Genomic DNA, 144,179 nt, shown 5'->3' with positions numbered 1-144,179 from the left:
CTGCACCATTTCATCGAATGCAAGGATCAACAACGAGATAGACAACAGACTCACCAAGGCAAATAGCGCCTTTGGAAGACTACACAAAAGAGTCTGGGAAAACAACCAACTGAAAAACTTCACAAAGATTAGCGTATACAGAGCCGTTGTCATACCCACACTCCTGTTCGGCTCCGAATCATGGGTCCTCTAGCGGCATCACCTATGGCTCCTAGAACGCTTCTACCAGCGTTGTCTCCGCTCCATCCTTAACATTCATTGGAGCGACTTCATCCCTAACATCGAGGAACTCGAGATGGCAGAGGCCGACAGCATCGAATCCACGCTGTTGATGATCCAACTGCGCTGGGTAGGTCACGTCTCCAGAATGGAGGACCATCGCCTTCCAAAGATCGTGTTATATGGCGAGCTCTCCACTGGCCACCATGACAGAGGTGCACCAAAGAAGAGGTACAAGGACTGCCTAAAGAAATCTCTTGGTGCCTGCCACATTGACCACTGCCAGTGGGCTGATATCGCCTCAAAACATGCATCTTGGCGCCTCACAGTTTGGCGGGCAGCAACCTCCTTTGAAGAAGACCGCAGAGCCCACCTCACTGACAAAACACAAAGGAGGAAAAACCCAACACCCAACCCCAACCAACCAATTTTCCCCTGCAACCGCTGCAACCATGTCTGCCTGTCCCGCATCGGACTTGTCAGCCACAAACGAGCCTGCAGCTGACGTGGACATTTACCCCTCCATAAATCTTTGTCCACGAAGCCAAGCCAAAGAAAGAAAGACATCCACTTACACCAATTTCATAATTTATTTTATTCCATATATTAATCAAATGTTTCAAAAATTGTGTATCTTTATCACCAACCATTAATTTTGATTCCCACTTGTACATAAATTCTTCTGCTTTTCCCTCTCCTATTTTATTTGATTCTATTTTAACCCTTTCAAAAAAAGAAGCAAGAAATCTCATTTGAGCTGCTCCATAACAATTTTTAAAATGAGGAAGCTGCAGTCCTCCTAATGCGGAATTTGCATTGGGTTATTTGTAACATGGAATTCAATCGGAAATGGGTTCACGTGACATAAAACCACAATGCAGAATGTTTTCTAAGAATGGAATACAAGAGGAGGGTTCACTAGATCTCCAGCAGGATATAGATCACAAGATATAGGAGCAGAAGTAGGCCCGTTGAGTCTGTTCCACCATTCTTCCACTCACCCCCACTGCCCAGCACTCTCCCCGTTACCCTTAATTCCTTGATGTATCAAATATCTGTTAATCTCTGGGTTTCACGACCCACTGACAAAATCAATTTTTCCACATTTGTTTTAAATTGACACCCTTTTATCCTGAAATTATGCTCTCCTGTCCTAGAATCCCCAACCATGGGAAACATCTTTGCCATATGTACTCTGTCCAAGCCTTCCAGCATTTGAAATGCCTCTGAGGTCCCCCTTACCTTTCTGTACTCCAACTAGTAGTCAAAGAGTCGACAATTCACTAACCCTTTCATTCCTGATATCATTCCAGTAAATCATCTCTGACCTTCTCCAACACCAGCACATCTTTTCTCAAATATGGCACCCAAAACTCTAATTCTGATTGAATGGAAAGGGAATTCTCCAATGACACAAACACAACGGTTACATGATATTATGTCTTGTTGATATTTACCACTCGGGAAGGTTCTTGTTGGTTTTCAGATAGAGGTGTGTTGTTCAGGGAAGCATTAGTGTTTTGGTGACTCAACGTACCAGCATCTGAAGTCTGTTATCTCTTCAGAAAAGCTTGATAGCTTACCCCCCTTCTAATTCTAAGTGCACGTGTGTGTAATGTGTGTGTAAGTTCAGAAAGGTTTTTTGGTTCACAGTCCAATCTCACTTCTCATTCCTCCAAGTTCACTAGTTGCAGGCCATTCTTATACTGTGCACAGAATTCAACATATATAAAGTTCACCAGATTTGGTGCTAGAAAGGTAAATAATTACTGTTCAGGATGGTTCTTGTTGGTTTTCAGAGAGTGGTGTATTGTTCATGGAAGTATTAGGGTGTGTTTGACTCGACATACCAGCATCTGAAGTCTGTTATCTCTTCAGGAAAGCTCTGATAGCTTTAGCATGGAGCAGAGCTGAGCCACAACTTTGCAGGTATTTAAGGGAGTGTGTGGGCAGGGTTTGTTCTGGACCAACAATCTCACAAAATTACTCTGCTTGAAATCAAGATTCAAACCATTTTGAGGAATACAACAGGAATTGTTCAACAAGAGCCTGGTGTTCCCTGAGGTGTTTTCTTTCAATAGTGGAAATGATTTTTTTTTTAAAAAGCCCGATAATATTCCTGATACAGATCTTTGTATTTAACTTTCAGGTTGCTATCTGTTGTTAACTTGGAGGCCTTTAATGGGGTGTCTGGGTGGAATCTGCTTTAACCAAGCAGTTCGCTGGCAATTTTCCAGCTGTAGAATGCAGTGCAGTTGCTTGAAAGTTTAGCAAGTGGGATTATGATATGAAACTGCAAGTCACAGCGTCATTTTTGTTTTTGAAAATGCCAATGTGAAAATTTTAACTGGTCTCCTTGGTTTGTTTAAATTTACAGAGGAGACGTTGGGTCAAGCTGAGAAGACAGAGTTGGATGCCCATTTGGCAAATCGGCTGGGCAAAGGAGAAAGCACAAAATGAGGTACTTAAAAAATAATGAAGGAGACTGAAGTGCCGTTGAACCAAACCCAGGTAAAGAATTTAATTTTGTGCAGCGTACTTAAGAGGCTAAACAATTTGGGCTTTTAGTGGTGACCTATTTAAATGAATAAATCTGATTAGAATTGAAGTTTATGGAATGTTTGGAAGTTGCCACAAAAAAATGGAGCATATAAATTAGATGTTGTAATTAAGATAAATGAACAATACAATGAGCCTGGTGTCACAGTATCTGCCTCGCTCTACCGTACATCACCGTTAAACCTTCTCCCCAATATGAACCTGATGTCAAAATATCTGACTCTGTTAATCGTACATCAATGTTAAACCTTCTCACGAATGTGAATCCTGTCTCAAAGTTTCTGCCTCAGTCTATCGTACATCAACGTTAAACCTTCTCCCCACTGTGAACCTGGTGTCACGGTATATATCTCAATTTACAGTATATCACCGTTAAACCTTTTCCCCAACGTGAACCTGGTGTCACAGTATCTGCCTCAGTATACCGTACATCACCGTTAAACCTTCTCACTACTGTGAACTTGGTGTCACAGTATTGGTCTCAGTCTACCGTACATCACTGATAAACCTCCTACCCACTGTGCACCCGGTGTCACGGTATCCATCTCAATTTACCGTACATCACTGTTAAACATTCTCCCCAATGTGAACATGGTGTCACGGTATCTAACACAGTTTATAGTAAATCACTGTTAAACCTTCTTACTACTGTGGAATCCATCTCACATTTTCTGCCTCAGTCTACCGTTCATAAACATTAAACCTTTTCCTCCTGTGAACCTAGTTAAAGTATCTGCCTCAGTTTAACGCACATCACCATTAAGCCTTCTTACTGCCCTGAACTCAGTGTCACAGAATATGCCAAAGTCTACTGTACTTTACCGTTAAAACATCTCCCCACTCTGAACCTGGTGTCGCACTATATCACACAGTTTATCGTACATGACTGTTAAACCTTGTTAATGTTGTGAACCCATTGTCTCAGTATCTCTTATCAGTCGACCATACATTATCGTTAAATCTTTACACATCTGTGAATGGGTGTCACTGTATCTGACACAGTTTATCGGACATTACTTTTCAATTTTCTCATTGCTGTGAACCCAGTGTCACAGTAACTGTCTCAGTCTACCGTACATCATCGTTGATCATTCTCCAACTGTAAACCTGGTGGCACAGTATCTGCCTCAGTCTTCCGTATATCACCATTAAACCTCCTCCCCACTGTGAACCTGGTGTCACTGTATCTGCCTCAGTCTACCATACATCCCCGTTAAACATTATCCACATTGTGCACCTGGTATCACTTTATCTACCTCAACATACCGTACATCATCATTAAACCTTATTCTCATGTGAGCCTGGTGTCACAGTATCTGCCTCAGTCTACAGTACATCACCGTTAAACATGATCCCCACTTTATTCCTGGTGTTAAATTATCTACCTCAACATACCGTACATCACTGTTAAACCTTCTCCTTCTGTGATCCTGGTGCCACAGTATCTTACACAGTTCATAGTATATCACTGTTAAAACTTCTCACAAATGTGAATCCTACTATAAAATAATACTCCCCTTCTAAGTCTCGCTGTATTCGCATCCCACCTATTTTAAAAATTCCAATAAAAAGAGAAAAATCAATCCCAAAACAAACTACTCAAAAGTAGTAGCCCCCTAAATATCTGGGTGTGGTAAAGTCCACAAGTGGCAGGTGACTAAAGGACTCAGTGTCACCCACCCCCAGTCAGACTTTCACAAAGTTCTGAAACAAACACATTCAACCCAATGAATCCAGTCCCACTGATTGTTCCAGATCTTCAATATCGAGAAGACTTTGCGTCAATTCAACTTTTTTCCCATTCTTTCCATATTTTCCAATCTTTCCATTTCCATTCCCATTGACCCTTCCCTTCGGTGACAATGGTGACGATCACCCATTTCCTCGTACATCTGGCAATGAATTAGCAAATATTAAAGCATCTTGGTCATTTTCAAAAAACTGAGATTGAAAATTCCTGTAAAAATCTTTCAATACTGCCGCATAACGAAAAGCAAATTTATATCCTTTTCGCCACAATACTTCTTAGGCTGAATTAAATTCTCGGTCTCTTCTGATAATTTCTTGACTCAGATCTGCATTAAAAAAACCCTATTATTTTGAACCATCAGTGGAGCCTGATTTTGCCGTGTTTTCTGCACCACCAATCGGAGGATCATCTCTCTGTCTTGATATTTAAAACAGCGAATCAAAACTGCTCGTGGTAATTGGCCTGGAAACGGTTTCTTCCTTAAAGCTCTGTTCACTCGATCTAATTCCAGTCCATCTGGAACGAATTACCTGCCCTAAACTTCTGGGATCCATTTCTTCAAAACCTTCACCGGATCCAAACCTTCCATATCTTCCAGAAGACCTACTATCTTAACATTATTTCTACGACTTTGGTTTTCTAATGAGTCAAACTTCTTCAATAATTCCTTCTTCTGAATCCCCCAATCTACAAAAGGATCTTCCACTATTTCCATTTTATCTCTATTATGCTCCACTTGACTCTTGCATTCAAGAAAGCCTCCTCAATCTTTTTAAAATGATCTTGCACAGTATCCACTGATCGTGTCCATCTCATAACATCACTCTTAACTACATTAATATCTTGCTTCATAAAAGTTATTTCTTCACACACAGTGTTCATTTTAGTTTTCATTTCTGAAAATCCTTGAGTCATCTGATGAGTCATCTGCATTGATATATTTGCCATATCTTCCATGAGCTGAGCAATCCCTTCCAGAATTGGAAACACAGAATCCAGTCCAGGATCCATCACCTCCCGTTGAAGCCGACCGTCTTTTGCCTCAGTCCCCAGTTCTTCAAACTCAAATGAAGTTGAGCTCTCTTCTTACTCCAAAGCAGTAGGTCCTCTTCCAGTGCAGCTGCGGGTCTGGACACCCGACAACAGTATGCCAACCTCGTCAGCTGGCCATCACTCGGGCTCCCCCATAGCCCACACCTTCTCCAAAGGTTCGTGGACCCTCGGCGCATGGCGCATGCCTGGTAGGGCCACCCACCGCACAGGTGCGTCTTCCGACGCTACACTGCACACCCCCGGACCACCAGGCAATGCTGCAGGTACGCAGCTGGCCCGCCCTCGCGCCCGAGTTAACAAGCGTATGAGTTGAAACCGGCCGAACTCATCGCTGAGCCTGCACCATCTTGTGATTGCACAAGATGGTGCCGGTGTAATACTAAGCCGGGCAGGAGTCTTCTGAGGCTTGGGGACTCCAGTCAATGACTCCGTTGCTTCAACTTGAACTAGGCCTCGATTCTTCAACACTTTTGTAAGGTAATTTCTTCTGTAACTGAGTTTTCGATTTTTTCATATTTGCAGCCATTTCGATCCTCCACTATTCCAAAGTCTATAATCACTTTTACAACTTTTAAAATTGAGCATTTAATAGTCTAACTGGGGAAGGGTGGAACCACACGTCTACCCTCTGTGCCATCTGACACAGTTTATAGTAAATCACTGTTAAACCTTCACATTACTCTGAATCCCGTCTCTTAGTTTCTGCCTCAGTCTACCTTTAATAAACATTAAATGTTCTCCCCCTGTTAACTTGGTGTTAAAGTATCAGCCTAAGTTTACCACACATCACCATTAAACCTTCCCCCCAGTGTGAGACTGTTTTTACTGTATCTGCCATAGTTTATCGTAAATCACTATTATACCTTCTCACTACTGTGAACTTGGTGTTACAGGGTCTGCCAAAGACTACCAGACATCATCAGTAAACTTTCTCCCCAATGTGAGCCTGGTGTTATTGTATCTGCCACAATTGATTGTACATCACCGTTAAACATTCTCCCCCATGTGAACCTGGTGTCACTATGTTCACCAAAGGTTATCGTACATCTCTGTTAAACATTTTCCCCGCTATGAACCCAGTGTCACAGTAACTGCCTCAGTTTCCCATACATCACCAATAAAGCTTTTTTTTCCTGCTCTGAGCCCAGTATCAACATATCTACGTAGTCTCCCGTACATCACCATTAACCTCCTCCCCATTGTGTACCAGATTTCACAGTATCTGCCACAGTTTATTGTACATCATTTTAAAACCTTCTCACTACTGTAAACCAGGAGTCATATAATCTGCCTTATTCTACCGCACATATCTGTTAACCCTTCTCAATACTATGAACACGGTGTCACAGTATCTGCCAAAGTCGACTATACATCACCGTTAAACATTCTCCCCACGTTGACCCATTTTTCACTGTTTTTCTCACCATTTATCGTACATCACAGTTCAACTTTCTCCCCACTGTAAACTTGGAGTCACAGTATATTCCTTCTCTGATATACCTTCTCCTCATTGTGAAAGCGGTGTCACCGTATCTGCGTCAGTCTTCCGTACATCACCATAAACTTCTCCCCAATGTGAACTTGGTGTCACTTTATCTGACACAGTTAATATGACATCACCATAAAACCTTGTTCCAACTGTGTACCTGGTATCACGGTATCTACCACAGCTTATCATGCATTACTGTTAAACCTTCTCACTACTGTGAACTTGATGTCACAGTATCTGCCAAACTCTACCGTATATCACTGTTAAATAATCTCCCCATTGTGAACCTCGTGTCACAGTATCTGACACAGTTTATTGTACATTACTGTTAAACCTGCCGGATAAGCTCCAGATAGTGAAAGAGGAGTTCTCGCATCTGCAGGAACTGGGGCCTCGCCGCTCCATCTGGTCCACAGCCTCCGGTGGCTGGCGCCCCTGCAGAGATTAGTGATGGCTTAATGACACGACAGTATCTGACCGTTACCCCATTCCTCTCATTTAGGATTTTACAGCCAATCTGCATGGCGCAAGGTTATTCTCCAAGGTCAATCTGGTGTGCGTGTGTCATCAAATCCCATTGTAGCCTGAGGACATCCCCAAAACGGCTATCATCATCCCCTTCGGCTTGTTCGAATTTCTACGCATGCCTTTCGAGCTCAAAAACATCACCCAGACTTTCCAGCACCTCATGAATATGGTGCGCAGGGATTTGAATTTCATGTTCATTTATCTGGATGACATTCTTGTCGCTAGCAGAGACTGGGCACAAATCAAGTCTCACCTGCACTGGCCGAATTTGGCCTAACAATCAACCTGGCCAAATGCCAGTTCCGGAAAGAGTCCATGCAGTTTCTGGCCCACATCATCATGGCCGAAGGAGCTACACCAGCTGCTATGAAGGTCACTGCAATCAGAGATTTTCCATGCCCGGACAACCTCAAGGGGCTACAAGAGTTCGCAGGTATGGTCAACTTCTATAACCGATTCATTCCAGGAGCTGCACACATCATGCAGCCACTCTTCGCCAAGGACAAGATACTCGCCTGGACTCCAGGGCATTCAAAGCCACGAAGGTTGCCCTCGTGAAGGCTACCCTGCTCCTCCACCCACGTACCGACCTTCCTATGGTGCTCTCCATCGATGCCTCTGCCATTGCCATTGGTGCTGTCTTGGAGCAGCAGGTTAATGGACAGTGGAAACCACTGGAATTCTTTAGCCAACTTCTTCATCTGCCAGACCGCAAGTATAATGCTTTCAACCGTGAGTTGCTGGGCATGTACCTTGCTGTGCCTCATTTTCGCTATTTCTTGGAGGGGAGGCCTTTCACAATTTATACTGACCACAAACCCCTCACTCAGGCTCTCGCTATAGCTAGAGATCCCTGGTCGGCCCACTTACACCGTCACCTGTCCTTTGTATCGGAGTTCACCATCCACATTCAGCACAAGGCAGGGAAAGACAATGTGGTCACTGAAGCATTCTCCCAACCGGCCATTTGCTCGCTGATACCCAGCCTAGACTATGACCAGCTTGGCCCGGATCAGAAGTCCGACGAGGAGATGCAGGCCTTCTGGACAGCCATCATGGGCCTACAGTTCCAGTTCCTCCCGAATCCTCTCAGTGATGAGCACCCTGCGACCACTGGTTCCACAGCAGTGGCGCAGGCAAGTCTTCACCAGATCCATGACATTTTCCACCCTTCCATCAGGTCCAAGGTTAATATGGTGGCAGAACACTTCGTCTTGCACGGGCTTCGAAAGCAGATTGTGGATTGGGCCAGAACCTGCACCCTTTGCCAGATTTCCAAGATACACAGCCACACCAGAATGCCCATGCAGGATTTTGAACACGTCCGAGAATGTTTCAGCCACATACATGTGGACATTGCCAGCCCCTTACCCGTTTCCTAAAGTAACTGCTACCTTTTCACAGTGGTAGACTGCACCACTCGTTGGCCTGAGGTGATCCCAATGCCAGATGCCTCCATGGACTCCTGCTCCCAAGCACTTTTGACCGGTTGGGTTACCTGGTTCGGCGTCCCGGCCCACCTCACCAGCGAATATGGCACGCAGTTCACCTCTGCACTCTGGGCACAGCTCATCAATAGACTGGGAAATGAGCTGCATCACACAACGGCCTATCACCAACTTGCGAATGGACTGGTCGAACGATTGCATTGCCACCTTAAGTCGGCACTTATGGCCTGCCTCACCGGCCCCAACTCGGTGGATGAGCTGCCTTGGGTACTCCTGGGAATCCGCTCGACACCCAAAGAAGACCTGAAGATATCATCTGCTGATCTGGTCTACGGTAAACCACTAGCCCTCCCTGGTGAGTTATCAATGCATCTCACAACCTGCAACGGTCACCTCATGGTTTACTTCTCTGCCTCCAGGCCCAGTTGGACTCCTTCACACTCCCACCACTGCCCAGACATGGCACACAAGCCTTTACATCCCCATTGAGCTGTATTTCGCAGAGTATGTTTTTATCAGATGAGGCCCTTCCACAGCACTCCTTCAAAGACCATATGAAGGGCCGTACAGAGTCATCCAGCATTCGGGATCAACCTTCACACCAGACGTCAGTGGTAAGAGGGAACTGTTTACTGTGGACAGATTAAACACAGCACACCTCGACCCCAACGAGCCAGTGGTCGCGGCTCAACCCAAGAAGCGATGCCGCCCGGCAAAAAAGGCCATTGGTGCCGGTTCTGGGGGGGCTGTGTGGCGGCAAGCCAAGAGGCAGGCGATCCAGCCCCTCATGTCACGCACGTGGCGGGGCAGCCAGCCAAAATGGCGCTGTCGGGGGTTTCTCCCTGACCTCGGCATCAGACTCAGAAGCCCGCAACCTGCGTCCTAAGTGACCCCCCAGCGACGTCAGGGCCCCCGGTGTGCTTCTCAGCCAGGTCCGGGCTGGGAGCATAAGACCAGCCAGGCAGACCTGAATAAAGGAGTTTTTGCTCACTGAACTCAACCCGTCTGGTTGTGAGGTCATTCAGTAACAGAGTAGCCGCCGCTACAGTAGTATCTTAGTTTATTTTCCTTTCTTTTCTTTTTTATATGTTTGTATATATTTGTAAACACTGTAACATTGTGATTTGATATTAATTGTTATAATATTTGATTAAAAGGAGGCTGGTCCCAAAAAGGTATAAAAAAGATTTTAATATGGGGACAGGAATAAAAGAAAAACAGAGGGTACTGGTGTGAGGGAGTGAAGGGTAATATTGTCCTGGGGTAGGTTCAGATGGGTCAGCTGAAGGGACTCGACCAATCGATCCATAATTTGTCCAGCATCTTGCTGCCATGTAGTGGTGAACCAGGGTGTTGCCTGATGGGGACACGGTCCTCTGAGCTCTGCACAGATAGATTGTGCTTTTCTCTAAAACACACTTCCTCAGGTAAAGCAGAGGAAGTGGAAAGGCCCTAGTGTGAAGGGGTAGGGAGGGGGGTGATGGGGAAGAGTTGGGACCCTCCAACATCATTATGATCAGGCCTCGGAGACAGCATCTCTATCACTCGTATTTCTCTTCCCAGGAGAAGGAGCGATCTTAGAGACAAGACACGAGTCCAGAAGAACCTCGCATCCCAGCTGAACAGAGGACGGACAACATCATGATGGCTTGAATCTCTCCCCTTCTTCTCCCTCTGGCCCTGCCAACCCCATTCCCTGCATCTTCCATGTCTCTTCACCCACTTGCCCCCCTTCTCCCCTACCCCTCCTCCATCCCAACCCCCTCCTGCTTACCTTCCCCTTCCCTCACACCTATGCCCTAACCCCAGCCCTCCTCCCTTCACCTCCCCTTCCCCCTCCCCCTTTCCCCTTCCTACCCTAACCTAGGGGAAGGAGTGGTAGGGGAAGGGGGTAGGAGAAAGGGGGTAATGGAAGTGGGTTGAGTAAGGGGTAGGCTTGGGGGTGTGGGTATGAGATAGAGGTAAGGGGTATGGTTTGGGGAAGGAGATAGGTGTAGGGGATAGGGGTAGGGTTTAGGCTTGGGTTGGGTGAGAGTCAGGGTTAGGGCCGGGATAGAGGTAACATCATGGTTAGGGTTAGGAGACATGGGCTAGGATTAGGTCTCGGTTTAGGGTTAGGTTTAGAGTTCGGGGAAGTGGGTTTGTATTAGGTTTAGGGGAAGGGGGTAGGAGTAGGAGGTAGAGGAGGGGTGAGGGTTTGGGTTAGAGGAAGGTGGGTAGTATTAGGGTTGGGGTTAGGGGATGGGGTAGGGGTAGAGTTAGGGGATGTGGAGTAGTGATGGGGGTATCGGTAGTGTTAAGGTTAGGGTTTGTTAGGGGTTAGAGTTAGGAGTAGGGGTATGGGAAGGGGGAGGGGAACCGGGAGGCGAGCGGGGGAAGGAAATGGGGAGGGGAATGGGCAGGGGAATGGGGAGGGGAATGTAATGGAAGATTTAAACTGTGTTTTTTTTACTTTTGCAACCTTTGCTTCTGCAAGGCTGAGAACCTGCTTGTGTTTTAGAATCAGCAGACTTAAGCTAAATTCCACCAAGGGACCAGAGATGCAGTTATCTGACAAAAGGACATCTGTGTACCAAGAACATTTAATCTTCCTCCTTGTTTTGGAACAGACTGTCAGAGGCCTAGCCTTGATGCAAAATAACCATTGTATTCAAAGTGATAAGCTGAAAATTATGTTATTTGTTAGAAGCCTAACATGCTAGCTTGCTCGCTTATCTTTCTTACTGCGCTGGGAATAGATGCTTGGGTAAGCAGTTTTTGGGTAATATAAGCCATGGTCCCGCTGCTGAAGTTTGAGACTCTCCGAGAGGTGGCAACATCTTTCAGACAGAAGAACTTCTAGGGTCCAGCTAACGTCCCAGTCGAGGGAGGTCGAGAAGCTGCTACCGGCGCCCGACAACCTAAGTGTGCAGTCATTGCCTTGCTTCGGCAGTTGGGACCAGTCCAGGCGTTGATAAGTATAATTGGGAAGGGCTTGCATAATTTAGTTTGAAATCAGCTTTTGAATTTGTAATAAACATTTGTTTAAACTGAACTACTCTCGGTGTGGGTGTCTATTTTCTTTCGGTAGCTCGAACACTGTGACCAATCTAAAATGAACAAAGTGAGAGGTACAAGTTTACCCAGGACAGGGAACAGGGTGGAGGAAAGGGGAGGTGAATGGAAGAAGGTATCTCTACCCCCTCCCTTCCTCACCCCTTCCCCTACATTATCCCTGCTTCTCCTCTCCTCCTTCTAGCAGAAGTGGGGCCTCATTCCGGCCAGAACCTCCCTGTAGTTTCAGAGCCTCGGTTTCAGGAAGTGCCTTCGATGCTCGCTGCTGGACAGACATCTTGTCTCTTGATTCATTCTGTACCATTATTATTAAATTAAAAAATGGTTGGGTTTTTGTAAGCTTGAACTCAAAAGGTGGTCCAGATAGACAACACAGAAACAAGCCCTTCAGCCCCTCTCTCCTGCTGGCTGAGCTGTTGTAATCAGTCCATATTCCTCTCCCCCTTTTCATTCTTTGCTCCCAGACAGCTCATGTTGCCTTGTCAATCTCATGGCCTGTGGGAAGAAGCTGCCTGGCTGTCCTGCTTTTATTCCTCCATATCTCCTTCCTGATGGCAGGGGGACAAAGAGGCTATGTGCTCGATATGTATTTACAAATCCCATCCCTGCAAACAATCAGGGGTCCCTTGCCTTGAGGTGGCACCCATGTTGCCTCTCCCTCAGCACTCTCTCCTCAGAACATGACTGCACCCTCCTTCCCCTCCTCTGCCAAGTCTCAGTATCCCGCTGACAATTCCAGTCAGCTGCCATGTCGAAACCCTGCCCCACCTAAACCGATGGATCGATCAGCACCTTCTCCCCTCAAGAGTTCGAGGAATCCACTCTCTCGCAATGTCCTGCTAATGAATGTCCTGCATTCTCCTTCCCCCTTGGTTTCCTCCTGTTATCAGGCACCTGGATGGGCCCCACCCTGTTGAAACTACCCGTGTTCTCACTGATTTCTCTGCACCTCTGCCCTCCATCCAAAGGTCTTGGTTGTCTTGTGGGGCTGGTGGAGAACAAAGCACCAACTCAAGGAGATGGGGAGCAGTACAGAGACCCCCAGCTCCAGGAGATAGGGAGAACCACAGAGATGCCCAACTCTGTCAATTGGATAAATTCTGATCATCAGTTGCAAGGTGCAAGGAACTCTCGGTACTGCTGCACGTGGGGCAGGTGTGGCCCATCCCCATACCACCACCCTGGCAATTCCTAAAACAGATTTCCTATTCATGTGGGGGTCCAAAATGGATAGAGTCTAGAGAAGGACCATGTACATGTTCAATCAATGGGGGCAAGGGTGTAACTAGCTTGGTCATCATTGTGTGTGGCTGTGTGTGGAACCAAAGTGCAAGGGCACCAAATGGCGCTATGTGCTGAGGTTCAGGTATTGCAAAAGAGTGGTCTGGCCCTGGTGCCGTTCAATGACCAGGTCAGCAGGACTTTGCCCCATCACCTTCCTAGGAATGTTTTCATAAACAAACACTTTTGACCACAAGGCTATCAGCCAGTGGTCAGCAGAGAATTGCTGACACAGAGACTCCAGGACTTGATGGGATACTGCGGGGTGGTCCACGGAGCAGAGCATCCAGAGACAGACATCCAGAACTGCTGGAAGACCAGAAACTCAGTAAAAGATGCTCTTCGGTCTGCCTGAAACCCAGATGAGAGTAGCAAACACTAGAAGGCATCTGGCAAAAGCAAACGGAGGAAGGATTAGGGCAATATCAGAGGTATTTCTTTTTACACAGAGTTGTGGGTGCCAGGAATGCCTTGCCAGGAGTGAAGGCCAAAACTTTAGGGGCATTTAAGGGGCTCTTATTCACATTGAGGGGCTGAGACCAAGGAATATATTCTCCAACAGCAGAGGGTGGCAGTAACCACAAGATATCAAGGTGGTGGCAAGGAAGCTAAACAGAGACCACCTAAGGCAACTGTTGGCCCGGCTGCAGGACTTTGGACTTACTATAAACCTTACTTAGTGCCAGTTCAGGCTGGATACGTTTGATTTCCTGGGGCATCAAATCAACAGGCACGGAACTAAGCCCCTGCTTGAAAAGGTAGAGGCTGTTCAGTGCTTACCCAAACACACCATAATGAAGGGGCTGCAAGAATTCACCAGTACAATTAATTTTATAACCAATTCATACCAGTAGTGGCCCACATCATGCGGAGAAAGTTAAAGACATTACCTGGGACAATGAGGATTTGGAGGTGTTCCAGAGGGCCAAGAATGCACTGGCCAACGCAACCCTTGTGGTACACACCAGGCCAGAGGCACCCACCACTCTCACAGTAGATGCTTCCAGCACAGCAGTAGGGGGCGCACTGGAACAATTCATTGAAGGGCAATGCCAGCCCCTGGCCTTCTTGAGCAGACACCTCTGGCCACCCGAACTCAACTACAGCACCTTTGGCTGAGATCAATCGGTGCTGTACCTGGCAGACTGAGGCAGGTAACCTGACCACAGCTTCACAGTGGGGAGAATGTTTCACGGAGATGTACGAAAAACTGTCACAAACACTGTGACACTTGGTTAACAGCAGTGAGAAGGTTTAACACTAATGTACGATAAACTGTGTAAGATATTGTGAAACCAGGTCCACAGTCGGGAGAAGGTTTAATGATAATGAGATAGATACTGAGACAATGGGTTCACAGCAGTGAAAAGGTTTAACAGTGATGTATCGTTGACTGAGATAGATACTGTGAAACTGGGTAAACAGTGGGGAAGGATTTAGCGGTGATATATGGTAGACTGAGGTAAATATTGTGACACCGGGTTCACAGTTGGGAGAAGGTTTATCAGTGATGTAATATAAACTGGGGCAGATACTGTGACACCAGGTTCACATTGGGAAGAATGTTTAACAGTAATGTACGATAAACTGTGTCAGATACTGTGACACCAGGTTCACATTGAGGAGAATGTTTAACAGTAATGTACGATAAACTGTGTCAGATATTGTGACACCAGGTTCACATTGAGGAGAATGTTTAACAGTAATGTACGATAAACTGTGTCATATACTATGACACCAGGTTCACATTGGGGAGAATGTTCAACAGTAATGTTCGATAAACTGTATCAGATACTGTGACACCAGGTTCACAATGGGAATAAGGTTTAACGGTGATGTAAAATAAAATGTGGCAGATACTGTGACACCAGGATCACAGTGGGGAGAATGTTTAACAGTAATGTACGATAAACTGTGTCAGATACTGTGACACCAGGTTCACAATTTGAATAAGATTTTACAGTAATGTAAAATAAACTGTGGCAGATACTGTGACACCAGGTTTACAGTGGGGAGAATGTTTAACAGTAATGTTCGATAAACTGTGTCATATACTGTGACACCAGGTACACATTGGGGAGAATGTTCAACAGTAATGTTCGATAAACTGTAGCAGATACTGTGACACCAGGTTCACAATTTGCATAAGATTTAACGGTGATGTAAAATAAACTGTGGCAGATACTGTGACACCAGGTTCACAATGGGAATAAGGTTTATCGGTGATATAAAATAAAATGTGGCAGGCAAAGTGACACCAGATTCACAGTGGAGAGAGGTTTAATACTGATGTATGGACGACTGAGATCCTTACTGTGACATTGGCTTCACAGCAGTGAGAAGGTTTAACAGTAATGTACGATAAACTGTGTCAGGTACTGTGACACCAGGTTCACAGTGGGGAGAATGTTTAATGAGATGTACGATAGAGGGAGGCAGATACTGTGACACCAGGCTCATTGTATTGTTCATTTATCTAATTTATATGCTCCATTTTTTTGTGGCAACTTCCAAACATTCCATAAACTTCTATTCTAATCAGATTTTGTTCATTTAAATAGGTCACCATTAAAAGCCCAAATCGTTTGGTCTCTTAAGTACACTGCACAAAATTAAATTTTTTACCTGGGTTTGGTTCAACGTCACTTCAGTCTGCTTCATTATTTTTTCAGCCCCTCGTTTTGTGCTTTCTGCTTTGCCCAGCCGATTCCCCTAATGAGCATCCAACTCTGTCTTCTCAGCTTGACCCAACGACTCCTCTGTAAACTTAAGCAAACCAAGGAGACCAAAGTTAAAATTTTCACATCTGCATTTTCAAAAACAAAAATGACGCTGTGACTTGCAGTTTCACATCATAATCCCACTTGCTAAACTTGCAAACAACTGCAACACATCCTACAGCTGGAAAATTGCAATTCAACTGCTTGGTTAAAGCAGGTTCCACCCAGTCACCCCATTAAAGGCCTCCAAGCTAACAACAGATAGCAACCTGAAAGTTAAATACAAAGATCTGTATCAGGAATATTATCGGGCTTTTAAAAAAAAAAATCATTTCCACTATTGAAAGAAAACACCTCAGGGAACACCAGGCTCTTGTTGAACAATTCCTGTTGTATTCCTCAAAATGGTTTGAATCTTGATTTCAAGCAGAGTCATTTGGTGAGATTGTGGGTCCAGAACAAACTCTGCCCACACACTCCCTTAACTACCTGCAAAGTCCTGGTTCAGGTCTGCTCCATGCTAAAGCTATCAGAACTTTTTTGAAGAGATAATGGAATTCAGATGCTGGTGCATTGAGTCAAAAACACCGTAATACTTCCCTGAACAACACACCTCTCTCCGAAAACCAAGAAGAACCTTCCTGAGTGGTAATCATTTACCTTTCGAGCACCAAAGCCTGGTGAACTTTATATACGTTCAATTCTGTGCACAGTATAAAATGGCCTGCAACAAGTGGACTTGGAGGAATGAGAAGTGAGATTGGACTGTGAACCAAAGAACTTTTCTGAACTTAAACACACGTGCACTTAGAATTAGAAGTGGGGTAAGTTAAGTAAATTAAGTTAAGTAGTAAAACAATGATAAGTTAAAATGTAAATCCGTGTTCATGTTTAAAAATAATTAAAATCAATTTTTGTTTCAGTAATCATTTGTTTTGGTGAATATCTATTGCTGGTTAGTTTTGGGATCCTCTGGTCTCGTAACACAGCACCAAGCTTCCGGTTATGATAATAGTCCAAAAAAGGGACCCGGCATCTTTTGCAAATTATTAATTGACTCTTCAATAATTTTTTGTAAATATCAACAAAACATAATATCATTTAACTGTTGTGTTTCTGTCGTTGGAGAATTCCCTTTCCATTCAATCAGAATTAGAATTTAGGCTGCCGTATTTGGGAAAAGATGTGTTGGTGTTGGAGAAGGTCAGAGATGATTTACTGGAATGATATCAGGAATGAAATGGTTAGTGTATGAGGAGCAATTGTCAACTCTTCGACTGTACTAGTTGGAGTACAGAAGGATAAGGGGGACCTCAGAGGCATTTCAAATGCTGGAAGGCCTGGACAATTAAAAACAACATTTGTTAAAGTATCGCTTTGTCTTGGTGATTTCCTATTGCTGCTAGGTTTTGGGGTCCTCTGGGCCTGTAAAAGTCCCAAGATGAGGTCTTCTACTCCAGGACACCCAAAATGTCTTATTTCTTCAATAAATGCAGTTTCCCCCATACTGACTTTGATAAAATCTGCACCCGTATCTCCAATTCTCTTTCTGCCCTTACCCCACCTCCTCTCCAGCCGAACAAGGACAGAATCCCTCAGGTTTCTCACTTACCACCCATCAGCTACCACATCTGACACGTTAACCTTGAACACTTCCAACTTCAGCACCATCCTCTAACCTGCTCCACTCAGATCCTCTTTTCACAGGGGCACATCTTTCTGTGACTCCCTCGACGGCACTTTCCTCTCCACCCACCACCACCTGATGCACTTCCCATTGAAACCGCAGAAATTGCCAAACTTGTCCCTTCCTATCCTCTCACCTCCATCCAAGGCCACAATCAGACCTTCCAGTTGAGGCAGTGTTTCACATGCACCCCATCCAACTTAATCTCCTACATTTGGTTGACTCAGTTGACCTCGATATCAGCAAGACCAAATACAGACTGGGTGGCCATTTTGCTGAACACATGCGCTCTGTGGATCTAAACTTGAGCCTCATGTGACCTACCATATCAATTCTCGAACCCTTCCAGCAACATGTCTGTTGGCCCCATCCTTCGACAGGGTGAGGGTAAAATATCGTAAAGAAAACACATTATATTCCTCCTGGGCAGCCTTAAACTCTACAGCATGAACACGAAAGTTTCTAATTTTAAGCAGCGACTCACCTCTGACTGATTTCACTGTTTCCATCTCTTGATCCACTGCCCATTTGAATATAATCACTCCTTTAAGGTAGAAGAGTCGACATGGTGTTTTCCCCATATAGCTTGCCATTGAACAACTGGCAAAATTAAGCGGCAGTTATTGCAGAATGAATGGGGTTATTGATTAAAATCTGCCTGTGATTGAAAGTATTCTTGGACTGAATAGACATCTGGGACAAATGGCTATTTAAAGATAATCTGTACATGATTGTACATCCGAAATTACAATGACTACTTCTATCCACTAAAGATTGTTAAAGAGCAAGAATAGACAATACAATCACGTAAAATTCCCATCCATACAGCACACGTATTAATACACAAAACAATCACACCTCCTTATTTGTCAGGAAGTGCCTACACTTCCTAAGGAGATTGAGGAAGTCTAGGCCAACAGCTCTCATCTTGAGATTTTACAGGAGCACAGTTGAGTCTCCTGTCTGGCTGCATCATTGGATGGTCCAGTAGCTGTAAAGCATCAGACAGGAATGATGCAAAGAGTTCTGAGGATTACTGGGGTATCCTTTTCTTCTAACGATGACATTAGTGGGAGTGTTGTTCAAATAGGGCTCACGGAATTGTGCAAAGACCATGACCATGCAGTGCACAGCATCTTTAACCATGTCCATCATCAAAATCAGGACTGCCAGGCTGGGGAATAGCTTATTCCCACAGGGTGTGAGACGGATGAGAAGTATCTTGTAAGTGGGATAATCATCCAAAATATTTATATATGTAGCAGCTACTTTGATAGAGCTACTAAAGGAACACACATACACCAGATTAGTCAACACAAGACTGCTTTATACAGACTTTACAGGCTTGTTTTATTTACAGCTTGTCCTGGGCTCCATGGGTCAAGGTGGGACATCATTATGAGTTTGCTGCCGATCCACGGGACCCTGTGAATGTTCTGCGCCTTCCGGCAGGAGAATCCACAGATCAGCATTCCATTCTTTGGCACGCAGCACCACGCGAGGTTTGTCAATTAAATGGATGTGTACCCAGCTCTCTGCCTTATGATTTCACGCACCCGCCAAAGAACCTTGCCCACTCGGCCCACTAGTAGACAGCTGCTACACCAACCCCCCATCCCCACCCAGAACCGTCGCCAGAAACTAAACCACCAGCTGCATGCACCTTAGGTGGACCCCCTCGCCGTCTGGGCTGGGGGCACTGAAGAGGTGAAGCAGGCTTGAGTCTGTCAACACTAAACAGCTGTGAATGCCCACCAATGTCCAAAGTATAAAGAACCCATCTATCTTCACCACGTGAAAAGGGCCCTCATACGGTCATTGTAACGGGACTCCTGGGATAAAAACAAAATCAGTATCCAGGAGTGGTGGGGGAAACATTCTGTTTAGGGGATCCAAGCCAGTGGTTAGGAAAAGGTTTGCTGATCGCGACACCATGTCGAAGCTAATGAAGGATGTTTGTGAAAGTCCAATGAAACTGTAAGGACCGTTCCATAAACAATCTCTTCGGACAATGCAGACCTATCTTCCTTTTGGAGCCATGCGCACTCCCAATAGAACCCAGGGCAACTCATCAACCTAATTGAGACCGGTGAGTTGGGCCTTAAGTGCGGACTTCAGTTGCCGGTGGAAACATTCCACAAAGCCGTTGGACCGTGGGTGAATTGTGTTCCGCGGTCTGAAGAAATGTGGGTCGGGAAACCAAATCTAGCCATCCAATTGACGATGAATGCTCTGGCCTTTGTCTCAGTGTCACTGGATGTCAAAGGGACGGCCACTGGCCAGCGTGCGAAACGTTCTACGACTGTTAGAATGTTTCTCATGTTGTGAGATACTGGCAATGGTGCAAGCAGGTGCACATGCACGTGTTCCAACCGCCTGCGTACCGCCAGGAAAGGTTGAAGAGGTGCCTTAGTGTGCCGCTGAATTTTGGCAGTCTGGCAGGAGATACATGTGCAGACCCATTGTGTGACACCTTTTTTCAGACCGTGCCATACATATTTATTTGACATGAGCTTGAAAGATGTTCTGATGGATGGATGAGACAAGCTGTGTATCTGGTCAAAAAGACGTTGACTCAAAGATGGTGGAATCACTGGTCGAGTGTAGCCCAAAGACATGTCACAAAGTAAGGTTGGCCACCCAGCTGTGTCGCCCCCTGCTGTATGTCCAGGTTAGTAATGGCCGTACTGTATTCCTGAACATCGGGGTCCATTGCCTGGACACTGGCTAATTCCGGAATATCAATGTCACCCTGAATATGATATACAGTCAATCTGGACAGAATATTCGGGATCCCATTGTTTTTACCAGAAATATAGCGCACGTCCGTGGTAAATTCTGAAATATATGATAGTGACCCTGCTGTTTTGCCGACCATGGATCCATTATTTTGCTGAAGGCAAAAACGAGTGTCTGGTGGTCTGTGAACAGAGTGAAATGCCGACCCTCCAAAACTAATCAGAAGTGCCATGTGGCTTGATATAATGCACGATATTTCATCTCCAACGGCCAAAGATGTCAGGAAAAGAACACGAGGAGTTGGCAATGGCCATCGACGTGCTACTCAAGAACCACACCCAGGGCCGTACTCGAGGCATCAGGACTAAATGTCAATGAAGTGTTGGGGTTAGGATGGGGGAAGCATTGCTGCATTGACTAAAGCATCTTTGGCATTGCAAACTCAACCTCTGCCTCTGTTGTCCAGGGATCATCCCTGTGCTTTGTAGTGAGGATTGGAAACCATGGTCGAAGAATGTCAGCAGCTGCTGGAATGAATCGGTGACAGAAGTTTTGTTTTTCATGCCCAAGAATTTCTGCAGGCCCTGAACCGTGGTAGGTGTTGGAAAAGCACAGACTGCCTCTACCTTGATGGTTAAGGGAAAGACACCATTGACCATGATCTTGTGTCCCAGGAAGTCGATGGTGGACTTGCCAAATTGACAAATACTATGGTTGATTGGAATTCCTGCAGCCATTGGAACAGACAGCCTAAATGCAGTTGGTTATATCCTGTTCAGTTTGACTGGATTTGAGGACGTCATCCAAGTAGATGGAAGTGAACTCTGCCCAAAGCATCTATAAGATGTTGGAAAGTTTGAGCGGCATTCTTCAGCCCAAATGGTATCTTTAAGAAATTCAAAAAGCCCGAAAGGGGTAACAATGCCATCCTTATAGACCAGGATCTGACGGTATCCCTTGACAAGATCAACTTTGGAGAAAACATGGAAAATGTGCAGATGGGCAACAAAATCTTGCATATGAGGAAGAGGGTAATGGGACACACCCTGGTCTGTTTTGGAGGTGTTGAAATTAGGAGATAATGATGGGAAATTCATTGAGCAGGACAGCATACGCATCTTTGTGCGGGGTATGCATCCCGAGGTAGGAAATTCTCCCTTTGCTGCATACCAGTGGGTATGTTTTCAAAGTGGTGGAACGACCAATTTCCTCCACTTCACGTCTACTGGCAAATCATGGGACCTTCAAAAATTTGCACCCAAAATGACCTGTGCAACGGAAGACAATACGCAATTCCAACGCTATGTCACACCTCCTTTCCAAATCGTGACCCGTCCTTTGCTAAAGCAGGGAATTGTAGCCCCATTTGCTGCTTGAAGAGCCAGGTGTTGTTATTTATGTTTTTTTTTCAAAATAGGTTGGTTGGATATTTGCATTTACTAGCGTCGTCTTGAAGATACAATAGGCCGGTCAGTACTTGTGCCAGCTGCTGAGGCCCCTACTGGCAGCCGGCCTTTTCATTTCCTGCCTTTTTTCTCTAATAGGTAAATGGCTTTTTATGGGCTTTTTTCCCCATTGGCGATGGTAAAAACACCATTCATGGTGCCCATCAGTAGGTTGATCCTTCTTTGACGGAATTGCAGATATAGGAGGCTTGTAGGACATGGGAGATGGATCTACTGATCAAAGCGGCTATTTGTAAGCAGACACTTGCGTTGCAGTATGATCGAGCCTGTCAGCCTCCCACGCTACATCATGGGGATGGCAGAAATCCATGTTAACGATTGGTATTGCGACACGACCCGGGAGTTTGGACAGGAATAGAGTCTCAAAAAGTAAACAATAAGAATGGCCATCATCTAATACGAGCATCTCATTCATTAGATCAGATGGATCCCTGTCACTCAGGCCCTCCATATTTAAAAGCTCATGTCTGGTCAATTCCAGGAGAAATAGGCAGAACCTGGTTGAACTGCAGCCGTGGTGGCAGCAGCTGCAGTCGTTGTGTCCATGATCACTGGAGATTCAAGCTTCGGCTGAATCTTGCATTCGGGGGGTCACCGTTTCTGGTGGCAACTTCAGTACAGCTACTAAAGTCATATACATATCCACGTTAGTCAACACAAGACTGCTTTATTCAAACTTTACAGACTTCTTCTATATACCGCATTACTTGTCAGGGAAGATATTACAGCGGTGCTGAGGCAAGAGACTGGAGGTCTCATTGAGGGAGGCAGTGTGGGTAAAACTAAAAAATAAGAAGGGTGAGGTGACTATTATAGGGGTACATTATAGTCTGGCAAATGGGAAGGGAGAACTAGAAGAGCAAATGTGCACGGAATTAGCTGACATGTGCAGTAGGAATAGGGTGGTGTTGGTTGGGGATTTCAATTTTCATAACATCAATTGGGAAACACAGTCAGTGGGAGGGCAGGATGGCTTAGAGTTTGTACAATGTGTTCAGGACTGCTTTTTGCAGCAGTATGTGGAGATGCCCATAAGAGGGGGGGCAATGTTCGATCTGTGGTTGGGGAATGAAATGGGATGGTTAACTGGGTAAGCAAATATGCAGATGATATGAAAATAGGGGGAGTGGTGGATGGTGAGGAAGGTTTTCTTAGATTACAGGATTTGGTTTGTTTGGAAAAGTGGACTGAAAGATGGCAGAAGGAATTTAATGTCGACAAGTGTGAGGTGCTGCATTCCAGAATAAATAACCAAAATAAGACATATGCAGTTAAGGGAAGGGCATCGAGGAATGCAGAGGAAGAGAGGGATCTTGGAGTTACGGTACAGAGTTCCTTGAAGGTAGATTGCCAGGTAGACAGGGTGGTTATGGCAAACTGGCCTTCATATATCATAGCATAAAGTACAGCTGGAAAATGATGCTGCGACTGTTGAAGGCATTGGTGAGGCCAGGTTTGGAGTATTCTGTTCAGTTCTGGTCTCATTTGTCAAAGGAAGGATAGAGATAGGTGGAGAGAGTGCAGAGAAGATTTACAAAAATGTTTCTTGGCTTACAACATCTAGAATCCAGAGAAAGATAAAGGAGACTGGAGGGCTCATCGAGAGAGGCAGTGTGGGTAAAATGAAAAAATAAGAAGGATGAGGGTACTATTATTGGGGTATATTATAGGCTGCCAAATGAGACATGGTGAGACATTATTAAGACTTTGCTATCGATCCATGGAACCAGCAGGTTTAAATTAAGCCCTGTGAATGTCCTGCACCTACCCGCAGAAGACACCACAGATCAACGTGACGTTCCTCGGCATGCAGCACCGTGCACGTGTGGTCCATTAAATGGGTGAGTGCCCAGTGGTCTGTTTTATGGTATTGCGCGACATCGGAGAACCGCGTCACCGACGGTTCACAACGTGGGCTGTGTGCCCGCTTGGCCCTCTACATATATTTATTTAGATTATTCATTTGGTCATTACATGCTGCATATTGTGTGCTTTTGTGCAGGCACCATGGTAGTTTTGTCGGGTTGTAGATGTACGACCCAGTGCATCACTCCATGGATTCACAGAACATTACAGCACCGATACAGGTCCTTCAGCTTTTCTAGTCTGTGCCAAACTCTTATTCTGCCTTGTCCCACTTACCAGCATCCAGTCCATCACCCTCCATCTCCCTCGTATCCCTGAACTTGTCGAAACTCTTCATTGCTAACACTGAGCTCACATTTCCTCATGCAGCTGGCAGCTTGTTCCACTTTCCCACCACCTTGTGTGGAGAAGCTCCCCCTCATGTTTCCACTAAACTTTTCCCCTTTCATCCTTCGCGCATGTATTAAGGATTTCTCCAAGAGGCAGAGTCTCAAGAAAACAACCTCTATCCTCAAGGACCCTCGCCACCCAGACCAGGCCTTCTTCACACTGTGATCACCAGGGAAACAGGTCCAGGAGCATGAAGACGAACACCCAATGGTACAAACACAGCTTCTCCCCATCTGCCATCAGATTTTTGAATGGACAAGGAACCACAGTCACTCCCTCACTTGCTCTTCATTTTGCACAAATGGATTTCTTTTTTTAAAATGTAATTTAGTACAATATTTGCACCTGTATTGTTGCCACAAAAGGACAAATTTTCTGAAATGTTCATCACAATAAATTTTTTATTCTGAACACTGCGCGTACATCAGAAAACAATCATAGCTCAAAAAACAATTTCAAAAGATGAATTCACTATTTCCATGCACCCTCCCCTTTTATGTCTATTTTTCTAAATCCACTCCTTGATCGAGACTTCTCCACTTAAACCCAACCCACATTTCTTCTCCCATTCAAAGTACTCAGTAATACACCAAGAAACTAAAATAAAATCTCAATGCTGGAAATACTCAGCAGGTCATCTACTGGAAAAATAATTGGAGATAAAACCTTCAGGTCGATAACCTTTCACTGGGATTCAGAAAGATGATCTACTGGAAAAATAATTGGAGATAAAACCTTCAGGTCGATAACCTTTCACTGGGATTCAGAAAGATGATCAAACAAACCTGATTCTCTTTGCTGAGAAAAAGAAGAGGGGAAATAACAAACTGAATACGTGGGATGAAAAACCCAAGCAGCAGAAATGGCAGTGGTGCTGGATGAGTGGAGTCGACTCGTTGATCAGCACATATATCTGGATGGAGGGGTAAAGGATAAACAAGACAAACATGATGCCGTCACAGTGAGGTACAAGACGACAGCTGCAGAGAATCTGAAATGAAGGAATGGTGAAAATACTTGTTTTTGGATCAATGTGACAAAATGTGATCTGACAAAAGAAAACAAAATTGTTTTGCCCTGCCAGAACTGTCTAGATCAGGGGGCACAATAAAATAGTCCAGAAGCCAACATTATGAAATTGAACAGAGAAGTTATACAAATCGGCAGCAAGAGATTAAACACAGTTACATAATTCCATGAAAGTGGTGTCACAGGAAGACAGGGTTCTAAAGACAGCATTTGTCACCTTGGTCTTCATTAATTAACATATTGAAAATAAGAGTTGGGAAGTTATGGTGAGGTGGTATAAGATGTTGGTGAGGCCACATTTGGAGTTTTGTGTGCAGTTCTGGTCACCTAGCTACTGGAAGGGTATTAGTAAGATTGAAAGAGTGCAGAGAACATTTACGAAGACACTGCCAGGTCTTCAGGAGTTGAGCTACGGGAAAGGTTGAACAGGTTGGGACTTTATTCCTTGGAGTGTCGAAAAATGAGTAAGAGATTGATTAAAGTGGCACATGAATGGGAAAAAAGGCTGAGAAAGACTGCAGTGGACCCAAATGTGAAGGAAATATTTTGCTTGAGAAAAATTGTCATTGGCCTATTTCCTCTGGAGTTATGAAACCATGCACAGAACAAGTCAATGAGGTACGATTAAAACAGTGGTTTTCAAACTTTTCAAACTTTCTTTCCACTCACCTCCCACTTTAAGTAATCCCTTACTAACAGAGCATAAGGATTAAGTAAAATATGATCCTGGGGGTGGGGGTGGGGTGGTGGAGGAGTTTGAAAATCACTGCTCTAGATGAAAAGGTTTCTCCATCTCTGTTTTAAGCAGACATCCTTTTATTCTGAGGTTGTGCCCACTGATCCTAAACTCTCGCAGGACTGGCAAAATCCTCTCTATCCAGCCCTTTCACTATTCATCAGATTTCAATGAGGTCCTGCCTCATTCTTCTAAACTCAGGTGAGTACAGGCCCAGAACCATCAAATGCTCCTCAAACATTATTCCTCTCATCCCCAGGATCATTCTTGTAAACCACCTCTGGGCCATCACATCCTCTCTTAGAAATGGGGCCTACAATTGCTCACAACACTTACGAGATGAGGACAACCAGAAGGTGGTCACGGGAGGGGAAGCCAGCTGCAGGGCTGCCTCGAGTCCCTGGATTGGATCGTGTTCAAGAACTCACCTGAGGAACTGAATCACTGTACCAGGACCATAGCGAACTTTATCAAAACAGCTGTGGACAAGGGTGTCCCCACCAAATTGTTCAGGGAGTTTTCTCAACCAGAAATCCTGGATGAACAACAATATCCAGAAATTGCTGAGAGCCAAATCACAGTTTGGAGATACAGATACACAAGGAGCCAATATGAACCATGGAAAGCCATCTCGCAGGTGGTGGAGATTCAGCCCAACAATGGAAACAACAAAGGATACCCGTCAGCTGTGACAGGGGCCTAAATGACATAAAGTGCTGCAAAAACAAATCTGGTGCAGTGGGAGGCGGCAAAGCCTCACTCCACATGAACTCAATGCCTTCTTCACCTGATATGACCACTAGTACAGGGAAGAACCATCGAAATCCCCCCTCCCCCACTACATCTCTTGATGATCTGCTGCTATCAGTAACCAAAGATGACAATATGGGCTGCCCTCAGGATAGTGAATCAAAGGAAAGGATCAAGCCTGGATGGAGAACCCAGCAGAGGACTGATAACCTGTGTTGACCAACTGGCCATGGATATCTTCAACATCTCTCTCCGACAGGGAGTGGCACCCACCTGTTTCAAATAGGCATCAAATATATCAGTTCCAAAAAGTGGGGTAACCTGCCTAAATGATGATTAACGAGTGACACTCACATCCAGTGATGAGGTGGATTGAGGGGATGGTGTTGAAGTACATCAACTCCTGTCCAAGGGGCGACATGGATCGATTCCAATTTGCCAGACCTATGGCAGATGCCATCTTCACTGGCTCTGCCAAAACCCTGAAACACCCAGAAGACAAAGGTGCATCCATCAGAATGCTCTTTATTGACTAGAGTCTGGCATTCCATACCATTCTCCCATCAAAGCTGATGAGCAAACTCCAAAGTCCTGGGACTCCATAACATACTGTGCAATTGGATCCAGACTTTCTTCATCTCCAGGCCCCAATTAGTGTGGATTGGCAAGAACAACTCTTCCAAAAACTCCTTTAGCTCCCAAACACCAGAGGGTTGCATATTTCACCCCTGCTCGCATCGCTTTACATCTACAGCTGCATGGCTTGGTATGACGACACCATCTACAAATTCACTGACGATAGCACAGTCATGAGCTGCATGAGGAGGGCAACGAGTCAGCATTCAGGAGGGAGATTGAAAGCAGGGTTCAATCATGGACCAACAACAACCTCGCACTCAATGCCACCAAAACCAAGGAGATGATTGTCGACTGTAGGAAGAAAAAAAGATGGACACTGCCTGAATTGGAATGGTTTTGGTTTTGATACACACACACACACACACACACACACACACACACACTCACACACACACACACACACACACACACACACACACACACACACACACACACACACACACACACACACACACACATATATATTTGTGCAGAGTTGAGTTAGAGTGAAGTAAAAAGTGTTGTTATTAATCTTTACCAATTAAAATTATTGTTTGAAGATGCCATTGTCCTGTGAATTATCATGGACCATTTTGTGCGAATATTAATCTTTAAAGTTACAATAGTTTATATATATTATCAAGTTATTTTGTGGGTTGGATTCAGGGTCACACTCACAATCCTTTGAGATGCCAGAAGGCAAGCCATGTACGGAGATGAAACGTCTGCTCATTCAGCATCTGAAACCGAAAGAGGAAAACCTTCATGATGGTCCTTGAGATACTGGAGTGTTTGCTTTATTAAAAACGGAAGAATTTGTGTCGTCATGAAAGACTGCTGATCAAATCGAGAGACCATCTGTTGATTATCTGTGTTCTTAAAATTGAAACTAAGTCAATAGAGTGCTGAGAGATGGCAGCTGTTCGAATAAGCGAGTTCTTGATTCAATTACCTGCACAGACAGGCTGGAGTCCATTGGCTCATGATTCATACCTTTGAAGAGGCTGAATGGACTTCAAAGGCAGAAATGACGGCACGTGTCATGGGATGAGCCATTCTGGAGAAACATTACAAATGAGAGGCAGAAGATGTTGTCCATGCTGTGGGGAAGAGAGGATTGAAGATACAGTCGTCAGAGAAGGTACAGTTACATCGTCTTCTCCTTTCACCAGGAATAACAAGTGGATTTTGAAGGACGAAGACCATTTCTAACCGTCTCTTTGAGATCAAGAGAGCAGCCTCGTTGAGACCGTGGAAATGGCCACTTTTGATGAATAAAGCCAAAGTAATCTTGCATTTGCAACATAAACATTTTTAAATGGAGACTTAGTTCAGCCCTTGACCTAAAATTATGAACATGGAAGAAACTAAAGTTCATCAGTAAAATGGCTGAAACCAGTTCAAACAGGATAAGTTTGGGGCTTAGGATGCAGGAAAGCAGAGTCAGCACGATTAACATAAGAATCTTCTATCCTTTGTGACAAGACCATAGGACTAAGATAAGGAATGGTAAGGTACAATAGAATGTAGGAAGTTGAGGTAGTCTGGATCAGATAAGGGTCTCCTAGCCCTGGACAGAAGTACCAAGTCATACATTTCTAATTAGCTAACCATACACAGATTTATACATATGAAATTAGCCAACCCTAGATAGAATGAGTCAACTCTGCATATCAAGAGACTGTAGCCCCGAGAATCAGGAAGGTGTGAATAAGGACAATGACATGAAGGGACACCGACAGGATAACCCCCCCTGGTTCTCCAAGTATACTGAAATTGCACGTAGGCAGGCAGGATTGCCTAATGCCAAACCTCTCCAGCAGGAGGCAGAAGAATGTAAGGGGGAGGGTATTCCTACACTGAAATCAACTGTATAAAAGTTGGGTGAGCCCCAGTGTGTGTGTGTATTCCCAGGGTAAGGGGAAGCACCCAACTTTGCATTGTTGTAGTAATAAATGTTCTTTGTTCTCAATTTTTGTCTCGAGCAATTTCTTTAAAGGTACTTTAATTCCTAACAAATGGGGGCTCGTCCGGGATCACACTCCCTCCACTGACAGAGTACCCCGACGACGAGAGTAGGTGCACCCCGGCTGATTCAGCTGGACTCACGGGCGACGGGTGGCTGGTCAGTGGAAGAAGCGAGTGATATCCGAGAAGAGGCATTGAGAACAAACGGCGGAAGGACGCGCGCTAGAGCAGTACTGCCAGAACTCGGTAAGAGTATTTTACTTGTTCCTAAGCATGGGAATAGTGGGCAGTAGAGATGAGAGTCCTGACACAGGACGTGACCACCAGATAGCTACGTACAGCCCGCTTGGGTTGATGTTATCTGAGTGGGGCACAGGAAAGACCCGTGGTAAAGAGAAACTGACGACGGTCAGGTATTTTACTTGTTTCTAAGCATGGGAATAGCGGGCAGTAAAGATGAGAGTCCTGACACAGGACGTGACCACCAGATAGCTACGTACAGCCCGCTTGGGTTGATGTTATCTGAGTGGGGCACAGGAAAGACCCGTGGTAAAGACAAACTGACGATGGTCAGGTATTGTTGTAATGAATGGGTTAAATACCCGGTTAAACGGAGCTCCGTGTACTGGCCAAAATTCGGATCCGAGGATGAATGGATGTGTAAAGCTTTGAACCTATGGCTCTATCAAAACCAGAAAGACAATGTTGAGAGCAGGGAATATGCAGCCTGCTGGCTCAAGGGATCCATTGAACAGCTGGTTTTGAATGAGAAAGAATTCAGGGATAAGAGAGAGGAGGAACCTCTTGTCCCTGAATCACAGGGTTGGGATGTGTTACATTCCCTCCCTCCACCTTATGTTCCTCCTATGCCAGCTCCTATCTTTCCTTCCCCTCCTATGACCTACCCTTCTGCACCTTCCCCACCTCCCCCACCACTAGAGAAGAGAGAAGAGAGCAGGAGTGGTATGATAACTTGCTCACAAAGCACTCGATTACCACCTCTGTTGGCAGGAGAGAGAGGTAACTTTAATTCAGAACAGCGTGAGACTCTTCAGGAAGAAAGGGCAGAACCCTTTGATTCATTTCCCAGGGAGCAGGAACCCAGACCTAATAAGCCAGAAACCAATTGGATGAGACCACTGCTGCGGGAAGTTCCCATGGGAGAGGGTCTCGGTTTCGTAAATGTGCCCCTGACCAGTACTGAAGTGTGTAACTTTAAGAAAGAACTGACCTCCCTGATAGAAGATCCCCAGGGATGTGCTGAACAGTTAGACCAATTTTTGGGACCATATATATATACAATATGGGGGTCTCGACATAGAATCCCCAGCAGGGGAACAATTGGTACTAACAGGCTTTGTTACCAACTCAGCCCCAGACATTAGGAGAAAATTACAAAAGACAGAAAATTGGCATGAGCAGGGAATAACCCAGCTTCTACAGATCACACAAAAAGCATTTGTCCAGACATCTGAGGATAAGCAGAAAGCAAAGGCTAACATTTTGATGCAAGCAGTTAAAGTAATAGTAGATGAGTAACATGGAAAAGGCAGGGACTGTGTGCCAGCTCCTCAATGTTGGGAGAAGCGTCGGGAGTGGGAGAGTAGAGACCAGAGATAATTTCATAAATCACGACTTCCCACTTCAGTCACTGACCAATATTGATTAAAATTCATGCTAAAAATTAAATGTCATAAATGATCGTTTTTCAATACTGTAGAATTAGCGAATTTAACTACCAGTTAATTCCAATTTATGAAATAAATTGTATTTAAATGTGATTTTGCACAGGGAGTACCTGAGAGTTGTGATGTTATAACATTTGCAGGGAGAAATGTTTGCGCAAATAGGGTGAGTTCTATACATCTTAACTTTAAGTGTATGTGAGATAAAGAAAGGATCTGATGTGTAAAGTGGCTGGATCAGTCAGTTGAAGGGGGAGTGTGCATGTCCCTTTAAGTGCACTGTGGCACTTGAAATTGAGGCTTCAGGCTCTTGTCTTGCAGTTAGAGGTATGGAGCCCTATCAATAGATTTAGTACATTTCTTCTACACATTCAGCAGTCAAGGTCCGTGAGTTTAAAGATCACCCACCTCTGAAGAATAAAGATACCTCTGGGGATTCCTATGGGGATTCCTATAAGTTTAATCATTCATTTCTCTGGTGCATTTTCCTCCGGAGTGAAATTAATGCCTCAGCACAATTTCTCTGTATTGCCGCTGTTATTTAATTCATGATAACTTTCCCCCATTCATCAGGTTTATATTTAAATCCGGTAGTGCGGAAGTTACATTGTAAATGATCACGGAGGTAAACCCTGCGCGAGTGGATTCAGCTTAATGGAGAAATAAACCTGCGAACTCGTCTATGGTGGTGTGTGAGTACTGCAATAGGTGGAATATGATTTAAATTGGTGGCATCGTTCAGAACAATTGGGTGCATAAGAATAATAATATCATTAAGAACTCACAGATCTTGTACCAGATGCTATTCAGTACATCTTGACTTAAGGACTGGAGAAATTGGCATGTTAGAATGAGATTGGCATGGCACCAATATTTCTTGATTCAATAATGATTCCACAAGCTCCAGGATTCATGCAGCAGAACTTTTAAGTGGAATATAATAGAAACTAGCCTGTACTTAAATGATTGTGTGTGCAATCTTCATAAGAACATCTTTTAACTTTTTTTGGTGCCTGTTTTACAGACTGTTTTAAATAAGGCCAGCTCCTGTGAGCTGTGGCACAAGGCATTTTACTTAAGGCAGAACTAAAGGTTGAATATGTTTCAAGTTCTCTTGCAGGGGCTCTTGTGCTGCAATGTCTGTTATGTACTCACTCTAACAAATTGGAGGGTTGTGCCCCATACAGACAAGCAGCTCCAACTGCATTTTAATAAGGTCTAACATATTCAAAAACCCATGCAAATATGGTTTGTGTTTCATTTTACAATTTTTACACTAACACAAAGGAAAGTCAGATTGTTATTCATTTTATTAAAATCTAGTGATTGGTTATATGTAAAAGCATGGCAAGAGGATCAACTAAAACCTGCCTGGGATGGTCCCTTCTGTGTACTTTTAATTACAGACACCGCAGTAAGAACAAGAGAGAAAGGCTGGACCCACATTCAAAGAATTAAACCAGCTTCTGAACCACAACATCACGACACACATATTCAAACCCCATCCTGGCGTGCAGTTCCTCATCCATCAGACCTGAAACTTACACTGCGCCGTGACAAAGTGCCGTAATGTTACATTTTTTTCGTTTCTTTAATGGTTTATTCAGTTATTGTTGTATTTTATTGCTGTTTTCAATGAGCTTTACATTTTTTGTGGTTTATTCAGTTATTGTTGTATTTTATTGCTGTTTTCAATGAGCTTTACATTTATTGTGGTTTATTCAGTTATTGTTGTATTTTATTGCTGTTTTCAATGAGCTTTACATTTATTGTGGTTTATTCAGTTATTGTTGTATTTTATTGCTGTTTTCAATGAGCTTTACATTTATTGTGGTTTATTCAGTTATTGTTATATTTTATTGCTGCTTTCAATGGGTTTTACTTTCATTGTTGTTTTACTCATTTTTTGGAATATTGTTCGTTAATGTTTTAAGTCCCCCTGGAATAGGGGCAGCAGAGGTTACAATTGTGCTCCTTTAGAATGTAGACAGGGCATGGATTTAATGTATAGTCATAGTGGAATATGGGTTAACAAGGGATTCCAATACGGACCAGGGGAACTGAACAGCTTTAGTGGAGTACATTTAATTTGTATCTTAGCCTACACAGGTATTAAAGTCAAGAGTTTTGAGGCGATAGCACAAAGGGCATGGTGGGACAAAGACAGACAGAATGGTAGTCAGGATTGTACATGTAACAGAGAGAGAGAGAGAGAGTTAATACATATGCTAATGTACACAGACAGGCTGCAACTCCCAAGTTCAATGATACATATGCTAATGTTAGCAGACAAGCTGCAACACACAGTTAAATCACAAGAAACAATCCCCCCCCAGCTTGGTCACTTTTCATCACCCCGTGAAGGGGAGCACCAGTTACCAACAATGTGAGCTGCTTGACACTTTAATATCAGGCTCCAGACAACCTTCGGAGATCGCTGGCCCTAGGGTTCGGGGCTGAAGAGGACATCAGATACTAGCCACAATTCAACGGAACCGCCTGACTACTGCTACTCGTTCGCTGCTGAAGGCAGCGTTTCTCACAGACTGCTACTCGTTCGCTGCTGAAGGCAGCGTCTCTCACAGACTTCGTCAGGACAATGCTTACAAAAGTCGGGTGGTTAAAAGACACTGCTTCAATGTTTCAACGTGAATCTGCCCATGCCCATGTTCAGACGTGGCAACTTCGGACTGATGTGGGATGGACTAGACTCTTTACTGAGAACTGGAGCCTGATACTCGCAACCCTAATAAGCAGCTGGACTCGCTACTCTGACCTTCATGGTGCTCCCCTACCTAAAGACTTTACACAGAGATTACAATTCGGTTATTGACCAGCTGGGTAAAACAACACCTTACACTTGAAAGATCAGTATTACTGATCTAAAAGAAAAGTGAGGAGTGGGGGGGATCAGTCACACTGACACTAGTAACCAAAGATCAGTAACACTGATCATGGTGAAAGATCAGTATTACTGATCTAAAAGAAAAGTGAGGATTGTGAGAGATGGGAAAATTGACCTAAAATTATGAACATGGAAGAAACTAAAGTTCATCAGTAAAATGGCTGAAACCAGTTCAAACAGGATAAGTTTGGGGCTTAGGATGCAGGAAAGCAGAGTCAGCACGATTAACATAAGAATCTTCTATCCTTTGTGACAAGACCATAGGACTAAGATAAGGAATGGTAAGGTACAATAGAATGTAGGAAGTTGAGGTAGTCTGGATCAGATAAGGGTCTCCTAGCCCTGGACAGAAGTACCAAGTCATACATTTCTAATTAGCTAACCATACACAGATTTATACATATGAAATTAGCCAACCCTAGATAGAATGAGTCAACTCTGCATATCAAGAGACTGTAGCCCCGAGAATCAGGAAGGTGTGAATAAGGACAATGACATGAAGGGACACCGACAGGATAACCCCCCCTGGTTCTCCAAGTATACTGAAATTGCACGTAGGCAGGCAGGATTGCCTAATGCCAAACCTCTCCAGCAGGAGGCAGAAGAATGTAAGGGGGAGGGTATTCCTACACTGAAATCAACTGTATAAAAGTTGGGTGAGCCCCAGTGTGTGTGTGTATTCCCAGGGTAAGGGGAAGCACCCAACTTTGCATTGTTGTAGTAATAAATGTTCTTTGTTCTCAATTTTTGTCTCGAGCAATTTCTTTAAAGGTACTTTAATTCCTAACACCTTTGAAGAGGCTGAATGGACTTCAAAGGCAGAAATGACGGCACGTGTCATGGGATGAGCCATTCTGGAGAAACATTACAAATGAGAGGCAAAAGATGTTGTCCATGCTGTGGGGAAGAGAGGATTGAAGATACAGTCGTCAGAGAAGGTACAGTTACATCGTCTTCTCCTTTCACCAGGAGTAACAAGTGGATTTTGAAGGACGAAGACCATTTCTAACCGTCTCTTTGAGATCAAGAGAGCAGCCTCGTTGAGACCGTGGAAATGGCCACTTTTGATGAATAAAGCCAAAGTAATCTTGCATTTGCAACATAAACATTTTTAAATGGAGACTTAGTTCAGCCCTTGACTGAGTTGATGAAATCTTGGTCGAAGAAAATAGCCACTCCACTGTCTCTTTGAAAAGACAGCAGATTCATCATGTGGAACAGATTCTGAAACCTCCCTGCAAGAGAGGAAAATAATCTCTCGCAGAATAAGTTTCAGAGCAATGTTTTTTCATCCAAGAAATTCAGACGAGTTTGAAAGAGGACCGATGACGAGGTTTTGAAATCCTTCAGTTGCTTTTGCCACAATTTAAAGAAATCGACATGGTGTGAAACGACTCAAATCCAGATACAACCTTTCACAAATTGAGCTCTTCCAGCTCCATTGGGTTTAACCAGCGAAAGATGAAGGGGTAAAGCCACAGGGTTAGAGAGAGTCAGCAGGTCAAACAGGCATAGAGCAAAGAGAAAGAGACATCAAACACGTTGTGGGTTTGTCCCTTCATCAAGGAAAGATAAGGAAGAGAAGGTCAGAAATGGGACCATTAAATTGTGGGGGTGGAGGGCAGGAGGAAGCCAACACACACAGAGAGGGGACTTGGGTACCTGGGGCAAACAGGTGGTTCCCTCCCCCTGCCCTTCTCCCCCTGCCCTTCTTCCCCTGCACCTCCCCCTGCCCTTCTCCCCCTGCCCTTCTCCCCCTCCCCTTCTCCCCCTCCCCTTATCCCCCTCCCCTTCTCCCCCTGCCCTTCTCCCCAACCCTTCTCCCCCTGCCCTTCTCCCCCTGCCCTTCTCCCCCTGCCCTTCTCCCCCTGCCCTTCTCCCCCTGCCCTTCCCCCCTGCCCTTCCCCCCTGCCCTTCTCCCCCTGCCCTTCTCCCCCTGCCCTTCTCTCCCTGCCCTTCTCCCCCTGCCCTTCCCCTCCCTTCACCTTCCTTGCCCAGCCTCCCCCTCGCCCTCCAACTACCCCGTCACCCTGCCCCTTACCCCTGCCTGGCCCCGCCCCCTCCCCTCATCAACTTTACCCTCCCACTCCAGGCTCCCGCCCCTCCCATCCCCCTCCCCCTGCCCTCCTCCCCCTGCCCTCCTCCCCTGCCCTCCTCCCCCTGCCCTCCTCCCCTGCCCTTCTCCCCCTGCCCTTCTCCCCCTGCCGTTCTCCCCCTGCCGTTCTCCCCCTGCCCTTCTCCCCCTGCCCTCCTCCCCCTGCCCTCCCCCCTGCCCTCCTCCCCCTGCCCTTCTCCCACTGCCCTTCTCCCCCCTGCCTTTCTCCCCCCTCCCCTTCTGTCCCCTCCCCTCCTTGCCCAGCCTCCCCCTCGCCCTCCAACTCCCCCTTCACCCTCCCCCTTACCCCTGCCTGGCCCCGCCCCCTCCCCTCCTCAACTTTCCCCGCCCCCACCGGGCTCCAGCCCCTCCCATCCCCCTCCCTCTCCCTCATCCCCCTCCCCTCCCCGCCCCCTGCACCGACACCTCGGCTCCACCCAAATACCCCGCCGGTACTGGCCACTCCCGGGTGGGGCCCGGAGGGCTGCGGGTCGCCCACTTTCCCTGGACCGCGCGGCTGAGGAAGGTCCCGGCGCTGCCGCCAACTTCTTCCCTTTCGGCCCGCGGCGATGGACCCTGAGCAGACGACGCCGCCGCCAATGTCCCACCTCCTCACAGCAAGAGCCAATCAGCCCGCGAACCCGCCCATCAATCCAACCTGACTTCAGCGTCCAATCCAATAGCGGCCTCACCGGATCAACACATTGGCTCGCGCAACTGAAGCAACCAATCAGCGAGCGAGCGTGCGAACACACAGGTGAACCCAATCAGCATCGCAAGACAGAAAACAAAGGCAGTGGAAGGAGCAGGAGACCTTTCGGCCCTTCCACTTTCAACTACCCCAACAACTCAATCAAATCCTTGAGAAACACAGGATCACTTTGTTTTTGGCTCCAGGATTCCTCTGGTCTCAAGAAATACATTGTACCCCAACTGCAAGGGAGACTATTTATTATCAAACTTTCCTTTATATTTATTACCGCTTCCAATTAAATGGAGGACACAAGTGGTTGTGTCAGCCAGCTGGACCGCCTCGGGGAACCTCATGGAGCAGGCAATCATGGTGAGAAGGTAACCCGTCCCGCGGGAGGCCGGTAGTGACCCTACAATGTCATTGTAGATGTGGCTGAACCTATGTGGTGCTGGCTCGAATGTCTGGCATGGTGCCTTCTCGTATGTCTGCATTTTGGTCATCTGGCAGAGTGTGCAGGCCTTGGCCCACTGACAACCTGTTTCTGGAGGCTCAGCAAGACCAACCTATTGACCACCATTTTGACAGTACTGATGGCCGGGTGCGTCAGGTTGTGCACCTCATCATAAAACTGCCATCTCCATGCTGTCGGCACGATGAGGTGGGGTTTGCCATTGGAATGTCGCAGAGGAGCGTCTACTTACCAGGATCGATGTTAACATCCTCCAGCCTGAGCCTGGACATTGCTGTCTTGCTTGCAAGGATCTCAGGGTCATCCTGCTGTCCCCTGCCGAGGGCTAAGTAGTCTATTCACTGGGACAGGGCCTGGATAGACTTGATTGCGGGGATGGGGCAGTGCGTCACCCACGATGTGTTGAATGTCTGTAGTGAACTCAGACTCATATGAGAGGAGTCGCTGCTGCTTGGCCGACCACAGGTCCAATACTTTATGGAAGGCAAAAGTTAATGGCTTCTGGTCCATGAAGACACTGAATTGTCTACCTTCCAAAAATACCTTCAGTGCCTGACTGCCAGGTACAGCACCAATTGCTCTCAGTCAAAGATGCTGTATTTGAGTTCAGGTGGCCAGAGGTGTCTGCTAAAGAAGGACAGGGGCTGCCATTCCACTTTGATGAATTGCTCCAGTGCACCCCCTACTGCTGTGCTGGAAGCATCTACTGTGAGAGTGGTGGGTGTCTCTGGCCTGGCGTGTACCACAAGGGTTGCGTTGGCCAGTGCGTCCTTGGCCTTCTGGAACGCCTCCAAATCCTCATTGTCGCAGGTAATGTCTTTACCTTTCTCCGCATGATGTGGGCCACGGGGGGCGTGGCAAGATGGCGTAAGGATCAGACGTGCCTTCCAGTTCTCTCCTGACTCTATCTTAATGTTTTGTCTAGAAATGCCCCTTAAAATTCTTTAAAAGTTTAGATAACTTCAGTGCTGTTAATTTAACTTATGATGGTACAATTGGTGGAAAAAAGAAAAAAAAAACGACAACAGATTATCAAAAAACGACATTTTCCAAAAGTTCAAGTTTTGGAGCCTACCTACAGGAAAGACATCGAGACTCAGCCTGAAATGGATCCCAGGAGAACGGTACAGCTTTCGGATGTAGAGTTCAATATTACGTCGGTAGAGCCCTCTAAAGAGGGTGCCAAACAGCCTTTCGAACAAAGAGTTACTCAGGTTCGCACATGTGCAGTAGCATCTGACGGCAATGTTATGAATGAACCACTTGTAGTAACATCAGTTGAAGTACCGGCTGGGGAAAGGCATTTGTCAACTGTAGCGGTGGCGCTGCAAACTGCACTTTTTGAGATAAAAGAACCTATACAACTTGATGTACTGGGAGAAATTAATACATTATGGACTGGGGAAAACCCCGGCCAGCGTCCTCCAGTCATTGCTGGAGAGGCTGTGGCTGGGGTTTCCACACGCAGCTATACTACAAGGAAGGCAACCAGAATGAAGGAAGCAACAGAAGACCCTTTGGTTATGCCGAAGAAGCAGGAATCTGTTGAGCCAGAATCTCTTCCAATTGAAAAGATTCTTGTGAATCTTGAATCTAAATTATCTTATACAATGCAGGGATTATCCCAGATTATGACTGAACTTGATACTAGGTTTAATACTCTGTGGTGAAAATACATTCTCAACAGATGGCTGAGTTTGGAGCTTTTAAGCTTGAAGTGAGAGATAAATTTAATTCGTGTGAAGATATAGATGAAATACGAGATCATGTTTCAGATGTGACCAAAATGGTCAAAGACTTACAAACTCAAAATAAAAATTTGGTGAAAATGATTGATTATTTGGAAAACCAATCCAGACGGAACAATATAAAGATTATTGGTTTGCCGGAAGGAATGGAGGGACCAGACCCAAGAAAATTTTTTACTGAATGGATTCCGCAGGTGCTTGGTCAAGAACATTTCCCGGGGGGGGCGTGGCAAGATGGCGTAGGGAGTGGACGTGCATTCCCGGTCTCCCCCAGGCAGTTATATAAATACTCGTTTTAAGAAGTCTTTGTTTTGTTTATCAATTGTTTTTAGTTTAAATTGGCAACAAAGATTCAGGAAAATAGAGTTCAAATACAGAACAAAACTACACTCTCCGACTTTGGAAGAAACTCGGCCTACTTGCCCAGACAGAACCACGGAGTCAAGGCTGGAATTTTCTTAAGAACGGAGCTCATTAATTGGACTGTCGGATAAGCTGGCCTTGGACACCCCTCTGAAAGGTGTTTAAAATGGTAATAAAGATTAAGGAAAATAGAGTTCAAATACAGAACAAAACTACACTCTCCGACTTTGGAAGAAACTCGGCCTACTTGCCCAGACAGAACCACGGAGTCAAGGCTGGAATTTTCTTAAGAACGGAGCTCATTAATTGGACTGTCGGATAAGCTGGCCTTGGACATTCCTCTGAAAGATGGTGATGAATATTGATTTGAAATGTTTTATGAAGATAAATTGCAGTAATTGGCATTGGTTGCCCGTGAGTTTTAAAAATCCAGATAACATTAAAGTTTATTAGTGATTTTTTTTGGATGGAATATCGGAAGGATGAACTTATTATCTATAAATACAGAACAAAATTACATTCTTTGACTTTGGAAGAAATTTGACCTATTTGCCCAGACAGAGCCGGAGTTGGTGCTGGAATTTTCTCAAGAACAGAACTTATTAAAGTTGATTTCGGACTCCTTTTTGAAAGATGGCGACGAATGTTGATTTGAAATATTTGAAATATTTTCTGAAGATAAACATATATATGGAACTCCTTGACCTGCAATAAGGTTTATTCGTGATTTTTTTTTGGATGGAATATTGGAAGAGTGAATTTATTATCTGTGAGTATGCATACATTGCAAACAGATTTTAATAGTTTTGAAAAGGTTTTTTTTAAACTAAACAAGATCAGTTTAATATTGAGAAAATTGGAAAAAACGGAAACTTTATTATTAAATTTGGATATTCAGTGGAAAGAAACTATGAACAAGATTGATGATTTATAAAATTAAAGTCGAAAGAGCAATGTCTAAGAAGAGTTAAAAAATTTTGAATAAGTTTTTCTTGAAAATAAACAATAATTTCAACTTAACATTGAGAAGATTGACAAAATGGAAAATTTGGTATTAAATTGGGAAACACAGAAGAAAGAACTTATGAATAACATTGATGCTTTAGAAGATCAAGACCGAAGGAATTATGTTCAAGAAAATTTTAAAAGATTTGAAAAAAACTTTTTTTGAAAGTAAGCTACAAATTCAACTTGAGACTGAGAAGAATGGAAGATTCGGTGTTGAACTGGGATGTTCAGAGGTGTTTTAATTCAGTGGATGAAATTCAGGAAGACTTGAAAAAAAAATTTTTAAAAAAAACTTTTTTTGATTGTAAACAATGTTTAACTTAGTGTTAGGAGGGTGGAAAGGGTGCAAAATTTAATATCAAGTTTGGATTTTCAAAAAAAAGAATTTATGAATAAGATTGGTTAAATTGATGGACCGGGGTTTTATGCATATAAGAAATTATGATTTTTCGGTTTATACGTGTATTTTGTCTGCCTGGGGGGGAGGGACTGGTACTTCAGCCACCGAAAGTCATAGGCCACTTGTGGTTTATACCACACCCATTTGGGTTTTTGGGAATTAACCACCACAAGGTGGTTTCCTAAGGGGTTAGGGGAGGTGGGGGGGGGGTGAAAATTTGGAAATTATTTAGTATCTATTATGTAATATTATACTAAGTCAATTTGAAATGAATGTATGGAGATACTATAAATAAATTTCGAAAAAAAAAAAAGAAAATTTCCCGGAAGGCCTTGCGTAGAAGACCTATTTCAGGTCAAAGTCCAAGACCTGTTTTGGTTCGTTGCTTGAATTATTACGACAGAGAAATAATTTTACGAGTGGCTATTAGAAATGCACAACAGAGAAAATCACCCTTGATGATTCAAAATAATCGTGTTTTCTTCTATGCGGATTTGAGTCAAGAAGTTATGTTCCAATGACGGGAATTCAATTCTGCTAAAGAGTTGTTGTGGAAGAAAGGTTATAAGGCAACCTTTAGATATCCAGCTGTTTTGAAGGTTTTTCAAGATGGTTGCCAACCAAAGTTCTTTGATTCTCCAAAGGAAGCTATAGCATTTGCTCAAGAGCTGCCAATTACTCGGTTTCAACAGAGACGTAGTCCGCCGCGATCTCTAAGGAGACAAGAGATGGAAGAAAAGAGCCGTGCTCCAAGAAGGAATGGTTGTAATGGTAACTCGGCAGTTGGAGCTGATTAAAAGAGTTGTCCTTTTTTTTCTAATGTTTTTTTTTAATAAAAGGGATATTAAATAATGATGATGTTAGTTTAAGATGAAGTGAGAGTTGGGGGAGAGAACTGGATAGGTACTATTTCCTGAAAGTCATCTGCTACGTGTGAGTTATCTCACACCCATTTTTTTTGGGAGTTACCGCATTGCGCGGTTTAGACGGGAGGGGGTATTTTTAACCTCCTACCTGTTCTTTTTTCCTTTTTTTGTATTATTAGATTAAAGAGTTAAGAGTTTTCTTTTGTGTTTATAAAAAAAAAGCATAAGAAAGTATTTGATTGTTTAAAAAACTAAAAATTGATGTGGTTTTTTTTTGTAAAGTTTATTCAGTAGATAAGGAATATTTGAAATTAAAATGTGAATAGGATGGATAAGTTTTTTTTAATATTTTTTCTTTAACTTTAAGGTGAAAGGAGTGGTAATTCTGGTGTATATTATTTTGCTATTTTAGCAATAGAACGAAGGGAATAATGGTGAAAGTTATAAATTGAATTGTACAATTCTTAATGAGGCTTTAATTTTGTTTGAGGTTTATGCTCTATTTGTTGAAGATATAGATTTCGTTGTAGATGTGTTTTTATTATTTGGATATCTGAATTTTAACGTAATGATTGGGGATATTTAAATGTGGTATTGGAGCTTTTATTGGATAATTATTCAAGATTAAAAGGGAAAAATGGTGGAAGAGTACCAAATTTGAATTGTACAATGTTTAAAGAGGTTAGAATTTTGTTTTAAGATGGCAGTTTATGTGACTAATATGATGATAGATGTGAAGTTAGTTGATATTTGGTGAAGGTTTATCTCTATAGAGAAAGTTTTTTTTTTCATCTTTTTTTTTCTCATGCTACAATTTTCTTTTAAAGAATTGATTATTGTTTAAGAATTTTTGATAGACAATGTTACTAATTTTACTAATTTTTTATATTACGTTTAAGTTAATTATATGTTTCATCTTAACTCTGTTTGATTTAAATATGTTTTTTAAGTCTGATATCTTAGTATTAATTACTTTTCTTTTTGTTAGTATTTTAATTGGTTATGTTTTTGTTTTTTTTTGTAAGTGGGTTCTTTCTCACATATATTATTAACTTTATTAATTCTTCACTCTTTATTTTGGGGAGGAAGAGGGGTTGGACTAATTTGAGTTGGGTTATTAACGTGTAATAATTATTGGGGAGGGTATAGTTTATTTAGATTACTGATACTGTATTGTAATTTTGTTATTTTGTTCTTAATTTTTTAAATGTAATTCTATATGTTATTCATGTTATAAAATCTTAAATAAAGTTTAAAAACAAAAAAATGGTGTCAGCCACTACCGGTATGAATCGGTGATAAAAATTAATCGTACCAGTGAATTCTTGCAGCCCCTTCAATATGTGGGGTTTGTGGAAGCACTTAACAAACTCTACCTTTGCCAGCAGGGTTTAGTTCCGTGCCTGTTGATTTGACCCTCAAGGAAGTCGAACGTTTCCAACCTGAACTAGCACTTTGCAAGGTTTATATAGTAAGTCCAAATTCCCGCAGCCAGGCGCACCGTCACATTAGACGGTCTCTGTTGAGCTTCATTGCCACCACTTTGACATCTTGTGGTTACTGCCACCCTCTGCTGTTGGAGAATATCCTCCTTGGTCTCAGCCCCTCAATGTAACTAAGAACCCTTAAAATGCCCCTAATGTTTTGGCCTTCATCACTACTCCTGGCAAGGCATTCCTGACACCCACAACTCTGGGTAAAAGAAAATACCCCTGATATCTCCCCTAAATCTTCCTCCCTTTGCTTTAGACAGATGTCTTCTAGTGTTTGCTACTCCCATCTGGGTTTCCGGCAAACTGAAGGGCATCTTTCACCGAGTTTCTGGTTTTCCAGCAGTTCTGGATGTTTGTCTCTGGATGCTCTACTCCGTGGACCACCCCGCAGTATCCCATCTAGTCCTAGAGTCTCTGTGTCAGACATTCTCTGCTGACCACTGCCTGATGGCTTTGTGGTCAAATGTGTTTGTCTATGAAACCGTTCCCAGGAAGGTAAAGGGGCAAAGTCCTGCTGACTGGAACATTGTGCAGCACCAGGGCCAGGCCAATCTTTCGCAACACCTGAGCCAGGTAGAACCTCAGCACATAGCAGCATTTGGTGCCCTTGCACTTTGGTTGCAAACACAGCCACACACAATTATGGCCATGCTGGTTACACCCTTGTCCCCATTGATTGACGATGTACACGGTCCTTCTCCAGACTCTATCCATTTTGGACCCCCACATGAATAGGAAATTTGTTTTGGGAATTGACAGGGTGGTGGTGTGGGGATGGGCCAAACCTGGCCCACGTGCAGCAGGACCGAAAGTTCCTTGCACATTGCACCTGATAATCAGGTTTTACCCGAATGACAGAGATGGGTATCTGTGTGGTTCTCCCTGTCTCCTGGACCTGGGGGTCTTTGTACTGCTCCCCATCTCCTTAAGTTGGTGCTTTGTTCTCCACCACCCCCACAAGAAATCCAAGACCCCTGGATGGAGGGCAGAGGCGCAGAGAGATCAATGAGAACACGGGTAGTTTCAACAGGGTGGGGTCCATTCAGGCGCCTGATAACAGGAGGAACCAAGTGGGAAGGAGGATGCAGGGCATTCGATAGCAGGACATTGCGAGAGAGTGGATTCCTCGAACTCTTGAGGGGAGAAGGCACTGGTCGATCCATCGGTTTAGGTGGGGCAGGGTATAGACATGGCAGCTGACTGGAATTGTCAGCGGGTTACTGAGACCTGGGAAAGGAGGGGAAGGAGGGTGCAGTAGTGTTCTGAGAGTGCTGAGGGAGAGGCAACATGGGTGCCACCTCAAGGCAACGGTCCCCTGATTGTTTGCAGGGATGGGCTCTGTACATAGACTCATAGATATCCAGCACAGAGCATCTTTGTCACCCTGCCACCAGGAAGGAGATATGGAGGAATAAAAGCAGAGCAGCCAGGGAGGGAAATAGCTTCTTCCTACAGGCCGTGCGATTGACAAGGCAACATGAGCTGGATGGGAGCTAAGAATGGAAAGGGTGAGAGGAATATGGACTGATTACAACAGCTCAGCTAGCAGGAGAGAGGGGCTGAAGGGCCTGTTTCTGTTTTGTCTATCTGGACCAGCCTTTTGAGTTCAAGCTTTAAAAAACCCAATCATTTTTAAATTTAATATCAACGGTACAGAATGAATCAAGAGACAAGATGTCTGTCCAGCAGCAAGCGTCGAAGGCACTTCCTGAAACGGAGGCTCTGAAACCACAGGGAGGTTCTGGACGGACAGAGGCCCAGCTTCTTCTGGAAGGAGGAGAGGAGAGGCAGGGGAAATGCGGGGGAAGGGAAGGGGAGGGGAGGGGCTAGGGATGCCGTCCACCATTCACCTCTCCTTTCCTCTACCCCGTTCCCCTCCCCTTTCCACTGCCCGTTCCCCTCCCACATCCCCTCCCCTCTTCCCTTCCCCAGTTCCCATCCCCCGCTCGCCTCCCCCATTCCCCTCCCCCTTCCCTTCCTCCTACTCCTAACCCTAACCCCTAACAAAATCCTAAACCTAACCTTAACACTACCGATACGCCCTACCACCACTCCACGTCCCCTAACTCTATCCCCACCCCGTCCACTAACCCTAACTTTATCCCTACGCCTATGCTGCCCCCTAACCCCAACCCTAATGCTACCCACCATCCCCTAACCCAAAACCTCACTCCTCCTCTACCCCACTGCTCCTACCCCCTTCCCCTATACCTAACACAAACCCACTTCCCCGAACTATAAACCTAACCATAAACCAAGATATAGCCCTACCCCGTCCCCTAACACTAACCCTAATGCTACCTCTACACTGCTCCTTACCCTAACCCTAACTCTACCCAACTTCCCCAACCCTAAACTAAACCCTACCCCTATCCCTTACAATCTACCCCCTTCCCCTAACCCTACCACCTATCCCTTCCCCATACCCACACCCCCTACAACTACCCCCTACCCTATCCCTTACAACCTACCCCCTTCCCCTAACCCTACCTCCTACCCCTTCCCCATACCTGCACCCCCTACCACTACCCCTACCCTATCCCTTACAACCTACCCACTTCCCCTAACCGTACCTCCTACCCCTTCCCCATACCCGCACCCCCTACCACTACCCCCTACCCTACCCCTTACCACAACCCCTACCCTTACCCCCTTCCACTACCCCCTTTCTCCTACCCCCCTTCCCCTCCCCCTCCTTCCCCTAGGTTAGGGGTAGGAAGGGGAAAGGGAAGGGGGAGGGGAAGGGGAGGAGGAGAAGGGGAGGGGAAGGGGGAGGGTTAGGGGAGGGGAAGGGGGAGGGGAAGGGGAGGGGGTAAGGGGAAGGGAAGGGGAGAGGGGAAGGGGGAGGTGAAGGGTGGAGGGCTGGGGTTAGGGCATAGGTGTGAGGGAAGGGGAAGGTGAGCGGGAGGGGTAGAGAAGAAGAGGGGAAGTGGGTGAAGGGACATGGAAAAGGCAGGGAATGGGGTTGGCAGGGCCAGAGGGAGAAGAAGAGGAGGGATTCAGGCCATCATGATGTGTCCGTCCTCTGTTCAGCTGGGATGCGAGGTTCTTCTGGACTCGTGTCTTGTCTCTGAGATCGCTCCTTCTCCTGGGAAGAGAAATATGGGTGATAGAGATATTGTCTCTGAGGCCTGATCACAATGACTTTGGAGGGTCCCAAACCTTCCCCCATCATCCCCCCTACCCCTGAACACTGGAGCCTTTCCCCTTCCTCTGCTTAACCTGAGGAAGTGTGTTTTGGCGAAACCCACGATCTCTCTCTGCAGAGCTCAGAGCAACGGGTCTCCATCAGGCAACACCCTGGTTCTCCACGATATGGCAGCAAGATGCTAGACAATCATGGATGGATCAGTCGAGACCGTTCAGCTGATCCATCTGAACCTACCCCACAACAATGTTACCCTCCCCTCCCTCACACCAATACCCTCCATTTTTCTTTAATTCCTGTCCATATTAAAATCCTTTTCATGCCTTTTTTGGACTAGCCTCCGCTACTACCCCGGCAATGCATTCCAGCCACCCACTACATTCTGTGTGAATAAAATGTACCCCTCACGTCTTGACTAATTTTCCCTCAGCTCACCTTATTTAGACGTCCTCTGGTATTCTCGCCCCAGGAATGCACACAATATTCCAAGTGTGGTCTGACGAGAATTTTATACATCTGCAACGTTACCTCTCGGTTCTTGAACTCAATCCCATGACTCCTGAAGGCCAGCACACAATATACCATCTTAAACTCCCTCTCAATTTGCACAGCAACCTTGAGTGATTTATGGAGCAGGATCTAAATATTTCTCTGTCCTGCACACTGGTCATAATCCTGCCATTAACCAAGTGCTCTGCCCACACATTCTTGTAATCCGCATTCAATGAAGATATTGGTCTATATGAAGCTACTTTTAATGGGTCTCCAACCTTCTTTGGAATAACTGTTATTTGTGCCCTTGAAAATGACTCTGGAAATAAACCTGGACCAGTTGCTTATTTAAGTACATCTGATTTACAGGATTGAACTCCATCTGTCACTTCTCTGAAAACTAGATGACCTATGACAACCTTCTACACTGTCTACAACATCTCTACCTCTGTGTCATCCCCTGACGTACCCACCCTTCCACTCCCATCATCATTCATAAAAATCACAAAGAGCAGGGGTCCCAGAGCAGATCCCTTTGGAGCGCCACTAGTCATTGTTCCATCTACTACTACCCTCTGTTTTCTGCAGACAAGCCAATTCTGAATCCACACAGCCAAGGCTCCATGGATCCCACGCCTCCAGACATTCTGAATGAGGCCTCCGTGGGGACCTTGTCAAGAACCTTACTAAAATCCTCGTGCAGCACATACAGACCTTGACCTTCATCTATTTCCTTTGACACCTCCTCGAAAAACTCAATTTGACTCGTGAAGCAGGACCTGCTCCTCACAAAACTTTCCATGAGTTTGCCCAGCATGTTTGGGCATTGCCCTCGGCCCCAGTATCTGCAGACTTTCTGGCCAGTCCCTCCCTTACCCCTTCCCAGAGCTTCCGCATCCATTACAACATCAAGCATTGCTGCCGAGTACAGGCCCTTTGGCTCATAAAGGCTGTCCTGACCTTTGGAAATGTTCTCCACAACCTTTACCTGTACCACACCCATAGGAACATTGGAAGTGGGAATAGGAGTAGGACAAAAATGGCCTATCGAGCCTGCTCCGCCATTCAATACGATCATGGCTGATCTAATTTATGACCTAACTCGATCTACCCTGCCTTCTCGCCATATCCCCAAATTCCTCTATCATATAAAAATTCTGTTCCCTTACATCCACATGCTCGTCTCAGAGACTTTTATATGTACCTATTCTACCAACCACTACCACTTTCTCCGGTGATGCATTCAAAGCTCTCACAACTCTCTGCATAGAAAAAATCTCGCCTCACCTGACACTTTAGGAAAGGTTTCTGGCTGTTAATTCCATCTAAGACCCCACAATCTTATTTAGAATAAGTTATTAAGCTGTGGAAGGGGCAAGTTGGGAGAGGGAGGAGGGGAGGGAGCTGGTGGGGGAGAGGTGAGAGCTGGTGGGGAGGGGACAAGGCCGTGTTGGGGAGAGGGATCAGGACCGCGTTGAGGTGGTGAACGGGCAGACACGGGTGGATCTACCTGCCGAAATAAAGGAGCAATAAGAAGGCCATCTCGGGATCTACCAGCATCTTCTGGGGCTTGATGTCTCAATGGCAAACCCCCTGAGGATGGATGTAGGCCAGGCTCTGCTACAGCTGGTACATGAACATCTGGCAACACAACGATATAACATGACCCACTCTGCCTCCACACTGGCCGGGTCTATATCCTGAGGATAAGGGGAGGTGGGTGAAGGGCCCCTCCCTGCCAATCAACATCCATCCTCATCATCCTCCCCACCCCTCTCCCCTCACTACCCTTTATCTCCTCACCAATACCCATGGAGACCCTCATGCACCCTTCATCGATATCCAGTCCCCAGCGAGACTCAGCCAGTAAACTCCTTCATATCCTCCAACCCCACCATCCAAGCTTGCCCCAGTGGACAACTTGACCACCCAGACCCACAACCACCTTGATGTAGATCATGGGAATGGGCTGCTTGGCCTTGTTGAAGTGCTGGGCCATGCAGTGAACCGTCTCGGGAACATAGTCCAGACCCAGATTCAAATAAACCTCCTCTTTCTCTTGAACACAATACAAACCTGTCAGCTGGATTTACCCTCCAACACCCAGCGCCTCTCCCAACAAGAGTGCAAGCCCCTCCTGTTCTCTGTAGGCATGATGCCCCCAGTGCTTAACACAACATGGCATGAATCCAAGGGCTCAGCGAGCAGAGCGTCAACAGGCCGTAGTGGACCCGTCCGCTGCCCCATCATTCGGCTTCTGGTGAGACTGCACAAAATGTGCAGCTCTGACCGACCTCCCTCGTGAGACAAGGATTCACCGGGAGAGAAAAACCATTGACGTTTCGAGATGAGAAATGTCTGCAGCCGGGTGTTGGCTGGGGTCGAACATGTGGAGGCTGAGTTGTTGGGACGATTCAGAGCAGGCGTTGATTTGGAAGCGCACCAAAAGGTTCTGGGGAAGTGAGTTATGGGGGAAAATACATTCGTGAAATGAATTGGGGAAACAGACTGAAGGGGCTGAGTGGCCGAATTTGGCGACCTTGTCTTGTCGTCTTGGCTGCTGCTGTCTGGAGTTGAAATGGCAAGAGGTCATGAGTTAATGGGTGAGGAGCAGGGCAGCCAGCGTTAAGGAGTCGACACTGGTCAGAGGGGCAGGATGGAGGCAACAGAGGGGCTGCAGCGAGACAGATCGATTGAAGGAATGGGGAAGGTAGCAGCAAATGAAATGCATCGGAGTGGGGGTGGGGTGGGTGCAGGTGGATCTTACCTTGACTACAGAGGAGTAGAAGTTGAGAAGAGGGACGATGATGGTGTGATCCAACTTTCGCACGATCTGCAGTTTGCGGTTCTATGGCGAGAGAGGAACATCAGCAAGGCTGGGCGATGGGTCGGGGCCCTGAGGGGCGACTTGTCCAAGTTGAGGGGGGAGGCGGAGAGGAGATTCGTCCAGAGGTCAGAGGTGGGGAACTCCTAGGGAGGCCGAAGTGGGGGACTCATCGAGAGTTGGTGGGGGGGACTTTTCGTGTCGCTGGAGCGGGGACTCATCAGGGGGTTCAATTAAGTATCACTTCAGTTTTTATGATTGTTTTCCAAGCTTCTACTAAACAATTAATTTGCAGAAAATCTCTGATATTTGCCAGGTGTGTGTGTGTGTGTGTGTGTGTGTGTGTGTGTGTGTTTGTGTGTGTGTGTGTGTGTGTGTGTGTGTGTGTGTGTGTGTGTGTGTGTGTGTGTGGTGGGGAGGGTGGGTGGTTGTGTGTGGGGAGTGGGGGTGCTGTTGTGGGTTTGTGTGACTTTCTCTGTTTCCAAACCCCATGGCTGCTTTGGTCTCTGTCAGATGCTCCTCTTTCCACCCACCCTTCAAAAATGTGTTTGTGGTGTTTTTCAATTGGGTGTAATTGTGTGAAACGGGCTCATGTGTCGCAAGGGCCTGTGAACATGCTGTAGGCCTAAAGTTAAATATCATGATATTCCATTTCCCCACAACTGCTCCTCCCCCTCACCTTGAATCTCTTGTCCTGCAAGATCTTCTTGATGGCAATCAGCTCTCCGGAGTCCACCAGCCTTGCCTGGTACACCACACCGAAAGATCCATTGTCAATGATTTTAACATCTGTGCAGGACACCACCTTGGGGACGTTGGGTCCATGACCCGGTGTGGCCACCTCTGTTGTGACCTTATTGCCATGTTATCTAGGGCAGAAGCAGCAGCATTTACACACCCAGAGGGTACACAACAGGTCATTTATACCAACCCAGCCTTGCTGTCCAAGTTAGTCTCCACCCCTTCCTCTAACTCCCTTCCAAGGGTCACCAAAATGTCAGAATTGGTCCTCTGGTGGTTCTTTCCAGCCTCTCAGTAGAAATATTGCCACCCCAGTTCCCTCTTTGATCACTCTCCTCAGACTGAGGCCAGTTCCGCAGCCGTTCACTTTGTCTACAACCCTCCCTCCATGAGAGCACGTCCCGGGGAGATGAAGCACTCTGAACCCCACCAAGGGTTTAGCAGAAGCCCTCCACATTCCCAGAAGCTCAGCAACACCGTGATCTTCCATGATGCAAGCGAGACCTCGTCGGATGAGGGAGCAGGTGGGGCGGAGATAGACCCATGCTTTATCGCTCAACTCTGCTGGGTCCGCCGTAGCAGAAACACTTTCTAGCACCTTGATCCAGGTCCACTGGGGGAAAGAATCCTATCCAGGTTTGGCGGGTGTGGGGGTGTATGCAAGGGTGGAAGGGATCTTGTAACCCGGGGGGGTTGGGGGTGGGTGGAGGAGTGGTCCTGTCTCTCAGTGGACAGATCCCATTAAGGTGGAGGGGGAGCTCTGTCCCATTTCTGTTGAAAGGTCTACCTTCCATCCCCCTCGCAACTTCTCTTCTCCCTCAGACACCTCACACTCTCCTCTGCCCCGATTCCTCTACCACACTCTTATCCCCCACCCAACACCACCCCCATGGTTTCCCCAGTGCTTTCCATCCCCTCGCACCCCATCCCCCCAGCTCAACCCTATGTCCCCTACCTCTGATCCAATCTCCCTTTACATTACCCTGTGGTGCAACCCCGTTCCTTCATTCTCCCCTCCAATCCTACAGACCCCATCCCTGTATCCCCTCACATGCCATTGTTCTCCCCTCCCCAGCCCCCTCCAGTGGCCTCATAAAGTGCCCTGCACTCAGGATGGGGAGAGGGGATTAAATGCAGCCTCCATTCTCTCCGCCCACACTGGTTGAAGGATGGTGCCAGAGGAGGCTCTGTCCCAGTAGGGGAGCCTGTAACAGGCTCTTTATCTCACCCATTGGTGCAGGGTGCTTCCAAACACAACCCAGTTGATCAGAGGGTCACTGGGATGAGACAGCGTCCTACTCCGACATGGGGGCCAGAATCCCCTTCCAGGAGAGGCATCTTTCTCGTGTTGCTGTGCCATGGCACGACTCAGCTATGGCTGCCCCATGCAGTGACATCATCACCCCCTCTGTGTCATCATCTCCCCCCTCTGTGACACCTCCCCTCTCTGTGACACCACTAGTGTAATGGGCAGGGACATCCAACCATTTAAACCCTCCTCAATTTCCCCAAGCAAGGGGAGAATAATTCAGCTGGTCTAAATTACTCGTTGTTATCTATTCTAACTCCTAGATATTTGATTCCATTTTGCCTCCACATTTGTTGACTATTTTCTTGACATTGGCTCTAATCCCCCTTCCTAAGTGACATGATTTTGCACATATCCCAAAAGAACTTATACCCAGAGATCTCCCCATAGTCCTCCAGGGTGGAGCACAACTTGGGCAATGAGTGTGTCGGGTCTGTCAGATATATCAGAACAACTTCTGCAAATAAATTGATTTCATGCTCTTCCTGGCCTGTTCTGAAACCTTTAATGCCTGAATCCTGGTGAATGGCCTCAGCTAATCACTCCATGGCCAGTACAAACTCACTCACTGGGGGTGTGGGGGGGGGGTGTGTCTGACCTTGATCGGCATGCCTGTTGGCTTCCTCTGTCCCTCTCATCTCGACATCAGTGGCTCAGGTTGGGAGAGTCTGTGCTGCCTCCTGCAGTGCACAGCAGCACTGCTGGACCACCTTTATCTCCTTATTTTCCTGGGCCCTCTGCAAATCTTTCCTTTCTATGATCTCACATTGGTTTCCCAGGAGAAACACTGGCAGCCAAAAGGCACCCTCTGATTCCCCTTAGATTTTGGGAACCCCGACTTCTTGAAGTGGGACCACACGTGGTGACCTATTTTCTCAAGATGTGGATCCAGGAGCTTGGACCAGTCTACCAATTTGCCGTGGTCCACCAGCATGCTTGCCAAGCTCCCCAACCCTGCACTCTCGTCAGTCCACCACCAGATCTTGTTCTCCCTGCCTGCACTAGATTTCCTGTCCCGATTCCAAAGCATCTCCACTGCAGCTGTGTTCAGTCGGAACTCAAAGGACCCTGCTCACTGCACCAATTATTATGTGTGTGAAACTGATTCGAGGGGTCCCAAGGGTGGAGAATTTGAACACAGTTGTCTTTTATTGACATGTAGTGAAGTCGCATGAGGAGTAAAAGACACACACAGACACAAACTCGCCGGATTAATCGATACACTTGCAACCACTCGTGGAGAGAAGACTTGATAATCAACTTGTCACATACGATACCTTGAACAGGTCATTCATTCACTCATTGATCTTGGATGCCTGTGGGTGGTAGGGGATATGCAGGTGGCCCCAAATACTTGGCATCACCACCCATTGCTGGTCGGACGTTACCCGATAGGGTATTCCACATATGGAGCACGCTTAAATGGTGCTTGATCGGCCCGCTGGCAAGATATCCGAGTATGTGCTGACCATCGTGAGAACATATCACTTTTTATTTTGGCAGGGGAGAGGCCTGATATGGTCAATTTATCAGACTTGGCCAGCTCCCGAACCCCAGCGAATGTGGCCCTTGGTTTTAATTGGTGACAAATAGGGCATTTGGCCATCACAGTTCTTGCAACATCATGAGACCCCCAGATCCTTTGTCCATCATAGTTCCCCCATATGCCCACATTTATGATGCACCAATGCTGCCAAGGCTCCGGGGTCACTCTGCTTGGGGAAAATAGTGGCAGAGCATATTTGAGCAGCTCAGTTCCAAGTGGCATCACGTCAGCTTCAGCGGTTTTCCTGGAGGGGTGTCCATCCACGTGGTGGACCCTGACTATTCTTTTGTTGTTCCACCTCTCAGAAGATCTGCCAGTGCTGTTGTCCTCAGAGCAGGCAGCCATGGATCTGCCTCCCTGTCTCCTGCCGCCGACCCATCCACACTGACGTGCTGTTTGGCACAGCCCAGAAATCCTGTGGCACTAATCGGAAAGGAGGCTCCTGGGCCCGCCTGGTTGTCCCTTTTCGGATCAGTGCCACAGCTGCCAACTTGGACAGTTGGCTCTCCCCTCCACCTCACCCTCTTGTGTCAGTACTTTATCTGTGGTGGGCTGGAGCACTCCCACCTTACACCTCTGTTTTTCGCACCTCCATCAGCCGGAGCCGTCAGTAAACCAAGCTTTTTCCTGCTGTCCAGCATTGAGGATGTTGAACGGTTTGCCCCAGGCCATGGTGCCAAGCTCTTCTTGGGGTCATTCAGGTGGGAGGCTGTCACTTTCGGGCAGGACATGATCTGTTCTTGCAAGTGGCTCAGCCCTTCGGGCCCGGCCTCTCTGCAGTCTGCCATGTACTATTTCTTCGGTCCGCTGTGAGTGGCATCCGCAGATTTAACCCATCACATGTTGGGGAGGTGTGGCTGGAGTGTGACTGCCTCTATTGCCATCTGGTTCTCTGTGGTGAGCAGACGAGCATCTGACACTCACATGGGGAGTCGCGGGAGGCAGCTTCCAGGAGGGAATTGAACCAGAAGCTGTGTGGGACTCGGCGACCTTGCCTCTTTTGCTCGAGGCTCCACTAGGCCATTGTCTTCATGGCAGAGACAAATAATTCAAAGGGTCTTCCAGTTTTGAGGGGTTGGGGGGTGCTTGTGGTCAGTGGCAGTGGTGTTCAACAGCGTGTTTTGCCATTTAAGAAGCCATTTGTTGTTCAGGTCATCAATGAAGCGTAGAGTTTTTTTTTCTGGGCAACATTGTACAGTAGATGGAGGGGCAGGGTGAGATGGGGAATATGTTGGCACCAGTAACCCAAAAGACCCACAAAACTTTGTGCCTCAACTTGTTGGTGGGCACCGCAATGAGGATTTTGCTTTGAGCAACCATTGATATTTCTCTGCTGCCTGGATTCTCAGGAAAAAGACTGTTGGACTAGGACCCTGGACCTTTTCCAGGTGGTGCCTCCCTGGTGCCAGTGTCTGGGGTGTTGCTGCTGGTGTCCAAGACATCCTAAAGTGGGCCAGAGGTTGTGGTATATGGAGATACCAATGACATAGGGAGGAAGAGGGAAGAGTTCCTGAAAAGTGGGTCCAGGGCGTTTGGTGAGAGCTGAAAAGAAATAGCTTGAAGGGACTCATGTTGGGATGACTGTCTGGGCCATGCGACAGTGAGAGCAGGAACAGAATGAGGTGGAGGATGAAGGCGTGGCCTGAAGGTGTGGGTTAAAAGCCCCTTGAGGACATCCTTCTTGCCTTGCTCGGGAGGCTGATGTCGGAAGTCGATGAGCCTTGCTGCCATGTCCTGATGAGCAAGAACATCATGGAGGAGTAATGGATGTCATCAGCGGTGATCTCTTGGAGGTGGAACTGGTCCTTGGCCTGTTTAAACCCCACGTGTGGCTGCGACATCCAGAACGTTGACAGCTTCAACCAAACCATCTGAAGAGCCACCTGGACCGTGACTTCAAGTCCAACTGAAGGGTTGGGTCCTGCTGAGGTCACCACTGTAGCAGACACTTCTGTTGAGGAGAGAAGGGGGAGGGGGTAGGATATTGGGGATTGGGTGGGGGGTGGTTTCTTTATTCTTTCTTTTATAGATGCCACACATTAGATGAGCATTATCATTGTGTGAATTTGTTGTGGTTTTAAGTTTATAAATATTTTTTTTAAATGATCGGCAGGACCACGAGTGGCAGATAGGATCATGGGGACTCTCTCCCCCCAACCCACCCACCCCAAATATCAATGGGATAAACCGGGTTCATTGTCAAAGTTGTCGAGGATCCTTTCCACCTGCCCACAGCATTTGGCAGCTCTTGTCGTCGGGAAAGAAGTCGAGGAATATCGGAGCCAGTTGCACCAGGCCCAGAAACTGATTCTTCCTGCAAGCAGGGAGAATGGAGAATGATGGATGACCGGCTCAGACAAAGACTCCATGACTCTGCTATTGATTCAACAGAATTTATTTCTTTTTTGGGAGGGACTGCACATGTATCATTTGTCTCTCTGTGCATAGGTCCGGTTGTGTATTTGCAGAGGTTTCCACCATGAACACAGTTTCCTCGGGTTCAATTTGAATGGGTACAGAGGAGCTTTCCTGGATTGGAGAATGTATCTCATGAAACAAAATTGACTGAGTTTGGGCTTTTTCCTTTTTCACCCCAAAATTAACTTTATTCTAAAATTATTGACCAAGAGGACAACTGTTCCATGTCTTTCCTCATCCTCGTGTTGCATGCCTATATTCCTTTCACTGCACCTGTTCTCTGTTTAGCATCATTCTACCACTTTGACACCTCGTGGTTACTCCCTGCACTCTGTGGTTGAAGGGGTTCCCCTTAGTCTCTGCCCCTCAAGACCCGGAGGATTAGAGTCCTTCCCCACAGCGCCCTCATGTTGGCTGCGCCAAGCCTCAGTGCTTCTCTGGAATAGGCCGGTGGGCAGCGTTCCCTCATGCACATCTCCATGTGCTAAAAGACCAGCAGGTTAACGTCGAACAGCTATGCCCTTCGGACCTCGATGTTGTTCTGACCTATCAATTCCAAGCAAAATAAATACTAGACCCTTCCTCCTTCATAACCCTCCATTCTTGCAATGGAGGGAGTGCAGAGGTGATTCACCAGGCTGATACCTGGAATGGCAGGAATGACTTATGAGGAAAGATTGCGCAAATTGGAATTGTACTCGCTGGTGTTGAGAAGATTGAGAGGGGATCTCATAGAGACATATAAAATTCTGGCAGGACTGGACAGAATGGATGCAGATGGGATGTTTCCGATGATAGGAAAATCCAGAACCCGGGGCCATGGTTTGAGGATAATAGGCAAACCATTTAGGACCGAGATGAGGAGGAATTTTTTTACCCAGAGGGTGGTGAATCTGTGGAATTCATTGCCATAGAGAGCAGTAGAGGCAGGTTCATTAAATATATTTAAGAGGGAATTAGATATATTTCTTCAGTATAAGGGTATTAAAAGTTACGGAGAGAAAGCTGGGACGGGGTACTGAACTTTAAGATCAGCCATGATCTCGTTGAATGGCGGAGCAGGCTCGAAGGGTCGAATGACCTACTCCTGCTCCTATCTTCTATGTTTCCTTCATTCATGTGTCCAAGAAGCCTTTAAATGCTGCAAATATTTCATCCTTCATCACCACTCCTGGCAAGGCATTCCTGGCACCCACAACTCTGTGTAAAAACAAGTACCCCTGATATTGTCCCTAAACCTTCCTCCCTTTGCTTTGGGCTTCTAGTGTTTGCTTCTCTTATCTGGGTTTCAGGCAGACCAAAGGGCATCTTTCACTGAGATTCTGGTCTTCCAGCAGTTCTGGATGTCTGTCTCTGGATGCTCTGCTCAGGGGACCACCCCGCAGTATCTCATCAAGTCCTAGTCTCTGTGTCAGCAGGAATTCCATGCTGACCACTGCCTGATGGCCCTGTGGTCAATAGTGTTTGTCTATGCAACCATTCCCATGAAGGTGATGGGGCAAAGTCCTGCTGACTAGGACATTGTGTGGCATCAGGGCCAGACCAATCTTTCGCAACACCTGAGCCAGGTAGAACCTCAGCACATAGCGGCTTTTGGTGCCCTTGCACTTTGTTTCCAAGCACAGCCATACACAATAGCCACGCTGGTTAGGGTTATGCCCCCATTGATTGACGACGTACATGGTCCTCCAGACTCTGTCCATTTTGGACCCCCACATGAATAGGAAATGTGTTTTGGGAATTGACAGGGTGGAGGTGTGGGGATGGGCCACACCTGCCTCACGTGCAGCAGTACCAAGAGCTCCTTGCAGCTGATGACCAGGTTCTACCGGATTGACAGAGTTGGGCATCTCTGTGGTTCTCCCTGTCTCCTGGAACTGGGGGTCTCCTTACTGCTCCCCATCTCCTTGAGTTGGTACTTTGTTCTCCACCATCACCACAAGAAAACCAAGACCCCTGGATGGAGGGCAGAGGCACAGAGAGATCAGTGAGAATACGGGTAGTTTCAACAGGGTGGGGTCCATCCTGATGCCTGATAACAGGAGGAAACCAACGGGGGAGGAGGATGCAGGGCATTCGATAGCAGGTGGGGCAGGGTGTAGACATGGCAGCTGACTGGAATTGTCAGGGGGATACTGAGACCTGGGAGAGGAGGGGAAGGAGGGTGCAGTTGTGTTCTGACGAGAGAGTACTGAGGGAGGGGCAACATGGGTAGAACCTCAAGGCAAGGGACCCCTGAATTTTTTGCAGGGATGTGCTCTGCAAATAGACTCACAGATATCCAGCAAAGAGCATCTTTGTTCCCCCTGCCATCAGGAAGGAGATATGGAGGAATAAAAGCAGAGAAGCCAGGGAGGGAAATAGCTCCTTCCCACAGGCCGTGAGATTGACAAGGCAACATGAGCTGGATGGGAGCTAAGAATGAAAAGATGGAGAGGAATATGGACAGATTACAACAGCACAGCCAGCAGGAGAGTGGGGCCGAATGGCCTGTTTCTGTGTTGTCTATCTGGACCAGCCTTTTGAGTTCAAGCTTTAAAAGACCAAACCATTTTTAAATTTAATATCAACGGTATAGAATGAATCAAGAGACAAGATGTCTGTCCAGCAGCAAGCGTCGAAGGCACTTCCTGAAACGGAGGCTCTGAAACCACAGGAAGGTTCTGGCCGGAATGAGGCCCGGCTTCCTCTGGAAGGAGGAGACGAGGCAGGGATAATGTGGCGGAAGGGGTGGGGAGGGGAGGGGGTAGGAATGCCTTCCTCTATTCAACTCCCATTTCCTCTACACCGTACCCCTCCTCATTCCCCTGCCCATTCCCGTCCCCCATCATCTCCGCATTTCCCGTGCCCCACTCGCCTTCCCCGCTCCCCACCCCAACCTAACCCTAACCCCTAACAAACCCTAACCTTAAGGTTAACACTACCGATACCCTTAAACACTACACCACGTACCCAACCCTAACTCTTATTTCCACCCTGTCCCCTAAACCCAACCCTAATCCTACCCACCTTCCCCTAACCCCAACTCACACCCCACCTCTACCTCCTACTCCTACCCCCTTCCCCTAAACCTAACACAAGCCCACTTCCTGAACTCTAAACCTAACCCAAAACCTCGACCTAACCCGAACCCACATCACCTAACCCTAAACCTAACTGTACCTCTACCCGTCCCTGACCCTTTTTAATTCTACCCACATTCCCCAACCCTAACCTAAACCCTACCCCTATCCTCTACACCTACCCCCTTCCCCTAACCCTACCCCATACCTGCACCCCCTACCACTATCCCATTACCTACCCCTACCCTCTCACTACCCCCCTTTCTCCTACCCCCTTCCCCTATCCCTCCTTCCCCTAAGTTAGGGGTAGGAAGGGAAGGGGAGGGGAAGGGGAGGAGGGGTAGGGGAGGAGGGGAAGGGTATGAGGCGAAGGGGAGGGGGAAAGGAGAGGGGAAGGGGAGGTGAAGGGTGGAGGGCTAAGTTTAGGGCATAGGTGCGAGGGTAGGTGAAGGGGAAGGTGAGCGGGAGGGGGTTGGAATGGAGGAGAGGTAGGGGAGAAATGGTGGGGGGGGAAGTGGGTGAAGGGATATGGAAGAGGTGGGAAATGGAGTTGGCAGGGCCAGAGGGAGAAGGGGAGAGGTTCAGGCCATCATGATGTTGTCCGTCCTCTGTTCAGCTGGGCTGCAATGTTCTTCTGGACTCGTGTCTTGTCTCTGAGATCGCTCCTTCTCCTGGGAAGAGAAATACGAGTGATAGAGATGCCGTCTCCGAGGCCTGATCACGATGACTTTGGAGGGCCCCAACTCTTCCCCCATCACCCCCCTTCCTACCCCTGCACACTAGAGCCTTTCCCTTCCTCTGCTTTACCTGAGGAAGTGTGTTATGGAGAAAACCACAATCTATATCTGCAGAGCTCAGAGTACCGTGTCTCCATCAGGCAACACCCTGGTTCACCACGACATGGCAGCAAGATGCTGGACAAATCATGGATGGATCAGTCGAGTCCCTTCAGCTGATCCATCTGAACCTACCCCACAACAATATTACTCTTCCCCCCCTCTCACCAGTACCTTCTGTTTTTCTTTTATTCCTCTCCATATTAAAATCTTTTTCATGCCTTTTTTGGACCAGCCTCCACTACTACCCCTGGCAATGCATTCCAGCCACCCACTACATTCTGTGTGAATAAAATATCCCCCTCACATCTTGTCTAAAGTTCCCTCATCTCACCTTATTTAGACGTCCACTGGTATTCTCGCCCCAGGAATGCACACAATATTCCAAGTGTGGTCTGACTAGAATTTTATACATCTGCAACGTTACCTCTCAGTTCTTGAACTCAATCCCCAGACTCCTGAAGGCCAGCACACAATATACCATCTTAAACTCCCTCTCAATTTTTTTCAAAATTTATTTATAGTTCTCCATACATTCATTTGAAATTGACTTAGTATAATATTACATAATAGATACTAAATAATTTTCAAATTTTCACCCCCCCCCCCACCTCCCCTAACCCCTTAGGATACCACCTTGTGGTGGTTAATTCCCAAAAACCCAAATGGGTGTGGTATAAACCACAAGTGGCATATGACCTTCGGGAGCAGAAGTACCACCCCCTCCCCCCCACCCCCATGCAGACAAAATACATGTATAAACCGAAAAATCATCATTTCTTATATCCATAAAACCCCGGTCCATCAATTTAACCAATCTTATTCATAAACACTTTTTTTGAAAATCCAAACTTGATATTAAATTTTCACCCTTTCCACCCTCCCAACACTGAGTTAAACATTGTTTACAATCAATAAAAGTTTTTTTTTTAATTTTTTTTTCAAGTCTTCCTGAATTTCATCCACTGAATTAAAACACCTCTGAACATCCCAGTTCAACACCGAATCTTCCATTCTTCTCAGTCTCAAGTTGAATTTGTAGCTTACTTTCAAAAAAAGTTTTTTTCAAATCTTTTAAAATTTTCTTGAACATAATTCCTTCGGTCTTGATCTTCTAAAGCATCAATGTTATTCATAAGTTCTTTCTTATGTGTTTCCCAATTTAATACCAAATTTTCCACTTTGTCAATCTTCTCAATGTTAAGTTGAAATTATTGTTTATTTTCAAGAAAAACTTATTCAAAATTTTTAACTCCTCTTGGACATTGCTCCTTCGACTTTAATTTTATAAATCATCAATCTTGTTCATAGTTTCTTTCTACTGAATTTCCAAATTTAATAATAAAGTTTCCGTTTTTTCCAATTTTCTTAATATTAAACTGATCTTGTTGTTTAGTTTAAAAAAAACCTTTTCAAAACTATTAAAATCTGTTTGCAATGTATGCATACTCACAGATAATAAATTCACTCTTCCAATATTCCATCCCCAAAAAAAATCACTGATAAACCTTATTGCAGGTCAAGGAGTTCCATATATATGTTTATCTTCAGAAAATATTTCAAATCAACATTCGTCGCCATCTTTCAAAAAGGAGTCCGAAATCAACTTTAATAAGTTCTGTTGAGGAGAAAATTCCAGCACCAACTCCGGCTCTGTCTGGGCAAATAGGTCAAATTTCTTCCAAAGTCAAAGAATGTAATTTTGTTCTGTATTTATAGATAATAAATTCATCCTTCCGATATTCCATCCAAAAAAAATCACTAATAAACTTTAATGTTATCTGGATTTTTAAAACTCACGGGCAACCAATGCCAATTACTGCAATTTATCTTTATAAAACATTTCAAATCAATATTCATCACCATCTTTCAGAGGGGTGTCCAAGGCCAGCTTATCCGACAGTCCAATTAATGAGCTCCGTTCTTAAGAAAATTCCAGCCTTGACTCCGTGGTTCTGTCTGGGCAAGTAGGCCGAGTTTCTTCCAAAGTAGGAGAGTGTAGTTTTGTTCTGTATTTGAACTCTATTTTCCTTAATCTTTGTTGCCATTTTAAACTAAAAACAATTGATAAACAAAACAAAGACTTTTAACAGAAAAGAAATATTCTTAAAGTGGGTATATATATATAACTGCCTGGCGGAGACCGGGAATGCTCGTCCGCTCCCTATGCCATCTTGCCACGCCCCCCAATTTTCACAGCAACCTTGAGCGATTTATGGAGCAGGATCTAAATATTTCTGTAAGTGTGATAATCTCCCAAATATTTATATATGTAGCGGATACTTCAATAGAGCTACTAAAGCAACACACACATACCAGGTTAGTCAACACAAGACTGCTTTATTCATTCTTTACAGGCTTCTTCTATTTACAGCATGTCCCGGGCTCCATGGGTCAAGGTGCGACATCATTTATGAGTTTTCTGCAGATCCACAGGACCACAGGTTTAAATTAAGCCCTGTGAGTGTCCTGTACCTTCCGGCAGGGGAAATCACAGATCAACGTGCCGTTCCTCGGCACGCAGCACCACGTGCATGCGGTCAATTAAATGGCTGAGTTCCCAGCTGTCTGCCTTATGATTTCATGTGCTCGCCAAATAACCTTGCCCTCTCGGCCCGCTATACAGCTGCTACACCCCCCCAGAACCGTCGCCAGAAAGTAAAACAGCAGCTGCATGCACCTTAGGTGGACACCCTCATTGTCTGGGCTGGGGGCACTGAATGGGTGAAGCGGGATCCACATGGGCAGGGTTGTGTCTGTCCAAACTAAACAGCTGTGAATGTCCCCTAATGTCCAAAGTATACTCAAACCTATCCTTCTTCACCACGCAGAAAAAGCCCTCATACGGGTCATTGTAACAGCACTCCTGGGTCCTGTCTGCACACAAAAACAAAATCAGCGTCCAGGAGTGGTGGGGCATGTTCTGTTAAGGGGATCCAAGCCAATGGGTAGGAAAGCTTTGCTGATCATGATACCATGTCGAAGCTGCTGAAGGATGTTCAGATCAGAGTTGGTTGAAAAATAAATGTCCCATGAAACTGTAAGGACCAGACCATAAACCATCTCTGCGGACAATGCAGATATATCTTGCGTTGAAGCTGTGCGCACTCCCAAAAGAGTTCATGGCAACTCATCAACCTAATTGGGACAAGTGAGTCGGGCCTTAAAAGTGGACTTCAGTTGTTGGTGGGAACGTGGGTTAATTGTGTTCCATGGACTGAATTAATGTGGGAAAACCAAATCTGGCCATCCAGTTGACGATGAATGCTCTGGCCCTTTTGTCAGTGTCACTGGATGGCAACGGGATGGCCTCTGGCCAGCGCGTGAAATGTTCTACAACTGTTAGAATGTATCTCATGTTTTGAGATTCTGGCAATGGTCCAAGCAGGTCCATATGCACATATTCCAACTGCCTGCATACTGTCAGTAAATGTTGAAGAGGTGCCTTAGTGTGGCACTGAATTTTGGCAGTCAGGCAGGAGATAGTTGTGCAAACCCATTGCACGACGCCTTTTCTCAGTCCATGCTATACATATTTATTTGACATGAGCTTGACAGATATTCTGATGGATGGATGAGATAAGCTGTGTCTCTGGTCAATAAGGTGTTTCCTCCAAGATGCAGGAAACATTGGTCAAATGTAGCCCAAAAACATGTCACAAAGTAAGGTTGGCCACCCAGTTGTGCTGCCCCCTGCTGTATGTCCAGGTTAGTAATGGCCGTACTGTATGCCTGAACATCGGGGTCCATTGCCTGGACACTGGTTAATTCAGGAATATCAATGTCACCCTGAATATGATATACAGTCGGTCTGGACAGAATATTCGTGATGCCATTGTTTTTACCAGATGTTATCCAAGTAGATGTAAGGGAACTCTAAATCTCTGCCCAAAGTGTCTATAACCCGCTGGCAGGTTTGAACACCATTCTGCAACTCAAGAGGCATCCAAAGACATTCAAAAAGCCCAGAAGGGATAATAATCACCATTTTAGGAATATCTTCCTCATGGATGGGATCTGATGGTATCTCATGACAAGGTCAACCTTGATGAAAGCACAGAAATTGTGCAGATGGGAGGCAAAATCTTGCATATGAGGGACGTTAAGACAGTGGGTCTTATCCTGAGATATGGTCTGCTGGCCTTCATAAATCATAGCATAGACTAGAGTATAGCTGGAAAGTGATGCTGCAACTGTTTAAGGCATTGGTAAGGACAGGTTTGGAGAATTGTTTTCAGTTCTGGTCTCAAATATAGGAATGAAATAGATAACGTGGAGAGGGTGCAGAAAAGATTTACTAAAATGTTACGTGGCTTACAACATCTCGAGTACAGAGAAAGATTAAGGAGACAGCGACTTTATTCATTGGAACGTAGGTGGATGAAGGGGGTTATGATAGAGGTATTCAAAATTATGAAAGGAAGAGATAGACTGGACGTGAATAGACTCTTTCCCCTGAGGGCAGGGTAGGTTGGAACAAGAGGGCAGGACTTCAAGGTAAGGGGCAAATTTTAGGAGGAATGTGAGAGGATGCTTCTTCACTCAGAGAGTGGTGGCAGAATGGAATGATCTTCCAGAAGAGATAATTGCGGCAGGGTCCTTTCTGTCATTTTAGAGAAGTTTGGATGTGTACATGGATATGAGGGGGTTGGAGGGATATGGCCAGAGTATTGGTGGGGAAAACTAGTGGAGTTGTTCATGTGAACTGGCACAGACTCGAAGGGCCGATATGGCCTGTTTCCGTGCTGTAAACTGTCATATGGTTATATGTGCTGGGCTCCACGGGACAAGGTGGGACATCATTAAGAGTTTGCTGCCAGCGGGTTTGATTTAAGCCCCGTGAGTATCCCGCGCTTTCCGGCAGGAGACTCCAAAAATCGAAAAGATGAATTAACTATTTCCATGAGCCCTCCCCTTTTATGTCTATTTTTCTAAACCCACTCCATGATCTTGAAATATTCACTTAACCCAACCCATATTTCTTCTCCCATTCAAAGCACTCAGTAATACACCAAGGCAGTAAAATAAAGACTCAATGCTGGGTATACTCAGCAGATCATCTACTGGAAAAAATAATCGGAGTTAAAACCTTCAGGTCGATAATCTTTGACTGGGATTCAGAAAGATGATCAAATAAATCTGATTCTCTTTGCTGAGAAAAAGAAGAGGGGAAATAACAAATTGAATATGTGGGATTAAAAGCCCGAGCAGCAGAAATGGCAGTGGTGCTGGATGAGTGGAGTCGACTCGTTGATCAGCACATCTGTCTGGATGGAGGGGTAAAGGATAAACAAGACAAACATGATGCCGTCACTGTGAGGTACAATACGACAGCTGCAGAGAATCTGAAATGAAGGAATGGTGAAAATACTTGTTTTTGGATCAATGTGACAAAATTTGACCTGACAAAAGAAAACAAAATTGCTTTGCTCTGCCAGAACTCTCTAGATCAAGGGGCACAATAAAATAATCCAGAAGCCAACATTATGAAATTGAACAGCAAAGTTATAGAAATCGGCAGCAAGAGATAAAACACAGTTACGTAATTCCATGAAAGTGGTGTCACAGGACGACAGGGATCTAAAGACAGCTTTTGTCATCTTGGCCTTCATTAATTAACATATTGAAAATAAGAGTTGGGAAGTTATGATGAGGTTGGATAAGATGATGGTGAGGCCAAATATGGAGTATTGTGTGTAGTTCTGGTCACCTAGCTACAGGAAGGGTATTAGTAAGATTGAAAGAGTGCAGAGAAGATTTACTAAGACGCTGCCAGATCTTCAGGAGTTGAGCTGCAGAGAAAGGTTGAACAGGTTGGGACTTTATTCCTTGGAGTGTCGAAGAATGAGTAAAAGATTGCTTAAAGTGGCATATGAATGGGAAAAAAGGCTGAGAAAGACTGCAGTGGACCCAATTGTGAAGGAAATATTTTGCCTGAGAAAAATTGTCATTGGCCCATTTCCTCTGGAGTTATGAAACCACGCACAGAACAGGTCAATGACGTACAATTAAAACAGTGGTTTTCAAACTTTTTCTTTCCAATCACATACCACATTAAGTAATCCCTTACTAACAGAGCACTTCTGTAAAAGGGATTAAGTGGAATATGATCCGGGGGGTGGGGTGGGGGGTGGAGGAGGAGTTTGAAAATCACTGCTCTTGATGAAAAGGTTTCTCCATCTCCGTTTTAAGCAGACATCCTTTTATTCTGAGGTTGTGCCCACTGGTCCTAAACTCTCCCACTACTGGCAAAATCCTCTCTATCCAGCCCTTTCACTATTCATCAGATTGCAATAAAGTCCTGCCTCATCCTTCTAAACTCAGGCGAGTCCAGACCCAGAACCATCAAATGCTCCTCCAACATTATTCCTCTCATCCCCAGGATCATTTTTGTAAATCACCTCTGGGCCATCACATCCTCTCTTCGAAATGGGGCCTAAAATTGCTCACAACACTTATTAGATCAGGACAACAAGAAGGTGGTCACGGGAGGGAAGACAGCTGCAGGGCTGCCTAGAGTCCATGGATTTGATGGTGTTCAAGGAGTCAGCTGAGGGCAGGGGGGATTGTCGTGGAAGAATGGCATCGGAAAATGACGTGAGAAGACACCTCTCCCTGACTAAACTGTTCAATACTCGAACTGTAGTGACTTTTTTGATTTTTATCAATGTTTTGAACAGTAATTTACTACAGTAGGATTCTGGAAATGAAGAAAGGAAAAAAGCAGTGTTGGGCACTGCCAGTTGCCTCAATAATCACAGAGAAAAAGAATTAGGGGAATGATAGGCTTTATTACACACAAGACTGCAGGCCCGGGTCCAAGTGAGGGAAGTGAAGGGATGGAAGAGGTGGCTCGACCTTTATGGCCGGGTCACAGTGGAGGAGTTCAGGGAGGATTCTAGGAGAGGATGTCATCAGGAGGGTGGGCCATCCCATGCCTGTACTGGTAAGTACATACAATACCATTTCATTACCAGCAACTTAGAAAAAACCTAGGTTTTCAACCTGTGAAAAGTGCAGAAGAAGCAAGGCCGACCTTCCAGAAGGAACCTCGGGAGCAGTTAGAGATAGATCCGAATCCTCAACGTGGAACTTGGGAGAAGCTGGAAGAAACATCCACATCCTCTGCGCATCCAGTGACGCAAGATGTCGTCAATTTGTTTGGCCTGGGGGCGGGCCAGGAGGAGTGCGAGGTCTGCCGGAAGATATTGAAGGTTCAGATCCTGTAAAATTATTTTAGGAAATGGATTCCAGAGATGCTGGGAGTCGAGTCTTTTGAGATCGGGCTCATAGGGCGTGAAGGAGAAAACCTTTTCTGGGTCACATGTCAAGAGCGCTTCTTTTAAGATGTTTGTGATATCAGGATAGAGAAATTATATTGTGGCTTGCGGATCAGAAAGTCGCCTTGATCAAAGCCCTACGATGTATCAAGGCAATAGGGTTTTATTTTAAGCTGATTTAAGTCAGGAGATTATTAAGTGATGGAAAGAGTTTAATCTGGTCAAAGCAGTGCTGTGGAAGAAAGGGTATAAGTTTACTTTTTGGTATCCGATTATATTTAAGGTGATTTATGGGCAAGATCAGTCTCAATGTTTTGAGAGTCCTTATGGTGCATTATCTTTTGCAAATTCCTTCCCAGATTTGAAGGAATTGATGGGGAAAATGCCCGAGGATAAGATTGGGAAGGGAATGGGAATCGGTGAATGATGTTGAAGATGAAGCTCAATCTCAATGTGGCTGTTATCACTGGGATGACTGATGGGTTTTAATGTTCGGTTGGGGGGTGATGGTTGACTCTACTACTTCTAAAGTCATCTGCCACTTGCGGTATTGACTGCACCTGGTCCACAGAGGGGGGTCTGACTCTTGGGCTCTTAGGTTTTTACATTTTTTACAGGGGTTTCTTATTGTTTGAAAGGGGGGTTTGGGTTTGAAAAAAAATTATATCTAATTGTAATTGCTGTGTGAAGTGTCAAACTCAGGAGGAAATTAAGTTATGGCTCATTTAAATTTTGTGATCTTTAATGTTATACGACTTAATAATCCGATTGAAAGGAAGGAAATATTAAAGAAAATGAAGGTTGATCTTGCTTTTTTGCAACAAACTCATTTGTCTGAGAAAGAACATATGAAATTGAAAAGAGATTGGGTTGGACATGTTTTTCATCTCCATTTAATTCGAAAGCTCGAGGTGTTGATACTTTGGTTCATAAGAAGATACCGTTTCAGTTGGAATCATTCTCTGCCACATTGGGTCGAGAGCTGTTGGTGAATTGTAAAATTTTTGCTGAAGCATGGACTTTGATGAATGTTTATCCACCAAATGAAAATAATGAAGACGCTATTTGTGAAATTTTTTGAATCTGGGTCAAGCTAATGAAAATATTTTGGTTGGTGGGGATTTTAATTGTATGTTGGATAAATTTCCAAAAACTGCACAAAGAACCAAAATGGCAAAATTGATGTTAGACTCAATGAAAGATTTGAATTTGGTAGAAATCTGGAGGAAATTAAATCTGACAGAATAACTTTTCTCTTTATTCACCCAGACATGATTCTTTTTTGAGAATTGACTTTTGCTTAATGTTAGCACAATTACAGGGTCGATTTATACATGCAGAGTATAAGAGTGGGATTTGTCTGATCATTCCTCATTGTTAAGTAGAAGTACACAATCCTTTATCCCGACATCTAAAATCCGGAAAGCTCCAAACACCAGCAAGTGGAGAGAGAGACGGCAGCGCGAGGCAGGCGGGAGAGGGGTGGTGGGGAAATGGCAGCATGACTGGAAGGGAGTGGGGGTGGATACAGCAGCACAATTTGGGTGGGCTTAAATCTGGGTTTCTGAAATCTAGAAAAATCTGAAATTCAGAACACAGTGACCCCCCCCCCCCAAGGGTTCTGGATAAAGGATTGTGTACCTGCACATGTTCTGGTTTGCATAATGTAGACACCCCTTATCGGTGAATGTTTAATGGGATGTTATTGAAGCAACCAAAGTTTCTAAGTTATATCAAAGACCATATTCAGTCTTATTTGCAAATTAATACATATTCAGTACAAAGTAAATTTGTTTTGTGGGATGTTTTAAAAGCTTATTTAAGAGGTCTGATAATCAATTATACTGCAAGAATTAAGACACAGCATTTGGCAGAGAGCCAAAATTTGGAGAAGGAAATAACAATTTGAGAGAAGGAATTCCAACGAAATTCGATTGTGGATAAAAAGACTTTTTTGATTCAGTTGAAAGTGTTACAATATAATGCAAACATATAAATATGAAAAATTAATACAATGATCCAAATAGCATTACTATGAGTAAGGAGAAAGAGCGTATAAGTTTTTCGCTCGGCAATTAAAGACTGAACAGGCATCAAGGACAATAAATGCGATAAGAAATAATTCAGGAATCACTTTTAAACCTCAGGAAATGAATAATGAATTTCACTCATTTTACCAGAATTGATATTCTTTTGAAGTAAGTCAGGATGAGGAACGTGTTGAGTCTTTTTTAGGTCGCTTGGAGTTATTGGTTTTGGAAAATAAAGATAGGACAGAATTGGAAGTTCCTTTCAATTATTTAGAAATTGAAGAAGCGATATTGAATATCACCTGGAGAAGATGGGTTTACAGGAGGGTTTTATAAAGAATTTTATGAAGTCTTGTCTCCTGTTTTGATGGATGTTCTTAAACAATCTACAGAAGAGCAAAAGCATTTCCAGAATCCTTTTCTAGAGCTAGAATTAGTTATTGCAAAAAAGAAAGAGCCCCAATGAAAGTTGCCTCATATCGAACAATATCTTTATTAAATGTAGATTATAAGATAGTAGCTAAGGTATTGGGCAATAGACTTGCGAAGTATTTAACACGTTTAATCGAGCCTTTGATCGAGTTGAAAGGTACTTTTTATTTAAAATACTTGAAAGATTTAAGTTTGGAACTTTTTTACCTGGTTGGTTTAAAGCCTTGTATAAAAAGCCTTTGGTGAGTATGGTGACAAATGGACAAATTTCAGATACGTTTAATTTAACACACTCCACAAGGCAAGGTTGTCCTTTGTCTCCATTGGTGATAGAACCGCTAGCCCAAGCTATAAGACAAAATGATAAAATTAGTGGGATTAAAATAAATGAAGAGAATATAAGGTTCCTTTGTACCAATATATTTAACAAATCTTCAGTAATCATTATGACATCGACAAACCTATTTGGTTCAATATGGAAAAATGTCTGGTTATAAGGTTAATCGGGATAAGAGGAACATATTACTAAAAACACAGGAAGATTATCCTGCTTGTAAGCAGATTACACAGCTTAGATGGACTAAGAAAATTAAATATTTAAAGCTAATGGTTGATGTGGATTATGTGTAAGTTTAACTATGTTTCTCTATTGATAAAATTAAAGCTGATTTAATTAAATGGAAAGATCTTCCTTTGACATGAATGGCACATGTGAATTGTATTAAAAATGAATATTTTTCCTTGAATTCAATATCTTTTTCAATCAATTCCATGTTCGTGTCCAAACATATTTTTTTAAAGAGTTATGCAGCAATCAGAATATTTTTATAGAAAGGTTCATTGTCTAGAGTATTGTTGCAAAACTTAACATGGTAATATGCATTAGGGACAACAATGGCCTCATCTTCAGAATTATTTATTAAATTAATAGTTAATTATCAGTTAAAATTTATTAATAGGATGTTCAATGTTAATCAACCTCCACACTGGGCTAAAGTGTTATTATCATAGATTTCACATTTTATTATACATTAGTGTATATTTAGATGGACTCCTCGTCTTTTGCTTTATTATAATTTGCCAGTATTATGACATGTATGTGATACTTGGTATAAAAGAAATCTGTCAATAGGAACTGGAGATAAGGTTTCATTACAAATTCCATCATATCAGGATAAATACATCTCCTTCTCGATGAATAATCTCAGTGTTTAAAGATTTGCCAGATGAAAGGTGTTCAAGTGTTAGCAGATTGTTTTGAAGATGGGATATCTTTTTCTTATGTTAGGCTTCAGGAAAAAATTGAGGTACCGTTAAATTCTTTGCTTGCATATTTTCAAGTACATGCTCCAGTAGTGAAGAGTTTTGGGCGGGAATCGAACATGCCAAAGTTAACTAAATTTAAAAATTTAATTGTAAATGGGGCAGAAATTGATTTATTTCAGAAATGTATTCTTTGTTGCAAGAGAAAATGGCTAAACTGGATTGAGATAAATCAAAGCTTAAATGGGAGAAAGATTTATCCTTAGAATTATCCCAAGAAGGATGGACTACTCTGTGTGAAGATAGTGTGACTACATTTGGTGAACTACAATTTTCTCCATCAGTTGAATTAAACACCAGAAAAGTTAAAAGATATGGATTTCATCATTCAGATTTATGTATTCATTGTGGGACTCAAATTGGTACTTTTTTTTTCAATTCTGTCTGGTTGTGTGATAAAGTAAGTCTTTTTGGATAAAAATTAAAGAGTTTAAGGCAGATTTATTAGAGACTACTTTAATGTTAGATCCACTGCTTTTTTTTAAATGGGGTACATTACAACTTTAACAATGGGTTTAAGAATGGATAAATCTCAAATTTAGTTTATTCGGTTCGCATTAGCATTGGTTGGGGAATCTATTGTTATTACGTGGAAAAATGATGTGGATTTAAATATGAATCGTTGGCAAAATGAAAACTTGTATTTGTTTGGAAAAGATAACATAATTTACGTGATAATTATTTTTTTAATGTGAAGATGTGGTCTAAAATTTACAGTCTTTTGCCTCTCTTCCTTCTTAAAGAGTGGAGTAACATTTACAATTTTCCAGTCCAGCCTGGGCAGACAAGGATAGATAGATTTTAAACATGAACATGGTGAGGAATTAGCAAAGCTATTCATTCAAATATACTGCTTACAACTAGGTAATTCCAAATCATCCAAGTTATGGGGTTCCATATGAGAGACGAGGCCAATAGCTGCAGAGATCAAGACAAAGCAGAATCATGCACACCATTACTACCAAGATTTACATTAGTGACATATCAGAGTCAATGCGATACTTTAAGATTAGTTACAACACAGTAACAGACCGTTTAGGCCCACAAGCCTGTGCTTCCCAGTTGACCTTCAACACCCCCATACTTTTTGAACAGTGGGAAAAATTTGGAGGCCCCTCCCCCACCCTGGGGAAAACCTAAGCACACACAGGGAGAACATAGAAACTCCTCATAGAGAGAGCAGGATTTGAACCCCACCCCTATCACTGTCAGCGCAACAGAGTTCCGATTGTGCCATCCACTGTCGAACCATGTTGGACAGGAAGAAACTCAAATCAAGAAAGTCAATAAATGGCGAGCATCAATATTTCGTGAATTGGTATGGATTAGTTCAGATTTTGAGAAAAGATGGATGGACAGTACTTTGCAACAACATAATGACAGACAGTACAAAAGAAGGCACAGCAAGCTTTCATGGGAGCCAGGAAGGGAAAGTAGCCACTTTATTAAAATGGAGGCAAGAGAATGGTCTTAGGAGCAAGAACCCATGGGAGAGAAGTTCTGGTTCACGAGCAAGTCACTAAAACCCAATGATGCCTTCCAAAGTGCATTCCGATTTGGGAATACGAGGCATTCATCTCGACTTATTTCTCCAGTTTGGGCATTTTAGATCATTAATATTCCCCGGTATTCTTAAAAATCTGATGATGAGGTGTTACATGTGTTGCTATGAGGTGTAACAATGCAGCTCGCAGTATTTGCACAGCAGATACAATAAGGGATCCACCCTTCCCCCTCTCCTTCATAGTGTCTATTTAAGACAAACATTTTTTCTCTCAATTTGCCCATAATCTGCAAAGAAATGATGATGAGATCACGAGATGAAGCAGTAGAACTTCATTCATCTTTTGATTTGATCGTCTAAACAAGTTTAAAAAAAATTACAGAGCAGTGAGGGTCTGGGATGCATTGCTGGGGTGGAGGTGGGGGCTGGTGCAATAAGGACATTCAAAACACTCTAAGATACATGGATGGAAAAATAATAGAGGGTAATGAGTGTGAGGTAGGGAAGGGTTAGATTTGTAATGGCACTGATATACCATCGTTTACAAACAATTAAAGAATACCCTCACTCGTTTCTTCCAGAAGACAATGGAGTCGACCTTCTTTATCCTCCTCAGACACAACATTGCATTCTTCAACTCCCCAAAGACCACCCAGCCAAACCCGTTTGACCTTCGCATTGGCTCATTGCCACATTGTAATCCTGACCCTCTCTCTCTACTCCTCCTGCATCGGAGATCCATCACCCATACACTGATGTTTAACACTCTCGGACACATGGGCTATTCCTCCAGCGCGATGCTTCAAATACATTATCAGCGGCAAATGGCACTGTTCCCAAAGCAGGCAGATGCATCACCGTGACAGCCCCCTCCCCACCCTCACCTCCAGCCTCCGAGCCATGCAAGGAGGCGACTGAATGGAACTGTCCCCAGTGTAACGGTCTGGAGGGTTGACAGTTCACCTGATACTGGAAGACAGGCGATGCAGGGATACGACTGGTCCTTTTGCTCTGGCCCTGATGCAGAATGTGGACATTCGAAATACACTGGCTTCAACCTGTTGATGGAAACAGTGTTACCTTTTCCATTCCTGTCAATAACAAAACACTATGGATGGTGTCATAAGACCTGGAAAGAACCATCGTAAATGGGCTTAAGTGGTTTACGAACAACATCATGTCAAAGAAACACACGAGTACAGTGTTGACAATCATTTGGCACATCCACTGCAGAAGATGCTGCCACATATGAGAACATCAGAGTAATCTCATTTTCTCAAAGACGGTCAAGATAACTGACCTGTTCATGGAGCACTGTGTTTGGACTCAGATTCACAAACTCACCTGGCAAGGTCAGCATACAGTCATAGACTATCTCTACCACTAAACATCCATGATCTGCCCTCAGAGCTGCAGTCACGCAAAGGAGAACCATGGGCAAACGTTCGCTCCATGTAGATGATTTTCTCCCTGCTGTCAATGGTGCTTTCGATCGTCAATGGAAATGCTCAAAGAAGCTGTTGGCCCTGAAATGCTTAGCCATAATTCAGGTAGTGACCAGAGGATCAGTGAGAGCTCAGACCAATGCTGACTCGAACTGAGACCCTCGATCTGTTGTAATAGTGCCCAGAACACCAAAAGATGGAATCCAATGATCCACAAAAGCCCAAGCAATTGTCTCTGCAGAGATGCCGATGATAGGAATTTCGTCCTTCCACCTGGTAGTCCTGTCCTCACCCGTGAGCAGAGAAGTACATTGCCAAGATGGCGGAAGTGGACCTTCCAAGCCACAAGGTGCATGTGCTGGAAATGGGAATCCAAAACAACAAAATCCCCCAGCTTGAATTTCATGTGCCTGGAGACTTTAGGGCATTGACTCAGCAAGCAAGTCCTTGCCCATAATCCAACATTCTGTTTAACACGAACCCAGGTAAGATGTTCCTTAACCAGTTTGATTGATGCTCTTCTACCAGGAAGAGATAGATTGTGAAGAGAAAATCTCCTGCCTCATAGCCACCCACACAAACAGCCTCGTCCTTTCTGTTGGGGAAAAAAAATCACAAACCAACTTTTCACCTGATTCATCCAGCATCACATCTTGAAAATGGAGACCAGAGTTGATCTGGTTTCACCGGATGAAATCGGCATCAGTGTGCCGTGCATGAGCCATGGCACTGAAATTGATGGATGTAGTTTTATGTAATGTCGAGCCTGAATAGGGCACCAGCCACAGCATTCACTTTTCCTCAGATGTGCTGTGTGTCCGATGAAAATTGTAGGATGAAGTCCAAGTGCCGAATCTCTCTGGGCAAATAGAGATGTGTGCTTCTGCTTGCAGTATGCAGACGAGGCTGGTGGTCTGTACAGATGGTCAAAGAATGACCTTCCAATAAAAAGCTGAAATATCAAATTGGAAAATGGGATTCATGAGAGAATTACAAAGAAATTTATTTCAAAATTGTATCTACTATTTCAAGAGTAATCTCCAAATCCAAACTTGAATAAATCAAAAGAAGGATGGGAATTGGATTTGGGAACTGAAATTGACCCTTTTTGCTGGTCTGACGTTTGTTGGGACAATAATTATTGTTTTTGATAGATTAGTTAATAATAACTTTATTCATCAATTATATTTAAAGCTACAACAATTAATTTATTCCTAATTTTTCAAATTCATATTTTAGATGTGGCACATAAACTGGTACATTTATACATTGTATCTGGAGATCTCTCAAGGTGACATCATTTTGGAAAAATGTGGGCAAGTTTTTGGAACAAATTATCATAATGTTTACCATTAACACCTGAGCTTTTACTTTTGGGAAATGTTTATGATTTGGAAGCCTAATTCAATTTCTCAAAGAACAATTAATTATTTTAATAAGTCGCATTGGCAGTTACCAGGAGATGTATAACAATTCCATGGAAATCTGAATCCCATCTTAAAATTGATTGTGGGGAAATGTAAAATTGTATTCCCTTAGCAAAGGTGACTTATAATATTCGAACTGGGTATGATACATACTTCAAAGTTTGGAAACCATATTTAGATATGGGTTTGGATATCTAATGTATTCACTTCTCCACCCCACCACCACTTTTCTTTAATCTTAATGGTTGAACCTTATCATGTTGGTTTAATTCTACTATTTTATAAATATCCTGCCTTTCCTTTTGGGAGGGAATAGTTATCACAGTAGCTTTGCACCTAGATCTGTATTTTTTATCTTTTATACTTTTTTCTCTTCTCACTTTTCTGTACAGTTCAACCATTTATTTTTTATTCTATTTTCATAATTGTAAGTTTCATTTGGATACGATTCTATAATTATATTGAACTGTATACAAAACTATACATATATTTTTTTAAAAAACTGAAATATTTCACTGCGAGATAGATAGCTAAGAGTTCTTGCCCAAATGTACTATATTTTCCTGAGCTGGTGACCACTTGGCTGGAAAAAAAATGTCAAAGTTTCCAATTGCCCACAGACTCGTTGTTCGAACACTGGTCCCACAGCACTGACAGATGCATCTGTAGTAAGAGAGCAAGGCCTTGGGCATTTGATGTACAAGCTTAGTGGCCTTTGTAAGAACAGTGTTCACATCAAGGAAAGCATACACGGCATTGTCTTTCAAAGTTAAGGTCTTTTTGAAACAGGCATCAGATCCTTTGAGTCATTCAGAAAGAGGTAATAGAGATGCTGTGGCATTCACCAGGGAACAGCAATAAAAATTCCTCCAACTTAAAAAAACATCACAACTGGCCAACTTTAACAGCGGGAGGAAATTCTCAAAATTTACGCATTTCCCATTCATCAGGCAAAATACCATGTTGCATAACTCTACGTCCCAAAAATACAAGATCAGCAGCTCCCGAAACACTTTCCTGGGATTGATCACGATGCCACATTCCTCAAGCCTCGGAACCAATGAGATAAGGTGGCTCTTGTGCTTCTCTTCATCCACACTAACAACCAGAATCTCCTCGATCAACACAAGCACCAAAAAAAATCCAAGGCCAGTGAGTTCGTGGTCCATGAACCACTGGAATGTCTGAGCTGCATTCCATAGACCGAATGGTATTCTCAGAAACTCAAACATGCCGAACGGGAGCATCACTGCTGTCTTCGTGACATCCGGAGAGTCAAATGGAATCTAATAGTAAGCATGTACTAGATCTATTTTAGCAAATACATATTTGCCGTGGAGGTTGGCTGAGAAGTCTTGTCAATTTGGAATATTGTATCAGTCAGGCACAGTGGAATTGTTCAGGGGACGATCATCTCTGCAAGGCCGCCAATCCCTAGTATTTTTCAGAACCATATGCAACCGTGAAGCCCAGCAGCTGTCAGATCTGTGGACGACACCCAACTCTTGTCAATCCAATCTTGCGATTTTAAGATAATCTGGGGGTATTACGACCTGCGTCTCAGACCCTGCCTTTATATGGTGGCTTATTGCATGTCTGTACACCATTACGATGGGGTCACGAGGCGAGGAAAACACTTGAGCAAGGCTTGGAAAGGGCAGGAATCAGGTTGAAGGCTTGTCAGGCAGCAGATGGCATTGGAAGGACAACAAATGCAGCTCAGTTGCATTCAAGAGCTGCAGTCCACACAACAACGTTTTTTCAAATACATCACGGAAAAATGTGACAAGAAATCCACTCCCAAAATGGAATTTTCCACATTTACAACTGAAAAACCACCCAAAAAGATTGCAAGACAGAAATGAAGCACGAGTAACCTGTGGCCATGTTTGAAAAAGAGAATCATTTGTAGCTGAAAGAACACATGACATATTAGAAAGACTATGTTCCTCAGGGATTGGAGGGACCAGCACTGATCCAAAGTGACAGATAATTTTGGAGTTTTACATAGAGATGGCAAACAAATAACCTACTCCAACAATTGCCTCAAATTGTTTCCATTTTTCTCAGTTGCCTTCGATAATCACTCTCAAATGAGAACAAGATCCCAAGACAAAAGAACAGAACCAGGCCACCAGGCCCATCGAATCTGCTCCGTAAATACACACTGAGCTACTCTGCACTCCTTCCAATTTCCAGCCTTTTCCGCATATCCCTTCATGCCCTCACTAACGAGATACTTGTCTATTTCTTGTTTAAATACTCCCAGTGATCTGGCATCCACTGCTGTATGAGGCATTAAGTTCCACAGCTCCATGACACTCTGGCGAAAGAAGTTCTTCCCAATCTCTGTTTTGGATGGATAACCTCTAATTTTCTTGTCCTCGACTCACCCACCAAGGGAAACATCTTACCCGCATCCACCCTATCTAAACCTTTCAAAATACAAAATATCTCCATGAGCTTTCTTTTTTAATTTCCGATACCCCAATGAATACAATCCAAGAGCTGTCAAACACTCCTCTTACATTATATTTTGTATTCTGGAAATCATCCTCATCATTCTCCTCTGCACCCTCTCCAACAACATCACATCTTTTCTCAGATAGGGGGCCCAACACTGCACCCAGTACTCAAAAGGAGGTCTCACCAGTGCCCCATAGAGCCTCATTAACATCACTTTTCCCTTGTACACTATTCATCTTGAAATGAATGCCAACATAGCATTCGCTTTCTTCATGACCAATTTCACCTGGTCATTAACTTTTAGTTTCCCTTGCACAAGGACACCCTTCTGCAACTTTACGGTTTCTACATTTCCTACTCTGTCCCCTATCTTGGTGACCTCCGCAAATTTGGCCACAAAACCATTTAAACCACAATTCAAATCATTAATTTATTTTTCCTTGGAATATATCTATCCTGCATTCCATTTATTACTGCCACATGCCAATCCAGAATCGATCATGACTGAACCTGAACATGTTTATTGTGATAAACATCTTCTAATAAATGTTCTGGGTTTAATGTTTTAAAATGTTGTTGTGGTTCCTCTTCATCACCTCTTTGCAAGCTGAATTCACAAAATTTTCCAAATATTTTTTCAGCAATAATTCTGTGGTACAGAGGATTACTCATCTTTCCTTGAGGTTAAAAGTTGCATTTTGATTTTCTTGTCTCAACTGAACATTGTACAAGGTGAAGGCTGATTAAAATGGATTCAGTAATGATGGCCTTTAACTTTGCATTATTGCTGTGGCTACACAGCTTGAATGATAAACTGGTGTTTCTACAGGGAATTAACTCATGGAAATGTTCTAAATACATTCATTGGAGATAGACCTTTGTGAAAAGTTTATTGCCCTTCGGCAACAATCCTTGAAAAGAGATGAATCATCACCCAACAGAGCAGCCCAGGAATAGGCCATTTGGTGAACAATGTCTGTGGTGACCATGATGCTCATTTAAATTAATCCCATCTATCAGCACATGGTCCATACACATCACCCATTATTCCCTCTTGTTCATGTGCCCAACCAAATGCCTCTTAAATCGTGGTGATTTCACCACTATCCTGGCAACGTGGGCCAGACCCCCACCGCACTGTGCAAAAACCTGCCTCACTTCTCTCCTTTTCCCCTCTCATGTTCAATATAGGCATCATAGTATTTTTACATCTCCCACAGGGGAGGGGGAAGAAGAAATCTACCTTCTCCAGGACTACAATAATTGGATAAATTTCAACTAGGTCATCACTCAGCTTCCAATGTTCCAGAGAAAACTATCCAAATTTGTCCAACCTCTCCCCAGAACCAATGCTCTATCCCAAGCAACCCCCTGATAAATTCTTTTTGTCATGCAGCAACTAGAAATGCAGAAAACACTTGAAATGTGGTCTAACCACATTTATACTTCATGCCCTGCTCAATGAAGAATACTTTCTTTAACACCCTACACTTTTGTTGCCACTTTCAAGGAGCTCGCGCTTGCACCCCAAGATCCCTCATTGCAACTCTACTACAACTCTTCTCAAAGTGCAAGACACTTGTCCAGATTAAACTCCATCTGCCATTTCTCTGCCCAATTTATGTCATCTGGTTTGGAAGGGAGAATATGAGGGCAACTGGGTGAATCAGCAGGAGAGAGAGTGAAACTTGGAGGGGGCGGTGGGTGGTCGGCAGGTTCCATGAACTTGGAAAATTCCATATTCATACCATCGAGTCATAGAATACACAAGTGCAATAAGAGGAGGCAGAAGACAAAGGTTAGTGGGGAGAATTTAAAATACCTTGTGACCATGATCCAGATGGCCATTGTGATCAAAGTGCAGGTGTTCAGCCAATCTGTCATTTACTCTCCATTGGGTTTCCTTCCACAGAGGGCTCGGACATGGTTGGAGGAGGAGAATGTGAAACTTTCCCCTGCATGAGAATCCCTGGATGGTGGTAACTGTTGTAGATTGCAGGGGAAAATGCCCGAGGACAGGGAGGAATTAGGAGTCTGTAATTAGTTGAAAGATCCTACTGCAAGATTCATCACCAACGAGTAGGAAAGTAGCTTCAGTCTATTCTCCCTCTGAAAAAGATTTAGTTAATAAACAAAACAATCTTTCAGCACAGCCAGGGGCAAAAGGGCTCTTAATGTAGTCTTACAATCAACAGACTTTGAAGTTACCCACCGTAAATGACTCAAAATTCAATTCTAGACTCACTTCTGGTGGAAGTATAAGAGCCAGTGGCTTGCTAAATCAGATGAGCCTTATTCTGAGTTTCCATTTTGACTTTCACACCATCAAATGCAAGCCCCAGTTTTTGATCCCCAAGTATTTTCTATCATTACCCACTCTGCAACCACACCTACCTGAAATTGGAACAAACAACAGCTAATTTTAACATGTATACATCATATACAAAATAATTTACCCTCATTTTCACATCACTGTCGCCACTGAGTGATAACTTGTGCCCGTCAGGAAACTGCACCAGCCACAAAAGGGTGCTATTTACCTTGGTGTTACTGACTCTTTTCCAGTGTTAATTTTAGACATAATGACATATTCAACATGCACAATATTTCTTTTCTTACTGACGAGAACTAGAAAGCATTGTGTAAAAAAGAGAAAAGCTCGTCAACCAGGAGATACAAACTCCTGACTGCAATGTTGCTGTGCACATTTGCTACATTATTGAAGTCTCACAGTACTTACAACAGATATTCAAAGTCAAGCAATAACAGAAATAACAGAATATTACGGCACGGTACAAGCCCTTTGACCCACGATGTGTTGATCTTGATATTTCTAACAAAAAAATAATACCCTGTAGCGGCTACTGCGGTAGATGCTACTAAATAAAGGCAAACACATACAAAGGTAGTCAACTCAAGACTGGTTTATTGCAGACATACACAGACCTTTTATTCCCTGCCTGTCAATGAGAATATTAGTGAACACCTTCCGGTCCACAGGACCAGCAGGTTAAAGCTACGAGCCATTAGTGCCCCATGCCTTTAGGCAGGGGCTTCATCTGATCCACTCACTGTACTTTGGTACCGAGCACTGTTAGCCCGCGACGTGTCAGGTAAGTCTGTGAACTGATGGTGGTGGTTTGTAATACTGCGCTGTGCATCCGCTACAACCCTGTTTTTCTTTCACCCATATATGACTGTCTAAGAGTCTCTCAAAATGCTCCTTACGTGATATTGTAATGGATAAATATATTTGGAGAATTTGGTAATATTTGGTATTTTGGTAAGATTTAGAGTAGGTTACATACATACACACACATACATTTTAAAACATCTTATTTGAAAGACTGAAGAAATATTGAAGATCTCTGGAGAATGTTCTGCACATTCACAAGTAGGTGTTAAGCGAACTGATGTCATAAAATGAATGACCATTGTTTGGAAATGGAGCCAGGATGGCTACAAGTACCTTTCTGCAGGCTGCTTACAGAAAAGTCACTCCTAGGTTTTGTTTATCTAACACTAGGTTAAGCAGAAGAAAGAACTCCTGTTGTTTGGAATAAGACGAATGGAACTCTGTAGTAGCTTGCAGAAATAAGTTACCATCTGGAAAACCCTAACGGGGCAAAGTTCATCAGTGAGACATTGAGGTGACTAATGGTGGTACCTCAGTTGTGGAAATTCTGGAACAACACATCTCTCTCTAAAAACCCTACAAGAACTATCCTGAGCGGTAAACATTTACCTTTCGAGCACCAAATCCTGGTGAAATTTATACACATTCCATTCTGTGCACAGCGGAATTGACTGCATCCAGAGAACTTGGAAGAAAGAGAAGTAAGATTGAACTGTGAACCAAATCACTTTTCTTAAATTTAAACACATTACAAATATGTGCACTTAGAATTAAAAAGAGGTTAATTTGGGTTTGTTAAGTATAGAGTTAGAATAAAGTTTAATTCTATTTTCATGATTAAATTTGATTAAAAATAACTTCTCTTTTAAAAACCACTTGTCTTGGTGAATGTCTCTTGGTGCTGGGTTTTGGGATCCTTTGGGCTATTAACAATATCTGCTTGGATAATGACATTGGGCCTGTTCAAAGTAGGAAATGGCTTCTACCAGCAGGAATTTCTATTTGATAAAAAAATATTGATAGGTGGCTGGCCACATACTTTTCCTGAAAATTAATACCCTCTCCCTCCCTAAACCACATTCAGCCCCGTGACATCTTTCTCCGTTGCATTACTGGGACCACCAAAGACCTGACCCATTTCCCATCTCTCCTTGCAATGCCAATAATGGCAGCTGCCATTAAGAAGTGAAAAATCACATTTTAATTCAGCAAGCAAGATGAAAATCATCCTGACATACTGCTTAAAAAAAAAAGGGTCAACAAACCTTCCTAATTTTGTCACTTCATTTTTATTTTGCTTCCCATGGGGCATTAGCAAAAACTGTCCTATCCATTGGCTCACCAAATTATGAGTAAAATCATGATCCCTGTTCATGAAAACCCATAATTTTCAATGTTACACAGATAAACTAGGAAGAATTCTGTAATAAAAGTGAATGAAACATTGAAAGAATTTCCCCCTTATCAACGCTGAGATTGTAGCGCACCAGGCAACTGGGCAAGCAAAAAAGGCCAAATCACTGCAACACTTGGACAGTCCAAGATGGCACAGAGTCCCCTTTACCACTGAGCAGGAGCCTGGGCCTTGCACCATGTGCGGGCTGAGATGCCCTTCACTTCCGCGTAGCAGCCAGCCAGCTGGAGAGTGATGCTGGAAGTCAGGGGTACGTCACCAGAAGTGGGTGGGCCAGTGAGCACACGTGGGGAATTTAAACCAGTAAAGCCAGTCTTTGTTTTACACTCACCTTGGGTGGATGTCTCTTTATTTGGTCGCACTGCCGCAGCGGATGCTACAAATGGATAACTTCTTACTTGCTGCAACCAAACAGGTCTGCAAGATACACCAACCTAAATAGAAAACATGACCAGAAATCTCAGAGATCATAAATTCAAAAGGATTGGTGAAATCTTTACTCTGTATTTTTAACACCAAAGTCCCGATATTTTTAAGGCATTCGATCAAGTAACTGAGAAACATTACATTTTAAACACATGGTACGTCAGGATCAGAAGGATTGGAGCATTATTGTTCAGGTGACACAACTTTAAAAAATAACATCTAGCTTTATGAAGAATGTGATGCTACAACAGGAAAAACGGATGGAATCAGACACATTCTATGAGCATTGGGAAGCAAAAAATGGATTGGTTTTCCATCCCTTCCTCACCGACCCAATGACCCCGACAGGTCCTCCCCGACCTGCGACCATAGTGTAGTCCAAAGGATCAATCAGACCCCACAATGGTCGCAAGTCGGGGTTTTGCCCCCGTGCGAGGAGCCTTGAAGTCTTAGAGCCTATATTTAAAATCAAATGATTTGACAAACGAGAACAATCACAGGATTGACTTTGTGACTCAGGGTCCATGAGCTGGGGGCAGCCATCTTAATTTCTGTGCGCATGCGCCAGTCGTCAGTTGCCGCTAGCGCAAAGGGTTCGTTTCGTCGCCCTCAATCGGCACATGCGTATCTTCAACATATGCGCGAACTCACCACGCATGCGCAAACCAGACTTGCCAATCACCTGACACCGCCCCTTCCCGCTGCAAGTAACCCCGCGGCCTCCAGCCTCGCCCTGTCGGCGGCATCAGGCCTCGCACCGACACCTCGGCTCCACCCAAACACCCCGCCGGTACCGGCCGCTCCCGGGTGGGGCCCGGTGGGCTGCGGGTCGCCCGCTTTCCCTGGACCGCGCGGCTGTGGAAGGTTCCGGCGCCTCCGCCAACTTACTCCCATTCGCGCCAGAAGCGACACGACGGACCCCGAGCAGACGACGCTGCCACAAATGTCCCGCCTCCTCACAGCAAGAGCCAATCAACCCGCGAACCCGCCCATCAATCCAACCCGACTTCAGCGTCCAATCAAATAGCGGCCTCACCGAATCAACCCGTTGCCTCGCGTAACTGAAGCAACCAATCAGCGAGCGAGCGAGCGAATACACAGGTGAACCCAATCAGCATCAGAAGACAAATCAAGCAGTCGAAGGATCAGAAGACCCTTCGGCCCTTCCACTTTTTACTAATCCAACAACAATCAAATCCTTGGGAAACACAGGATCACTTTGTCCTGGCTCCAGGATTCCTCTGATCTCAAGCAATACATTGTACCCCAACTGCAAGGGAGACTATTTATTCTCAATCTTTCCTTCATATTTATTACCGCTTCCAATTTAATGTCTGCTACTTTTTTCAAAGTATCTACATCTAAGTTCAATGCATATGATCCCTCTACGAGTGGGTACGGCAATAAACTCATCACAAGTCCACGGATCCCAATTTCAAATGCACCTTCAAAAGCGGAGAGAATTCCAAGGATATTACATTTTCATTGAAGACATTTCTTAAAGTCTAAGCAGCTGATCGGTTATTGGGAAATTGTGACACTTGGTGTTCGGCTCCTTTGCATTATCCTCTCTCGATCCGTGCTGCTGTGTCCTCTCATAATGTTGTAAGGTCATCTCCCTTTTTACCAACGACCAAGAGATCCACATTCAAACTTTCCTTCTATCACCTGCTTAAAACACCCCAGAAACAAATCTGACGATCTTTGTGCACTTCTCATGCTTCAGGTAAGGAAACTGTACACGTGACTCCCGATGTAAGATGAGCAAGACCATTCGATGTGAAATTAGAGCGTGCGCGCTACTGTGATGGGTGGAAAGGCGGACACACGCCCAAACATTCAAAGTCAAAGACTCCTTTATTACACTCGCAGCTCTGCTTCTATTCTCTCCCTGCTGCTGTCGACTGGAGTGATGTCACATCCATGCCGGCCTCCAATTGTTCGGTGTTCCCTTCTTTGTTGATTCCTGCCGTGTGCGTTGTCCCCTGGTATGAAAGTTGTTGGTCCCCATGGACTCTGAACAGTTGCCACATTCGTCGGCCATCTTGTGTACAGGGTGGCATCCCAGTTAGCATGATGCCCCACCTCCCTAGAACCAGCACTGTTCGCTGCTTTCGGTCGCCTATATCTGGGTCGTGGGGACTGAATTTGCTAATGTCCAGATGTGCTGGTTTGAGGTGGTCAATGGTGAAAGTCTCTTCCTTTGCACCGATATCCAGCACACTCACCATGATGTGTGGAATGAATGATACACACCCGTGAAGTCGAAGTCGAAGACTGGTTCGTTGAACTGGCAGCTCTGCTTATATACTCTCCCGCTACTGATGACAGGTCTTTCGAGATGGCAAAGCCAGCCTCGGATTGGTGGGTGTTCTCGTCATTGCTCATTGCTTCCCACTGTGCGGGATGTCACCTGGGACGAAGATGATTGGTTGCCGCAGGATCTGTGTAGTCACCGCATTCGTCATCCATCTTGTGTACTGGCTTTCGTCCTGGTGAGCAGGCCGCCTCAACCATATATTGTGGAAGAATATGGACCCCATATTTACAAAGGTGGCTCTAACATTCCCTTTCTCCTTAAGGCCTCAGTTTTTGAAAAGGAACGTTAAAGTAATTGGTTCTCCTGTTGGGGGTCCCTTGTCCTCATTTTTCTTCTTTTTCTTTTAGAAAGGGGATGGAGGGGAGATGGGGTGGTTTAATGGGGGGGGGATTTTTTTATTCTTTCTTTTAACTATGACAAGTGTATTTATATATTATTTGTGTTATTATTAATTTTGTGAATTCTTTGTGGATTTTATTTATAAATAATATTTTTAAAAAATGATCAGAGGTCAATCCACAGGACGTAAAGTGGGCTAGAGCAACACTGGGGACACCCTCCTGCCCCACCCCCCCACCACCCCAAATATCAATGTGATCCACTATGATCATTGACAAAATCATCGAGCACCCATTCACACGGCCAACAGCATCATCCAGCTATTCCCGTCGGGAAAGAGATCCAGGACTTTCAGAGCCAGTACCACTAGGCCCAGGAACAGCCTCTTCCTCCAGGCAGGGAGAACGTGGAACGATTGATGAGCTGCTCATACAAATACTCCTCGACTCTGCTATTTATTCAACAATATCGAGTAATTTTTTCTGGACGTGCTGCTCATGTATCATTTGTCTGTTGTGTGAGGGCTTGGTTGTGTGTTTGCGTATGTTTATCCCAAGAACTCTGTTTTATCAGGTCGTACTTGTGCTATCCAAGGGTAATAAATTTGATGTTGTACTCTGGAGCGGGTGCAGAATAGATTTTCTGGATCGGAGAATGTATCTCATGAAGCAAAGTTGACTGAGTAGGGCTTTTCTCTTCCCCTCCCCCCAACCCCGCAAAATAGACTTTATTTACAAATTATTTCCAAAGAGGAAGACCATTCCAAGTCTTTTCTCCTCCTCCTGTTGTATCCAGATATTCCCTTCACTGCACATTGCTGCATACGTCTCTGTTTACCTTCATTGCCACCACTTTGATACCGTGTGGTTACTGCCCCCCTCTGCTGTTGGAGGAGTTCCCCTTGGTCTCAGCCTCTCAGTGCACGGTTATGGAAGGATTATGATCCATCCCCACAGTGCCTTCGTGTTGGCTATGCCAAGCCTCCGTGCATCCCTCAGCATCTACCCCTGCAGCCTGGAATATGCCAGTCGGCAGCGGTCCTTCCCCGACATATCCGCTTGCTGAAAGACTGACAGGACACGTTTAACATAGAACATGAGAGCACAGTACAAGCACTTCAGCCCGCGATGTTGTGCCGACCGATGTATTCATACCAAAATAAAAATAACTAACCCCTTCCTCCCTCATAACCCTCTATTTTTCTTTCATCCACGTGACTCAGAGCCTCTTAAATGCCCCTAACGTTTCAGCCTTCACCACTACCCCAGTTCTAGGGCTCGTCCCATGTCCATGACCTGGTACACATACACTGCATTCCCTCCCTTTGTCACCCTCCTGCTCCCCCCACCCCGAGCCAGTAGTGAAGGTGATTTCTGTCCCAACAGGTGTGGCGGACGTCATCCAGGGAGCAGATCCGGGAGATGAACCCAAACTGCAACGAATTCAGCTTCCCGCAGATCTCTGAAAGCACGTCCGTGGGCCAAGGTGAGTGACCCGAGGTGAACCAGAGCTCCAGGGGTGGTTTGTCCTCTGGGTCCTTCCCTAATACTGTCCCCTGTCACCCACCTGGCCCTTCCCCAAAGCCCTCATCTCCCACCAGGCCTGTCCCCAAACCCCTCCCCCTGCTGAGATCATCCCCAAAATACTGTCAGGCCTGTCAACAAAGCCCCTATTCCCCACTGGGCCCATCCCCAATGCTCCACCCATTGCTTGGACCGTCTCCAGAGCTCCTGTCTCCCACCAGGGCTTTCAACAAGCCCCTGTCCCACAACATGCCCAGCCAAAAGTCCCTGTCCCCGTCCCCCACGCCAATTCACCTGTATCCAAAGGCCCAACATCAGGTCTGTCCTCCCACCAGACCAGTTCCCTCACTGGGACCCTCTCCAATCGATTACCCATCACAACTACCCCACCAAAGTTCTTTAACCTTCCCCTTCCCCCACCCACAGGCCTTGGTATCTGAGCTGCTCCTAGGACCCCTAGACAGTGGAGATGTGGGGAGGGCAGTGCTCCATCTCCTTCCCGTTGACAGTGTCCCATACCTTCACAAAGCTGGGGAATCCCCTGACCCTTGGCACACAGATATCTATCCCATCTGAGCCAGTCCTCTCTCTCTCTCTCTCTCTCTCCCCCCACCATCCTGGAGAATGTGGCCCAGTTCAGCTAGCTGCTACAGTACACACTGCCCTTCACCTCTTCCCCAGGACTTCTGCTCCCACTTGTCCTTCAACGAGCTGTGTGCCCACAGCCAGGAGTTTCCCCCTCCTAGTTAACCTTGGCCCTGTGGGTGAGTGGGTGGGACATGACAAGGGTTTGTAGGTGGTGGAATTGGGGTAAGAAAGTTTGGGTGAGACCTGGGAAAGAGAACGGTGATAATCCGGCCGGTGTGAGGCATTGAAGACGGAGTCAATGGGCAGTCCCCTGCCGGGTCCATCCCCCAGCATGTCTATCTCCAAAACTGACATCGCCAGGTCCATCCTCAATATCATCCCCTGCCGGGTCCATCCACAATCCCGTCCCCTGCTGGGTCCAACCCCAAAACCGTCCCCCGCTGAATCTGTCCCCAATACCGTCCCCCGCCGGGTCCATCCCCAATTCTGTGCACGCCGGGTCCATCCAAAATCCCGTCTCCCTCCGAGTCCATCCCCAATCCCACCCCCCGCTGGGTCCATCCCCAATCTTGTCCCCCACTGGGTCCAACCCCAATACCGTCCCCTACCTGATCCATCCCAATAACATCCCCCACCGGATCCATTCCCAAACACATCCCCGCCGGGTCCATCAACAGCCCATCTCCTGCTGAGTCCATCCCCAATGCCATTCCCAACTTGGTCTGTCACTAATTCTTTTGCCCGACAGGTCCTCCGACAAACCCACTGGTCTCTCCCCAAAGCCCCTGACCCCCACCAGGTCCATTTCCAAAGCCATTGTCCCCCACCGGCTGGTCCCCAAAGCTCCTGCCTCCCCACGGGATCTGTCCTGAAGCCCCAGCCCTCATGTCTGTCATGTCTGTCCTCCCACTGGACCGATCCTCTCGATCACCATTCAGAACTACCCCTCCCCAATTCCCAAACCTCCCCCTTCCCCCACTGACAGGCCTTGGAACCTGAGCTGCTCCTGAGACCCCCATTTGGTGGTGATGTGGGGAGGGCAGTGGTCCAGTCTCCTTGCCGGTGGCAGTGTCCCAGACACTCATGGAAAGTAGGAGGAAGAACCCTGGGAATAATTGAGAGTGGCGAGGTTAGTGCCGCGGTTAGAAAAACGCTGATAAGGGGCCAGCGAGCCGGGAATTCCCTGACCCTTGGCACCGGGACATCTGTCCCATCTGAGCCAGTTCTCTCTCTCCCCCCACCCTGGAGGCTGTGACCCTGTGTAGCTGGCTGCTACAGTACACACTGCCCTTCACCTCTTGCCCCAGGACTCCTGCTCTCACTTGTCCTTCGACAAGCTTTGTGACTACAGGCTGGACCTTCCCCCACCTTGCTACCCTTGGCCCTGTGGGCGAGTGGGTGGGCCATGACGAGGGGGTTGTAGGTGGTGGAATTGGGCAAGAAAATTTGGGTGAGAGCCAGGAGAGACTGGTGATCATCTGTCCAGGGAGAGGCATTAGGGACAGAGTCACTGGGCAGGGGTCAGAGTCTCAGGGAAACATGGGCACTGGAATTGGAAGCAATCACAGCTCATGGAAAGTAGGAGGAATAACCCTGGGAATAATTGAGAGTGGCGAGGTTAGTGCCGCGGTTAGAAAAACGCTGATAAGGGGCCAGCGAGCCGGGTTCAAATTTGACACTGTCTCTGGGGAGTTGTACATTCTTCCTGTGTCTGCGTGCATTTCCACAAGTTGCTCCTGGTCCTTCCACCATTTAAAACATACCGGGGTTTGTAGGTCATTGGTGTAATTGAGTGGTTGTGGCTCAGAGGCTGAAAGGACCTGTTCCCGGGCTGCATGTGTCAATCTAAAATTTCCATCTAAAATGATAGTCCAGCCTGTCATGAATTATTTAAGGATTCAACTCAAAAGTGTGGACAAGATAGACAACTCCGAAACCATCCTTTTGGCCCTTCTTTTCTGATGGCCAAGCTGCTTGCAAACAGTCCATATCCCTCTCATCCTTTTCATTCCACGGACCCATTCAACTCGCATTGCATTGTCAATCTCACGGCCTGTTGGAAGAAGTTATTTCCCTGTCTGGCAGCCTAATTTTGTTCCTCCATATCTCCTTCCTGATGGTAGTGGGTCAAAGATGCTGTGTGCTGGATGTCTGCGGGTCTATTTACAGGCCCCATCCCTGTACAATCAGAGGCTCCTTGTCTCGAAGTCCCATGCATGTGGCCTCTCACTCAGCAATCCCTCGTCGGTACACAACTACCCCCTCCTTACCTACCTCTACCAGCCCTTAGAATTCTCATGACAGTTCCAGGCACCTGTTATGTCGACCCTTGCTGACCCGCGCCAGCTCTAATTTGGACACTGCCTCACCTAAAATATTGGAATAACCAGCGCCTTCTACCCTCGAGAGCCCGAGGGAATCCGCACCCTCAGCAGTGTCCTGCTGGTGCACCATCGAATGCCCTCCATCCCCCTTCCACAGGTTCCCTGCTGTTATCAGGCTCCTGTATGGACCCCACCCTGGCAAAACTACCCATATTTTCACTGATCCCTCTGTAATTCAACATTCCGTCCAGGGGTCAGCGTTGTATTGTGGGACTGGTGGAGAACAAAGCACCAATATCAGGAGACAGGGAGCAATGTAGAGACCCCCAGCTCTGTGAGATGGGGAACATTGCAGAGACTCCCAACTCCAGGAGACAGGGACTAGCACAGAGACCCACAGTTCTGGGAGAACGGCTGAGTTGTACACAAGTCTGGAAGTGGCTGGGCCCAGAAGTATACAATGCTATTTTCCAGGGTAAACTGGAACAAACGCGAGGCAATGCACTTTGGTAAATTAGTCCGCTGTCCTCTTCACAGTCAGATCTGACTACCTGAAGGTGTCGGGGAACTGGCTTGGAGGGGCCAAGGCATGCAACAAGAATTGGTCAGAGCCGATTGTAAAGGTCCACCAGAAATTGGGTGTGTGGGAATGACATTCCCTCTCAGAAATGGGGAAGAACCTGGTTATCAGGTGCAAGGTGCTCTCGGTACTGCCGCATGTGATGCAGGCGTGGCCCATCCCACATACCTCTGCCCTGGCGATTACCAGAGCAGTTTCCCTCTTCATGTGGGGATCCAAAATGGATGGAGTGGGAAGGAGATCCATGTACGTCACCAGACTATGGTGTTATGAGCCCAAAGGACCCCAAAACCCAGCAGCAATAGACATTCACCAAGACAAGTCGTTATTTAAAAATAAGTTGTTTTATTTATCTTTTAATATGAAAACAGAATCAAACTTTAACTTATCTCTATTAACCTAACTAACCTTAATCGCCTTCTAAGTCTAAGTGCCCGTGTATGATGTGTGTGTAAATTTAAGAAAAGTTATTTGGTTTACAGTTCAATCTCACTTCTCATTCTTCCAAGTTCATTGGTTGTAGGCAATTCTAATACTGTGCACACAATTGAACATGTATAAAGTTCATCAGGCTTTGCCACTCAAGAAAGTTCCGTAGGGTTTGCAGAGAGAGATTTGTTGTTCCAGGATTTCCACAACTGAGCTACCACCATTAGTCACCACAATGTCTCGCTGATAAAACTTGGCCCATCAGGGTTTCCAAATGATAACCTCTTTCTTTCAGGCTACCACAGTGTTCCTTCCTGTTGCACTTATTCCGAGAGAAACATCAGACAGATAGCACTTCCAGCCATCCGCCACTCTTGAGATTTCTGTTTCCTACAATATTCTCCTGGCTTGCACTGTTCAACTGCTTTCAATGCCATGCCCACTCTGGCTGAGAGAGCTTGTTTAACCCCTTTCTCTCTCTCTCTCACTCCAACTGAGATTGCATGTGACTCTCTCACTTGAAAACCACCCCCCCCCCCCACCTTTTTCAGAAAACAACAGAAGTTATCCTTCTTTGTCAAGCTGTTGTCTTAGCTAAACAAAACCCAGGGGTGACCTTTCTTTCAGCACTTTGTAGATATTCAACCAGCCAGCCTGTCTCCAAACCAAAACAATGGTCTAGTTATTTCATGACCTCATTTCAATTTGCAGCTACTTGTGAAATGTGCATAGCATTCTCCATAGTTTCTGTGATGTAACTGAATATGAATTCTTCAGTATTTCAAATAAAATATGTTTTAAAATGTGTGTATGTCTTTAACCTACTCTAATTTTACCAGATTCTCCCAAATATATATTCCATGACAATGGGGTTAAGGGCGTAACCAATGTGGCCTTCATCGTGTGAGGTTGCATCAGACTGAGCATGGAAACTAAGTACAAGGGCATCGAGTGCCGCTATGAACCAAGGATCTACCTGTCTCAGATGTTCTGAAAGATTGGTGCAATGTTCCAGTCAGCTAGACTTTGCCACATCACCTTTGTGGAAAAGTTTTCATAGACAAACATTTTGACCACAAAGCCATCAGGTAGTGGTCAGCACGGAATTCCTGCTGACACAGAGATACCAGGACTTGATGGATAATGCGGGGTGATCCTCTGAGCAGAGAATCCAGAGACAGACAACCAGACCTCCCTCTGGTTAAGGAGAGTGAGGCCATCACGGACAAGGAGTGTGGCCTGAAGGACCAGGTCAAGGAACATGAGCTGTAGCTCGATGACCTTACTCTGGTTAGGGAAAATGAGGCTATCGTAGACAAGAGCTACAGGCAGGTGGTCGCCCAGGGGCTCACGGGATGAGGGGAAGTGGGTTACCGTTAGGAGGAGGAAAGGAAGGGGGCAAATTCATGTGCAAGCACCCGAGTCTGTAATCTTCAGAAATCAGTACTCCACCTTGAATACTGAGGAGGGGGATAGTCAGACCATGGTGGGCAGAGGTGTGGTGTCAACCTCTGTAGGGAAAAAAGAAAAAGGGCAAGAGTTATAGGGTGAGGGTTAGTAGGATAAGGAAAGGGACAAGTTTAAATAATTTGAGGGAAGAAAAGCAGGAAGTCGTAAACAGATGTTGCAGTGAAAATTGTGAGAATAGTAGAAAGGAGGATATTCAGAAGGTAGGATGTAGGAGATCCCTGAGTTGTATTTATTTTAATGTGAGGAGCGTAGTAAGGAAGCTGGATGAGCTAAAGGTGTGGATTGACATGCGGCATTATGATGTTGTGGCCATTAGCGAGACGTGGTTGAAAGAAGGTTGTGACTGGCAGTTGAATGTTCCAGGATTTCACTGCTTGAGATGTGACAGAGTTGGTGGATTAAGAGGGGGGAGGTGTGGCATTAAATGTCAGGGAGGATATTACAGCAATGCTGAGGCAAGGTAGACTGGAGGGCTCGTCAAGAGAGGCAGTGTGGGTAGAGCTGAAAAATAAGAAGGGTGAGGTTACTATTATGGGGGTATATTATGAGCCTCCAAATGGAGAAAGGGAGCTAGGAGAGTTAATGTGCAAATAGGTGAGATATGCAAGTGAAATAGGGTGGTGTTGGTTGGGAATTTCAATTTTCCAAACATCAATTGGGAAACGCAGTCAGTAAAAGGGCAGGATGGCTAAGCATTGTGTTCAGGATTGCTTTCTGCAGCAATATGTTGAGACGCCAATTAGAGGGGGAGCAGTGTTCGATCTGTTGTTTACGAATGCAATGAGGCAGGTGACAGAGGTGTGCGTTAGGGAGAACTGCGGATCCAGTGATCATGGGTCCATTAGCTTTAGCTTAATGATGGAAAGGGATAGGTCGGGTCCGAGGTTGATGGTCTTCGAGTAGGGGAAGGCCAGATTTGGAGAAATGAGAAGGGATTTGCAGAGAGTTGTGTGGGTTGAACTTTTTCCTGGAAAGGATGTAGAGAAAATTTGGGGGACATTTAGTGGTGAGATTTTGAGAGTACAGGATCTTTATGTTCCAATTAGGCCAAAGGGGAAGACTAAAGGTTTGAGGGAGCCATAGTTTTCTGTTGAAATTAAGAAGTTGGTACGGGACAAGAGGTAGACCTACACCAAATACAAAAAACAAGGGATTGAGCAGATAGGTAAAAAGGGATGTGTCTATAGCTAATAAGGCGAAGGTGAATCCTCAGGGTTTGTTCACATATGTGAACAGTAAAAGGAGGGTTAAACATAGAATAGGTCGACTGGATGATGGGACCAGTGAACTATGTCAGGAACCGTATGAGATGGAGAAATATTGAACAAATTTTTCTCATCTGTATTCACGAGGGAAACGGACATTGGGCTATACAAGATCAGAGAGGTAAATGGTTTAGTTATGGAAAGGATAGGGATTAGTAAAGCGAGAGATTTGGAGCTTCTGGGGTCAATTAAGGTGGATAAGTCTCATGGTCCTGATGGGATTTTTCGCCGGACTTTAAGCGAGGTCAGGGAACAAATAGCAGGGGCACTGACAGCGATTTTTCAAATTTCACTGGAGGAGGGTGTGGTGCCGCGGGATTGGAGGGTTGCAAATGTAGTTCTGTTGTTCAAAAAAGGCAGTAGGTGTAGGCCAAGTAATTATCGGCCAGTAAGTTTGAGTTCGGTGGTGGGGATGGTTATGGAGGGTATTCTTCGAGATAGTATGTACAAATATCTGGATAGGCAGGGATTGATTGGGAGCACCCAGCATGTGTTAGTGAAGGGAAAATCATGTTTGATGAATCTTGTTGAGTTTTTTGAAGAGGTGATAAGAAATGTGGATGAAGGTAGGGCGGTTGACAAGATCTATTTAAATTTTAGTAAAGCTTTTGATAATGTACTGCATGTAAGGTTAGTTAGGAAGGTTCATCACTATGGATTAATAGATAGTGAGATGGATTCAGAGGTGGCTGGGAGAAAGACAGCAGAGAGTCATGGTGGACAACTCTCTATTAGGATGGAAGCCTGTGACGAGCAGTGTGCCTCAGGGATTGGTGCTGCGTCCCCTGTTGTTTATCATTTATATTCATGATTTGGATGAGGGGATGGCGAACTGGGAAAGCAAATATGCAGACGATACAAAAATAGGGGGAGTTGTGGATGGTGAGGAAGGTTTTCTTGGATTACAGGATTTGGTTTGTTTTGAAAAGTGAACTGAAAGATGGAAGATGGAATTTAATGTTGACAAGTTAGAGGTGCTGCATTCCGGAAAAAATAACCAAAATAGGACCTATGCAGTTAAGGGGAGGGGGTCGAGGAATGCAGAGGAACAGGGATCTTGGAGTTATGGTACAGAGTTCACTGAAGGTGGATTCCCAGGTAGACATGGTAGTTAAGAAGACATATGGTCTGCTGGCCTTCATAAATCATAGTGTAGGGTGTAGGAGCTGGGAGGTGATGCTTCAGCTGTTAAAGGCATTGGTAAGGCCAGGTTTGGAGTACTGTAAGCTCACACCAAGACACAAGAGCAACTTATCCGTGAACCACTCTTTGCAGACGATGCTGCTTTAGTTGCCCATTCAGAGCCAGCTCTCCAGCGCATGACGTCCTGTTTTGCGGAAACTGCCAAAATGTTTGGCCTGGAAGTCAGCCTGAAGAAAACTGAGGTCCTCCATCAGCCAACTCCCCACCATGACTACCAGCCCCCCCCCCCCCCCACATTTCCATCGGCTACACAAAACTCAAAACGGTCAACTAGTTTACCTATCTCGGCTACACCATTTCATCGGATGCAAGGATAGACAACGAGATAGAAAACTGACTCGCCAAGGCAAATAGCGCCTTTGGAAGACTACACAAAAGTGTCTGGAAAAACAACCAACTGAAAAACCTCACAAAGATTAGCGTATACAGAGCTGTTGTCATACCCACACTCCTGTTCGGCTCCGAATCATGGGTCCTCTACCGACATCACTTATGGCTCCTAGAACGCTTCCACCAGTGTTGTCTCTGCTGCATCCTCAATATTCATTGGAGCAACTTCATCTCCAACATCAAAGAACTCGAGATGGCAGAGGCCGACAGCATCGAATCCACGCTGTTGAAGATCCAACTGTGCTGGGTAGGTCACTTCTCCAGAAAGGAGGACCATCGCCTCCCCAAGATCGTGTTATATGGCGAGCTCTCCACTGGCCACCGAGACAGAGGTGCACCAAAGAAGAGGTACAAGGACTGCCTAAAGAAATCTCTTGGTGCCTGCCACATTGACCACCGCCAGTATGCTGATATCGCCTCAAATCATGCATCTTGGTGCCTCACAGTTCGGCGGGCAGCAACCTCCTTTGAAGAAGTCCGCAGAGCCCACCTCACTGACAAAAGACAAAGGAGGAAAAACCCAACACCCAACCACAACCAACCAATTTTCCCTTGCAACCGCTGCAACCATGTCAGCCTGTCCCGCATCAGACTTGTCAGCCGCAAACGAGCCTGCAGCTGATGTGGACATTACCCCTCCATAAATCTTCATCCGCGAAGCCAAGCCAAAGAAAGAGTGCAGGAGCTGGGAGGTGATGCTGCAGCTGTTAAAGGCATTGGTGAGGTCAGGTTTGGAGTATTGTGCTCAGTTCTAGTCTCCGAACTATAGGAAGGATACAAATAAGGTGGAGAGTGTGCAGAGAAGATTTACAAGGATGTTGCCTGGTTTACAGCATCTGGATTACAGGGAGAGATTAAGGAGACTGGGACTTTATTCATTGGAATGTCGACGACTGAGAGGGGACTTGATGGAGGTATTTAAAATTATGAAAGGAATAGATAGACTAGACATAAACAGACTCATTCCCCTGAGGATAGGGAAGGTTGGAACAAGAGGCCATGAGTTAAGGGTAAGAGGGCAAAACTTTAGGAGAAATATTAGAGGATGCTTCTTCACTCAGAGACTGGTGGCAGAATGGAATGTTCTTCCGAATGAGATAGTTGCAGCAGGGTCCTTTCTGTCATTTAAGAGAAGGTTGGATGTGTACATGGAGGTGAAGGGGTTGGTGGGATATTGGCGGAGAATGGGAGGATTGAGCTAGTGGAGTTGTTCTAGTGAACCGTTGCGAAGTCAAAAGGCTGACATGGCCTGTTTCTGCTCTGTAAATGGTTATGTGGTTACATGGTGGCACAGTTTTGCATTTCAATGTCCCATCCCTCGTTACAAATCTCTCTGCTCTCCATGTTAGTGCTGCACATTTCTTCACTGCTGCTGTTGCTAGACTCAGAAAGTTTGTTTGATATTTATCCAACTTCAGTTTTGTATCTGCTTCATAAAGTTGACCAAGCACAAATATTCTTGTGTCTTTTTGATTTTTTATCTTCATAATTTGTCCTAATAATATACTGAAATCCTTCCAAAATTCTTCCACTTTTACACAGATCCAAACCGAATGGAAAAAAAAATCCCGATCACCTGATTACATTGAAAACATTTCTCGGAATAATTGGAGATAAGTCCATTTAATTTATATGGAGTAAAGCAGAATTGATGTAGACAATTGTACTTTTATAATTGACATAAATCATATTTATAACACTCTTGAAACAATCTTGACCCTCTTTCTTCTTGAATTTGTATATTTCAATCTTCTTTCCACCTTTGTTTCGATTAATATAAATCCTTTTCCCCATATTATATTTGATGTCTATAAAATCTTCTTCCCACAAATTTAATATTCTATTCCCTCTGTTCATAGGCAATAACACATTTTTACTCACTGGTGTTTTTCTTGAGATCCCTACCTTTTTTCCATAAACCTACATTAATTTCTTGCCACATTCTGATCGGATCTATCTGTCTTTTTTTCTAGTAATTTGACTCTCCATTTACTGATAAAATACTTTGCTTCCCCTCCTTCATTGTTGTCGGGTTCATGTGGGTCCCAAACGTTAAGAATCAGACCAAAGCGGAGGTACAAAGCACACTTTTATATCGGGGATGGAAACATGACAACAGGGTCGATATGTTAGGCAAACCTCTATACACAGAGTACGCAGGGAGTAAATATACACTTCTAATTAGGAGGGAGAAACCGACAGAGCTTGGGGGAAATTACATGAACTTACACATTCAACATTCAGGATCAAGGTGATACTGTGAGCTCCCACCCCTTGACCGATATGGACACGGCTCTTCCTCGCTGACCTCGAGACTCACCCCAACCCAGTGTGGAAGGTGCTACTTCCTAGCCACAATGAGTTGAAAGAGGCAGAACAAAGGGGGACATGGTTCTTTATAGTTCTGGGGGACTGTGCTGGGAGGGCCGATCACTCGGGAAAGGCTGGGCCCCATTGACTGCTGTGGCCAATGCTCGAAGCCAAGTTCAGGGGCTCGGCAGGGGTCAGTCGAGGTGATTCACCTGGGCCAATTGGGTGAAGGTCAGGGCTGAGTCTGGCCAGGCTGCCTGGACTGCAGCTCCTGGTGGTTTAGGTGGGGCAATTGGGTGAAGGTCAGGGCTGAGTCTAGCCGGGCTGCCTGGACTGCAGCTCCTGGTGATTTAGGTGGGCCAATCGCAAGGGTCACCTTGATGGCTTGGAGTGAGTCTTTGACCTGGATTGACAGGTAGTATGTCCACCGAACAGGAGTACAGCAGCGCCACCAGGTGGTGGACACTACCTCTCCATGACAATCCACCCCTTCGGAAGACATGCTGCTTGCCAATAAAGTGCGACAGGTAATAAGAAGGTCAAACGGGGCAATGCAAAGGTGCCTATAAATTGACAATCACATCATGGAATAACTATAGCTATGATAACAAAAATAAGTGCAATCCCCCAATGAACGATAGTCACCCAAATGCCCCTCGTGGAGCCAAATGGCCCCCAGGGTCCCCATGAGGTGGTGATGCTGGTGGATCTGGTCCTTGGATTTTTGAATTTTGGCCACTGAGTCCCGAATGTGGTCAGTCAGCTGGGTGATGTTAGAGGATTCCTTGGGAATGTTGCTGCGGCCCTCCTGGCCAATGACAGCACAGCTGCCAGCAAGTAGTCCAGGACCATCCGATTTGGCATTGCCACTATACGTCTCTCCTTCAGCTCCACAACTCTTCAGGTCAGGGTGTCCTTTGTTTGGTGCAGGGACACTGCTGTCTCATTGGCCAACATCTCCAGGAGGGTGGCCAACCAGGTCATTTCGTTGGAGAGCCATGCGGTGCCATATTTGCGGAAGGCGATCATCCAGAACAGTTCAGCTGCAGTAAAGGCCCTCTTGTTGCAGTGGTTGCCAAAGGCTGGGTGCTCCCCTAGGTCATCGAGAGAGTGGATGTAGGGCACCTCGTATGTGGGGAAATGGCAGCCCTACCAGGTGGTAGGAAGCCAGGGGTAGGCACTGTGGCCGCCTACCCAGTGGGTGCCATTCAAGGTCCAGGGGCTCCCCAGCTTGGTGACATCAGTGGAGGTGGTGAGTGCAGAGCCCGGGTACCCTCTGTGCCGGTCATCACTGTTGCCGACTGGGAGGGTGAAGGTGTGTCTGTGGGGGAGTCTGCACCAACACTTCTTTGGTCTATGGATGAGTAGTGGGATGATGCGGAGTGTCGGGACTCGAGTGGTGGTCCACTTTTAGGCAGAAAAAGATATCCTTTCCATAGTCATTTTTTTTAACTTTATTTAAAATTTTATGACATGAATAAAATAAAAATTATATTTAAAAAAATAATAAAAGATAAGATAATAAAAATTAGAATACTACATCGTTAAACTACACAAATTAACCCCCCCCCCAATAATTATAACACAACATTAATCATCTAATTTAAAATTAGTCCAACCCCCCCAAAAAAAGAGTGAAGAATTAATTAACAATGTTGTAAATAAAATAGAAAAAACCCCACTTACAAAAAAAGGATAAAACTTAACAACAAAAAAATTACTAACAACAAAAAAAAATATCAATACTAAAATAATACCCTTAAACATATATTTAAATCAAACATAATACATGTATTTAACAAATGAAATCCACTTTAAAACTAAGTTCAAATATTAAAATCATATATCAACCACATACCTGTTATACAAAAAATCATAATTAATAATACATAAATACAGAATTTCCATTAATACCAAGTTTCCTTTATAATTCATCGAGAGAACAAAAGCATCCTTTAGAAAAACAATCAGATAAACTTTTTATTCCCTTCCCCTCCCCTTATATAAAAAAATAAAAAAGTTCAAACTCTTAAAAAAATTCTCCATATGCTTCATTTATAACATCTTCAAAATTCTCTATCGAAATTAACTTAATTTTATTAAACTCTTCTCCCTCAATGTATTTGTACTTAATTTTCTTCTTTTTCTTCTTATCACCTTTCCCCTCATCTTCCTCTTCATCTAATTCAACATCCTCAATTTTTGACTTTTATCTTCTGTGACATCATCCTCTTAAAAAAGAAAGAAAAAAGAGAAAACGTCCCCAAAAAAAGAGAAAAAAAGGAGAGAAAAAAAACCTCCTAATTCCCTCTCAAATACAATCAGAAAACAAAAAGAGTTAAAAAAATATTTATTTTAAAAAATAATAAAAACCTTCACTTCTTAACCCAAAAATTAAAAAGAAAAAAAAAACAGGTCGGAGGTCACAACTACCTCCTCCTGTTTAAACCGTCCAAAGAGGTAACTCCCCCAAAATATTGGGTGTGAGATAACTCACAGGTAGCTGATGACTTCTGGAAACTAGTGCCCACCCAGTTCCCTCTACCAACTCCCATTTCATTAAACTATCATCATTATTTAAACTATTTAAACTCTTCTCAAAAATAGAAGATAAAAGATTTATTTTTTTAAATCAACGTTACCATTTCTATCACCATTGCTTTCATTTCCTTTAAAAAACTGGATCCCACCTTACATCTCTACTCTCTTTGGAGACCTTGAAGGACTACATCGTTCCTGAAACTGCATGATTGGTAGAGACTGAGCAAAGTCCATAACCTCTTTAGGATTGTCAAAGAACTTTGGCTAATTTCCATCCTAAAAAATCTTCAGTACCGCAGAATACCTGAATGTTGCCTTATGTCTTTTTTTCCACAACTGTTCTTTCACAGAATTAAATTCGCATCGTTGAAACATAATTTCTTGACTCAAATCTTGATAGAAGAAAACAGGATTATTCTGAACGATCAAAGGAGATCTACTTTGCTGGGCATTTCTAATAGCCGTACGTAAAATTGTCTCTCTGTCACAGTAGTTTAAACAACAGATCAAAACAGATCTTGGATTCTGTCCTGAAAAAGATTTTTTTCTTAAAACTCTATAAGCACATTCTAGTATTAAACCTTCAGGGAATTTATCCTGTCCTAACACTCGTGGAATCCATTCAGTAAAAAATTTTCTTGGATCTGGTCCTTCTATGCCTTCTGGCAAACCAACAATTTTCACATTGTTCCGTCTAGATTGATTCTCCAAATAATCAAACTTTTTTGCTAAATTTTTATTTTGGATCTGCAATGTTTCAATTATTCTATTTTCATCTTGCAGTTGATCCTGTGCATCGACTAAACCTTGATCACGCATTTCAAATCTTTCAATGGTTTCAAGCTTAAAAGGTCCATTAATGACTTCCGCCATTGCATTAATCTTGGAAATAAACAGGTTCACAAAATTAGCTAAGTGACTCGATACAGAATATATCTTATCTTCAAGATCCTTAACAGACATTTCAACAGAAGTAGATTCAGGCATAATGGGGTCTTAGAGACCACGGGATCTTCTGTCCCTTCCCTTAATTTAGTATCTTTTCTAGCAGTTTGACTTTGTATAAAAATCCCTCTCAAAGTCCCCCCAGCAATGCCAGGAGACTGAAGATCAGGGTTATCTTTAAGCCAAATCTCTTTAATCATCTTCACTGAATCAATGTCTGGAAAAACCGTTGTAATTGAAGATGCATTTTGCAGCGCCACCACTGTAGCAGTTGAATGACAGCTCTTTAACTCTCCAGCTGGTGGCGCCGCAGCTGATTCAACTGTCAAAGTCTCAGTAACAGCACTCACAGTGGCCGTTGTGTGAAATACTGGCACCCGTCCAGCCCTTTGTTCTGAAAGCTGTTGAATGCGACCTTCAGAGTGCCTCACCGGCATAAAATGGAGTTTCAATGCCAAACTCTGTACGTCTTCCTCTGGATCCATTCTACGCTGAGTCCTGGCTTCTTGTAAACAAGTAGGCTCAGACATTTTCGGAAAATGTAGTTTTTTAACAGTCTGTTGATGTTTTCTTTTACCTTTTTCTTTGCATATAAACGATTAGGCACTAATCCAACACCTCTTATTATTTATGAACTTTTAAAAGAACTTTAACGGGCACCTAAAGACAAAACAATAAATCAGAGTCAGGAGAGGTCTGGAAGGCACGTCTGTTCCCTACGCCATCTTGCCACGCCCCCTAATAAATGTAATTTCTTCACACATACCAGCCATTATTTCCTTTATACCAGCAAATTGATCATTTAAAGTTTCAAAATTTTAGGTCATAGAAGACATCATCTTTTCATTTGGTTGGATCAGTTCTGTAGACATGAGGTTGACTTCCATCCCTGTTACAGGTGCCTTGAAGTCTGGGGAAGGTGTCTGTGGTGAAACAACAGCTTTCATTGGAAAAGGAGATGTTCTGAAAGCCTAAGGCCTTCCTTCAGTGAGTCCAACTGCAGCAAGTAGTAATTCTTCCTCTTCTTCTCGAATTTCTGAGTTGTCCTCCTCCACCTCATACCTGGCAGCCCTACTGTGGTTCTGATCCAGAATTTCCTGCATGTGATAACATTCATCCATGCTGAGAGGCTCAGTAGCACGCAGGGGAGCATCTCCAGATGGGCCGCTGCATACTGTCAGTCGCCTTCCTGCTAAACCGTGCTCGCATTCGGGCACCCACCCCCCATCTCCTTAGTCAAGCCAGGCTCGGGTCAGATTCCATGCTCGCGCTCCTCCTGGCCCGCCGCCAGGCCAAAGATTTTGGCGACATCTTGCATCTCTGGATGCGCAGAGGATATGGACGTTTCTTCCTCCCAGAACGCGTGGGATACTCACGGAGCTTAATTCAAACCTGTCGGCAGCAAACTCTTAATGATGTCCCACCTTGTCCTGTGGAGCCCAGCACATATAACCATATGACAGATTACGGCACAGGCCATATCGGCCCTTTGAGTCTGTGCCAGTTCACATGAACAACTCCACTAGTTTTCCCCTCCAACACTCTGGCCACATCCCTCCAACACCCTGATATTCATGTACACATCCAACCTTCTCTTAAATGACAGAAAGGACCCTGCCGCAATTATCTCTTCTGGAAGATCATTCCATTCTGCCACCACTCTCTCAGTGAAGAAACATCCTCTAACATTCCTCCTAAAGTTTTGCCCCCTTACCCTGAACTCATGCCCTCTTGTTCCAAACTCCCCTGCCCTCAGGGGTAAGAGTCTACTCATGTCTAGTCTATCTATTCCTTTCATAATTTTGAATACCTCTATCATAACCCCCTTCAACCGTCTACGTTCCAATGAATAAAGTTGCTGTCTCCTTAATCTTTCTCTGTAATCTAGATGTTGTAAGCCACGTAACATTTTTGTAAATCTTTCCTGTACCATCTCCACCTTATCTATTTCATTCCTATATTTGGAGACCAGAACTGAAAACAATTCTCCAAACCTGGCCTCACCAATTCCTTAAACAGTGCAGCATCACTTTCCAGCTATACTCTAGTCTATGCTATGATTTACGAAGGCCAGCAGACCATATCTCAGGATAAGACCCACTGTCTTAACGTCCCTCATATGCAAGATTTTGCCTCCCATCTGCACAATTTCTGTGCTTTCTCCAAGGTTGATCTTGTCATGAGATACCATCAGATCCCATCCATAAGGAAGACATTCCTAAAACGGTGATTATTATCCCTTCTGGGCTTTTCGAATGTTTTAGGATGTGACTTAAGTTGAAGAATGGTGTTCAAACCTGCCAGCGGGTTATAGACACTTTGGACAGAGATTTAGAGTTCCCTTACATCTACTTGGATAACATCTGGTAAAAACAATCTCATCACGAATATGCTGTCCAGACCGACTATATATCATATTCAGGGTGACATTGATATTCATGAATTAGCCAGTATCCAGGCAATGGACCCCGATGTTCAGGCATACAGTATGGCCATTACTAACCTGGACATACAGCAGAGGGCAGCACAACTGGGTGGCCAACCTTACTTTGTGACATGTCTTTGGGCTACATTAGACCAATGTTTCCTGCATCTTGGAAGAAACACCTTATTGACCAGAGACACAGCTTATCTCATCCATACATCAGAACATATGTCAAGCTCATGTCAAATATATATGTATAGCATGGACTGAGAAAAGGTGTCATACAATGGGTTTGCACATGTACCTCCTGCCAGACTGCCAAAATTCAGTGCCACTCTAAGCCACCTCTTCAACATTTCCTGCCGGTATGCAGGCAGTTGGAACACGTGCATGTGGACCTGCTTGGACCATTGCCAGAATCTCAAAACATGAGATACATTCTAACAGTTGTAGAACATTTCACGCGCTGGCCAGAGGCCGTCCCGTTGCCATCCAGTGACACTGAGACAAGGGCCAGAGCATTCATCGTCAACTGGATGGCTAGATTTGGTTTTCCCACATTAATTCAGTCCGCGGAACACAATTCACCCACGTTCCCACTGGCAACTGAAGTCCACTTTTTAGGCCCGACTCACTGGTCCCAATTAGGTTGATGAGTTGCCATGCGTTCTTTTGGGAGTGCTCACAGCTCCAAAGTAAGATATGTTTGCATTGTCCGCAGAGATGGTTTATTGTACGGTCCTTACAGTTTCATGGGACATTCATTTCACAACCAACTCTGATCTGAATATCCTTCAGCAGCTTCGACATGGTATCGCTATCAGCAAAGCTTTTCCTACCCACTGGCTTGGATCCCTTTAACAGAATGTGCCCCACAACTCCTGGACGCTGATTTTGTTTTTGTGCGCAGACAGTACACAGGAGTGCTGTTACAACGACCGTATGAGAGCCTTTTCCGCGTGGTGAAGAAGGATGGATTTTAGTATACTTTGGACATTGGGGGACATTCTCAGCTGTTTAGTTTGGACAGACTGCACATGTGGATCCCGCTTCACCCATTCAGTGCCCCCATCCCAGACGATGAGGGTGTCCACCTAAGGTGCATGCAGCTGGTGTTTTTCTTTCTGGTGACGATTCTGGGGGTTGTAGCAGCTGTGAAGCGGGCCGACTGGGCTAGGTTCTTTGGCGGGCACATGAAATCATAAGGCAGACAGCTGGGTACTCATCCATTTAATTGACCGCATGCACGTGGTGCTGCGTCCCGAGGAACAGCACGTTGATCTGTGATTTCCCCTGCCGGAAGGTGCGGGACACTCACAGGGCTTAATTTAAAGCTCTGGTCCCGTGGATCGGCAGCAAACTCATAATGATGTCCCACCTTGACCCATGGAGCCCGGGACATGCTGTAAATAGAAGAAGCCTGACTAACCTGGTGTGTGTGTGTGTGTGTGTGTGTGTGTGTGTGTGTGTGTGTGTGTGTGTGTGTGTGTGTGTGTGTGTGTGTGTGTGTGTGTGTGTGTGTGTGTGTGTGTGTGTGTGTGTGTGTGTGTGTTGCTTTAGTAGCTCTATCGAAGTAGCCGCTACATAAATAAATATTTAGGAGGATTATCACACTTACAGGATACTTTTCATCCATCTAACAGCCTGTGGGAAGAAGCTATTCCCCAGCCTGTAAGTCCTGATTTTGATGATGGACGTGGTTAAAGATGCTGTTCACTAGATCAAAATGGTCTTTGCACTATTCCTTGAGCCCAATTTGAACAACACTCCTAGTAAATGTCATCTACAGAAAAAGGGAGAGCCCAGTGATCCTCACAACTCGGCATCATTCCTGTCTGATGCTTTACAGCAACTAGATCATCAAATGGTGCAGCCAGACAGGAGACTCAACAGCGCTCCTGTAAAATCTCAGGATGAGAGCCGTTGGCCTTGACCTCCTCAGCCTCCTTGGGAAGTGTAGGCACTTCCTGACCGATAAGGAGGTGTGATTGTTTTTTGTATTAATACGTGTGCTGTATGGATGGGAATTTTATGTGATTGTATTGTCCATTCTTGCTCTTTAACAATCTTTAGTGGATAGAAGTAGTCATTGTACTCTAGGATGTACAATCATGTACAGATTGTCTTTAAATAGCCATTTGGCCCAGATGTCTATTCAGTCCAAGAATACTTAGAATCACAGGCAGATTTTGAACAATAACACCATTCGTTCTTAAACAAACATTGGTTTTAATTTTCTTTAAACAGAAAAACAAACAGGATCAAACTTTAACTTATCTCTATTAATTTAACAGCCTTCCATTACCCCCTTCTAATTTTAAGTGCAGGTGTATTTAATGTGCATAAAGTTCTTTGACATGACTCCAAGTTCACCGGTATCTATCAATTCTTATACTGTGCACAGAATTCAACATTTATGAATTTTCACCAAGCTCTGGTGGTTAGAAGTAAATGTTTACCCTCCAGGAAGGCTCTTGTTGGTTTCAGAGAGGGATTTCATGCACATTGGACACACAAAGACTGATTCCCTCTGATCAGCCACTTTGGTGTCTTGCCAAAGAAACTTGACCCATCAGGGTTTTCCAAATGATAACCTCTTCTGCAGGTCACCATTGATTTCCTTTTGTTTCCCTTATTTCAGGTGAAACATCATTTCTAGCCAGCCATTTCCTCTTGTATGGACAACAAAGTTTTTCAACAGGTTGAACTGAGAACTCACAAACCGTCTTCAAAACAAGATGCCAGCTTGCCATTTCTCTCTCTCTCTCTCTCTCTCTCTCTCTCTCTCTCTCTCAATTTTAGAAAAAGCCTATTTGGTCTCTCCTCTCTGCTTGCAAAACCACGTGACCTTCTTAGAACAGCAAACTGGTACCAGCCAGATGATTGCACCAGACCCAAACTTCTGAGTCCATTCATCTGTTGCTTTAAAAACAATATTCCATTTACACCTCCTTTTGAAATTCTTTCGCAAAAGTCTCCTTGTTTTGTCTTTGCAAAGGCTCTTGGCTCAGTCTCAGCAAAGCTCTTGCATTTTAAAGAGCTGTTTTGTGAAGTGGATGTATATGTTTGTGACCTAAACGACTCGTCCAATCCAACTCTTTCAAAAACATATCTATATACAATGTAAAATATATAATCTGTCACAGGACAGATGCAGCAGAAGAGCTGTGATAAAATCAATGGTGTCCTTGCAAAAAAAAAGTGGGAAGAGGTATAATCTGGTGAGTGGAGTTTGTAATAGTTTGAAACTTGAACCTCTCTCTCTATTTCAGGAGACAATTTACTGTCATGTAATTAAAAAGTGTCATATCACACAAAATTGCTTTTTTCCAGCTGTAAGACAGACAGACTCACCTCTGGCAGAAATTGCCTGAAATGCCTCTTGCAGTCAGAGAAAGACTGAGTGCTCCCCAACCCCCACCACCCTAAATGCTGGGCCAAGTCACTGATGGTCTCTGGATTCTCTTTCAATGCTCACAGACCATCCAAGTCATTGGCAATGTGAGCTCCAGTTTGGAACCTCTGACATAATTAGGAACAATTTAGCACTTATTCAATTCCCAAGTCTGATACCTGAAACACTTTTAGCCAGTTTTGACCCAGTCTCTAGCATTCCACAGCCTGGTGTGAGTTCCTTGACTTCTTTGTTCAGAAGCCCGCAGCCTGCGTGGGTTCCTCTCCTCAAGACACCAACAGCCTGCCACCTATGTGGGTCTTTCAGCTGCAGAACCCCTCACTGGTCTGCTTCCTTGGTCACTGACCCATGGATTGAATCCTCTGCTTCTGAGATGTTGGTGGGGTGTGGTCTTCCTGTTTTCTGGTGCCCTGTACTAGTCGTCCACTTTCCCAGATTTCACAGTGGCGAAGAAATCTAACAAAATTGTAACTAACAGGAGAATCGCACATGTCCAGAGGGATGGAAAGGGCATTATTACAAATTGAAATCTGATATTTGAATATTCAGGTGCCAAATTTGCAAAAGCATAGAGTATATATTTCTCAATCAATATGTAATTTTTTCCATAGGAATACAACTTTGAATTTTTGCATGTCATCTTGGCATCTGTAAAAATATATATATATATCTGATTTCCAAATAAGTGCAATATATTTCCTCATCACCACTAACGTTAATTTAACAAATTTCAATTGATATATTTATATATTTAATTTGGGCCTTGTTCCTTCAATATTTCCTAATAAAATAAGATCAGATTCTGCGGAAAAAATCTCCGATAACTTGTTCCATTAATATTGTAATTCTCCCCAAAAAGATCTTGCATTAGGACAAAGATAAGTTGAATGCAAGAAAGTTTCGACATCTTCACCACACCTAAAACATTGATCTGATAATTCTGATTTTATTCTATTCAATTTCTCTGGTGTAAGAAGTAACTGCAGAAGGAAAACTAGTTGTGAATTCCTTCCTCACTGCTGCAGTGTGGATCTCTAGTCAATACTTCCAGACTGCTGGGTTGAAGTGAATTAATACAACTCCCCTGAATCACGTGATCTCTATTGCCAAATCAGCTTCCTGTAGAGCTTTTCAAATCCAACTGCCTGAGTCACTTGACTCCAGGTGTAGCTTTCAAATAAAATCCTTGTTGACATCTGCTACATGACTGATGTAAAAACAATTACACTGAACTAATTTATGTCTTTCATTGAGATCCTTATATGGATCTCCCCATATTTGCCTATCAATTAAATTATTCAGATCCATTTCCCACCTTTGTCTCAACTTATGAACTCCTCATTTGAAAGTTCCTACTTGTAATAAAGAGGACATCATCAAATAATTTTTTTTAACAATTCCTCTTACAAGGAGTTCTATTTCAGTACAATATGGTTGGTCCGAACTTACCCTTCAAATATGCTCTTAGTTGGAAATAGCAAAAAAGAATGCAATGAGTTATATGATATTTATTTCTCAGTTGCTCAAATGGCATTAATTGACACCTTTCATGACAATCTTCAACATTTATAATCCCCTTACAAAACTCGCTATCCAGAAATTGATGATCCTTTGAAAAAGATACGAGGATTTTGAATCAAAGCCATTCTGGGTGATGTACATCCACTTACACCAATTTCATCATTTATTTTATTCCATATATTAATCAAATGTTTCAACAATTGTGTATCTTTATCACCAACTATTAATTTTGATTCCCACTTGTATATAAATTCTTCTGCTTTTCCCTCTCCGATTTTATTTGATTCTATTTTAACCCTTTCAAAAAAAGAAGCAAGAAATCTCATTTGAACTGCTCCATAACTATTTTTAAAATAAGGAAGCTGCAGTCCTTTCAATGCAGAATTTCCATTGGGTTATTTGTAACATGGGATTCAATCGGAAATGGGTTCACATGACATAAAACCACAATGCAGAATTTTTTTCTAAGAATGCAATACAAGAGGAGGGTTGTCTAGGTCTCCAGCAGGATATAGATCACAAGATATAGGAGCAGAAGTAGGCCCGTCGAGTCTGTTCCACCATTCTTCCACTCACCCACACTCCCGAGCTTTCTCCCCATAACCCTTGATTCCTTGACTAATCAAATAACTGTCAATCTCTGCCTTAATGATCTCACATCGGTTTCACGACCCACTGACAAAATCAATTTTTCCACATTTGTTTTAAATTGACACCCTTATATCCTGTAATTATGCTCTCCTGTCCTAGAATCCCCTTCCATGGGAAACATATTTGCCATATGTACTCTGTGCAAGCCTTCCAGCATTTGAAATGCCTCTGAGGTCCCCCTTATCCTTCTGTACTCCAACTAGTACTGTCGAAGAGTCGACAATTGTTCCTCATACACTAAACCTTTCATTCCTGATATAATTCCAGTAAATCATCTCTGACCTTCTCCAACACCAGCACATCTTTTCTCAAATACGGCACCCAAAACTCCAATTCTGATTGAATGGAAAGGGAATTCTCCAACGACACAAACACAACAGTGAAATGATATTATGTCTTGTTGATATTTACCACTCGGGAAGGTTCTTGTTGATTTTCAGATAGAGGTGTGTTGTTCAGAGAATCATTAATGTTTTTGTGACTCAACGAACCAGCATCTAAAGTCCGTTATCTCTTCACAAAAGCTTGATACATTTAGCATGGAGCAGAGCTGAGCCACGACTTTGCAGGTATTTAAGGGAGTGTGTGGGCAGGGTTTGTTCTGGACCAACAATTTCGCCAAATGACTCTGCTTGAAATCAAGATTCAAACCATTTTGAGGAATACAATAGGAATTGTTCAACAAGAGCCTGTTGTTCTCTGAGGAGTTTTCTTTCAATAACAGAAATAATTTTTTTTTAACAGCCCGTTAATATTCCTGATACAGATCTTTGAATTTAACTTTCAGGTTGCTATCTGTTGTTAACTTGGAGGCCTTTAATGGGGTGACTGGGTGGAATCTTTGCTTTAACCAAGCAGTTCTCTTGCAATTTTCCAGCTGTAGGATGCGATTCAGTTGCTTGCAAGTTTAGCAAGTGGGATTTTGATGTGAAATTGCAAATCGTAGCATCATTTTTGTGTTTAAAAATGCCAATGTGAAAATTTTAACTTTAGTCTTCTTGGTTTGCTTAAGTTTACAGAGGAGACGTTGGGTCAAGCTGAGAAGATAGAGTTGGATGCCCATTTGGTGAATCGGCTGGGCAAAGCATAAAGCACAAAATGAGGGTCTGAAAAATTAATGAAGGAGACTGAAGTGCCGTTGAACCAAACCCAGGTAAAGAATTTAATTTTGTGCTGTGTACTTAAGAGACTTAACGATTTGGGCTTTTAGTGGTGACCTATTTAAATGAACAAAATCTGATTAGAATAGAAGTTTATGGAATGTTTGGAAGTTGTCACAAAAAAATGGAGATATAAATTAGATGTTGTAATTAAGATAAATGAACAATACAATGAGCTTGGTGTCACAGTATCTGCCTCCCTCTACCATACATCACCGTTAAACCTTCTCCCCAATATGAACCTGATGTCAAAGTATCTGACACTGTTAATCGTACATCAATGTTAAACTTCTCAAGAATGTGAATCCTGTCTCAAAGTTTCTGCCTCAGTCTATCGTAGATCAACGTTAAACTTTCTCCCCCTGTGAACCTGGTGTAATAGAATCTGCCTCAGTCTACCGTCCATCAACGTTAAACCTTCTCCCCACTGTGAACATGGTGTCATGGTATATATCTCAATTTACATTATATCACCGTTAAACCTTCTCCACAACGTTAACCTGGTGTCACAGTATCTGCCTCAGTCTACCGTATATCACCGTTAAACCTTCTCCCCATGTGAACCTGGTGTCACAGTATCTGACACAGTTTATCGTATATTACTGTTAAACATTCTCCGCACTGTGAACCTGGTGTCACAGTATCTGACACAGTTTATCGTACATCACTGTTAAACCTTCTCCCCACTGTGAACCTGGTGTCACGTTATCTACCTCAACATACCGTACATCACCGTTAAACCTTCTCCCCATGTGAACCAGGTGTCACAATATCTGACACAGTTTATCGTACATTACTGTTAAACATTCTCCCCACTGTGAACCTGGTGTCACTGTATCTGACACAGTTTATCGTACATTACTGTTAAACATTCTCCCCACTGTGAACCTGGTGTCACTGTATCTGACACAGTTTATCGTACATGACTGTTAAACCTTCTCCCCACTGTGAACCTGGTGTCACTGTATCTGACACAGTTTATCGTACATTACTGTTAAACATTCTCCCCATGTGAACCAGGTGTCACTGTATCTGACACAGTTTATCGTACATTACTGTTAAACATTCTCCCCACTGTGCACCTGGTGTCACTGTATCTGACAGTTTATCGTGCTTGACTGTTAAACCTTCTCCCCTCTGTGAACCTGGTGTCACTGTATTTGACACAGTTTATCGTACATTACTGTTAAACCTTCTCCCCACTGTGAACCTGGTGTCACTGTATCTGACACAGTTTATCGTACATGACTGTTAAACATTCTCCCCACTGTGAACCTGGTGTCACAGTATCTCACACATTTTATCGTACATTACTGTTAAACATTCTCCCCACTGTAAACCTGGTGTCACAGTATCTGACACAGTTTATCGTACATCTCGTTAAACTTTCTCCCCACCATGAACCTGGCGTCACAGTATCTGACACAGTTTATTGTACATTACTGTTAAACCTTCTCACTGCTGTGAAGCCAATGTCACAGTAACGATCTCATTCGTCCACACATCAGCATTAAACCTCTCTCCACTGTGAATCTGGTGTCACTTTGCCTGCCACATTTTATTTTACATCAGCGTTAAACCTTATTCCCATTGTGAACATGGTGTCATAGTATCTGTCACAGTTTATTTTACTTCACCATTAAATCTTATTCAAATTGTGAACCTGGTGTCACAGTATCTCACACAGTTTATCGTACATTACTGTTAAACCTTGTTAATGTTGTGAACCCATTGTCTCAGTATCTCTTATCAGTCGACCATACATCATCGTTAAACCTTTACACATCTGTGAATGGGTGTCACAGTATCTGACACAATTTATCGTACATCTCGTTAAACTTTCTCCCCACTGTGAACCTGGTGTCACAGTATCTGACACAGTTTATTGTACATTATTGTTAAACCTTCTCACTGCTGTGAAGCCAATGTCACAGTAACGATCTCATTCGTCCACACATCAGCATTAAACCTCTCTCCACTGTGAATCTGGTGTCACTTTGCCTGCCACATTTTATTTTACATCAGCGTTAAACCTTATTCCCATTGTGAACATGGTGTCATAGTATCTGTCACAGTTTATTTTACTTCACCGTTAAATCTTATTCAAATTGTGAACCTGGTGTCACAGTATCTCACACAGTTTATCGTACATTACTGTTAAACCTTGTTAATGTTGTGAACCCATTGTCTCAGTATCTCTTATCAGTCGACCATACATCATCGTTAAACCTTTACACATCTGTGAATGGGTGTCACAGTATCTGACACAGTTTATCGTACATCTCGTTAAACTTTCTCCCCACTGTGAACCTGGTGTCACAGTATCTGACACAGTTTATTGTACATTACTGTTAAACCTTCTCACTGCTGTGAAGCCAATGTCACAGTAACGATCTCATTCGTCCACACATCAGCATTAAACCTCTCTCCACTGTGAATCTGGTGTCACTTTGCCTGCCACATTTTATTTTACATCAGCGTTAAACCTTATTCCCATTGTGAACATGGTGTCATAGTATCTGTCACAGTTTATTTTACTTCACCGTTAAATCTTATTCAAATTGTGAACCTGGTGTCACAGTATCTCACACAGTTTATCGTACATTACTGTTAAACCTTGTTAATGTTGTGAACCCATTGTCTCAGTATCTCTTATCAGTCGACCATACATCATCGTTAAACCTTTACACATCTGTGAATGGGTGTCACAGTATCTGACACAGTTTATCGTACATCTCGTTAAACTTTCTCCCCACTGTGAACCTGGTGTCACAGTATCTGACACAGTTTATTGTACATTACTGTTAAACCTTCTCACTGCTGTGAAGCCAATGTCACAGTAACGATCTCATTCGTCCACACATCAGCATTAAACCTCTCTCCACTGTGAATCTGGTGTCACTTTGCCTGCCACATTTTATTTTACATCAGCGTTAAACCTTATTCCCATTGTGAACATGGTGTCATAGTATCTGTCACAGTTTATTTTACTTCACCGTTAAATCTTATTCAAATTGTGAACCTGGTGTCACAGTATCTCACACAGTTTATCGTACATTACTGTTAAACCTTGTTAATGTTGTGAACCCATTGTCTCAGTATCTCTTATCAGTCTACCATACATCATCATTAAACCTTTACACATCTGTGAATGGGTGTCACTGTATCTCACAGTTTATCGTACATTACTGTTAAACCTTCTCCCCACTGTCAACCTGGTGTCATAGTATCTGACACAGTTCATAGTATATCACTGTTAAACCTTCTCACAAATGTGAATCCCACTATAAAATAATACTCCCCTTCTAAGTCTCACTGTATTGAATCCCACCTATTTAAAAAATTCCAAAAATAGAGAAAAATCAATCCCAAAACAAGTTGCTCAAAAGTAGCAGTCCCCTAAAAATCTGGGTGTGGTAAAGTCCACAAGTGGCAGGTGACTAAAGGACTCAGTGTCACCCATCCCCAGTCAGACTTTTACAAAGTCCTGAAACAAAAACATTCAACCCAGTGATTCCAATCCCAATGATTGTTCCGGATCATCAATATCGAGAAGACTTTGCGTCAATTCAACTTTTTTCCCATTCTTTCCATATTTTCCAATCTTCCCATTTCCATTCCCATTGACCCTTCCTTTCGGTGACAATGGTGAAGATCGCCCATTTCCTCGTACATCTGGCAATGAATTTGCAAATATTAAAGCATCGTGGTCATTTTCAAAAAACTGAGATTGAAAATTCCCATAAAAATCTTTCAATACTGCCGCATAACTAAAAGCAAATTTATATCCCTTTCGCCACAATACTTCTTAGGCTGAATTAAATTCTCGGTCTCTTCTGATAATTTCTTGACTCAGATCTGCATTAAACAAACCCTATTATTTTGAACCATCAGTGGATCCTGATTTTGCCGTGTTTTCTGCACCACCAATCGAAGGATCACCTCTCTGTCTTGATATTTAAAACAGCGAATCAAAACTGCTCGTGGTAATTGGCCTGGAAACGGTTTCTTCCTTAACGCTCTGTTTGCTCGATCTAATTCCAGTCCATCCGGAATGAATTACCTGCCCTACACTTCTGGGTTCCATTTCTTCAAAATCTTCTCCGGATCCGAACCTTCCATATCTTCCGGAAGACCTACTATCTTAACATTATTTCTACGACTTTGGTTTTCTAATGTCAAACTTCAATAATTCCTTCTTCTGAATCCCCCAATCTACAAAAGGATCTTCCACTATTTCCATTTTATCTCTATTACGCTCCACTTGACTCTTGCATTCAAAAAAGCCTCCACAATCTTTTTAAAATGATCTTGCACAGTGTCCACTGATCGTGTCCATCTCGTAACATCACTCTTAACTACATTAATATCTTGCTTCATGAAAGTTATTTCTTCACACACAGTGTTCATTTGAGTTTTCATTTCCAAAAATCCTTGAGTCATCTGATGAGTCATCTGCATTGACATATTTGACATAACTTCCATGAGCTGAGCAATCCCTTCCAGAATTGGAAACACAGAATCCAGTCCAGGATCCATAACCTCCATTTGAGGCCGACCTTCTTTTGCCTCAGTCCCCAGTTCTTCAAGTTCTAATGAAGTTGAGCATCCTCTTCCTCCATAGCAATAGGTCCTCTTCCGGTGCTGCTGCAGGTCTGGACACCCGACAACAGTGTGCCGACCTCGTCAGTTCACCGTCGCTCAGGCTCCCCCACAGCCCACACCTTCTCCAAAGGTTTGTGGACCCTCGACGCACTGTGCATGCCTGGTAGGGCCACCGACTGCGCAGGTGCGTCTTCTGATGCTACACTGTACCTCTCCTGACCACCAGGCAATGCTGCAGGCTCACGGGCCTGTCCTCGCTCAGCTGGCCCGCCCTCACGCCTGTGTTCTGCTGGCCCGCCCTCATGAGTGCATGAGTCGAAACCGCTGAACACATCACTGAGCTGGCGCCATCCTGCGATAGCGCAAGTGGTACCGACGAGATACTTAGCCGGGCAGGAGTCCTCTGAGACTTGGGGACTCCAGTTGACAACTCCGTTGCTTCAACTTGAACTAGGCCTCGATTCTTCAACACTTTGTAAGGTAATTTCTTCTGTAACTGAGTTTTCGATTTTTTCACATTTGCAGCCATTTCGATCCTCCACTATTCCAAAGTCTATAAACAGTATTTTTAACCACTTTTACAACTTTTAAAATCAAGCATTTAATAGTCTAACTGGGGAAGGGTGGAACCACACGTCTACCCATCAGTGCTTAAATATATTAATAATGAAATCATGAAGTTTCATCTCTTTGTGACTGACAGAGATAATGAAAACCTGCACAACAACAAATGGCAGATTTACCACAGGACAGAGTTTCACCTGATGAATTCCCATTTACATCCGTGGAAGTTGATTATTTTGGTCCTTTGCAAGTAAAGTGAGGTCGAAGTGTTGAAAAACGATATGGAGTTATTTTCACGTGTTTGACTATGAGAGCAATTCATTTTGAAGTAGCGTCATTGCTTGACAGAGACTCTTTTATTAATGTTCTTTAGCGTTTTATTCTTAGACCTGGTCAAGTCAAAGAATTATGTTCTGATAATGGATCTAACTTTACAGGAGCTCAACTAGAATTATGAAAAGTTATTCAAAATTGGAATCAACATAAAATTCATGATGCATTATTTCAGAAAGAAGTTAATTGGATATTTTATCCACCCATAGTTATGGGTGTGGTACGGGTAAGGGTTAGTTGGTTGTGGAGAACGTTTACAAAGGTCAGTCCAGCCTTTATGGGCCAAAGGGCCTGTACTGGGCAGCAATGTTTGATGTTGTAATGGATGCGGAAGCTCTGGGAAGGGGTAAGGGAGGGACTGGCCAGGAAGTCTGCAGATGCTGGGTCCGAGGGCAATGCACAAACATGCTGGGGAAACTCATGGATAGTTTTCTGAGGAGCAGGTCCTGCATCACGAGTCAAATTGAGTATTTCGAGGAGATGTCAAAGGAAATAGATGAAGGTAAAGGTGTGTATGCGCTGCATGTGGATTTTAGTAAGGTGCTTGACAAGGTCCTCACAGTGGCCTCATTTAGAATGTCAGGAGGCATGGGATCCATGGAGCCTTGGCTGTGTGGATTCAGAATTGGCTTATCTGCAGTAAACAGAGGGTAGTAGTAGATGGAACAATGACTAGTGGCTCTCCAAAGGGATCTGCTCTGGGACCCCTGCTCTTTGTGATTTTTATGAATGATGATGGGAGTGAAAGGGTGGGTACGTCAGGGGATGACACAGAGGTAGAGATGTTGTAGACAGTGTAGAAGGTTGTCATAGGTCATCCAGTTTTCAGAGAATTGGCAGATGGAGTTCAATCCTGTAAATACAGATGTACTTAAATAAGCAACTGGTCCAGGTTTATTTCCAGAGTCATTTTCAAGGGCACGAATAAAAGTTATTCCAAAGAAGGTTGGATACCCATAAAAGTAGCTTCATATAGACCAATTTCTTTATTGAATGTGGATTACAAGAACGTGAGGGCAGAGCACTTGATTAGTGACAGGATTATGAACAGTGTGCAGGACAGAGAAATATTTAGATCCTGCTCCATTAATCGCTCAATGTTGCTATGAAAATTGAGTGGGAGTTTAAGATGGTGTATTGTGTGCTGGCCTTCAGGAGTCAGGGGATTGAGTTCAAGAACTGAGAGGTAACGTTGCAGACGTATAAAATTCAAGTCAGACCACACTTGGAATATTGTTTGCATTCCTGGAGCGAGAATACCAGAGGACGTCTAAATAAGGAGGGAACTTTAGTCAAGATGTGAGGGGTATATTTTATTCACACAGAAAATAGTGGGTGCCTGGAATGCATTGCCAGGGGTAGTAGTGGAGGCTGGTCCATAAAAGGCATGAAAATGATTTTAATATGGGGTCAGGAATAAATGAAAAACAGAAGGTACTGGTGTGAGGGAGGAAAGGGTAATATCGTTGTGGGGTAGGTTCATATGGGTCAGCTGAAAGGATTCAACCAATCCATCTATGATTTGTCCAGCATTTGCTGCCATGTCGTGGTGAACCAGGGTGTTGCCTGATGGAGACACGGTGCTTTGAGCTCTGCAGAGATAGATTGTGGTTTTCTCCAAAACACACTTCCTCAGGTAAAGCAGAGGAAGGGGGAAGGCCCTAGTGTGCAGGGGTAGGGAGGGGGGTGATAGGGGAAGAGTTGGGACCCTCCAAAGTCATCGTGATCAGGCTTTGCAGACAGCATCTCTATCACCCATATTTCTCTTCCCAGGAGAAGGAGCGATCTCAGAGACAAGACACAAGTCCAGAAGAACCTCGTATCCCAGCTGATCAGAGGTCAGATAACATCATGATGTCCTGAATTCCTCCCCCATCTTCTCCCTCTGGCCCTGCCAACCCCATTCCCTGCATCTTCCATGTCCCTTCACCCACCCCCCCTTCTCCCCTACCCCTCCTCGATCCCAACCCCCTCCTGCTCACCTTGCCCTTCCCTCACACCTCTGCCCTAACCCCAGCCCTCCTCCCTTCACCTCCCCTTCCCCCTCCCCCTTCCCCCTCCCCTTTCCCCTTCCAACCTTAATCTAGGGGAAGGAGGGGTAGGGGAAGGGGGTAGGAGAAAGGGGGTAATGGAAGGGGTTAAGGGTAAGAGTAAGGGGTAGTGTTGGGGGTGTGGGTATGGGTGAGGGGTATGGTTAGGGGAAGGGGATAGGTGTAGGGGATAGGTGTAGGGGATAGGGGTAGGGTTTACGTTTGGGTTGGGGAAGGTGGGTAGAGTTAGAGTTAGAGAGGGCTGGGATAGAGGTAGCATTATGGTTAGGGTTAGGAGACATGGGCTCGGATTAGGTGTAGGTTAAGGGTGAGATTTAGAGTTCGGGGATGTGGGTTTGTGTTGGGTTTAGGGGAAGGGAGTAGGAGGTAGTGGTAGGGTGAGGGTTAGGAGAAGGTGGGTTGGATTAGGGTTGGGGTTAGGGGACGGCATAGGGGTAGAGATAGAGTTAGGGGACGGAGTAGGGGTAGAGTTAGGGGACGAAGAGTAGTGATAGGGGGTATCGGTAGTGTTAAGGTTAAGGTTTGTTAGGGGTTAAGGTTAGGAGTAGGGGAATGGGAAGGGGGAGGGGAACCGGGAGGCGAGCGGGGGAAGGAAAGGGGGAGGGGAATGTAATGGAAGATTTAAACCATGTTTTATACTTTTGCAGACTTTGCTTCTGCAAGGCTGAGAACCTGCTTGTTTTTTACAATCAGCAGACATAAGCTAAATTCCACCAAGGGGCCAGAGATGCAGTTATCTGACAAAAGGACATCTGTGTACCAAGAACATTTAATCTTCCTGCTTGTTTTGGTCACAGACTGTCAGAGGCCTTGCCTTGATGCAAAATAACCATTGTATTCAAAGTGATAAGCTGAGAATTATGTTATTCAATCGAAGCCTAACATGCTAGCTTACTCGCTTATCTTTCTTACTGTGCTGGGAATAGATGCTTGGGTAAGCAGTTTTCGGGTAATATAAGCTATGGTCCCGCTGCTGAAGTTTGAGACTCTCTGAGAAGTGGCAACATCCGTCAGCAAGAAGAAGAATTTCTGGAGTCCAGCTAACGTCCCAGTCGAGGGAGGTGGAGAAGCTGCTACCGGCGACCGACAACCTACGACAAGTGTGCAGTCGTTGCCTCGCTTCGGCAGTTGGGACCAGTCCAGGCGTTGATAAGTATAATTGGGAAGGGCTTGCATATTGTAGTTTGAAATCCGCTTTTGAATTTGTAATAAACATTTGTTTAAACTGAACTGCTCTCGGTGTGGGTGTCTATTTTATTTCGGTAGCTCAAACACTGTGACCAATCTCAAACGAACAAAGTGAGAAGTACAAGTTTACGCAAGACAGGGAACGGGGTGGAGGTAAGGAGAGGTAAACGGAGGAAGCCATCCCTACCCCTTCCCCTCCCCACCCCTTTCCCCACATTATCCCTGCTTCTTTTCTCCTCCTTCTAGCAGAAGTCGGGCCTCATTCCGGCCAGAACCTCCCTGTGGTTTCAGAGCCTCCGTTTCAGGAAGTGCCTTAGACGTTCGCTGCTGGACAGATATCTTGTCTCTTGATTCATTCTGTACCATTATTATTAAATTTAAAAATGGTTGGGTTTTTTAAAGCTAGAATGCAAAAGGCTGGTCCAGATAGACAACACAGAATTAGGCTCTTCGGCCCCTCTCTCCTGCTGGCTGAGTTGTTGTATTCAGTCCATATTCCTCTCCCCGTTTTTATTCTTTGCTCCCATCCAGTTCATGTTGCCTTGTCAATCTCATGGCCTGTGTAAGAAGCTGCCTGGCTGTCCTGCTTTTATTCCATATCTCCTTCCTGATGGCAGGGGGACAAAGATGCTCTGTGCTGGATATCTATGAGTCTATTTACAAATCCCATCCCTGCAAACAATCAGGGGTCCCTTGCCTTGAGTTTCCACCCATGTTGCATCTCCCTCAGCACTCTCTCGTCAGAACACTACTGCACCCTCCTTCCCCTCCTCTCCCAAGTCTCAGTATCCCGCTGACAATTCCAGTCAGCTGCCATATCAAGACCCTGGCCCAGCTAAACCAATGGATCGATCAGCACCATCTCCCCTCAGGAGTTCGAGGAATCCACTCTCTCGCAATGTCTTGCGAATAAATGTCCTGCATTCGCCTTCCCCTTGGTTTCCTCCTGTTATCAGGCACCTGGATGGTCCCCACACTGTTGAAACTACCCATGTTCTCACTGATCTCTCTGCACCTCTGCCCTCCATCCAAGGGTCTTGGTTGTCTTGTGGGGCTGGTGGAGAACAATGCACCAACTCAAGGAGATGGGGAGCAGTACAGAGACCCCCAGCTCCAGGAGACAGGGAGAACCACAAAGATGCCCAACTCTGTCAATCAGATAAAACCTGATGATCAGTTGCAAGGTACAAGGAACTCTCGGTACTGCTACATGTGGGGCATCCCCACACCTCCACCCTGGCAATTCTCAAAACAGTTTTCCTATTCATGTGGGGGTCCATGTACATGGTCAATCAATGGGGGCAAGGGTGTAACCAGCATGGCCATCATTGTGTGTGGCTGTGCATGGAACCAAAGTGCAAGGGCACCAAATGGCGCTATGTGCTGAGGTTCTACCTGGCTCAGGTGTTGCGAAAGATTGGTCTGGCCCGGGTGCCACTCAATGTCCCAGTCAGCAAGACTTTGCCCCTTCACCTTCCTGGGAATGGTTTCATAGACAAACACATTTGACCACAAAGCCATCAGCCAGTGGTCAGCAGAGAATTGCTGACACAGAGACTCTAGGCTTGATGGGATACTGTGGGGTGGTCCACTGAGCAGAGCATCCAGAGACATCCAGGAGGTGTTCCAGAGGGCCAAGGACTCACTGGCCAACACCACCCTTCTGGTACACGCCAGGCCAGAGACACCCACCACTCTCACAGTAGATGCTTCCAGCACAGCAGTAGGGGGCGCACTGGAGCAATTCATTGAAGGGCAATGGCAGCCCCTGGCCTTCTTGAGCAGACACCTCTGGCCACCCGAAATCAACTACAGCACCTTTGGCTGAGAGCAATCGGTGTTGTATCTGGCAGACTGAGGCAGGTAATCTGACCACAGCTTCACAGTGGGGAGAATGTTTCACGGAGATGTACGAAAAACTGTCACAAACACTGTGACACTGGGTTAACAGCAGTGAGAAGGTTTAACACTAATGTACGATAAACTGTGTCAGATATTGTGAAACCAGGTTCACAGTGGGGAGAAGGTTTATCAGTGATGTAAGAAAAACTGGGGCAGATACTGTGACACCGGGTTCACAGTCGGGAGAAGGTTTATCAGTGATGTAAGATAAACTGGGGCAGATACTGTGACACCAGGTTCACAGTGGGAAGGGGGTTTAATGGTGATATGCGATTCAATTTTGCAGATACAGTGATACCGGTTTCACAGTAGGTAGAAGGTTTAACATTAATGTATGGTAGAATTAGGCAGATTCTGTGACAGTGGGTTCACATTAGGGAGAAGGTTTAACAGTGATTTTCGGTAGATTGAGACTGATTCTATGACACAGGGTTCACAGTAGTGAGAAGGTTTATCAGTGATGTTTGGTAAATGTTGGCAGATACCAGGAAAATGAGTTCACTGAAGTGAAACGGTTTAATATTGATGCACGATTAACTCTGGCTGATACTGTGACACCAGGTTATCAGTTGGGAGAAGGTTTAATGGTGATGTACGGCAGACTGAGGCAGACACAGTTACAACGGGTTCTCAGTGGGGAGAAGGTTTATATTTGATGTATGTTGAACTGGGGCAGAAAATCTGACAACAGGTTTCCAGTGGGAATAAGGTTTTACGGTGATATAAGATAAACTGTGGCAAATACTGAGACACAAGGTTAATGGAGGTGAGAATGTTTAACAGCGCTGTACGGCAGACTGAGGAAGATACTGTTACACCGGGTTCACAGTGGGGAGAAGGTTTAACGGTGATAAACGGAGGAATGAGGAAGATACTGTGTGACCGGGTTCACAGCAGTAGTTAGAAGGTTTAACAGTGATGTACAATAAACTACAGCAGATGGTGTGGCATCAGGTCAACAGTGGGGAAAAAGATTTCATGGTGATGTATGATATAATGTGGCAAATACTGTGACAATGGATTCAGAGTTGAGAGATAGATCAACGGTGATGTACAGTAGACTGAGACAGATAATTTGACACCAGGTTCACAGTGGGATGGAGGTTTAACAGTGATACACGATTCAATGTTGCAGATACAGTGATACCTGTTTCACAGTAGTGAGAATGTTTAATACTGATGTCCAATAAACTGTGTCAGATACTGTGACATCAGTTTCACAGTGGGGAGAAGGTTTAATGTTGTTGTACAGTGGGCTGAGACAGATACTGAAATGCATGTCATTCAATGCAAAAAGCAGAGTGACAAGGTAGACGAGCTTAGAGCCTGGATTGGCACTTGGAATTATGATGTGGGGGCAATTAGTGAGACCTGGTTATGGGAGGGACAGGACTGGCAACTCAATATTCCAGAATACAAATGTTTTAGATGTGATAGAACAGGGGGTAAAAAGGGGGAGGAGTTGCTCTACTTGTGAAGGAGGACATTACTGCTGTGAGGTGACAGGATGGTTTGGAGGGATCGTCCAGTGAGGCTGTTTGGGTGGAATTGAGGGGTGGAGGAGGCATGAGGGCACGAATAGGAGTGTATTATAGACCACCAAATGGGACAAGAAAATTGGAGGAACATATTTGTAAGGAGATAGCATATATGTGTAATAAATATAAGGTGGTGATCATGGGAGATTTTAACTTCCCTCACATTGATTGGGATACCCATACAGTAAGAGGCTGGAAGGGCTAGAGTTTGTCAAATGTGTACAAGATAGTTTTTTTAATCAATACGTAGAGAAACCGACTCAGGACGGTGTAATACTGGATCTCCGGTTAGGGAACGAGATAGGTCAGGTGTCTGAGGTTAATGTTAGAGAACAAATTGAGTCTAGTGATCACAACTCTATTAATTTTAGGGTAGTTTTAGGGAAGAGCAAAGAAGGGCCTAAAGTTGAGGTTCTGGATTGGAGAAAAGCAAATTTCAAAGGAATAAGAATGGATTTGGGGAGTATTGACTGGGACATGATTTTTTCAGGAAAGGAAGTAAATGAAAAATGGAGAATATTCAAAGAAGAAATTTTGAGAGTACAGAGTAGATGTGTCCCAGTGAGGATCAAAGGAAAGGCTGGAAGTCATAGGGAGCCCTTGGTTTTTGAGGAATATTAGAAATTTGGTTAGGAGAAAGAGGGAGGTGTACAAGAGGTATAAACAGCAGGGTGATGAGAAATTGAAAGAGGACTACAAGGAGTGTAGAAAAAATCTTCAGAAAGAAATTAGAAAGGCCAAAAAGAGGCACAAAGAGGCTTTGGCAGACAGAGTAAAAATAAATCCAAAGGGTTTCTATAGGTACATTAAAAGTAAAAGATTAGTGAGGGATAGAATTGGACCCCTTTAGATAGGGAGGGTAGGCTATGTTAGAAGTCAGAGGAGAAGGGGGAAATTTTAAATGATTTCTTTTCCTCGGTATTCACTAGGGAAAAAAATATTGTACCAGTTGAAGTAAAGAAAAATAGTGGGGAGGTCATGAATCATATAAGGATAACCGAGGAGGTAGTGATGGCAATGTTAAAAAAGATAAAGGTGGACAAATCTCTGGGTCTGGACAAAGTATTCCCAAGGACACTCAGGGAGGCTAGTGTACAGATAGTGGGGCCATTAACAGAGATATTTAGGATGTCACTGGTCATGGGGGTAATGCCAGAGGATTGGAGGGTGGGTGGCTCATGTTGTTCCGCTGTTTAAGAAAGAGTCCAAATGTAAGCCTGGAAATTATAGACATGTGAGTCTGATGTCTGTGGTGGGGAAGTTAATGGAAAGTGTTCTGAGGGATGGCATTTCCAAATATTTGGAAGAACAGGGATTGATCGGTAGTAGTCAGCATGGTTTTGTCAGGGGTAGATCATGCTTAACAAACCTTATAGAGTTTTTCTAGGGGGTTACAAAAAAGATTGATAAAAGGAAGACTGTGGATGTGTCTATTTAGTCTTTGGTCAAGCTTTTGACAAAGTTCCCCATAGGAGGTTAGGTAAAAAGGTAGAGGCATTAGGTATAAATAAGGAGGTAGTGAAATGGATTCAGCAATGGTTGGATGGGAGGTGTCAGAGAGTCGTGGTAGAAAATTGTTTGTCAAATTGGAGGCCAGTGACTAGTGGAGTTCCTCAGGGATCAGTCCTGGGTCCACTATTGGTTGTTCTATATATTAACGATCTGGAAGAAGGGGTGGTGAAGTGGATAAGTAAGTTTGCAGATGATACAAAGATTGGTGGTATTGTGGACAATGAAGAAGATTACCATAGCTTAAAAAGAGATATAGGAAAGCTAGAGGAGTGGGCTGAGAAATGGCTGATGGAATTTAATACAGATAAGTGTGAAGTGTTGCATTTTGGAAAGGCAAATCTAAATAGGTCATATACATTGAATGGTAGACAATTGAGGAGAGCAGAGCAACAAAGGGATTTGGGAGTTATGGTAAATAGTACCCTCAAGGCTGATACTCAGGTAGATGGTTTGGTGAAGAAGGCATTTGGAATGTTGGCCTTCATAAATCGGAGTATTGAATTCAAGAGCAGGGAGGTTATGATGAAATTGTACAAGGCATTGGTGAGGCCAAATTTGGAGTACTGTGTCCAGTTTTGGTCACCAAATTATATGAAAGATATAAACAAAATAGAGAGAGTGCAGAGAAGGTTCACGAGAATGTTGACAGGATGTCAGGGTTTGAGTTACAGAGAAAAGTTGAGCAGGCTGGGGCTTTTTTCTCTGGAGCGTAGAAGATTAAGGGGGGATTTGATGGAGGTGTTCAAGATTTTAAAAGGGACAGTGTCAACGTGGATAGGCTTTTTCAGTTAAGAGTGGGGGATATTCAAAGGTCATGGTTTGAGTTGAAGGGCGAAAATTATAAGGAGAACACGAGGGGAAATTTTGTGACACAAAGGGTGGTTGGGATGTGGAATAAGCTTCCGGCGGAGGTGATTGAAGCAGGGACGTTATTTACATTTAATGTAAGACTGCCACATTGACCACCGCCAGTGGGCTGATATCGCCTCAAACCGTGCATTTTGGCACCTCACAGTTTGGCGGGCAGCAACCTCCTTTGAAGAAGACCGCAGAGCCCACCTCACTGACAAAAGGCAAAGGAGGAAAAACCCAACACCCAACCCCAACCAACCAATTTTCCCTTGCAGCCGCTGCAACCGTGTCTGCCTGTCCCGCATCGGACTTGTCAGCCACAAACGAGCCTGCAGCTGACGTGAACTTTTACCCCCTCCATAAATCTTCGTCCGCGAAGCCAAGCCAAAGAAGAAGAAGAAGACTGGATAATTACATGGAGGGGAGAGGATTGGAGGGGTATGGACCAGGTGCTGGTCAGTGGAACTTGGAGGGTGGGGATTTGTTCCGGCACGAACTAATGGGGCCAAACTGGCCTGTTTTGTGCTGTATATGGTTTTATGGTTATATAGCAATGAGAGGATTAACAGTGTTGTATGATAAAATGTGTCAGAAAATGTTTCACTCAGTTCACAGTGGGAGGAAGCTTTAATGGTGATGTACAGTGCATGGAGACAGATATTATGACACCCGGTTCACAGTGGGGAGGTTTATCAGTGATGTATAATAAACTCTGGCATATACTGTTATACCGAATTCACAGAGGGGATGGGAGACTGAGACGTATACTGTGAAACCGGGTTCACATTAGTGAGAAGGTTTAACATTCAGGTTCAATGAACTGTGGCAGGTAGTGTGATACCAGGTTCACAGTGCGGAAGAGGTTTAAAGGTGACACGCTAAACAATGTTGCAGATACAGAGACACAGATTTAACAGTGGGGAGAAATTATAATGGTGATTTTCAAAAGACTGAGGCAGATATTATTTCACCGGGTTCACAGTGGGGAGAAGGTCTATGGGTGATATAAGTTATATTGAGGTGGATACTGTGACACCAGGTTCAGAGTGGGGAAAAGTTTTAACAGTAATGTACAACGAACTCCGGCACAAAGCATGACACAGGTTCACAGTGGGGAGAAGGTTTAGTTCTGATACAAGGGAGACTGTGGCAGATACTGTGAGATTGGGTTCAGAGTGGGGAGAAGGTTTAAAAGTGATGTACGTTAAACTGGGGCAGATACAGTGTCACGGCATTCACAGTAGTGAGAAGGTTTAACAGTGATGTATGGTAAACTTTGGCAGATACCATGAAAATTAGTTCACAGAAGAGAGAAGGTTTAAAACAGATGTGCGATAAACTGTGGCTAATGCTGTGACAACAGGTTCAAAGTTGGGAGAAGGTTTAATGGTGATGTACGGCAGATTGAGCCAGATACTGTTACACCGGGTTCACAGAGGGGAGAAGGTTTAATGTTGCTATACGGAAGAATGAGGAAAATACTGTGTGACCGGGTTCACAGCAGTCGTTAGTTGGTTTAACAGTGATGTACAATAAACTACAGCAGATGCTGTGGCATCAGATCAACAGTGGGGAAAATGTTTAACGGTGATGTATGATATAATGTGGCAAATACTGTGACACTGGATTAACAGTTGAGAGATAGATCAACAGTGAAGTACGGTAGACTGAGACAGATACTGTGACACTGTGTTCTCAGTGGGGAGAAGATTTAACGATGATGTATGGTGAATTGAGGAAGATACCGTGACTCTAGGTGCACAGAGCGGAGAAGATTTGATGGTGATGTACGATAAACTACGGTAGGTAGAGTAAAATAGGGGTCACAGTGGGGAAAAGGTTTACTGGTAATGTACAGAAACTGAGGCAGATACTATGACACAGTGTTCACAGTGGGGAGAAGGTTTAACTTAATGTATGATAAATGCTCGCAGGAACTTTTGACAAATGGTTCACATTGTGTATAAGGTTTAACGGTGATGTACGGTAAATTGAGATAGATATTGTGATACCAGGTGCACAGTGGGGAATAAGGTTTAACAGTGATGTATGGTAGACTGAGGCAAATACTGTAACACTGTGTTCACAGTGGGAAGAAAATTTAATGATGATATATGGTGAATTGAGGTAGATACCGTGACTCTAGGTGCACAGTGAGGAGAAGGTTTAATGATGATGTACAATAAACTGTGGTCGGTACAGTAAAACCGGCCTCACAGTGGGGAAAAGATTTACTGGTGATGCACGAGAAACTGTGGCAGATGCTGGGACACTGACGGGATTGACGGTGGGGAGAACGCTTAACAGTTCTGTATGATAAACTGTGACAGAGAAAGTGACACTGTTTTCACTGTTGGGAGAATGTTTAATGGTGACGTACGATAGACGTACGCAGATACTCTGACACCAGCTTCACAGGGGGGAGAATTTTTATCGGTGATGTACGGTGGACTGAGATAGACACTGGGACAATGGGTTCACGAGAGTGAAAATGTTTAACATTAATGTACGATAAACTGTGTCAGATACTGTGACACCAGGTTCACAGTGGGTAGGTTTTAACGGTGATGAACAGTAGACTTAGGCAGGTACTGTAACACCAGGTTCACAGGGGGGAGAAGGTTTAACATTGATGTACACTTTACTGAGGCAGAAACTGTGAGACAGGATTCACAGTCGTGAGAAAGTTTAACAGTGATGTTCTATAAACTGCGTCAGATAATGTGAAAACCACTTTCACATTGGGATTAAATTTAACGGTGATGTAAAATAAACTGTGGCAGGCAAAGTGACACCAGATTCACAGTGGAGAGATGCTGATATATGGACGACTGAGATAGTTACTGTGACATTGGCTTCACAGCAGTGAGAAGGTTTAACAGTAATGTACGATAAACTGTATCAGATACTGTGACACCAGGTTCACAGTGGGGAGAATGTTTAATGTGATGTACAATAAACTGTGGCAGATACTTTGACACCAGGTTCACAGTGGGGAGAATGTTTAACGAGATGTACATTAAACTGTGGCAGATTCTGTGACAACAAGTTCACAGTGCGAAGAACGTTTAATGGTGATGTACAGTAGACTGGGACAGAAACTGTGACACCGGGTTCAGAATAGGAAGAATGCTGAAGGTGATGTACAGTTAACTTTGACAGATACTGCTGACACCAGATTCACTGTAGTGAGAAGGTTTAACAGTGATGTACAATAAATTCTGGCCTATACTGTGACATCAGGTTCATATTGGGGAGAAGGTTTAATGGTGATGTATGGTAGAGGGAGGCAGATACTGTGACACCAGGCTCATTGTATTGTTCATTTATCTTAATTACAACATCTAATTTATATGCTCCATTTTTTTTTGGTAACTTCCAAACATTCCATAAACTTCAATTCTAATCAGAGTTTTTTCATTTAAATAGGTCACCACTAAAAGCCCAAATCATTTGATCTCTTAAGTACACAGCACAAAATTAAATTCTTTACCTGGGTTTGGGTTCAATGTCACTTCAGTCTGCTTCATTATTTTTTGTGCTTTCTGCTTTGCCCATCCGATTCGCCAAATGGGCATCCAACTCTGTCTTCTCTGTAAACTTAGGCAAACCAAGGAGACCAAAGTTAAAATTTTCACCTTGGCATTTTCAAAAACAAAAATGACACTGTGACTTGCAGATTCACATCATAATCCCACTTGCTAAACTTGCAAGCAACTGCACCGCATCCTACAGCTGGAAAATTGCAAGCGAACTGCTTGGTTAAAGCTAAGATTCTACCCCGTCACCCCATTAAAGGCCTCCAAGTTAACAACAGATAGCAACCTGAAAGTTAAATACAAAGATCTGCATCAGGAAGATTAATGGACTTTTTAAAAGAAAAAATAATGTCCACTATTGAAAGAAAACTCCTCAGGGATCACCAGGCTCTTGTTGAACAATTCCTGTTGTATTCCTCAAAATGGTTTGAATCTTGATTTCAAGCAGAGACATTTGGTGAGAACAAACCCTGCCCTCACACTCCCTTAAACACCTGCAAAGTCCTGGCTCAGCTCTGCTCCATGCTAAAGCTATCAGGGGTTTTCTGAAGAGATAACGGACCTCAGATGCTGTAACGTTGAGTCAAAAACACCCTAATACTTCCCTGAACAACACACCTCTCTTTGAAGACCAACAAGAAACATTCTGAACAGTAATTATTTACCTTTCTAGCACCAAATCTGGTGAACTTTATATATGTTAAATTCTGTGCACAGTATAAGAATGGCCTGCAACCAGTGAACTTGGATGAATGAGAAGTGAGATTGGACTGTGAACCAAAGAACTTTTCTGAACTTACACACAGGTGCACTTAGAATTAGAAGGGGGATAAGTTAGGTAAAGTAAGTAAGTTAAAGTGTAATTCTGTTTTCATGTTAAAAGATCATTAAAATCAACTTTTGTTTAAGTAACCATTTGCCTTGGTGAATATCTATTGCTGTGGGTTTTGGGATCTTCTGGTCTCGTAACACAGCAGAACAACCTGAATTCTTTAGGTTATGATAAGAGTCCATAAATGAGCCACGGCATCTTTTGAAATTTTTATTTGACTCTTTAATAATTTTTTGTAATTTTCAACAAGACATAATATCATTTAACTGTTGTGTTTGTGTTATTAGAGAATTACCTTTCCATTCCATCAGGTTTAGAGTTTTGGGTGCCATATTTGAGAAAAGATGTGCTGGTGTTGGAGAAGGCCAGAGATGATTTACTGGAATGATATCAGGAATGAAAGGGTTAGTGTATGAGGAACAATTGTCGACTCTTTGACTGTACTAGTTGGAGTACAGAAGGATAAGGGGGACCTCAGAGCCATTTAAAATAATGGAAGGCCTGTACAGAGTCCATTTGGCAAAGATGTTTCCCATGGTGGAGGATGCTTGGACAAGAGAGCATAATTACAGGATATAAGGATGTCAATTTAAAACTGATGTGGAAAAATTGATTGTGTCAGTGGGTCATGAATCTATGGAACTGAGGTAATTGGGTGTATTTAGTACAGAGATTGACAGGTATTTGATTCATCAAAGAATCAAGGGTTAAGGGGAGAAAGTTGGTCCGTGGGCTGACTTCTGCTCCTATATCTTGTAATCTATATTCTGCTGGAGACCTAGTCAACCTTCCTCTTGTATTCCATTCTTAGAAAACAGTCTGCATCATGAGTTTATTTCATGTGAACACATTTTCGAATTAATCCCATGTTACAAGTGACCCACACTCCTCCAGGACATTTGCTCTCATGTTCTGCCATTTTAGCCAATTCAATAAGGTAACTAAAGACAGCTGCGTTTCTCTCAATGCAAATTCTACATTGACACGACGACAGCTTCCTCATTTTAAAAATTAGTGTCCAGTTGCTCAAATGAGATTTCTTGCTTCTTTGTTTGAAAGGGAATAATTGCCATGGGTTAAAATTGTATCAAATAAAATAGAAGAGAGGAAAAGCAGAAGAATTTATAGACAAGTGGGAATAGAAATTAATGGTTGGTGATAAAGATACACAATTGTTGAAACATTTGATTAATATATGGAATAAAATAAATGATGAAATTGGTTTAAGTGGATGTACATCACCCAGAATGGCTATGATTCAAAATCCTCGCCTTTTTCAAAGCATCATCAATTTCTGAATAGCTGGTTTCGTAAGGGGATTATAAATGTTGAAGATTGTTATGAAAGGGGTCAATTAATGTCATTTGAGCAACTGAGAAATAAATATCGTATAACTCATAGCAATTTCTTTTGTTATTTCCACCCAAGAGCATATTTGAAGGATAAGTTAGGACCAACCATGTTGTACTGAAATAGAAATTCCTTATAAAGAGGAATTGTTAAAAAATTACTTTGATGTGTCCATAAGTCCAGACAAAGGTGAGAAATGGATCTGAATATTGTAATTGATTGGCAAATATGGGTAGATCCGTATAAGGATCTCAATATAAAATATAAATTAGTTCAGTATAATCGTTTTTACATCAGTCATGTAGCAGATGTCAGCAAGGATTTTATCTGAAAGCTGCACCTGGAGTCAAGTAACTCAGGCACTTGGATTTGAAAAGCTCTACAGGAAGCTGATTTGGAAACAGAGATCATGTGATCCAGGGGAGTTGTATTAATTCACTTCAACTCAGCAGTCTGGAACTATTGACCATCGTTCCACACTGCAGCAGTGAGGAAGGAATTCACAACTAGTTTTTCTTCTACAGTTACTTCTTACACCAGAGAAAATGAATAAACTAAAATCAGAATGATCAGATCAATGTTTGAGGTGTGGTGAAGATGTCACAACTTTTTTGCATTCAACTTAGCTTTGTCCAAATGGAAATCTTTTTGGGGAAAATTACAAATTTTGTGGAACAAGTTACAGGAGTTGTTTCTCCGCAAAATTCAACTTTATTTTTTATTAGGAAATATTGAAGGAACAAGGCCCAAATTAAAACTATTCATATATCAATTGAAATTTGTTAAATTAGCATTTGCAGTGATGAGGAAATGTATTGCACTTACTTGGAAATCAGATATATTTTTAGAGATGCTAAGATGACATGCAAAAATTCAAAATTGTATTCCTTTAGGAAAAATTACATATAGGTTGAGAAATATATACTCGATGCTTTTGCAAATTTGGCACCTGAATATTCAAATATCAGGCTTCAATTTGTAATAATGCCCTTTCCATCCCTCCACACATGTGAGATTCTCCTCTTAGTTAAATTTTTTTTATTTAGATTTGTTAGATTTCTTCGCCACTGTGAAATCTGGGGAAGCGGACGACTAGTCCAGGGCACCAGAAAACAGAAAGACCACACCCCATCAACATCTCAGAAGCAGAGGATTCATTCCATGAGTCAGTGACTATGGAAGCAGACCAGTGAGGGGTTTTGCAGCTGAAGGACCCACAAAGGTGGCAGGCTGTTGGTGACTTGAGGAGAGGAACCCATGCAGGCTATGGGCTTCTGGACAAAGTAGTCAAGGAACTCACACTAGGCTATGGATTGCTAGAGACTGGTTCAAAACTGGCTAAAAGTGTATCAGGTATCAGACTTGGGATACGAGTGGGTGCTAAATGGTTCCTAATCGTGTCAGAGGTTAAAAAGTGGAGCTCACATTGCAAATGACTTGGATTGGTCTGTGAGCATTGAAAGAGAATCCACAGACCCTCAGTGACTTGGCCCAGGGTTTGGGATGGTTGGGTGGGGGGGGGGGGGAGAGCATTACTCTCTTTTGCTTCTTTCTCAGACTGCAAGAGTCATTTCAGCAATTTCTGCCAATGGCGAATCTGTCTACCTTACAGCAGGAAAAAAGCAATTTTATGTGAAATTGTCTCCTGAACTAGAGAGAGTTTCACGTTTCAACTATTACAAACTCCACTCACCAGAACTAACTGTATACCTCTTCCCACTTTTTGTTTGCAAGGACACCATTGGTTTTATCACAACTCCTCTACTGCATTTGTCCTGTGACAGATTATACATTTTACATTGTACAAAGATATGTTTTTGAAAGAGATGGATTGTAGGAGTCATTTAGGTCACAAACAAACACAAACACTCCACAAAACAGCTCTTATTTAAATTGCAAAGGCTTTGCTGAGAGTGAGTCATGCAGGTACTGAGAGCATTTGCAAAGACAAAACAAGGAGACTGTTTTGCTAAAGAATTTCAAAAGCATGTTCCAGTTTGCTGTTCTAAGAAGTTCATGTGGTTTTGCAAGCAGAGAGATGACACCAAATAGACTTTTTCTAAGAGAGAGAGAGAGAGAGAGAGAGAGAGAGAGAGAGAGAGAGAGAGAGAGAGAGAGAGAGAGTGAGATGGCAAGCTGGCATCTTGTTGAAACCCATTTTGAACACGGGTTGTGAGTTCTCAGTTCAGCCTGTTGCAAAACTTTGTCATCCATACAAGAGGAAATAGCTGGCTCGAGTGTTTCACCTGAAATAAGGGAAACAAAGGGAACTCTATGTTGACCTGCAGAAGAGGTTATCATTTGGAAAACCCTGATGGGTTTCATTGGCAAGACTCCAAAGTGGCTGATCAGAGGGAATCAGTCTTTGTGTGTCCAATGACCAAGTAAGTCCTCTCTGAAACCAACAAGAGCCTTCCTGGAGGGGTAAACATTTACTTTTAAGTACCAGAGCTTGGTGAAAATTCATAAATGTTGAATTCTGTGCACAGTTTAAGAATTGATAGACACTGGTGAACTTGGAGTTGTTTCAAAGAACTTTATACACGTTAAATACACCGGCACTTAGAATTAGAAGGGGGTAATGTGAGGCTATTAAGTTAATAGTGTTAAATTAAAGTTTGATCCTGTTTTGTGTTCAAAGATAATTAAAAATGATGTTTGTTTAAGTATCCATTTGTCTTGGTGATTTTCTATTGCTGCTAGGTTTTGGGGTCCTCTGGGCCTGTAAAAATCCCAAGATGAGGACTTCTACTCCAGGATACCCAAAATATGTTATTTCTTCAATAAATGCTGATTCCCCCATACTGTCTTTGATAAAGCCTACACCCTTATCTCAAATTCTTTTTCTGCCCTTACCCCACCTCCGCTCTGGCAGAACAATGACAAAATCCCTTAGGTTTCTCACTTACCACCCATCAGCTGCCACATTTGACATGTTATCCTTGGACATTTCCAACTTCAGCACCATCCTATAACCTGCTACATCTAACCTGCTCCACTCATATCCTCTTTTCACAGGGTTATGTCTTTCTGTGACTCCCTCGACAGCACTACCCTCTCCTCCCACCACCACCTGACGCACTCCCCATTGGAACTGCAGAAATTACCAAACTTGTCCCTACATCTCCTTTCACCTCCATCCAAAGTCACAATCAGACCTTCGAGGTGAGGCAATGTTTCACATGCATCCCATCGAACCTAATCTACTATATTTGGTAGACTTAGTTGACCTCGATATCCGCAAGACCAAATACAGTCTGGGTGGCCATTTTGCTAAACACCTGTGCTCTGTGGATCGAACCTTGAGCTTCCTGTGGCCTAAAATATTAATTCCCGAACCCTTCCAGCAACATATCTGTTGGCCCCATCCTTCGCCAGGGTGAGGGCAAACAAACTTATAGAAAACACATTATATTCCTCCTGGGCAGCCTTAAACTCTATAGCATGAACACGAATGTTTCTAATTTTAAGCAGCCATTTACCTCTGTCTGATTTCACTGTTTCCATCTCTTGATCTACTGCCCATTTCAATATATTTACTCCTTTAAGGTAGAAGAGTTGACAGTGGTGTTTTCCCCATAGAGCTTAACTTTGAACAACTGGCAAAATTAAGTGGCAGTTGTTGCAGAATGAATGGGGTTATTGTTCAAAAACTGCCTGTGGTCGAAAGTATTCTTCGACTGAATAGACATCTGGGCCAAATGGCTATTTTATGACAATCTGTACATGATTGTACATCCTAAAGTACAATGACTACTTCTATCCACTAAAGATTGTTAAACAGCAAGAATAGACAATACAATCACGTAAAATTCCCATCCATACCGCACATGTATTAATACACAAAACAATCACACCTCCTTATTTGTCAGAAGTACCTACACTTCCCAAGGAGGTTGAGGAGGTTAAGGCCAACAGCTCTTATCTTGAGATTTTACAGGAGTGCAGTTGAGTCTCCTGTCTGGCTGCATCATTGGATGGTCTAGTTGCTGTAAAGCATCAGACAGGAATTATGCAGAGTTGTGAGGATCACTGGGGTCTCCCTTACTTCTTTAGATTGCATTTACTGGGAGCGTTGTTCAAATAGGGCTCAAGGAATTATAAAATGACCATTTCCATCCAGTGAACAGCATCTATAACCATGTCCATCATCAAAATCAGGACTGACAGGCTAGGGAATAGCTAGAAGTGCGATAATCACCCAAAATATTTATATATGTAGCAGCTACTTTGATAGAGCTACTAAAGCAACACACATACACACACCAGTTTAGTCAACACACGACTGCTTTATTCAGACTTTACAGGCTTTGTTTTATTTGCAGCATGTCCCGGGCTCCATGGGACAAGCTGGGACATCATTATGAGTTTGCTGCCAATCCACGGGACCACAGATTTAAACTAAGCCCTGTGAATGTTCTGCACCTTCTGGCAGGAGAATTTACAGAGAAGGTGCCATTCGACAGCACGCAGCACCATGCATGAGCGGTCAAATAAATGGATGAGTTTCCAGCTGTCTGTCTCATTATTTTGCACGCCTGCCAAAGAACTTTGCCAGCTCGGCCACTAGACAGCTGCTACACCAACCACCCCCCCCCCCCTCGAACAGTTGCCAGAAACAGCTGTGAATGTCCCCCAATGTCCAATGTATACACAACCTCATCCTTCTTCAACACGCGGAAAGGGCCTTCATACGTTCATTGTAACGGCGCTCTTGGGATCTGTCTGCACACAAAAACAAAATCAGCGTCCAGGAGTGGTGGGGGCATATTCTGTTTAGGGGATCCATGCCAGTGGGTAGGAAAAGGTTTGCTGATCATGACACCATGTCAAAGCTGATGAAGAACATTCAGATCAGAGTTGGCTGTGAAATGAATGTCCCATGAAAATGTAAGGACCGTACCATAAACGATCTCTGCGGACAATGCAGACATATCTTCCTTTGGAGCCATGCACGCTCCCAATAGAATCCATGGCAACTCGTTGACCTAATTGGGACCGGTGAGTCAGGCCTTAAGTTTGAGTTCAGTTGCCGGTGGAAATGTTCTATAAGGCCATTGGACTGTGGGTGAATTGTGCTCCGTGGTGTGAAGTAATGTGAGTCAGAAAACCAAATCTAGCCATCCAATTGACAATGAATGCTCTGGCACTTGTCTCAATGTCACTGGATGGCAACAAGATGGCCTCTGGTCAGTGCGTGAAACGTTCAACAATATAAATATAAATATAAAGGTGGATAAGTCTCCGGGACCAGACGGGATCTTCCCCAGGACATTGAGAGAAGTGAAGGAGGAAATAGCAGAGGCTCTGGCGGTAATTTTCCAAATGTCATTAGATATGGGGATAGTGCCGGAGGATTGGCGCATTGCGCATGTGGTTCCGTTATTTAAAAAGGGTTCAAGGAGGAAGCCTGGCAACTATCGGCCTGTAAGTTTGATGTCTGTGGTAGGTAAATTAATGGAGAAAATTCTTAGAGATAGTACTTATAAACATCTGGATAGACAGGGTCTGATCAGGAGCACTCAACATGGATTTGTGGGAGGAAGGTCATGTTTGACCAATCTGATTGAATTTTTTGAAGAGGTGACTAGGAATGTGGATGAGGGTAGTGCAGTGGATGTTGTCTATATGGACTTCAGTAAGGCTTTCGATAAGGTACCACATGGAAGGTTAGTTAGGAAGATGCAGTCTTTAGGTATAAATTTTAAGATAGTCAAATGGATTGAACATTGGCTGAAAGGGAGAGGCCAGAGAGTGGTAGTGGATAATTGTCTGTCAGGTTGGAGGCCGGTGACCAGTGGTGTGCCTCAAGGATCTGTATTGGGCCCATTGTTGTTTGTTATATACATTAATAATCTAGATGATGGGGTGGTGAATTGGATTAGTAAATATGCAGACGATACTAAAATAGGTGGAATAGTGGATAATGAAGAAGGTTTTCAAGGATTGCAGAGGGATTTGGGCTGCTTAGAAAAGTGGGCTGAAAAATGGCAGATGGAATTTAATGCTGATAAGTGTGAGGTGCTTCATTTTGGTAAGAAGAATCAGAATAGGACATACGTGGTAAATGGGAGAGCATTAAGGAATACAGAAGAGCAGAAAGATTTAGGAGTAACGGTACATCGTTCCCTGAAGGTAGAAACTCACGTGAATAGGGTGGTGAAGAAGGCTTTTAGTACGCTGGCCTTTATCAATCATTGCATGGAATATAGGAGTTGGGAGGTGATGTTGAGATTGTATAAGACGTTGGTGCAGCCTAATTTGGAGTTCTGTGTGCAGTTCTGGTCGCCTAATTATAGGAAGGATATAAACAGAGTGGAGAGAGTGCAGAGAAGGTTTACCAGAATGTTACCTGGGTTTAAGCATCTAGAGTATAGGGAGAGATTGGACAGATTAGGTCTTTATTCTTTGGAGCGTAGAAGGTTGAGAGGGGATTTGATAGAAGTATTTAAGATTATGAAAGGGATAGACAGAGTGGATGTGGATAGACTATTTCCATTAAGAGGAGGAAAGATTAAAACAAGAGGACATGAGTTAAGAATTAAGGGGCAGAGGTTTAGAGGTAACATGAGGGGGATCTTCTTTACTCAGAGAGAGGTAGCCGTGTGGAATGCTCTTCCAGGAGAAATAGAGGCGGCGGAGTCAATTGTATTATTTAAGAAAAGGTTGGACAGGTATATGGATGAGAAGAAGATGGAGGGTTATGGGCATTGTGCAGGGAGGTGGGACTAGAAAGGGGTGTTTGGTTCGGTGTGGACTAGAAGGGCCTAATGGCCTGTTTCCGTGCTGTAATTGTTATGTTATGTTAGAATATATCTCAGGTTTTGAGATACTGGCAATGATCCAAGCTGGTCCACATGAACGTGTTCCAACTGCCTTCATAATGCCGTGAAAGTTTGAAGAGGTGTCTTAGTGTGCCACTGAATTTTGGCTGTCTGGCAGGAGGTACATGTGCAGACCCATGGCGCGACACCTTTTTTCAGTCCATGACCTACATATTTATTTGACATGAGCTTGACAGATGTTCTGATGGATGGATGAGACAGCTGTGTATCTGGTCAATAAGGCATTGCCTCCAAGATGGTGAAATCACTGGTCGAGTGTAGCCCAAAGACATGTCACAAAGTAAGGTTGGCCACCCAGTTGTGCTGCCCCATGCTGTATGTCCAGGTTAGTAATGGCCGTATTGTATGCCTGAACATCGGGGTCCATTGCCTGGACACTGGCTAATTCAGGAATATCAAAGTCACCCTGAATATGATATACAGTCAGTCTGGACAGAATATTCGTGATGCCATTGTTTTTACCAGAAATATAGCGCATGTCCGTGGTAAATTCTGAAATGTATGAGAGTGGCCCTGCTGTCTTGCCGACCATGGATCTGTTATTTTGCTGAAGGTAAAGACGAGTGGCTGGTGGTCTGTGAACACAGTGAAATGCCAACCCTCCAAAACAAATTGGAGTGCCTTGTGGCTCGATGCAATGCACGATATTTCATCTCTGATGGCCATAGATGTTGGCTAAAGAATGTGAGGGGTTGGCAATGGCCATCGACATACTGCTCAAGAAACACACCCATGGCCGTACTCGAGGCATTAGGACTAAATGTCAAGGATGTGTTGGGGTTAGGATGGGGGAGCATTTCTGCGTTGACTAAAGCGTCTTTGGCATCACAAACGCAACCTTTGCTTCTGTTGTCCAGGGAACATCCCCGTGCTTTGTGGTGAGGATCGGAAACCGTGGTCGAAGAATGTCAGCAGCTGCTGGAATGAACCGGTGATAGAAGCTTTTCGTGCTCAAGAATTTCTGCAGGCCCTGAATCGTGATAGGTGTTGAAAAAGCATGGACTGCCTCTACCTTGCTGGCTAAGGGAAAGACACCGTTAGGTGTGATCTTGGTCCCAGGAATCGATGGTGGACTTGCTAAATTGACATCTGCTAGGGTTGATGGGAAGACCAAATTCCTCCAGCCATTGGAACAGCCGGCGTAAATGCAGTTGGAGATATCCTGTTCAGTTTGACTGGCTATGAGGATGTCGTCCAAGTGTATGGAAGCGATTCTGCCTAATGCGTCTATAAGATGCTGGAAAGTTTCAGCGGCGTTTTTCAACCCAAATAGTATCCTTAAAAAATTCAAATGGCCTTAAAGGAATAATAATGTCTTGCTTATACACCGGGATCTGATGGTATCCCTTGACAAGATCAACTTTGGAGAAAACATGGAAAATGTGCAGATGGGCAGCGAAATTTTGCATATGAGGGAGAGGGTATCTGTCGGGTGTAGTTAATGAGCCTACGGTAATCACCGCAGCGTCTACATCCACCTGTTATTTTGGGTACCATGTGTCACGGTGATGCCCAAGGACTGTTGGAGCACTGAATGATGCCTTATTTCTCCCTTGCAATAAACTCTGCCCTTGCCTGCCGCAGTGAATCAGTTGGAAGATGACGAGAACTGGCATAAATCAGCGGGTCTGAAGCGTCTATGTAATGGGACTGTTTTGGAGGTGTTGAAATTAGGAGAGATAATAGCAGGATATTCATTGAGCAGGGCAGCATAGGCATCTTTGTGCAGGATATGCACCCCAATATGGGAAACTCTCCCTTGTCTGCAGACCAGTGGGTATGTTTTCAAAGTGGTGGCGTGAACCAATTTCCTCCGCTTCACGAATACTGGCAAGTCATGCGACCTTCAAAAATCTGCACCCAAAATGACCTGTGCAAATGAAGACAATATGCAATTCCAAAGGAATGTTGCACCTCCTTTCCCAATTGCGACCCGTCCTGTGCCAAAGCAGGGAATTGTAGTTCCATTTGCTGCTTGAAGAGCCAGGTGTTGTTATATATATGTTTTTTTCAAAATAGGTTGGCAGGATATTTGTACTTACCAGCGTCGTCTTGAAGATACAATAGGCCAATCGGTACTTGTGCCAGCTGTCGAGGCCCCAACTGGCAGCCGTTCTTTTCATTTCCTGCCTTTTTTTCTAATAGATAAATGGCGGTACACATCTATGTGCTTTTTTCCCCATTGGCAATGGTAGAAACACAATTCTCACCGCCTATCAGTGCACTCATCCTTTTTTAACTGAACTGCAGATATAGGAGGCTTGTAGGACACAGGAGATGGATCTACTGATCAAAGAGGCTGTTTGTGAGCAGATGCTTGCGTTGGAGAATGATCGAGCCTGTCAGCCTCCCACGCTACATCATGGGGATGGCAGAAATCCATGTTAACGATTGGTATTGCGACACGACCCGGGAGTTTGGACAGGAATAGAATCTCAAAAAGTAAACAATGAGAATGGCCATCTGCTAATACGAGCATCTCATTCATTAGATCAGATGGATCCCTGTCACTCAGGCCCTCCATATTTAAAAGCTCATGTCTAGTCAATTCCAGGAGAAATAGGCAGAACCTGGTTGAACTGCAGCCGTGGTGGCAGCTGCTGCAGTTGTTGTGTCCATGATCACTGGAGATTCAAGCTTCGGCTGAATCTTGCATTCGGGGCTCACCATTTCTGGCGGCAACTTGGGTACAGCTACTAAAGTCATACACATACCCACGTTAGTCAACACAAGACGGCTTTATTCAAACTTTACAGACTTCTTTTATATTCCGCATTACTTGTCAGGGAAGATATTACAGCGGTGCTGAGGCAAAAGACTGCAGGTCTCATCAAGGGAGGCAGTGTGGGTAAAACTAAAAAATAAGAAGGGTGAGGTTACTATTATAGGGGTACATTATAGTCTGGCAAATGGGAAGGGAGAACTAGAAGAGCAAATGTGCAAGGAATTAGCTGACATCTGCAGTAGGAATAGGGTGGTGTTGGTTGGGGATTTCAATTTTCCTAACATGGATTGGGAAACACAGTCACTGAGAGGGCAGGATGGCTTAGAGTTTAAACAATGTGTTCAGGACTACTTTTTGCAGCAGTATGTGGAGATGCCCACTACGGGGGGGGCAATGTTCGATCTGTGGTTGGGGAATGAAATGGGATGGTTAACTGGGTAAGCAAATATGCAGATGATATGAAAATAGGGGGAGTGGTGGATGGTGAGGAAGGTTTTCTTAGATTACAGGATTTGGTTTGTTTGGAAAAGTGGACTGAAAGATGGCAGAAGGAATTTAATGTCGACAAGTGTGAGGTGCTGCATTCCGGAAAAAATAACCAAAATAAGACATATGCAGTTAAGGGAAAGGGCATCGAGGAATGCAGAGGAAGAGAGGGATCTTGGAGTTACGGTACAGAGTTCCTTGAAGGTGGATTGCCAGGTAGACAGGGTGGTTATGGCAAACTGGCCTTCATATATCATAGCATAAAGTACAGCTGGAAAATGATGCTGCGATTGTTGAAGGCATTGGTGAGGCCAGGTTTGGAGTATTGTGTTCAGTTCTGGTCTCATTTGTCAAAGGAAGGATAGAGATAGGTGGAGAGAGTGCAGAGAAGATTTACAAAAATGTTTCTTGGCTTACAACATCTAGAATCCAGAGAAAGATAAAAGAGACTGGAGGGCTCATCGAGGGAGGCAGTGTGGGTAAAATGAAAAAATAAGAAGGATGAGGGTACTATTATTGGGGTATATTATAGGCTGCCAAATAAGACATGGTGAGACATTATTAAGAGTTTGCTATCGATCCATGGAACCAGCAGGTTTAAATTAAGCCCTGTGAATATCCTGCACCTACCCGCAGAAGACACCACAGATCAACGTACCGTTCCTCGGCATGCAGCACCGTGCACGTGTGGTCCATTAAATGGGTGAGTGCCCAGTGGTCTGTTTTATGGTATTGCGAGACGTCGGAGAACCGCGTCACCGACGGTTCACAACGTGGGCTGTGTGCCCGCTTGGCCCTCTACATATATTTATTTAGATTATTCATTTGGTCATTACGTGCTGCATATTGTGTGCTTTTGTGCAGGCACCATGGTAGTTTTGTTGGGTTGTAGATGTACGACCCAGTGCATCACTCCATGGATTCACAGAACATTACAGCACCGATACAGACCTTTTCTAGTCTGTGCCAAACTCTTATTCAGCCTTGTCCCACTGACAAGCATCCAGTCCATCATCCTCCATCTCCTTCGTATCCCTGAACTTGTCCAAACTCTTCAATGCTAACATTGAGCTCACATTTCCTCATGCAGCTACGAGCTTGTTCCACTTTCCCACCACCTTTTGTGGAGAAGCTCCCCCTCATGTTTCCACTAAACTTTTCCCCTTTCATCCTTCGCCCATGTATTAAGGATTTCTCCAAGAGGCAGAGTCTCAAGAAAACAACCTCTATCCTCAAGGACCCTCGCCACCCAGACCAGGCCTTCTTCACACTGTGATCACCAGGGAAACAGGTCCAGGAGCATGAAGACGAACACCCAATGGTACAAACACAGCTTCTCCCCATCTGCCATCAGATTTTTGAATGGACAAGGAACCACAGTCACTCCCTCACTTACTCTTCATTTTGCACAAATGGATTTCTTTTTTTAAAATGTAATTTATAACAATATTTGCACCTAAATTGTTGCCACAAAACGGCAAATTTTCTGACATGTTCATCACAATAAATTTTTAATTCTGAACACTGCGCGTACATCAGAAAATAATCATAGCTCAAAAAACAATTTCAAAAGATGAATTAACTATCTCCATGCACCCTCCCCTTTTATGTCTATTTTTCTAAATCCACTCCATGATCGAGACTTCTCCACTTAAACCCAACCCACATTTCTTCTCCCATTCAAAGCACTCAGTAAAACACCAAGAAAGTAAAATAAACTCTCAGTGCTGGAAATACTCAGCAGGTCATCTACTGGAAAAATAATCGGAGTTGAAACCTTCAGGTCGATAACCTTTCACTGGGATTCAGAAAGATGATCAAATAAACCTGATTCTCTTCACTGAGAAAAAGAAGAGGGGAAATAACAAATTGAATATGTGGGATGAAATGCCCAAGCAGCAGAAATGGCAGTGGTGCTGGATGAGTGGAGTCCACTCATTGATCAACACATCTGTCAGGATGGAGGGGTAAAGGATAAACAAGACAAACATGATGCCGTCACTGTGAGGTACAATACCACAGCTGCAGAGAATCTGAAATGAAGGAATGGTGAAAATACTTGTTTTTGGATCAATGTGACAAAATTTGACCTGACAAAAGAAAACAAAATTGTTTTGCCCTGCCAGAACGCTCTACATCAAGGGCACAATAAAATAGTCCAGAAGCCAACATTATGAAATTGAACAGAGAAGTTATACAAATCGGCAGCAAGAGATAAAACACAGTTGCATAATTCCATGAAAGTGGTGTCACAAGAAGACAGGGTTCTAAAGAGAGCTTTTGTTACCTTGGCCTTCATTAATTAACATATTGAAAATAAGAGTTGGGAAGTTATGGTGAGGTGGCATAAGTTGTTAGTGAGGACAAATTTGGAGTATTGTGTGCAGTTCTGGTCACCTAGCTACAGGAAGGGTATTAGTAAGATTGAAAGAGTGCAGAGAAGATTTACTAAGACACTGCCAGGTCTTCAGGATTTGAGCTACAGGGAAAGGTTGAACAGGTTGGGACTTTATTCCTTGGAGTGTTGAAAAATGAGTAAAAGATTGCTTTAAGTGGCATATGAATGGGAAAAAACGCTGAGAAAGACTGCTGTTGACCTAATTAAGAAGGAAAAAAATTGCTTAAGAAAAGTTCTCATTGGCCCATTTCCTCTGGAGTTATGAAACCACGCACAGAACAAGTCAATGAGGTACAATTAAAACAGTGGTTTTCAAACTTTCTTTCAACTCACCTCCCACTTTAAATAATCCTTTACTAACAGAGCACTTCTGGTATAAGGTTTATGTAGAATATGATCCGGGGGGAGGGGGTGGGGTTGGGGGTGGGGTGGAGGGGGAGTTTGAAAATCACTGCTCTAGATGAAAAGGTTTCTCCATCTCAGTTTTAAGCAGACATCCTTTTATTCTGAGGTTGTGCCCACTGATCCTCAACTCTCCCACTCCTGGCAAAATACTCTCCATCCAGCCCTTTCAATATTCAGATTTCAATGATGTCCTGCCTCATCTTTCTAAACTCGGGCGAGTACAGGCCCAGAACCATCAAATGCTCCTCAAACATTATTCCTCTCATCCCCAGGATCATTCTTGTAAACCACCTCTGGGCCATCACATCCTCTCTTAGAAATGGGGCCTAAAATTGCTCACAACACTTATTAGATCAGGACAACCAGAAGGTGGTCACGTGAGGGAAGCGAGCTGCAGGACTGCCTCGAGTCTCTGGATTGGATCGTGTTCAAGAACTCAGCTGAGGAACAGAATCACTGTACCAGGACCATAGCAAACTTTATCAAAACAGCTGTGGACAAGGGTATCCCCACTAAATTGTTCAGGGAGTTTTCTCAACCAGAAATCCTGGATGAACAACAATATCCAGAAATTGCTGAGAGCCAAATCACAGTTTGGTGATACAGATACACAAGGAGCCAATACGAACCATGGAAAGCCATCTCTCCGGTGGTGGAGATTCAGCACAAGAATGGAAACAACGAAGGATACCCATCAGCTGTGACAGGGGCCTAAATGACATAAAGTGGTGCAAAAACAAATCTGGTGCAATGGGAGGCGGCAAAGCCTCATTCCACATGAACTCAATGCCTTCTACACCTGATATGACCACTAGTACAGGGAAGAACCATCGCAAATCTCCCCTCCCCCACTACATCTCTTAATGATCCGCTGCTATCAGTAACCAAAGATGACAACATGGGCTGCCTTCAGGAGAGTGAATCAAAGGAAAGGATCAAGCCTGGATGGAGAACCCAGCAGAGGACTGATAACCTGTGTTGACCAACTGGCTATGGATATCTTCAACATCTCACTCCGACAGGGAGTGGCATACCAGTTCCAAAGAGTGGGGTAACCTGCCTAAATGATGATTGACGAGTGACACTCACATCCAGTGATGAGGTGGATTGAGGGGCTGGTGTTGAACTACATCAGCTCCTGTCCAAGGGGCAACATGGATCGACTCCAATTTGGTTAATGCAGTACCAGACCTATGGCAGATGCCATCTTCACTGGCTCTGCCAAAACCCTGAAACACCCAGACGACAAAGGTGCATCCATCAGAATGCTCTTTATTGACTAGAGTCTGGCATTCCATACCATCCTCCCATCAAAGCTGA

The 144,179-nt window shown here is 44.2% G+C and overlaps 1 protein-coding gene and 2 long non-coding RNA genes across 3 annotated transcripts; 1 reads left to right on the top strand and 2 right to left on the bottom strand.

Moving 5' to 3' along the window:
- Positions 1-45,748: 45,748 nt before the first annotated feature.
- On the bottom strand, positions 45,749-51,641 carry LOC138745298 (uncharacterized). Its single transcript, XR_011346148.1, has 4 exons — positions 51,510-51,641; positions 50,220-50,409; positions 49,484-49,564; positions 45,749-46,164 (listed from the first exon to the last, which is right to left on the bottom strand). It is a non-coding gene; the product is annotated as an uncharacterized lncRNA (long non-coding RNA).
- An 8,559-nt stretch (positions 51,642-60,200) lies between these two features.
- LOC138745297 (uncharacterized) lies at positions 60,201-83,279 on the bottom strand. The gene is made up of 8 exons (XM_069902321.1): positions 83,224-83,279; positions 82,241-82,343; positions 81,105-81,180; positions 72,985-73,079; positions 71,376-71,435; positions 69,402-69,542; positions 66,489-66,647; positions 60,201-61,506 (listed from the first exon to the last, which is right to left on the bottom strand). The coding sequence occupies exons 1-7, from the start codon at positions 83,227-83,229 to the stop codon at positions 66,514-66,516; spliced, it is 615 nt and encodes a 204-aa protein (XP_069758422.1). The 5' UTR covers positions 83,230-83,279; the 3' UTR covers positions 60,201-61,506; positions 66,489-66,513.
- Positions 83,280-83,675: 396 nt separating this feature from the next.
- On the top strand, positions 83,676-118,479 carry LOC138745296 (uncharacterized). Its single transcript, XR_011346147.1, has 5 exons — positions 83,676-84,061; positions 86,380-86,479; positions 109,587-109,727; positions 117,010-117,074; positions 117,935-118,479. It is a non-coding gene; the product is annotated as an uncharacterized lncRNA (long non-coding RNA).
- The last annotated feature ends 25,700 nt before the right edge of the window (positions 118,480-144,179 follow it).

The sequence above is a fragment of the Narcine bancroftii genome, chromosome 11 (assembly GCF_036971445.1).
Source record: "Narcine bancroftii isolate sNarBan1 chromosome 11, sNarBan1.hap1, whole genome shotgun sequence".
Lineage (NCBI taxonomy): Eukaryota > Metazoa > Chordata > Chondrichthyes > Torpediniformes > Narcinidae > Narcine > Narcine bancroftii.
Note: the sequence above shows the minus strand (reverse complement) of the source record. Positions and strands in the feature narration are given on the sequence as shown.

Bases quoted from the DNA above. Each gene is read 5' to 3' on its own strand.
- LOC138745297 (XM_069902321.1), bottom strand. The intron at 81,181-82,240 runs GTGAGTGTAAAA...CTTTCTTCCAAG, and splicing joins TAAAGAGACATCCACCCAAG to TTCTCTGGATGCAGTCAATT. The intron at 71,436-72,984 runs GTGAACTGTCAA...TGATCTCTGCAG, and splicing joins CGCCTGTCTTCCAGTATCAG to CTATTGGCCTCGTCTCTCAT.